Genomic DNA, 144,179 nt, shown 5'->3' on the forward strand with positions numbered 1-144,179 from the left:
TTGAGCAGATATATTGGTTTAGAGAAGCAGAAGTTGATAACAAATTACCCTTTTCTTTGGAAAGAGCTTTCATACCACATTATTATAGAGGAGGTCTGATAAGTTTCATATTAGAAAATTTTTCTGATTGTTTTGATATATTTGATACAGAAATATTTTCATTTTTTTCATAAGAAATAAATTTAATTATTGCAAAAAGTCTAATTAGTTAAGAATGTGAAGGTATATTTTAATTTCAAATAAATCACTTTTTAGGAGGGATGGAGCAAAGGTGGCAAAGCCAGGAGTTATTATGCACAAAAGCACCATCTTGTGACCAGAGTGAGTAACTGCATGCTATTTTTGAAAAAGAAAAACTTCTCAACCATCCTATATAGTAAAAGCCTAATATGCTAAGTTTCTGGTCGTCCAATAGGCTGTTCAACCAATCAAAGCGTAATATGCTAATGATATGCTAAGGCCACTCAACCCTTGCTATGACGTGCACTGACCAACAAGGGGGCAGACAGTCTGACTGGTAGGTTAGCTTGCTGCTGAGGTCCAGCAGATCGGGACTGAGCCAGACCAGCCAGACACACCCTGAAGCCCTCCCACAGTCCCTCCCTGGCTGGCCAACGTCCCATGACCCTCCCTGGTCTGATCATGCACCGGTGGGGTCCCTTAGCCTGGTCTGCGCCCTCTCGCAATCCAGGACCTGTCAGGATATGTTGGAGAGCTGGTTTCGGCCCGATCCCACAGGCCAGGCCAAGGGACCCCGCTGAATTCGTGCACTGGGCCTCTAGTTTAAAGTAATTAACCATTCATGGAATAACATTTCCTCTGATTGAATGGCATAGTCATTAGAAATCCACTTGGAAACATTCAGCCAGGCATGTAATTGCTGGCTATTAGTACTTTTCTACTGCTGAAAAGGGCATTACATATAAAGTAAAACACTACAAAGTTAGGTTGGCATATATGGACATTATGTACTATTTTCTTATTTTTTATTTTATTTTTTTCCTAATCCTTACCGGAGGATATGTTTCTATTGATTTTTTTTTTCCAGAGAGTGAGGGGGAGAGAGGGAGAGAGGGAAAGAGGAAGAGAGAGAGAAAGAGAGAAAAACAGATGTGGGAAAGAAACATGGATCGGTTGCCTCCTGTAAGCTCCTGACCAGAGATTGAACCCACAACCCAGGGAATCAAACCCACAACCTTTCTGTGTACATGACAACACTCCAACTAACTGAGCCACCTGCCCAGGGCTATGTACTATTTATTATGCAATACCATGGTTCTGTGTTGTCGCTTTACATTTAAAATACAGCTTACTAACAGCTAAGAAACAGATTTCACCTAAGAGTCCATCTGGATAAGAGAATTACCATTTTTTTCAGGCCTGATTTTCATTCTCTACCTGCTGTACAACATGCCTATTCAGCATGTTTCTACACACTTCTGTGGCTTAGAGAAGTGTCATTTTTATCAGCAGGAGACATCCTGCTATTTATTAAGAAAATGGTGTCACAAACTAAATGTCCAACAACAGTGGAATCTAGACTAATAAAAGAGAAACATGCAAATTGATCATACCTCCCCTATGCCAATAAGCCACGACCACCAGCCAATCAGGAGCGAGTAAGCAAATTAACCCAACCAAGATGGCTGTGGCCACGGAGTGAGCAGGAGGCTTGGGTTTCCCCGGCAATGGAGGAAGCCAAGCTTTCCACCTGCTCTGGCCGGCCTTAGCCTCCGCTCAAGACTACAAAGTTTCGATTATAGAAGATAAATAAATCCCAACAAAAATGGCAGCGGCCACGGAGCTGGAGAGAGCAGGAGGCTAGGGTTGCCCCCGGTGATGGAGAAAGCCAAGCTTCCTGGACGGCTCTGTCCTCTGCTCAAGGCTACAAAGTTTCAATTATAGAAGATAAATAAATCCCAGATACCAGGGCCTCCGCTTGGGTCACTGGGGGGCGTGGCTGGCCTGCAAACCACCACAGGCCCCTCACCCAGGCCGTCCCATGCCCCAAGGGAACCCCCACCCTGATCCAGGATACCCTTCAAGGCAAAGCAGCCAGCCCCCACCCATGCACCAGGCCTCTATCCTATCTAATAAAAGAGTAATATGCAAATTGACTGTCACTCCAACACACAAGATGGCTGCCCCCATGTGGACACAAGGTGGCTGCCACAAGATGGCCAGCAGGGGAGGGCAGTTGCAAGGGACCAGGCCTGCAAGGGAGGGCAGTTGTGGGTAATCAGGCCAGCAGGGGAGGGCAGTTAGGGTTGACCAGGCCGGCAGAGGAGGGGAGTTGGGGGCAACGAGGCCTGCAGGGGAGGGCAGTTAGGGGTGACCAGGCCTGCAGGAAAGGGCAGTTAGGGGCAATCAGGCTGGCAGGGGAGCAGTTAGGTATCAATCAGGCTGGCAGGGGAGTGGTTAGGGGGTGATCAGGCTGGCAGGCAGAAGCTGTTAGGGGCAATCAGGAAGGCAGGCAGGTGAGCAGTTGGGAGCCAGCAGTCCTGGATTGTGAGAGGGATGTCTGACTGCCCGTTTAGGCCCAATCCCGGTAGGACATTCTAAACGGGCAGTTGGACATCCCTCGAAGGGTCCCAGATTGGAGAGAGTGCAGGCTGGGCTGAGGGGCACACACCCCTGTGCATGAATTTCATGCACCAGGCCTCTAGTGATTACATAATATATAGCATATCTGTATGCTGGACTACAGCATGAAGCAAATTGTCTAAGAATATTTAATGGCACAGAAAAAAATGCTTCTAATATAATTTGGTGAAATAGTTTAAACCCTTATTACTATTTTAGTTTGATTTCTACAGAAAAAAAATAAAAAAAGAATTTTTATTTTTTTCGTAGAAGAAATACTAGAATGATAAAGTCATTATTAATCATGGTTACTGATGGGTGGGTGGTGGGGTTAGGGAATAAGTTTTTATTTTCTGTTTATCCTCACCTGTCTTTTCCAAAATTTTAGCTACTATTTTGCAAAATCGTATTACTGCTTCAGTTGTTCCCAGTCTCTGTATTCTTGCACTTCACCATGTGATTTTGTAGCTCTCCCAATACGAAGGAGCATTTTGGCCATCCCTTATATTTGGGTTCACTCTTGTAACTTGCTTTGGTCAATGAAAGGTTAGCAAGCATGTCGTTGTGAGCAAAGCCATGGACAGTGGCTTTGTGCTTTGGCTTGCCCCCTTGCTTCATGTCCATTAGAAGACTGGCCTAAGCTAGCCTGCTGGAGGAGGATGACACAGGCATGGAGCAGGCAAGCCCAGCCCAGCCCAGCTGACCCCTGCCTCCCTGCAAGTCTTGGTCTGCGCCTGAGATTGCTGTGGTTGATTGTTATGCAGCATTATTGTAGCAGTAGCTACTCACTTCATTATTATCACAAGGAACATGCTATCTGTGCGATTTAAGCCTGCCGTGTCCAGTATAATAGTGGAGTAGGAAAGAGGGACCCGGGGAGGAACAGATGTCCTCACAGGGTTAATCTCAGGGCTGCTCCCCACTCTTTTGCATCGTCTTCTTAGATAACGAGACCTTAACCACTTTGAAATCCGTAGTCCAGTTGTGGTGATTGCAAGGACTCTGGGTCAGCTCAACTCATTTCTGTGCTTTTCCTGGGAATTTTTCCTTTTAGTCATTAGTGGGGAAATTTATCAGGAATATATTCTTTGTCAAAGAAGTCACTGTATTATTTTTCAATTTTCTATGCTCCAGTTTCTACCCCACCCTTATTTCTCTTTCTTTCCTCTCTTCTCCCATCTCCATGGTTTTATTACAACAGCAAAACACAACACAAAGAGGCAACAGTTCTAGGGGGTTCTTTTCAAAGACCTCTTTTTTGTTCTTTATAGTATAGGGCCATGTAACTACTTTCCCCCAAAGGTGTTAATCTCATGTGCTGTCCTCTGGTATGGGGACACTAGTGCCTTCACAACCAAAACTTGACTATGTTGGCCAAACCACTCCACTCACCTCACCCCAAAGCAAGCGGAGTGCGAAGGACTCAGAACTAAGGCGGTGTATCCTGAGTGGGCTTTGAGGGATTCCTTCTCTCAGGGAGCCAGGTGTTGGGCTGGTCCTGGGTCCTCAGCAGTGCACCCCATGCCCTTGATCCACAGAGGCAACTAGGAGCCACTCAGGACGGCACAGAGAAGCCGACACAGGACAGAAAAAGACACCAAGCTTGTCAGGCGCCTTGGGACAGTCTGACTCCACTTGGCCTCCTTTTTCCTCTTGCACACTCAACCTCAAAGGAGTGCATGTAGGGAGGAAGTCCACCCCCTTCACTGCAGCACCCTCCAGCCTGTGCTGGTCCAGGGAGGAGAAAAGCTTGAAAAGAATATGAGGGTCAAGTTTTAAAAAATAAAACAACCAGAGTGCACTTTAAGAACAAAAAACCGTTTTAACAAATTGAAGTGACTTAAGAGGATATACTTGGACTCACATGATTAAAACTGAAAATCAGCCAGAGTCGAGATTTGACAGAGCAAATACTAGAAAAATAAAACCATTTCATGTTCAAACTCCAAGCCGGTTGAGGGAGCTTACTACTCCGGCTTCCTCATCTTCCTAACCAGCTGACTCCGGTGGGAGGAAGAGGAGAAACACAGAGGGCGAGCCTTTCTTTGACTGCCCTTGGCAAGATGGCGGGCCCCTGCTCTGCCCTGCCCCTCCATCTCTGTCCAGCCCCTTTCTGCACACCCTAGTCAGGACTTTGCTGGGTTTGTGGACCAGTTGCTTTCAGATAAGAGAGTCTCCAGTCAGGCGTCTTGTAGGAAGAATTCTCGGCCAGGTGGCTGAGTCCATTGGGAAGAGACGGTAGATGGCACAGCTGTGTTCCCAGTAAGGCCTCCTTCCCTCCTCTGGGTCCTCCTCTTGTAGGAATGTGTGTATGCAGTGGGGGAGGGAGGGGGGGGTTTGTCCCAGTTCTCCTAAAATGGTACCTTGGAATTCTGTAAACATGGAACCGGAGGTACTAAGCCCCTGTGTCCTCCTCAGTGGGCAGTAGTAGTTATTTCCAGGGAAACAAGAAGCACTTCCTCCATACCTCACACCGGCCTGTGTGCATATGTAATTCTTATGAGTATAGCTCACCCACACTGCCTTTCGTTTGTCCAACCAGACACATAATTGACCTACCACCTTGGACTTTTTAAAAAAAAATAATTTGAGAGAGAGGAAGGGGGTGGGGAAGAGAGAGACAGAGAGAGAGACATGGAGTTGTTGTTCTGCTCATTTATATATTCATTGGTTGACTTTCCTATGTGCCCTGACAAGGGATCTAACCTGCAACCTTGACATATTGGGATGATGCTCTAACCAGTTGAGCTACCCTACCTGCCAGGGCTCATCTTGGACTTTTATTCCTACTGCTGCGGCCACTATGATAATCCTATCTAATAAAGAGGGAATATGCTAATTGACCATCACTCCATCACAAAGATGGCTGCACCCACAGCTGAGGCCAAGTTCCCATAAGGAGCCTTAACAAGTAATCAGCAGGGACCTGAGGCTACGCCCTCCCCCACCCCCGTGGGGCTTGACAGGGGACCTCAGACTGCACCCCCCTGCCGGTAGGGCTTGACAGGGGACCTGAGGCTGTGCCCCCCTCCCAGTGCTGGGCCGGGGGACCTGAGGCTGCACCCCCACCCCTCCTGGCAGGGCTTGACGGAGGACCTCAAGGCATGCCCCTCAAGGCATGCTACGTCCCCTGCCTGGCGGGGCTTGACAAGGGTGGGACTGGCCGGGTCTGGATCTAGCCCAATGCGGGGGGAGGAGGCGGCCGGGTCTGGGTCTCACGTGATTTTGAGGTGCATGTGGGTGAGCGGGGACTTGACTCTGGGTCCCGTGGTGCGCCCCAGACTCTGATAGGAGGAAGGTTTTCATATACATTCTTTCATCTCTGACACTTCTATTATAGAGAAAGGGCAAATATCAATATTAAATTATTTCCTCTAATTAATCCCCTTTTAATGTGCATGAATTTCATGCACCAGGCCACTAGTGTTGTTTATAAAATACCACCAGAGTGCCTACTCTGTACCAGGTGCTTTACCTGCTTGTCATTTAAGTCTCACTACAACACACATTTATTGTCCATTTGACAGACAAGGAGTCTTTGGTTTTGAGCACCTCTCTCCTATCCAAGGTCAGAGCTCTAATGTTTCTCTTCTGACCTTGTGCCCTCTGAGGCAAGCTAGGGCCATCACAGCCACCTCTGCCCAGGAACCCAGGGCTTCCACTGACTTTACCTGCCTCACTTGCCAGAGAAATGGCAGACAGGAGGTGATTTTCCAGAACCAGTTAAACACTTCCCAACAATGACTCTGCATCTTCTGTTGACAACAGCATGCAGACTACTTCTTCAGCGCAGACCAGGTTGACTCCCTACTGTGCGGACAAGAGGTCTTCCATTTTGGTGCTTTTCCTCCCCTGCCTCTGTTAACCTAGGACCCCTCTGATGGGACCCCTGCTCTGCAGCTTTCTCCATGCATTGCCTCGCTTCCCTCCTGTGGCTCACCGTCCTGGTTGGTCCCCACTTCGGGTGACAATCAGAGAGGCCTTGGAACTGCTGGATGAGACCATGTGAAGTAGCCATGTTTGCAGGTCAAATGTCAAATGTCAGCTTGTTGGTCTGTGTTCACCCAGCCTCTCGCACTTACCAAACCCAAGCACAGGTTTGTGTTGTGTGAAATCAGCCACTGGGCATTTACTCGGAACTGTGTTAGAAGATTGAATATGTTACTAAACCCGATGAAAATCTTTTTATCACTTTGTTTCTTCAAGTTTCATTGCAACATACGAGTGTGCACCTGTGGCCCGTCTTTGTTTGGCACACTGGGTTTTCTGTTTTGTTTCTTCTTCTTTTTTTTTTTTTTTTTTTTTTTTTTTTTTTTTTTTTTTTTTTGCTGAAGTCAAGCATAGCAGTGTCTGTTTAGCGGAGCTAACGCTAAACTCGTATATCACATGAAATATGATTGCATGTCAAGTTGAAACATCAATAAAATAAATAACATTAAAATGTCTTAAATAAATGCTAAGCCCAAGAAACTAAGCCAGGAAAGTACTCGTGGTCTCAGTTGAAAAACAGTTAGAACCATTGTTCAGAAAGAGCTACTTTAACTTGCTTCAGGTGTTCTCAATTCTCAGCAATTAATGCTGGATGTGCCAGAGAGTAGGTTCGCCTTTCAGGGCCGGTGGGTTCCCTGGAACTGGATAGTTCTCGTTCAAGGTCACTTAGCTGCTCGCTCCTCTGCAGTCTAACGTGAAACATTTAGAAAGGTCCTTTTCCTTGTTGCTCAAGTCACACATCCTAAAATCCTGCAGCTGTTCCCCCAAGATTGCCAGCAAGATAACAGCTATAAAACTCCAACCGCAAGATGCAAATCCTTGCCCATTTTCTCAGTTCTAGCCCAGCATCAACATCTCGCCGCCTCCCCTGCTTCCTGAGCACAGTTGCTCTGTGGGGGCTTTCTGACTGCTCACAGGGAAAGGAGAAGGGTCTGGTCTGTAGATCTGTTGGGCTGCCCTGTGTCTCCCTGTCTCTAGGACCCCCAGTTTGCCCAGGGGGACTTCATTCAGAAACGCTGTGTTTGTTTCAAAGGACAGCACACGCAGGAAGGGCCATCTCTGAAGTGAATGGACACGGACCACCCTTTCGCTTTTGCCAGCGAACAAAAGGACAAGCTTTCTGGTGCTAACGGTTTGGGCTAATACAGTGTGAACAACTAAATATAGAATACTTTTGTTAAAATCAGATTAGACTAATTCTATATGAAGTGCTTTAATGAAAAATGTTTAATGGTGGAAATACTATACCTCTGGCGTTAAAGTGCAGGTGCAAGAACGATATTCTACACTCCCCGGAGAACCCACGAGAACACACTGTGAAATAGCAATTAAAGTTTATAGTTGCCTGCATTGGCTAAATGTCTTTTTCATGGGAAATTTTCATTGTCTTATACAATGATCATTTTGGGTTAAAATATGTGCTGAATTATGTGGGCATTCCAAGTTATTAAGAAATGGATTTACTTTACAAGCAAACTGTAAGCATTCTTTGTTGTTTTTATGAGGTCATCGCCATGACTTTTAAATGGGGCTCTAGGCCAACTCTGATTCTCACATCAGTTCATTAATTCACACAGCTGTCTCTGAAAACTACAAGCATAATATATACTGCAGACAGAGGGCCAGGGAGGGGGTGGGGTGAGATTTCAAGGCCGTATTTCAGTCCGGAGATCCTGCTGACATCATAAACTATGAGAAGACAGCTTAAGCTGTTTGGGGAACCGCAGTAGCCCCCCCGCCCCGATGGAAATATGGCCAGTTTAATTGATTCTTTTGCGTTTCAGAATATACAGAGTGGGGACACCCAGTCGTTTTTATTCGGAGCAAAGTCAGAACATGAAAGGCGGGCACCACGGGAATGCATTAGTGGGGAAACCCAAGCAGCAGCCCAAGGTGTGGGGACGGATTTGATTGTGCTAATGATATATGAGCAGCCGCGCTGACATGTGAAGGGCATTGGCAGGGTTTACTGCACAGTGATCGTGTTTTATAGGAGATTGTGAACTCACCCTCCCAATGAAGACTTTTCCAAATGCGATGTGACAGGGATGATAGGACTGTGGTGTGCGTGAGGGGCCGGGAGAACTCTGAAGAAGGTTCCTCGCCACCTCTCCACTTCCTGATTGTAACAAACATTGACTGTGAAGGGCTGAAACCTCTGGCGGGACCTCTGACAGCTTTTCCCGCTTGGTCAGGAAGAGGCATTGCTAATATCTGTATTAAAAACTCACTCTGGTGTGTATGAGCCCACAAACTGAATTCAGAGGCGGCTTAGGCAAAGCTAATGTTTATGAGACTGTCCCCGTTCCCAATGCCTCCCTTCGTGTTCATATGATCTTTTTAAAGAGGATATCTGCAGTTTCATATCCTTTAAATTCCGAATTTGTTTTGGTTGCCATGGGAAGGTGAGCCAAGTCTCTCTGAGAGTAATTTCAGTTTTACAAATAAATTCAGCCACATTTTTACGTCTTTAGATGGAGGAAAGTTTTGTGAAATGTGACATTTTAAGTGTGCTCTTCAGTAACTCTCCATTAAAACACTGACACCTGTGTCCATGTGGGTGTTGAGATTTGCTTGCCCTTATCTCATTTGTATACACAAATGTCTTTTTGTACATGTGACCTGAAGTTTTGCATGAGAAACAGATGTGTCCTTAAGGACTATACATAAGACTGTTAACCCAGAAGAAAGAGTAAAAAAAAAGTCAAATTCACTTAAGAGTTTGGGGTTAAAACTCCTCTAGGCTCTCCCTACATGCTTTTCATCCCCCTCCTATGCTTAATTTTTTTCTGTATAAATGCTATGGACTTTTCTCTTAGAATCATGAGAAGATGTAAAACTTGGCATGTTGAACAGGATTGTCTTAGTCTGGTCAGGCTGCTATAACAAAATCCCAGAGACGGGGCGGCTTATAAACAACAGGCATTTATTTCTCACTGTCCTGAAGACTAGGGAGTCCAAGATCACGACTCCCAAAGGTTCTGTGCCTGCTGACAGACCACTTCCTCATACAAGGCCTTCTTGCTGTAACCTCACAAGGGGCGAGAGGGATCTCTCTGGGGTGCCTTTTATAAGGGCACTAACTATATTCGTGAGAGCTCCACCCTCAGGACCTCGTCACCCCCAACAGCTCCCCTCCTGATACCATCACCTTGGAGATTAGGATTTCAACATATGAATTTGAGGGAGACACAAACATTCGATCTATAGATGGAGCCTGGACTAACCGGTGGCAGTCCCAAGCATTACCTGCGAGACTTTCCACCACTGAGCCTCACCAGCTTGGCCATAATTATTTCTTATTATATAAAAAAGTGACACGGAAAATATGTGATTAGTGATTTGTTATGACATTTACCAAATTAAATTAGGATAAAAGTTTTTACTTTTCATTAGTACACTAACGTATTTTCCAGGTTAACCTGAAAACCTTTACTAACATGACTCTGTGAAAGTGTATTGTCAGAAATTGTTCAGTAAGTCCAGGAAATACGTATTTCAGCATTAGCGTCTAAACTGATACAGAAACCATGGAAGCTCTTTCTCTGGAAGGCTTCAAATCACAATGATTCAGAGTCCTTCCAAATATATTTTTCTAGAAGTATTTATTCTGTCTACTTTTACCTAAATTCTGTGAGTAACATTTCAAAACTTCTGATGGGTATATGGAAAGTTTTCATTTTATTTGCATTCTGTGCTGGGCACTCAATTCTTCTTCCTCTTAATTTACAAGAAAGTAAACTACAAGTAGAGCCTATAGAAATGAAATTTAACTTTTATCTAGACATGCCGATTGATTTCCTGAAAACCAAAGCTGAGTTTCCACCTTTCTTCATTGTGTTGGGCTGGAACTTTGCTGGTGTTACACTTTCCCTTTCAACATATCATGCTTACGTAAGGACGACGCATAACTGGAAACTGGGGGCAAAATTTCAAATCCATTTTCAAATGTCCACATGTTCCGACTTTAGCCTAGCAGGTTGTAATTAAATATTGATCTTATTCTTAATATTTAGTTACTACCTAACAACATTAGTTTTTATTAATGACTACATAAAATAAAGTATGATGAAATGCTTTATATTTCTTTCCCAATAGTACAGATTTCATCTCATTATTATGAGGAATTTGATAATTTTTATAATATTTAAGTTGATTTTTTTTAAATGCCAATGTACGAAAATATTTTTATTTGGTTATTTTCACAACTAGAATTGTTTCTAAATGGGATTATTTATAGCATAGCTCATACAAATAAATGCATTGGAATTGAATTAGTTTATATAAACACTCATTTAAGTTGGTTTTGCTTCATTTATGGTTCTATGTAGTGCTGTTACTTTTCTCCTCACTTTTAAAATGAAATGCTTACAGTAGAAATGTTATTATGATATAACAAAAAAGAATCCAAATGAAAGTCACTTTATACGAAATTTGCCCCTCGCCTTATAAAATTAGTGACTATAAAGTTTATGATGCTGATGGTATATGAGGTGTTGGCTGTGGAAATGGCTGGGTGTTTTCACAGGTAGACGAATGTACGTATAGAATGAGTGTAACTCGATCTAGATGGAATTTCACACTGAAAGAAGAAATTTATTGCATATTTGGCCCATTAGATCTGATAGAGGAAAAGTAGTCCAGAAAAAAATGTAGTACCTCCTATGAAGAATTTCTTAGATGAATGTTCTGTGCTATTTTGACTTTGAATCAAATATTTTTTCTTAGGTTCTTGTCAAATAAACTAATTCTCCGTCTGACTAAAGTGAAATGGCATATTTTAAAGTTTAATTGAAGATGAACTTACTTTGGTCAAAGATGGAAGCTTATTTTGGAATGTACATACATGCAAGTTATATACTTGAATGTGAACAATAGTGTCTATGATCAAAATTCTCTTTCAAAATTAACTCAGATTGTGGAGTTTGACACAAATCCTCCTCCATATTGTTGGATTGACTTCGTGAATTGGCACAGTTGCCATTAATTTGAAAGGAGACACTAAATGGTCTCAGGGAAACTGTCTGCCCGAATCTGCCTCCCATTCTAGCTGCCACAGCGACAGGGTCTGTCATTATGGGTCTTTCTCGTTACTTTAGGTGATGCCTTAGTGAGATGGGCGACTCCCTACCTAGCCTCCCTCGTTAGAAATTTGTGTATCCTCCTCTCCTCTCTTTTCCTTACCCTCTTCACGCTCAACTGATCGCAAATACCTCTCCCAAAGTCTGTCCTTCTCTACTCTTCCGGCCCTTTTCTGGGGCCTCTGAGAATCACATCTCCACCCCAGGCTCTCCTTCATCTTCTTTGTCACTGGTCACATGTCTTTTGCTTCAGGCACACTCAGTTTTTACTTTTCCTGGAACACTTCTGGCCCTTTTACAACCCTGTGATTCCCTCTTTCTGGCTGTGCTTTTATTCTACTTAGCCTAGAAACAAACAAACAAACAAACAAACAAACAAAATGACTCAATAGTCAATATTCATCTCAAATGCTATCACCTCTGTGAAGCCTTCCCTGGTTGGCCCTTCTGTGTCCCTGCAGCATATTTCTTAGAACATGCAGCATGTTGTACTATAATGTATCATTAATGACACCCTCCCTCCACTAGGCCAAGCTGCCTGTGAGCATTGATGATGGGTCACTGACACGCTGCATTATGCGTCCCTGTGCCTTAGCACACATGTACCTGGCATGCAGTAGGTGCTCAAGACATGTTTGCCAAATAAATGGTAGAACCAAAGCTCCAACATTTGGGAGTAAAACATCAAGCTGCTACCTCCTGGGTTTACCAGGTCCATTTCTCTGGCCCTGAGTAGCAAGCAAACATGGGAGTTTGGGGACCCTGAAGGGGCTGAGGAGGCCATCAGCCACACTTCACCTGGCTCACAGTGGGGCCAGGACCAGGCCTGGCCAATGAGATCAATACCAGGAGCTTCAAATAGTGAAAAATGGCCAAAGGAAAGGGGAAGGGACAAGGGAAGGAAGGGTGGGGCATTGCTAGACACTCCGATCACTTAGGTGACTTCTCTGTGGAGAAATGTGTTTTAAAACAATCATCTGTTGAGGTGAAATTCACATAATATAAAGCAACTGTTTTAAAGTGAAAGATCCTGGGCATTTAGTACATTCACAGTTGCATAGCCAGGAGTGATGGAGATGTTCTGGAACTAGATAAGTACCTAGTTTTAATCGCTCACCCGGCCACCATTTCACACAGTGTCCGGCAGTAAATGAAGACACGCGTGGTTATCTTCACTCTCAATCTTGAAGCAAATGTGCAGCCCCAGTGTGAGAAACGCATTCAAACGCCTGCATGATTTGAATTCCACCTGGACTCATCCTAGTGTCATTGTGTGATGCAGAGAGAGGAGTGGGAAATGCAGATCACAGGGCAACACTAGACCCAGACCGAAGCCCACACTTCTGTTCTGAAGTTGGGACAAGAAAGACATTTATTGTGGCTATTTTCTCTTTGATTTCAGATAAGATGCCACTCAAGCGAATTCCCTTATTTAAGTGAGCACACAGCATGGCAGTAGTGTAACATTGTGCCAGGTTAACCTCCACCTGCCCTAGGCAAGAGAGTGTATGTTTGTGTGTTTGTGTGTGTGAATGTATAGCAATGTGCTCTCTTCGGAAGGCTGGCAGACGTTGGTAAGTCTAGATATTCGTAAACATGTAGTTATGATTCTTCCTCCTCCATGTTCTCTAATTGTTCAAATATCCCACAGAGTGCCATGCTGAGTAACATTGGCTAGGGCGAATATAACATACACAGTTATAGTCTAGAAATCGAAATGTCTGAAATGTGATCAGCACAATCGAAAACTATGTTTCTTCACAAACTACTGAGACCACGTGACTGTGGGTCTGTATGAGTTGGTGAGTTATGAGTGCAGTGAATGGTGTAATAGGAGGCATGTCAAATCTGCATAGTACAACCGGCTCCCTGTGCCAATGCATCTTATTATTTGGGGTTTCTTAGCTTTAATTTTAGATTATACTTCTCCTACAGGAAATTTTTTTCTTGGCCATTGTGCATTCTGACATATGGAAATACCTCTCAAACTACTATGACCGTCCTGTCACCAAGCTAAGACTGTCCTCCCGTTGCTCACAAATGCTTGGCTCAGAATAATTTCAAGTGACAACAGGGAACAGGCTGCAGTGACCTTCGTAGACAGCGCTCCGCTGCGATGCAACTAATGGGCTGCGGGGAGATTTATCCTGATCCCCAATATGTGGTTTCCTTCCAATAACACTGTTTGGCACTTGCCCGTGCGGAGGCCTGACTTCAGTGATGCCGAGAAACCGAACCACACACTCCAGCTCCTGGAAGAATTCAGTGCCTCTGAGTATTAGCTTTGTTTTCACAGTGACATCAGTTTGCTTGAACATTCCCATCAGGGAGTCTGTTGTGCGAGGAGCCATAAATTAGGCTTTACCTTATTTATTCGGAGTTTCTCATGAGCAGAATTTTGATGATAATAATCTTTGGAAATCCAAAAGACCCTATGCACCATGGTAGCACAATCCAGCTTCTTCCTCACTATCCCATCTGACATCCTTCTGAAAAAAAAAAAATTAAAAAGGAACGGATATTTTAGGCAGGAGACAAACACAGGGAAAGAACGGGTGTGGGGGTGAAATTGGGGACAGATGAGAACCCCAGAGCTGCGGGGAAATGGATCTGCTCGCTCGCTCACTCGGTGCGCGGACCAAGTCTCAGTCTTCAGTTTCCTCCGCTTTTCCACCCCATTTGCCTCCCCCTCCAGCAAGGTCAGCTGCTCCAAGGAGCAATTTATAAACTTGCAGTTCATATTGTGGTTGCAGTTCCCGGACTGACATGAAATTAAATCACTCTTGAGTGCTGTAGGATGCAAACGCTACCTTTCGAGCTTACTGAGCCTCCAGACTCCTAATAAATCTTGGGAAGGTAGCATTCCAAAAGCGACGGCCCATTTCTCCCCTCACGAAAGGACCTCGACGTACGTGGAAACAACGACGTTTTCTTCAAGGCCACGTTTCATCCCTCGGAGAGAAAGACTTGCAGGGGAGGCACATTTTTAAGCCCCTTTTCCAGCTCTGGGGCAGGCGCTTGTGAGACTGTGTTAAAGGAGCCAGAACTGATTACTCCTCCATCCTAGGCCTGGCCATGTGGCCTGAAGACACCCAGAAAAGTTGACTGCACCCCAAAGTGTTTCTGTTGTTTTTAAGACTCTAGAAACTTGCCTTTGCTCCCAGTGACCCAGAGGCTTATTGGTGAAGGCTCCTCAGAGGCCAAGAAGTAATCAATCGGAAGGCGATGTTGACAGATGTTTAACTCTGAATTATACCCGTTGGTGGCTCATGTTTTCTGCTGTTTTACAATTTAATCTTAAATCTTTAGTCGAATCTGCGTAAAACCTTTGGGCACAAAGCAAGTGATGCGGTCCTGTGCAAAGTGTTTCATGGGCATGAACATCTAATGCTCCCCGAACCCCTCTGAGCCAGGCATCACTGTGGTCCCCTGTGATGGTTCATTGCATGTGTCAGCTCGGTTAGGCCATGGTACCCAGGGGGCCCAGATTCGGCCAAACACCATTCTAGATGTTGCTGGGAAGGTATGTTTTAGATGAGATGAGGCTTTAAATCAGTTGACTTTGAGTAAAGCAGTAACCTTCCATAATGGGGGTGGGCCTCACCCAATCAGTTGAAGGCCTTAAGAAAATAATTTGTGAGGAAGAGGGAATTCTGACACCAGACTGCTTTTGGCCTCGGGGCTCCAGCATCAGCTCTTCACCTGGGTCTCCACCCGCAGGTCTGTCCTGCCGATTTCAGACTGGCTGGCCCCCATGATCACACGTACCAACTCCTTAAAATCAATCGCTCTCTTTCCACCCGACCCCTGAGATTTCTCTGGACAACGCTGACTAATACCTCTCCGTTTTATGGATGGCGAAGCAGTCTCAGAGAGAGAAGAGAACCTGCCACAGGCCACGCAGCTAGTTAGTAGCAGGGCAGGGTGCAGGCTGCTCTTTCCCGCAGGGCCATCCCCTTTCCAGTCAAACTCGAGCCCCTGTTCCTCCCCAGCCTGTGGCCAACAACCACACGAGGGGCACGTGAGGAATGGGTTGTGTTTAATCCTGTCATCGGTTTATGGCAAAGCTTTTCACTGCAGCCCGCGTGAAGGAAACTGATTTGCTGGGATGAATGTGGCCACCAATGTGTTATTTCCCTTCATCTAAACAGAGCCTCAGGCACACTTCATTGATCATGCCTCTGAGCTGAAAGGTTGCCTTAGTGCTGGCCAGCAAATATTATGTTTCTCAGGCAGCCCTGTGCTGTCAGCCACATTTCCTGATGTACTCTGATTAGATATATAAACAGCTTCAGTCAAACAGAGCCGCGCTTTGCTGTTAGAAATATAAGATAAGGCTTCCATAAAGATTCGTCAACAGCAGCAATGCTGTCTAAGTTAGGCGTACGCCCTCAGAGCTCACAGCCGTGTGTGTGTGTGTGTGTGTGTGTGTGTGTGTGTGTGTAAGAAGGGTCAGTGAGCAAAGAACCATGATTTATAATCATGTTTTAATAGTGGCTGGTGCATGGCTAGGGAACACCTTGGGGAGAAGGGTTAAGAGGATTGAGCAGGGTCACACACAGGTGGCCTTGCATGAATGACCCAGCATGTGGTGGCATAAAAGTAACAGTCGGTGTGTATCTGCTATGAAGTGTCACCTGTCCCAACTGAGAACAGGAAAGTGGGCTGCTGCCTGCAAGATGCAGAGACTTAGGAAGGAAGAACCCAGACTCCCCTGAAACGCAAATGAGTGAGTCAGTTAGGAAAATGAAGCCATCAAAAGCAAACATGTTGCCCTAACCGGTTTAGCTCAGTGGATAGAGCGTCGGCCTGCAGACTGAAAGGTCTCAGGTTCGATTCCGGTCAAGGGCATGTACCTGGGTTGCGGGCACATCCCCAGTGGGAGGTGTGCAAGAAGCAGCTGATCGATGTTTCTCTCTCATCGATGTTTCTAACTCTCTATCCCTCTCCCTTCCTCTCTGTAAAAAAAATCAATAAAATATATTTAAAAAAAAAAAAAAGCAAACATGTTATACCTGCATACCTCCCACGTGCCTGTTTGCCATACATCTCGTACTATAAACAAGTACAAGGTGGGAAAAGTTTAGGAATTTTATCATAGACGTGTGTTTAATTGGCATACATTTCAAAATATTCTTCTAACATTTGTGCTGAGGATGGACTAAGTGACCTAAAGGATTTTTCTAGCTCCGGGTTTCTTTGAACAAGAGCATATGCCTTTTTTTTCTTTTTCTTTTTTAAATGTATTTTTGTTGATTTCAGAGAGGAAGGGAGAGAGATAGAAACATCAATGATGAAAGAGAATCATTGATTGGCTGCCTCCTGCATGCCCCACTGAAAATCTAGCCCACAACCTGGGCATGTGCCCTGACAGGGAATCGAACCCTGACCTCCTGGTTCATAGGTCAATGCTCAACCACTGAGCCACACATGCCAGGAAGCCTTTTCTAGATAAATTTAGGTATTTTTTTTATCAGAAAGATAAAAATGGTTATCAACATCAATGTTAAGGAAGGAAAAGTGAGGTGAGAGGAAGAGGACTATCCACAGTTGCTTGGTGGGGAAAGATAAGAAGTTAACATACTGGATGAAGTTTTAATGTGCTTTGATACTATGTATATGTAATTTCTAAAGGATATTCTGCTCCCATATAGAGTGGGTTACTCCCTCTTTAATGATCATTTATGAATTTCCTAAATTAACCAGTACAATTTCTACTCAATACTAAAAGTAATCGCTAACATTCATTGAGCATTTACTCTGTACCCAGCACTGTCCTAAGCACTTTATAAAAATTAGCTAAGAACATTTTATTCAGCAACCAAAGAGCTTGCTGCTCCCTCCTCCCCCGCCTTAATCTTAGTCCATAGAATTATACATGCTAAATGCAAACCCTTCTTGAATTAAAATAATATTCTCCCAGGTTGACGCCTGGTTTGGGTTAACATTGAATATCTTTCATTCTCCAGAGATGGTAGCTTTATTTTCTTGGAATTATTGTAACTAGTGGTTCCTATATCTCTGAGCATGAAAAGCAGGTAAAGAACTTTGCCAAACTGCCAGTTCCTGGGCCAGACCGCCCCCGCCTACCCCCCCCCCCCCCCCGCCCCGCTTCCCCACTGCTGATTCTCTGAGGGCAGGACTAGGTGTCAGTTAAATAACAGCCTGAAGTTGCACTGGCAGTAAGTGGTATTGCTGAATGCGAACACTGGATGATTGTAGGTTTTTAAAAAATTGTTCTTTAGCTGGTCTTTGTGCCATTTGTGCTTCTATGACAAGCAGCATATTTCCTTTGTACAGGAACTCATACTAAAAATGAAAGTGATATGACAGTGCACTGAAGATACATTGGGGAACGTGGGCCAGCCACCTCTCGGGCTTCCAGAGAAATGCGTGCCTATGGACTGTCTTCCATTCTTTCCTTTAGATCAAATACCCTTAGGCTTGGTTTATTGGAATGACTGAGAGGGCCCCTCAGACTGATGTGGGTCCATGTGGGTCTATGAACACGGCTGTAGGCTGTAGAGAAGTCTGGGACCAGTCCTGCTAGGGGAGGAAAGACAAGCCCGAACCTAGAATCAGAAGCCCAGGGTGCCAGTCCTGTCCCAGTCACAGGTCCCTTCCTGTCTGCCTGCAAATCTCAAGGCCTCTCTGAGATCACGTCTAGCTGTGGCCTTGGACATTTCAGGGGCCCCGTGAAGGACAGTGCACCGGGCATTGTCTGATGAGGTCCACAGCTTCCCCAAACGAAGGCTCTGAGCAGAGGTTTGGGGCAAGGATTTCATGAGCCCATTTGGGAATAAATGCTAATTCGTCAAGAGGGACAAAAAGTGAATCTCTGATAAAACCCAGGCATGGGGAGCCTTGGAAAAGGATCTCACCTTCAGTTCCAATCGGCTTGTTTGACACGACACTACCACACCGAGCCACGGGTGTTAGGGCAGGGCAGGGTGCACGGCAGAACCAACACTCGGTTCTGCGTGTCCTTTTTAAAGTTCCCACAACATAGTTTCCCACATTTTCTCAGAAAAGGAATTTCATATTATAAACATTATGCTCAAGGCCTTTACTGTAACAGTAAGTCATTTCCTTAATTTTGTCTTAATTCCCAAGTACACAATGCAGCGATAAACAGGTCTGGCCTTGGACCGTTTGAAGCTCTGAAGTATTTATGTACAGATCCAGGAGCACTGCCGGCGGAGTGCACAGGGCAAAAGAGATCAGGTGCCTGTGTGTGACATCGCGTTCTGTGGTGGCAGTCTCCTGTTTATTCAAGGTAAAGAAGGGTCTTGCTACCACAGACTGGAATCAGACGTAGCCGCTTGCAGCGACAAGAGCTGAAGTTAAAGGACCATCTCTGTTTTTCAAACAAGCTGTGTTTACTCTGACCTCTCCAGGGGCTAGCTCAGCCCATTTCCTCGTCATGTTTATGCAGCATTGCTCCGTTTACATACTTCTTCCCAAACCCTGATGGCAGCTCCACACGTGGTGACTTTTCACCTCCATAGGGTAACACCTTTTCCTTATATGTCACATCCCACATTGGTGGAAGAGCACAGTAATCGCCAAATGCATCCTCTTCTGCTGCTGTCTGTTGATTACCTAGTAACATCTGAAATGAAAGTGAAGTAGGCGATGGTTTCATTGATAAAGAAATAGGACAATTTTCTGCATCCCCACCTTTACAAAATGCAATTCATCCCACCCTCCCGGTTAGGGTTAGGCCTCCGCGCCCTACTTCTTACTATGATGTCTTTCAAAATGCAACTGCAATTGGTGAGGAAGCCTTTTGCCCTCAAATCAAGTACCTAAGAAATGCTCATTTTTGGTTTCTGACTCCTCTTCCTATCTCCAGATGCAGTACTAGGTGGACTTACAGAAATGCAAAGTAAGGAGGTGGTTCAAGAATCAGCAGAAGTCCCTTAATGAGAAAATGGATCTAGCCTTGAGAGACATGCGTGGGGGTAGCTAGAACACATTTTGTGAGGTTGTCATAATTTTGTGACTAGACCTGTGAATGAGCCCATGCACAGTAACAGGAGCTAAACAGACCAGGTCTTCTGGAAATTCTAGGGAACAGTTAAGCAATGACCCTTTTCAGTTTCTGTCTCTATTCTGATGCAGTTTGAACTCCTGAAACGTCTTAAAGACTTTTACATAGCCCCGAATGTGCTCCTCTCCTCCAGGCTTATCAACCTTGGGCTGTGACATCGGGGGAGCGATTCTTTGTGGTGGGAGCTGTCCTGTACATTGTAGGATGGTGAGCACTATACTCATCAGATGCAAATAGCATTTCACCACCAAAATGTCCCTGTCCCCCATTCTCTGCCCTCCATTGGGTACCACCACTTTAATCTTACTCTTCTCAAGTCATGGAGGGCAGAGTAGGGAGCAGGCTGCATCTCCACCACATGGGCAAAGGTAGGTACTTCCTATTGGCCACATGTGGACCTTAGAGAAGGGAGTCAGTCACCACCCATTTTGTATAGGACCCCTTCCTGGAGAATGAGGCACCTCAGCCCAGAATGGCTGGATATAGGACATTGCATACAGAAAGTGAGGGGTGAGAGACAGCAGCCAGCAGGAGCAGAGACATAACCCACGCCAGGGAAGTGCAGTGAGAGGTCCCCAGGAGATGTTCAAGAACTCACAGTAGCATCCCATGGAAGAGTCCACTTTGGATGTCTGCCATACCCACAGGGTACTGATGTTTGAGCTGCACTGATCAATGAAGACTTTTCCCCTCCCCTCCCTGTAGGAGCCAGAGGCAGCAGACTGAACGTGGGAGGAGAGGTTGATGATAAAAGAGAGGAGGGGCTGAGGATGACACATCCCCTCCACACTACAGGCTTCTCGGGACAGCCGGGGTAGGCCAGGGCAATCAGGTTAAATTAGGTGAGAGCCTTTGGTTTTCAGAGTGAACTTTTTATTACCTAAAAGTGACTGGACGGTTTTCACCAAGGAGGCAAAAGAAATGAGCCCTCGGTGTGCATTTGTAGTGTGCATTAGCGTGAATTACCTGCAGTTTGTAATTTGCCTGGTCTTCAACACTACCACAGGCATATTCCCAACTCTGAGATCCTCAAAGTAAGTGGAAACAATGCACATCCTGCATTAAGTTGCCATTATGAGATGAAGCAGACATTCAATAGGAAAATAAAATGCCCTAAAGAAGAAAAATGTTGGCTTCTGTTCACAGATGGCCTGAAGGTTGTCCCAGCCCCACCCATTTTGGCTTCCTCTCCTATAAAGCATTGACTTTCCCAGGTATTATGTTCTTGCTTCTTACATTTCCTTTAATGTCTCCATCCTATAGCCCATGGTGATGAGACACATCACTATCCAGTGTTCTTTCTAGACTCGGTGGGAAGGGAACAGCCACAAAGCTCCTGCATCACCATCACCACCACCATCGTCATCATCATCATTCCCTTGGTGTAACGAGGTAATTTTAAGTGGTTTTCAGATAAGACATTAAATAATGTCAAACCACCCACTGATAAAGTTCTTTCCTTTTCATTTGATGGCCTTCCGGATGTTGCTGGGTGGTACTGGTCATACCTGTTGACATTTCATCTTTGAGCAGATCTCAAGCTCAGAGCTGGCATTCAATAGCATTATTTTGCTTTCATTGTTTTGATTTCATTGCGTTCATTTTTATGATCGCTTTCTATTTATTACAAACAATATTGCCTTTACTAATGGTAGTATCCTTTAGAGTAATAACATTTATAGAGATAAAGGGAGTCAATTTAAAGAACATGTGAAGTTATGGACAGGACAGGTGGTATATGCAGATCAGGCAGAATCCTGATGATGGAGACTTCTGTCTGAAGTTTGTGGGGGCAGGGGGTGCTTTGGGGCATTTACTTGCCCCAAACCTCAATAATCCAAATGTTTCAGCTCAAGAAGAATGCTATGCCACCTGTGGGACCCCACCACCACTGGCTGGCAACCTGATTGGCACAGGTGGCCAAGCAAGTAATCCTACCTGCATCGGATGGACAGGAGGAAGTGACACTCACTGGTGCCTACACTACCCTGGTATCAAATGCCCTGGCTCCCTCCCTGGCCCTGCAGCCCAGCTGGTCATTGGATATACTCATTGCATCCTGTTCAACAGCCAGGAGGGGCGCCTCCATGGGACATGCTGGTCTCCAGTGGTGCGCTGGTTAACAGCAGTGGCTCTGCGGCAAGGGCTGTTTTCAAATGGCCTAATATCCTTTTACAATATCCTTTGTGCAGTATTTTAACTTCCCTCAACTTTCCTTTACCCACCCTTAAAATGCAATCTATTTGGGGGAAGATGATCAGGAAAGTGATTCTAGTGGGTAGAAGTTTTTTTTTTTTGGAGGGGATAGTCATGAAAATATTTAAAAATTGAGCATGGTGATGGTTGCACCACTCTGAATTTACTTTAAAAAACCAGTTCATTGTACACTTTAGGTGACATGTACAGTATATAAATTATATCTCAACAAAGCTGTTCTTTTATTTCTTTTTAAATAAAGATCAGTCTTATAATCAATTGCTGATGTTTTCAGAGGCCCCCCAGCATTTGCTTACCGTGTTCCAAACCACGGCTTTGACTCCCAGTTGCCTCGAGTCCTGGCGGATCTGGATGGTGTGGTTTGCAAAGGAGAAGGTGGCGAGAGGCTTGTGGAATTTCTGCAACCCCGTTCCCATGGTCTCCTCATAGGGCACCAGGGCCCTTTCCATTGTGCCAGCTCTCTGCTTCCTTTAACCTGTTGGGCAAAAGAATCCTGCATACTCTGGCCAGAAAGTGCATTCTCTCTTAGGTGGCCCGAATGCTTTTTTTAAGGTTGTTTTATGGATTCAAAAGAACAAACAGAGATGTGGAAAGCTTTTGTCCAATTCCTTTCACATGGTTCTTCCAGTCTCGTGGGAAGTGAGATGTGACTCCGAATCCATCCCAGAGGGTGTCTTTGGGCAAAAGCACCCAGAACGGCACAACTCCTGCAGGATGCCCTGCACACTTCGCTGTCGGGACTCAGGGGGCTTGAGGGTGAGCGAGGCAGCGGTGCCAGCACAGGACCCGGGAGAAGGTAGCGCTTTCTACACTGCCCAGGCCCGCGTGGACTGCAGCTGCACCCGCCGAGGTGGGCAGGGTGTTTCTGCTGTCTTGTTTTGGTCTGGCCTCCACCCCTCAGCCACGAACCCGCGTCTGCACTGAGACTGTGAGCGGCTGATGGTCCTACTTTTTGGTGGACGGTGGACACACTCCCACCTTCCGGAGACTGGCAGACACTGGCGGCTTCCGAGTCGCTCGCGGGGAGAGTGTGGCCCTAGGTCCAGAACAGACTTGGGCGTCCGCGGCTAGGAGGCCTCCCCTGGGCCCCCCAAACCTGCTGCCACCTGCCCCTCTACAGTGTCCACAGGTGCGCACTTCCTTCCCGTGGGCCCAGGAGCTCCCAGAATCAGGGTGGAGATGGGAGGCGGCAGAGGGGTCCACAGGGCCCTTGGGGACCCCCGGCTGAGCGGGACACCCATTCACCCCCAGGGGTGCCAGGAGCTACCTGGAGAAGGGCCAAGGGTGTGCCAGGCTGCCCCCGCTGCCTGAGCCTGGGCCCTTCGCAGCTGCCTGTGGCTGCCCTGCGGCTTTGTCCAGAAGGACGTCCGGAAGACATCCGTCCTAATTAGTATATTACCTTTTTATTAGTATAGATGGTAACGCCCATGGTCCTGATACCTAGCTGATTACCCACAAAGAGTTATTGGCTACTATGTATTGGTGAGGATCTAAGGTTAAAAGGAGTCCCCTCAAGGGCCCAGTTCTTCAGGTTTTAAAGACTTTAATATATATATATATATATATATATATATGTATATATATATATATATATATATATATTTATTTATTTATTTATTTTTTACTTATTGATTTCAGAGAGGTAGAGAGAGACAGCCCCCTGGAAGTTCTGGGTACAGCCCGGGTCCCAGCTTTGAGGAGACAGGGCTGGATTCCTACTTGGCTGCGCATTCCAGCCAGTCTGTGATTCTGGGCAGGGTGTGAACTTTTCAGGCCTTCCCCTTCCCTCCTCAGTGTCTCCCACAGTCCACACCTCCTGGGAGAGGATACCCTTTAAGTGTGGACTGCGCTAGTGACTTCATAGAGATGGCAAAGTGATCCAGTGTCACTTCCAAATTTGGTTGTAAAAACTCATTGCCTGTTCATCCAGCGTGGCTCATTGGTTGAGCATCAACCTATGAACCAGGAGACCATGGTTTGATTCCCGGTCAAGGCACAAAGGCCCAGTTGCAGGCTCGATCCCCAGTGTGGGGTGCGCAGGAGGCCAATCCATGATTATCTCTTAATCACTTGCTCACTCCCACCTGTGTACTCCCTGTCTCTCTAAATTTGTCTCTCTCTCAAGTCCCTCACCTGGGGAACAAGCATCTGTGTTATGAGTTGCAGTTTCATGGCCTAGCACTGAGGGAGACCAATAGACAGAGAGGAAGTCAGGTCTTCAATTCAAATGAATCCCGCCATCGCCCTGCGTGAGCTCAGATCCTGATGCAGATGTTGCCTCAGCTGAGACCACAGCCCATGTCCTGAGAGACACTGTCCTGGCAGAAGCACCCAGCTGAGGCGGGCTGGATTCCTCATAGCCAGAACGTGGGAGAAAGTGTGTGTTTGTTGGTTAAAACACTGACATTGGGGTAATGTTGTCACACAGCCATAGGTCACTAATGCAGTTGTCTCCACACCGGGCCTTGGGCCTGACCTCCCCTCCTCCCCGTATCTTTTCTTTAAAAACCTTTGTGGATATTTGTGCATTTCAGAGATCAGATTGAGCAAAGTTCTCTCTGCCATGTAGCTAGGACTTACCCTAAGTAGTTACAACTGGAGATGTACAAGACATTGAATCTTTTATGAAAACTTGGTTAAGCTACCTTAGGGGTTGGCACCTCACTTAAAGCACCATCAAGTCTCACAAGTTTATTTATTATAGGTCTTATCAGAGCCTTTATTAAGCCAGTGTGCATTGTGAAGCAGGAGTGGGGGTGTTAGAGTAGGTAGCATTTCCATATTTGACCAGAGGTTTATTATTTTTTTAAAAATATACTTTTATTGATTTCAGTGAGGAAGGGAGAAGGAGAGAGAGATAGAAACATCAATGATAAGAGAGAATCATTAATTGGCTGCCTCCTGCACGCCCCACACTGGGGGTCGAGTCCACAACCTGGGCATGTGCCCTGACCGGAATCAAACTATGACCTCCTGGTTCATAGGTCTGTGCTCAACACTGAGCCATGCCGGCCAGGCAGATGAGCTTTTTATTTATTTTTTTTAAATATATTTTATTGATTTTTTACAGAGAGGAAGGGAGAGGGATAGAGAGCTAGAAACATCGATGAGAGAGAAACAATGATCAGCTGCCTCCTGCACACCTCCCACTGGGGATGTGCCCGCAACCAAGGTACATGCCCTTGACCGGAATCGAACCCGGGACCCTTCAGTCCGCAGGCCGACGCTCTATCCACTGAGCCAAACCGATTTCGGCACAGATGAGGTTTTTAAATTGTGTGTCCAGTGGTAATAGTGTGAAGTCTTCACGAGAGCAGTGCTGCTCAGCCTGCGATGTGCATGGAAACCACCGGGCCATCTGGGGTGCATGCAGGTTCTGCTTTCCTGAGATTCTGCATTCCTAACAAGCCCTGGGGATGCTTGTGCTACTGGCCCACTTTGAATAGCGAGGCACTAGGACATACTAGGGTTGAGAAGAAGTATTTGCCATCCCAGTAAGAGGGCAAATGACTCCACTGAAGCACATCCTACTCCCCATGAGGACCACTGTTTAAACAAGAATGCTGTCCAGAGGGGACAAGATAATGTGGGGCAAACCCACACGAAGAGCAAGTTCTGGAGGGAGCAGAGGGCAAGACAAAATGTGAAGGATGAGCGTATGCAGGGCAGGTCTCATTCAGCTCAAGTTCAGGTGGTGAGTTTGTTGGGGAAGGGACATGGGGTGGTCAAATAGCCCCTCAATTGGCATATGGACTAAGGTAGCTTCATTTTTTGTCATTAAAACCTAGGTGAGGGGGAAAGAAAGCCAGACCCAGTATTGGTTCAGATCTAGTTACTATTATCTCTTTTTACCCACAAACTCAAGTTGCATGGGTTATGAATTGTTTTAACTATTTAATTTATTATTCAGAACGGGATATTCATGTCAGACATTGGAAGGGGAAAAGTAGGCAGGCATAAAAATAGGTTAAGCTGGGTCAGGTGAGGAAATCACACTACAAAACAATCAGAGAGTTAAGGGTTCACAAACCCTTCTCTCTCCTGCAGAGAGACCCATCTTTCTGACCAGGTCCCGTTCTTGCCTGGGAACCTCGGCTTGGCCCCGCGTTACTGCAGCGGCTGCTGCTCTCTGCTGGCTGCCTTGCCTAGGAGGCTCTTCTCTCAGGTTCCTTGGCAACTGTGTTTTAATAAACTGTGGGTCACACAATTCATAAATGTAGAGCTAGGATTAGCCTAATGGAGGTGTGTTAAGGTTCTCCCACAGCGTCTACCAATGATTCATTTCTATCAGTTATAGCTTGGCATATTTTGATAACTTATTTGAAACAAAAACTTTAGTAACTCACAACTTCCTAATAGATCAAAACCTAAATCAGAGGTAAAGCACCATTTTTGCCTAGGTTTCATTTCCCTTAAGTTGTTTGTGTTAAGTTCATTTTGTCACTCCTGTTGTTTACATTTTAGATTTTTCTTTGCTCATCTTTCTATAATGCTAATTTAGATTATTCTCTAGGAATTAAAATTTTAAACACAAATCAAGAGTATTTTGCCTTCAGTGATTTTTATGTTTGTGGTCAGGATTTATAGGTTTTATTTGTATAGTCTTGTTTATGCTTTTGGATTTTTGTGGGTCTTGAAGCTTTCCCTTTTTTAAAGCTTTTTTTTATATTGCTTGTTTATTTCTTTTTTTAGTGTACTGATAGATATTTATTCTATTTAAGTTATGTTTATGGTTACAATTTTTAAAAGGAATTATCTAACCTATGCTTCAAATGTCAGGTATGAAACAGTGTCTTTAACTTTGATTTGAATCAACTCCTTGCTGAGAAGAATGGGTGATTTAGAATATTTACCATCCCCTGCTCACCCGCGCGCCCCCCCACCCCCACCCCCCGCAGCCTAGGGGCTGTGAAATGCAAACACTTGGTTTTTGTAGTTGTAAGAGCCTTTGTTGCTCAATGCTGAAGGCATACTCTGCAGTTACACAGGGCTTGGTCTTCGAAATGTACGTGTTAGTCATCGCCCCATAAACGTGTGTGCTGTGTCATGCATATCACACTAGTGTTCCATCTCTGGAAACTTTTGTTAATTAGTGATAATTCATAGGGGTCTCTTCTTCCAAAGGTTAGGCTCAGGCATGATCAGTTAAAAATAAGTTTTAAAATATCACAAAACAACCATCCAATGCCCAGCCTTGGATGGAAACACTCTCACATTTTCTGCCCTGCGTTTTATTGCTCTTATCTTATCTGGTGGAATTGTCACATGTCAAATGATGCTCCTCATTATGGTGAAAAATGAAATGAAAGGTGCTTTCCCCCCCTCCCCCATTACCTTCTGTCCTGAAACAGCCAAAATATACACACAGGGCAGCAGAAGGACAGTTTGCCTTTCTCTAGCTTGTTTGAAAAGCATAGCGCAGGCAGGCCGAGTCCAGCTGGGAATTCCCTGGGTCCCCGGTGTCATTAGCAGTGCAGGGCCGAGGCCACCCCGAGCTGACTTTTTAGAATATTTACATGGTAAGGTTAAGTTGGAGGTGTATTTTTGTTTGTGTTGCCTTAAGTTTTCTCCTTTTAAGGTTATGCTAGCTGCTTAGAGACTAAGTGGTTGTTTTTCTTTATCAGTGGTGCATTTTTTCTTTCATTCGAAAGCATCTGATACTTCTTGCCTTAATAAAAAATTGTAATTACACATAGAAAACTATGTATACTAACATAACTGTTATTGGAGAATTGTGTGGATTTCCCTTCTCCTTTGCTAGTGGGAGTGGGTTTTGGGATGCCGCTAGAATAAGAATTTCCAGAAGCCCCCAAGGGAGGATGAGATGTAGTAGAAAGCTTTATTTACATGGAATTACATCCCTGGGTTTCAGAAGCCCCATTTCCCTTAAACCAGTCCTGGAAAACATGCACCTGGATCCAGCAGAGCTTAAAAGCAAAGCCAGTGTCCAGAGTGTCCGTTCCAAGGGGGAGCTGAGTCCAGCACAGCATCAGGCTAGTAATCCATCAGTCCAATGTGTGGGGCCCACATGACCGTGGGCCATGTGGGCAAGTGTGAGCACTACACAGGCCAAGAGTCAGGCAAAAGCAGCAAGATAGCAAGAGAGAGAGAGAGAGAGAGAGAGAGAGAGAGCCAAAAGAAGGGAAGGAACTCCTTTGTTCAGGAGCTTGTGTGGGGTGCACACAATGATAGTGAGCAGTTGTTGGAAGCCTTGTGCTAGATGGACAGAAGGTGGTATGGTCATATCTTATAGACATAATGTCCATTGTAAAGAGGTAAGATAGAGAACAAGAACCATAGCATGATAGCACCTCTATAAATAAAAACACACCCCAAACAACACTGTTCAACATGATACAAGGATACATACATGGCCAAAGAGATTCACAAAAGTGGGTGTCTCCTGGAGAATAAACATGAGAATTGGTGCAAAGAGGAAAATAAATGAGGAATAGCACCTTGAGTGGGATGAATGTAGGATACACCACTTCTCTATCCCCTTACTCATGGATCAGTGTTCTATCCACCTTTTGTCTAAAATCAGTTTCATACATTTTGTCCAATAGTTGTATGATGGGGAGGTAAGTTAGTCCAAGTCCATTATTTATCATAGCTAGAGAAAGAAATGCCTTTTACCCTTTTAATTTTGTATCCTGCTACATTGCCTAATTCATTTATTAAGTCTAGTAATTTTTTGATGGAGTCTTTAGGGTTTTCTATGTACAGTATCATGTCATCTGCAAATAAGGACAGTTTTACTTCTTCTTTTCCAATTTGGATGCCTTTTATACCTTCTTCTTGTCTGATCACAATGGCTAGTACTTCCAGCACTATATTGAACCGGAGTGGTGAGAGTGGGCATCCCTGTCTTGTTCCTGTTCTTAGTGGAAATGGTTTTAGTTTTTGCCCATTGAGTATGATGTTGGCTGTGGGTTTGTTATATATGGCTTTTATTATGTTCAGGTATGATCCTTCTATTCCCACCTTGCTGAGAGTTTTTATCAAGAAAAGGTGTTGGATTTTGTCAAATGCTTTTTCTGCATCAATTGATATGACTGTGGTTTTTATCTCTCAATTTGTTTATGTGATGTATCACGTTTATTAATTTGTGAATATTGTACCATCCTTGCATCCCCGGGATAAATCCTACTTGGTCATGGTGTATGATCTTTCTGATGTACTGCATAGACCACATACTGGGTCACAAGCAAAGTCTCCCCAAATTCAAAAAGATTGAAATCATATCAAGCATTTTCTCAGGCCACAATGGCATAATATTAGAAATAAACTATAATAAAAACATTTCAAAAAATTCAAACACTTGGAAGCTGAATAGCATGCTATTAAACAATGATTGGGTGATCAACGAGATCAAAGAAGAAATTAAAAACATCCTGGAGACTAATGACAATAAAAACACAACAATGCAAATGCTATGGGACACAATGAAAGCAGTCCTGAGAGGGAAGTTTATAGCTTTACAGGCCTACCTCAAAAAAACAAGAAAAAATGGTAATGAAACATCTAACTCAACAACTAAAAGAATTAGAAAGAGAGCAACAAGAAAAGCCCACAGTGAGCAGAAGGAAGGACATAATAAAGATCAGAGCAGAAATGAATGACATAGAGACCAAAAAAACAATACAAAAGATCAACAAAACCAAGAGCTGGTTCTTCGAAAGGATAAACAAGATTGATGAACCTCTAGCCAGGCTCACCAAGAAGCAAAGAGAGAGGACCCAAATAAACAAAATCAGAAATGAAAAAGGTGAAATAACAACAGACCCCACAGAAATACAAAGGATTGTTAAAAAATACTATGAAGAACTCTATTCTAACAAACTACACAACCTGGAGGAAATGGACACATTCCTAGAAAAATACAACCTTCCAAAACTCACTCAGGAAGATTCTAAAAATCTCAATAGGCTGATAACTATGGAAGAAATTGAAGCAGTCATCAAAAAGCTTCCAGCAAACAAGAGCCCGGGGCCAGACAGCTTCACAGGGGAGTTTTACCAAACATTCAAGAAAGAACTAAAACCTATCCTCCTCAGTCTATTCAAGAAAATTCAAGAGGAAGGAACACTTCCAAGCTCCTTCTATGAAGCCAGCATCACCCTAATACCAAAACCAGATAAAGATAACACAATGAAAGAGAATTACAGGCCAATATCCCTCATGAATATAGATGCCAAAATCCTTTTACCCTTTTAAAATTACTTTAATAAGTTTGCATTTTTATTTTCTTCTTCTATTTCTATTGCAATGTTTTAGTTTTATCATTTTTACACATGGCTTATAAATGGCAGACAAGGGTCATGATCACAGAGAATGGTAAATACTTTTTAAAAATAATTTATATCTTATTTGTCATTTACTGCAGCCTGGATGTTTGTGTTCCCCAAATTCATATGTTAAAATCCTAACCCCCGAAGGTGATTGTATTAAGAGGTGGGGTGTTTTGGAGGTAATTAGGTCAGGAAGGCAGAGCCCTCCTGTGTGAGATTAATGCTCTTATCCAAGAGGTTCCAGAAAGATCCTTCCTTCTTTTCACCATTTGAGAATAAAACAACAAGTCTGTCACCCTGATGAGGGCCCTCACCCAACCACATTGACACCCTCATCCAGGACTCCTAGCCTCCAGAACTGTTGTTTATTTTTTTTAAAAGAGAGAAGCACCTTGAAAAGATGAATGAAGAGGCATGTGACTGACACTGGACATCAAAAGAGAAAAGGGTGTATGTGATGAAGGCATTTTTACAAATCTCAAAAAAACTAAATGCAATGAACATCTCACAGTAATTACTGAGGTGACTATATAGGTTTTACATTTATTATGATCAGTAAGAAACAAAAAATACAGAAATAACACATGCTATCTGTAGTAAAAGTCATGCATATCACAAGGCCTGTGGATTTAAGCCTCAACTCAGAATGGCATTAGGTGTGCTGGGAGCAGAAGGGTGGGGCCGTTTATTACGATCAGAACAGAGCATACGGGGTTCTACACACAGGATCTTCCAACACAAAAGAGTATGCCTAATGGAAGCAGCCAAGGCGATTCTTCACTGTCTAATGCATTACATATTATATAATTATCATAATTATCGAGCAAGACTCTAGTATTGACATTTGCATTCTAGCTCAACAGTTACATTTATTACTCCTTATCATCAAAAATGCGTGTTCTAGCAAATCACTTTCTACCCATTCAAATAGTGAGAGGTAAAGTCCAACTTGAACATATCAGCAAGGATATTTCCAATGCAGAGTGACTGGAGTGACTGGCAGAAAATATGATTAGATAGTTTTCTTCTACACAGGATGTGGTTTCAGAGGGAGGGAAACAGAATGAGCTTTCTGCCTTTTCCTCACTCCACACTGGAGATCAGTGTGTGTATCTGTGCCTGTGTGTTAATATGCAGGGGATGCACACGCAGGAAGTCCACTGCTAAGGGTGACTCCTGCTAAGGGTTCTGCGTTCGGGCCCTCACTGCTTTCAGCACAGAATTCCACTTGCTATTCCTTTGCTCCAGCTGCTCTCTCTTATACTGGTCTTGGAAAGAACTATGGTTATCTTGGTCCTCTGTCTCCGAGATGATTTCCATCTTCTGAATGATGAGTTTAATAAGCTCGTGCTGTTTTTCCAGAAGAGAAGTCATGTCCTTCAGCCTAAAGGGACATACAGGTTTCATGAGTTTATTTCAGCCCTCCACGTGCACAAGGCCTGGGGACCAGAAGTGCTAACAGGTATTGGGTTACCTGTGCTCAGATTACAGCCTCTGGACGGTCAGAATCCTGGTCAGGAACACATATTTTCAAAATATAAGCGATTTTCCTACGGTTATACTCTTGGTTCACGGCTGGTTTATTTCGGTTTCCATTTTAAAGATTAAAATACTGTTGCACAGAAAGGTTAAGTGCCTTGAACTCGAGTAAATGAACCCCAAAGTCCTCGCATTTAACCACTGTACACTATGCATCTGGTCCTGGGATCCTCACAATCCTTCAGAGCTTTGATGTGTGACTGGAGATGGCTCATGAGGGATGCATGCAGCTCAGGATACTGTTGGGTGAGTAGCAGCAAATAAGTTGTTGGGGGCTGGGGTCTAGAAACTCTCTCATGATTCCCAATCCCCTGGCAGCATCAGTGAGCTAAAGCATGCCTTAATACAGAACATAAACACAAATATACAGTGTAACCCTTTACCATGCATCATTATTTAAGACTTTCGAGTTTCTCAAATACAGATAAAAGAAATATGTACCGGTATTTCTGCTTCAATATTTCTACTTCTAAAGCTGTATCCACATTTGGTATTTCTTGTCTTACTTCTTGGGTGCAAAAAATTTGATGAAATATGCACTGTGGGATAAAAGATTAATAGTTATTCACATTAAACTCAATTCAGGAACTATTTCTTGAACATGTGCCATAATTCAGTTTCTGAACCAGGGCACGCTAGCACAGATATCTAACGAGAGCCATGCCCTCAAGGAGCTCACAGTCTGTTGAGAGAAATAGACATGCAAAGAGCTGTATAACAAAATTATACACATAACAGAGCAAAGTACAGGACATATAAATAAATAATCCAAAAGGAGGGGTAAACTGGAGTGGAGGATTGTTTCGGAAAAGGTTTAAGTGAATCATTTTCATGAGGAAATTCTCATGAAAAATGTCCATCACAAGTGGCAGTATTTCATCCTGACCTATGTTGCTCAGTGATTGGAGCGCTGTGTGCACTGAAGGGTCTTGGGTTCAATTCCAGGTCGAGGGCACAGCCTGGGTTGAAGGTTACATCAGAGCTACTGGGGCATGTGCAGGAGGTTATGGGGCTATGTGTCCCTCTCAAATTGGTGTTTCTCTCTCTCTTTCTCTCTCCCCCTCTCTCCCTGCCTCCCACTCCCTCTGAAAAGCAATAGAGAAAGTATCCTCAGGTGAGGATTAACAACAACAACAAAATAAGTGGTGGTATTTCACACAATATTAGCTATTTCTCTCAAACTGCTCAGCATCGTATGCGACACAACTGAATTTCACATGGGGACATTTCTGAAATGCTATTTTAATATTTTTAAAATTTAGGATCTTTAAATGATTGATGAATTAGAAAGGATCGAGGGCAGATGTGAAATGACCAGGAGTGAGGTAATTCTAGGAGTCCAGGCAAGAGGAGACCACCCAGGAGGTCTGATGGCCTAAACCTATGATTGACTGACGCGAGGGGATAGGAAGAGGGAGGGGCAATGTCAAGGCTGCCATCTGCACAGGCAAATGGTGTGGTTGTCAATTGACATAAGGAACTTTGGAGAAGAATGGGCTTTTCTACCCTTTCCCTGTAGGGGATGTTGGGAGGGAGTGATTCGTGGGAAGAGTGAAAGGCATGAGCTTGTTTTGCAAGAGTTTGTTTTGAACATGCTGAATTTCAGGGACCTCAGACACACCAGGGAAGATGTCAAGTCAACAGCTGGATACAGGGGCCCAGAATGCACAGAAGAGCTGTAGGCCAGAGAAATCAATCACTGAGCTCCTGTGTTAGGTAGTAATTGCAACCATGGATGTGAGTGAAATCAGATAGGGCGATAGTGTAGAGTCAGAATAAAGCATAGGCTGACACTTAGGTTCCCTTTATCATGTTATGACTACACAATGGCAACTTAATCTACAAAGAACTCAGAAAGAATATTCATAGAGAGGGAGCCCAGGGATGGTTAAGATTAGCATCCAGTACTTCTGACTCTTAGTATAGTCCCTTTCCCATTATAATACAACTAGAGGCCCGGTGCATGAAATTCGGGTATGGGGGTGGAGGGGGTTTCTTAGCCCGGCCTGCACCCTCTCCAATCCGGGACCCATTGGGGGATGTCTAACTGCCAGTTTAGGCCCGATCCTGCAGGGACCGGGCCTAAACCGGCAGTTGGACATCCCTCTCACAATCTGGGACCACTGGCTCCTAACCACTCACCTACATGCCGGCCTGATTGCCCCTAACCACCTCTGCCTGCCAGCCTGATCACCCCCTAACTGCTCCCCTGCTGGTGTGATCACCCCTAACCACCTCTGACTTGGCCTCTGCCACCACGGCTTTGTCCAGAATGACGTCTGGAAGGTTGTTTGGTCTAATTATCATATTACCCTTTTATTAGTATAGATCGACTGGCTTAATCTCTGTGCATTTTCTATATGTATACTCCACGGGTGTGTATCTGTGAATATGAACACATGTGTTCTATATAGGCACATAGACACACACATACCTACATCTGCACATATATGTAAGTGATATGTGATTAGGAAAAACAGCACACCTGCAATGCAAAAAGGATACTTAAATGGTACACCCACCAAGTGTTCTCATAGGGACGTGGCACATGATTAACACTGAAGCTGTAGCTGAGCCACTTGGAGACAGGACACTGCACTGCCCATCACTTTCTCATCCTGGCTTGATCCTGGCTTTCTAAACAAGCTTATCTGTTTCCCACAGGCAGAGTGACTCAAGGTGTGTAAAAAGGGCCTGGTTGATGTGGCTCAGTGGTTGAGCATAGACCTATGAGCCAGGAAGTCACAGTTTGATTCCCAGCCAGGGCACATGCCCAGGTTGTGGGCTCGATCTCCAGTAGGGGGTGTGCAGGAGGCAGCCGATGGGTGATTCTCTCTCATCATTGACATTTCTCTCTCTCTCTTCCTCTAGGAAATAAATAAAAATATATTAAAATAAGTAAATAAATGAAAATGAAAAGGCACCCTTTGGGATACACAATGAAGCAGTGTCGCACTGTCTATGCCATGTGTGTTCCATGTACTTACGAGTAACCCTCGGCTGTATCGGGCTCTGTTGGGATAGACAACGATGGACTTCCGATCCACTTTGCGTAGGAACCAGAGAGGCAGCTTCTTCTCTAAGTTGGTATGGAGCTCCACCTAAAGCGCATATTGGATTTATTGATAGGGGTCATTCATTAGTAGCTGGAATTCTCACACTGCACAGATGAACGCATTAGCACAGCAACTGAACACTGACTGCTGTGTCACTGACTGCTGGGCGGGTCTGTTTCCTTGGCCCCTGGCAGCCGATCACCTGCCCCTGCCTTTCACCACATCCACCAGCGTGACAGCGGCTAGCTGCCTTGGTTGGCCCCATGTTGACCTCGAGAGAGGCTTAGGCAATTTCTCAATTCCTCTGCCGAGATTATTGTAGGATTTTTTTTTTTCATTTTGATTCTCTGACGACCATAGGTGCACCAGAGAACATGCACAGCAGGCACAGTACTCAGAAAATGCCCAGGCTCAGCAGCTTGTTCTCAGGACTCAGCTACACCCGCATGTGAACGGTTTGGGTGGTGCTGATGACACTCACCTGCATGGCAATCCTCTTCAGCAGTGCGTGCTTCTGGACCTCGGCAATGTCCCCGACTGCCAAACCAATCTGAAGAACAACATGGCATTGAATCACGACCAGCATAATGGCTCACGTCAAAATGCACTTACGATCTCCCTGGATGCTGTCAGAGTGGCATGGAATTCACCAGCAGGGCCCTTGAACACTTTGCTCCCACACTCCACAGAGAGCTGCGAAGCCTGTATAACGCTTAACAGCAGTGGCCACGGTGGTGGGTCCAGTAATTGCAAGTGTTATTGTGAAAAGTTAAGACATAAAAATTAATCTGAAATTCATTTTAATTCCAAGTAAAAATATGTTCTTTTGGGGAGGACGGGAGTGATGTGATATCAAATGCCGTTGGCAATAGCCATGCACCATGCCTGGAAACTGCAGGAGTTTAGCATCTAAGGTGGACAATATGAAAAAGTTAAAACAGTAAAATGAGGGAATGAAGAGATTTATATATTATATATGTTTGGCAGGAAAAGGTACACTTGAGGGGTGGTGAGGCTCTAGTAAAAACAAATCCTCCTAGAAATCCATGGCTGGGTAGAATTGGGTGAGGGGAAGTTGTCCGCTCAGTTCTACTGAGTCCAAATTGACTCACTCCTCCACTGTGAGACACTCCGGGCCTGTCTCTGCTGACCCCGCCCCCTTCTTGCTGAGGTCCGAGAGGCTCACAGTCAAGTAAACTCCAGCAGAGAAGGGCTCTGTCTGTCCATCCAGGTTACCACTATATGCCCAGTGCTTAGAATAGTGCAGGACACATAGTAGGCACACAAAAAGGCTGCTGAATGAATGAGCAGTGAAAGCATATTCCAGGGTGTACAAATACAGTCAGCAAGTAGCTTTTATCTGGCAGGATAATGTTTTCTGTTATTAATTTGCAAGTCCCGTGATGGGCAGTCTCTCTGGTTTAGATCTTACATCAGAGGTGCTTGCCTGGCTCTGAAGACATCTGAGCCTGAGTCTGCTGAGCTGTGCGTCCCATAATTTATTAATACAAGTTATAAGCTTGTAAGTCTCTAACTTACTAATTAAAATAAGCAATACATTAATATTAAATGTTAATCAAATACTATTAATAATTAATAGTAGCTAACATTTACTGAACGCATATATGTTTTAAATTCTTCATATTAGCTCATTTCAGTCTCTCAATAACTTAGGAAGTAGGTTTTATTATTGTCTTCCTCCGATTTGTGACCTCAAAACTATGATAACAGACTCCGGTGATTGGGTGGGGTAATTGGCTAAGAAAGTCTGCCCAGCAGAGATGATGCTTGGCCTGAACATTGAAAGCTTAGAAAGAGTTAACCAAGGTCGGGGTTTTCCAGGAAACGGAAGAGCAGAGCCCAGGAGGCAGGAGGAAAGCCTGGCACACCCAGTGACCGTGTGCTGCTGCTGCGTGTCTGGGTAACACCTGCGGACAGTGGGGAGTTGGGTGAAATCTGGGTCGGATCCGGATCATGAGGACCCTGTGTGCTGTGCTCATGGACTGAAGCTTTGGAAGAGTCATAGAAATACACTTGAAAGAGACACTGACAGGCCCAGTTTTTCGTGATCAGGGCATCACTGTGGTGATAATTTGCAGGAAGGATCAGACAGAGAAATGAGATGAGATGGAGGAACTCTTCAGTCTTCTGCAGCAGTGGGGATGAGGCACCATGAGGGCGCAAGCTAAGAGGAAGTAGGTGGAAGAGGCAAACGTTTATTTCATCAGCAGAAATGAGGAAAAGGGGGCTGTGTGGGTGGAGAGTATCGGAGTCAGTCTGAGAAGGAGAACAGTGTCAGTCTGGCCCTGCTGGGTCTGATTTTGCTCTGAGACAAGCAGGTGGTGAAGCTCACTGGGTGCTGGCCACGCAGATCTGAGGGTGGCACCGACCTGTACTACTGCTAACCCAAGTTCTCCTCTGGAGAATGGTCTTCCAAACGGAAGTGAGTCCTTGAGACGAATGTGGGCTTCTTTATTATTCTTAGTTGCCATCTTTTATTTTTCTATGGCACCAAAATAAAACTGGAGTTGTATCAAGTAAGTGAATCAAAACATTAAGCAGTCTGTATTATTATTTTTTCTTTCCAGAAATACTGCCCAGCACGGTCCCTGGTTCATAGTCAGACTCCAAAAACATGTATGGAATATGTACACATTCGAGTAAATGAATAAGGAAAAAATGTGCCCAGTAATGTCGGCTAGGACTCTCCATGGACCTGGGATGCATTCCTGCCTGCATCAGCCAGGATGCTCGGGGCTGGACAGGTTCTCTGTGGAAGGGCAAGGACATGTCCATATCTGCTGGGGTAGCCAGCCTCTGACTTTTTAGAGGGGGCACTTGAATGTCACAAATACCTCTCACCGCCCCCGGCCCACTTAAATCTCTGGTCCACGAGAGATTCAATAGATGAGTTCTTCCTCCTTCACCCCATGAAGGTCTCTGCCTAACCTTTGCCTTCCCCTGCTCCCGGCAACCCCAAAGCAGCACCCACCATTCATCTTTATATCCTTATTCTGCCTTGTGGTTCTTCATAGCATTTATCACCCCCGAGACATCATGCTTCATCCTTATCTGTTTACTGCTTAACTTCATGACTAGTTTATAATCATGTAGGGACTGGGTATTCATCTGTCTTGTTACCACTGTGTCCCAGCACCTGGGTCAGTGTCTGGGTCACTTAGGAGATTCTTGATAAGCATTTGCCAAGTGAATGCATCTTTGCATCCCCTGGGCCCCATGTTGGGCCCAGCACACTCAGGCCTAAGTGAAAGGATGGATTTCACAGGTGTACCTTTCTCCCTTCTTGGAGGGAGATGGAGGAGGCTCCGAACAATTATTGTGAAATGCCTCAAATGATTAGCAAACAGGAAATACAGAGACACATTACTTACAAGTAAATTCATGAGGACGATTGGGACAAACATTGTGAAGGTAATGAGCTGTATAAAGGACAGAAGTGGATATGCCAGTTCATTTCGCAGAAACGGCTCTAGGAAGGCATCGCGATAATTAATGTCTCCTAGCATCATGCTGAAGGTCTGGATTATGGAAAGCAATGGAGTGCTGAAAGCATCCTGAGGAGAGACGGGAAGGGAACCATGAAATGCAAAATGCATATAATGAAAAATGGTTCCTGGAGAGTCAAATGATAAAAATCATATTTAAAATAGTTTTAAAGTCATAGGACTACAGCTACTAAGACACTGGGATAAAAACTACCAATAAACTGGTGGTAAGTCATCAAAATGATCTTTCTGCACACAAATCATCATGCATTACACATAAACGTTTGACAATGGAAAAAGTCATGTAATAAGGCTATATTTCTCCTGCAGTGTAAATCATTTGAATGCCAATATCAGATAAAATGAAAGTCTCCAAATATTGTGTTATTGATTTTATACACCATTGAGACTTCAGTATAAATATATATTCCCAATGTTTACAGCAACGAAATGAACCACAGGCACAGCTCCTCACCTGTATACCCAGGAGGACGTAAAAGCTGAGTCCAAAGGCCAAAAGGAGGAAGATAAACACGACTGTGGACCTCAACAAAGTCTTCATAATTACCTCCAACATAACGATGAAAATCCCACAGTTCTCAAATCTAGGAAGATTTGAAAAATTAAAATGTTTATTCACTTTTTTTTCAAATGGAACTCCCATTTGACCCAGTGATCCCACTTCTCGGAATATATCCCAAGAAATCAGAAACACCAATCAGAAAGGATATATACAACCCCATGTTCATAGCAGCACAATTCACCATAGCTAAGATTTGGAAACAGCCTAAGTGCCCATCAGCAGATGAGTGGATTAAAAAACTGTGGTACATCTACACAATGGAATACTACGCTGCGGTAAAAAGGAACTTCTACCATTTGCAACAGCATGGATGGACCTGGAGAACATTATGATAAGTGAAATAAGCCAGTCAGAGAAAGATAAATATCACATGATCTCACTCATTTGTGGAATATAATGAACAACATAAACTGAAGAACAAAAATAGATCCAGAGACAGAGAAGCATCGAACAGACCGTCAAACCTCAGAGGGAAGGCAGGGGAGAGTTGGGGGAGTGGTAGAGATCAACCAAAAAACTTGTATGCATGCATATAAGCATAACCAATGGACACAGACAGTAGGGGGGTGAGGGCATGTGCTGGGGGAGGGGCAATGGGGTATTACACAGACATATGTAATACCTTAATCAATAATAAATAAATAAATAAATAAATAAATAAATAAATAAATACCTTGCAGGAAAAAAAATACATTTATCACTTTTCTGTCCCAGTGTATTTCATTCAGGGTCAATATTTATCATGCATTAGGCACTAGTTTCCACAGATGAGATAACTAAGGCCAGTTACTTTCCAAAATGTGACATGAGAATTCATGAAGAGTCAAGTCTTATTTTCAGTCTGCTCACACTATCTGCCTTTTTTCCTTTCCCTTCTTGTTAATGTTTATCTTTCGTTGTTTTACCACTTCACCAAATTAGGAGAGAGAAATCATAGCTTCCCAGTAGCCAAGATGCCGCTACCAGACGATGATGGGATGAGAGAGACAAGTTACGTGGTGCCTTGGTGGGAGTGATGAAATGAGCTCATGCTCCTGGAGGCACCGTTGCAGGCACATACATACCCATGCTTCACTCTCCCATCTTTGCAGCTCCTTACACTTTCCTGTGTCTCCCCAGCAACCTACATTGTGAAATGTCTGCGTAGATAATGGGTGTCTTCTGACCACTAACTTGTACTTTCCCTTTGACAAGACACCCTGTTAAAAGGGGAGTCACAAGATTTTAAAGCTGAAAGGGACATCAGAGGACATAGAAGCTCATTTCCCAGAGACATCCAGGACTTCGCTCAGATCACTAATCCTGACAAAGCCAAAAAAGTGGCACTGCCTGGACCTGTCTGGATGCCTCTTGCCTTCCAGGTCAGCGCTCTTCCCACCAGATCCTGTCCTTTCCAGGGGGCGGGGCTCAGCCCCACTGCACTGTGCTCAGGACAGCAATGCAGACCTATGGTGGTCCCGGGGTTGGACCGAATTTGGTAAAATGCCGACATCTGACTTACCAGCTGAGATCTTGGGCAAGTTACTAACTCAGTGCCTCAGATGCTTCTTTTATAGACTGTGAGTAAGAACATTTACCTCTTGTTATTGTAAAGATTGTGTGAAAAAAACATTTTTTAAAATCCTCACCTGAGGATATGTTTAGAGAGAGACAGAGAGAAAGAGAGAGATAAACATTGATGTGAGAGAGAAACATATATGGGATTGAACTAGAAACCTAGGCATGTGCCCTGACTGGGAATCAAACCAGCAACCTTTTGGTGTACAGGACGATGCTACAAAGAACTGAGCCACCTGGCCAGGGTTGAAATAACATATTTAACTCAACATTAGCAAGTGTGGGAGGTAGGGGAGCCTGGTCATTCTTTCCCCTCTAGAATTAAGAGTTTTGGGGGTTGACATTTTTCCCTCCTATCACTTTTACTCCCCATACCTAACACTTCCTTTTAATTGTTTTAATCTAAAATAAGTAATTATCAAATAATACCAGGCAAAACAAGAATAGCCAATACTTTTGTACCCATTTACTCCCACATTTAATCTAGATTTGACTAGACTGGTAGTTCTTCATTCGAGGTGATTTCTACCCAGAGAATAACGCAATTATCTAGAGAAATTTTTATTGTCACACGGGTAGGGGACAGTTACTACTGGTATCTAGGGGACAGAGGCCAGGGATGCTACTAAACATCCTACAGTGCATAGGACAGAGCCCCACAACAAAAATTATCTGGTCCCAAATTTCAGTAGTGCCAAGGTTGAGAGATACCTGGTCTACACTCTGAACTCCAAACCTCCCTCCCCTTTTCCTTAATAATATAAAAGATATCTTCACAGTTTACAATACTGGAAAAGGAATAAGCCAGTTATATATTTATGGGACTTATAATAGCTCTTTTTTTATATTAAACATGCCTAAAGGATGTTTAAAGGATATAGAAATCATTGAAGCCAGTTTTACCTCTGAAGATACAGTAAGAAGTTCATCCAATAGAAGTAAATGGCAATTGCTCCGCATTGCCACTGCACGTGAGCTGGTATACCGATGAACAAGGGCGACACGAAAATGATGCTCGTTGTGTAGATAATCCATTCAGTTCCATTGCTATGATCCAATAAATAATTCCTTTTCTGGGGTTGAAAAGAATGAAGAATTACCCCATGTAGAGATCAAGACATGACATCTTATGGATGGATATATATTTGTAATGAGTCACAAGAGTTTTTTGTTGCAGCTGGGAATTTAGGACCAAGGAGTCAGCTCCTGCCATCCTGGACTGAACTGCGCTCTGGGTTCGTATCATTGTTGGAGGTGGCCCAGCCTCTTCTATTGACCTGGCGCCTAGGCAGTCAGATGCCTCCACAAGTTTCTGGGCTTGCCCCATAGAGTCCACTCCATCTTAAGGAAAACTCTGGGGGTGGAGGGACGCAGGTTGGCTTCGTAATTCCTTTCTGCCTGTATATAGACATGCATGTGGAATTCCTAGGATACAAAGCAACTAATTCTGCTTCTAAGGAGGTTTGATACCTGTGCTAAGACTAAATTACCATGCCGATTTGGTGTATTTTCTATTCTTAAAGGTGTCATGTAGAATAGGCCATTATCAATAAGAAAATGTGGAGACCAAATCTGTAGTTTTCATGTTTGAAAATGACAAGAGATATTACATAATATGCCCTAAATAATTTAACATACAATAGAATACAGTCTAACTCTCAGAATTGTGACAATTTCCTGAAACTATGTACATACATGGCAAGGATATTCTTCAACATTGTACTTTAAAAGTTCTAACTAATACAATAAGACAGAAAATAAAATGTATTTAGAGTGGGATGAGAAAATAGAATTGTCTTTGTTTGTAGATGACATGATCATCTATGTAGAAAATATGAGATAATTGACAAAAACTTCTAGATCTAATAAACAATTATAGCGAAGTTGCAGGATACAGATTACTATGCAGATGTCAATTGCTTTCCTAAATACCAGCAATGAACAAATGGAATTGAAAATAAAAAACACAATATTATTAAATATTAAATACTTAGGTATAAATCTAACAAAACATATATAATATCTATATGAAGAAAACTTCAAAATTCTGATGAATGAAATTCAAGAACTAAATAAATGGAGAGGCATTCCATGATAATGAATAGGAAGACTCAATATTATAAGACTACAGGGGTCCCTCGGCCTGGCCTGCACCATTTCTTAATCTGAGACCCCTTGGGGAATGTCAGACTGCTGGTTTCAGCCTAATACCCACAGGTCAGGCTGAGGGATCCCACTGGTGCATGAATCCGTGCACTGGGCCTCTAGTATGCATGTAAGATCTTTGGTTAATCTCTTCCTGCCCTACCCCCTTCTCCCTTCCTTCTGAGATTCATCAGTCTGTTCCATGTTTCCATGCCTGTGCATTGAGCGTCTGCCCCCGGTGGTCAGTGTACATCATAGCTACCAGTTGCTTAGGCTTTTATATACACTGAGTGGCCAGATTATTATGATCTCTGAACGCATAATAATCTGGCCACTCAGTGTATATCCTATATAATAAAAGGCTAATATGCAAATTGTCCCCTCGACCAGGAGTTTGACCAGCAGGCAGGCCAGCCAACTGCCCATGTCCCCTCCCCTTGGCCAGGCTGGCCGGACACCACCCATGCATGAATTCATGCACCGGGCCTCAAATATATATATACACACACACATACACACACACACACACACACACACATACACATACACATACACACACACACTGAGTGGCCAGATTATTATGCATTCAGAGATCATAATAATCTGGCCACTCAGTATATATAGATAAAAGTACTCGGCAATGTATATATAAAACAAATCCAAAGCACTATTATCATCATGCAAATACCCATGTGCTCATATTACGTAATGAGGTACATTTCCATAGAAAATGAGATATTGTGTAAAAGATATAAAACACAGAAAGTAACATGCCCAAAAAGTATACCCCAAAAATGAATACTAAAAGACTGATGCCATTTATCAACCCAAGCATGGACCTACATGTAATTTACATAATCCTTGTATCTGATTTGAACTTGGTTCATCCATTTTAAAAAGTAGAGTAGAAAGTAAAAAGTATGCTAAAAAGTTCCCCAATTTTATTATAACTTGAAATTTTATGCAATAAATAAAGTATTCCTTTTAAAAGAGGAATAAAAAAAAAAACACACCAAACACATTTGCAATGGAGTCTTGTCCCAAGTAAGTTCTTTATAAACAGTTACATTCAAAATTATCAAATTCAAAATCTAACTTTTATGTCAGCAAAATATTAAGTCGCTATCAGAGAAAACACAGAAAAGTCATGTGTAGCCAGACAGACCCACATGGACTTGTCATTCTGGACCAACTCGGCTTCAGGTGTGTCAACAGGCACCGTCCAGGGCTGGGAGTGTATCTAACACCCCACAATTTCTACATCTGGAGAAGTTTATGCTTGGTGTTTCCAATCTATACATTTGTCCAGGTATGTGATTTTATTCTGACATTAAAATATTTATTCTACATATTAAAATATTTACTAAATTAATTTACATTCTGCATATTAAAATATTTCCAATTTTAGAGATACAAAATGTATTGTTTACCTGTTGGAAAATTTGCACCAGTTCTTTGCAATATCCAAATAAGCTTGATAAAAAAACTAAAATCATACAAACTTTTATAGAATATGAATCCTGAAATAAAAAAAATAATATAAGCACTTACAAGGGCATACATTAAAACAACACAAATTTCTTTTTTTTTTTAAAAAAAAATATATTTTATTGATTTTTTGCAGAGAGGAAGAGAGAGGGATAGAGAGTTAGAAACATCGATGAGAGAGAAACATCGATCAGCTGCCTCCTGCACACCCCCTACTGGGGATGTGCCTGCAACCAAGATACATGCCCTTGACTGGAATCGAACCTGGGACCTTTCAGTCCGCAGGCTGACGCTCTATCCACTGAACCAAACCGGTCAGGGCACAAATTTCTTAATAATTTCCACTATTACATATTTATTTTTTTATCCTTTTGCTTCATTTCTATGTACTGTCCATATTTGCTTTAAACAGAAAATTACTGTGATGCCAATATAAAGAAGACACATACTCATTTTATAATGTCCTAAGACAGGTTCAGACATTGCCAATGGAATTCCAAAGGAATATGAACCTATGCAAAAAATTATTTTACTCTGATAAAATGTACATAATATAAAATTTATCATTTTGAAAGTTTTACATTTCATCTGTACATTTACATTTTAAAATGTACACTTCTGTGGTATTAAGTACATTCACAGTGTTACACACCATCATCACCATCTAGTTCCATAACTTTTTCATCACCCCAAATGGAAACCCTGTACCCACTAAGCATTACTCCCCTCTCCCCACAATCCCTGGCAGCCACAAATCTGCTTTCTTAGAAACCAGTTTTAAAGTTTTCTATTTCAGCATTCAAGCTAGCATCTCATATATGTCAATTCCTTTACATTAATTTACAAACTCATTTACTGACACATTTATTTAATATTCCTTCTCACTTCACAAAGGACTTTAGGAGAAACTGTTAGCATATATGAATCCTATAGGCTATAATAATTAAAGTGTAATATGCTAATTAGACTGGACGACCTTCCAGATGAAGCCGGGGCTGTGAGGGAAGCCCAGGTCCCAAGTACCAGAGGGAAGCCAGTGCCAGCAGCCGGGGGAAGGAAGTCCTACTCTTTTTTTTTCTTTGTTTTTTTTTCTTTTCTTTTTTCTTTTTTTTTTTTTGTTATTTTTTTTAATTGTTTGAAGTATTACAAATAGTAGTACATATGTCTCCTTTTTTTTTCCCCCATTGACCTCCCCCCGGCCTCCCCTTCCCCCCAGTACATGCCTTTATCTGCCCCCCCCTCAGTGTCTTGTATCCATTAGTTATGCTTATATGCATGCGTACAAGTCCTTTGGTTGATCTCTTACAGCCCCTCCCCCGAACCTCCCCTGCCTTCCTGCTGTAGTTTGACAGTCTGTTCAATGCTTCTTTGCCTCTGTATCTATTTTTTCCCCCATTTCTTTCCTTTAAAAAATCTTGCCTCTGCAGACTAGAAATAAACATATAATAACAAAAAATGTTTGAGTCCCAATTTCAATGTCCAACAGTTCTGAGTTCCCGTTTCAATGTCAAACAGTTCCTTATGTGTACATGTCAGCAATGATATCTGGATGGTGGGCACATGGTGGCAATGCAGGTTCGACCCTCTCTGGTTTGGTCCTAGGCAACCTGCTGCGTTGCACAGCTGCTGACTGCTAGCGGGAAGTCCTACTCTTGTACAAATTTCGTGCATCAGGCCTCTAGTCTTACCTAATAATAGACAAACATGTAAATTGACCGTACCTCCGCTACACCACCAGCCAATCAGGAGTGATATGCAAATTAACCCAACAAAGATGACAGTTAATTTGCATACACAGGCACCGAGTGACGGTGGCAGGACGCTTGTGTCATTGCCATGGTGACGACACAGGTGTTCTGTCCCACCTGGTGACTCAGGGCCTCTGGGCTGCGTGGGAAGGCAGGGCCGGAGCGGAAAGAGGTGGCTCCGGGGCCTGAGTGGAAAGGCGGTGCCGGCAGCCAGGGAAAGGAAAGCCCATTCTAGCACGAATCTTTGTGCATCAGGCTTCTAGTCTATAATAATAAAAGTCCTGGTATTTCAAACTTCTAATGGGGCTAATATTCTTAAGGAAAAAACACACTTTTTAATAATATTTTCTTTTAAAAGGTTGAAATTTGAAAATAAATGGAAAAATACCTTGGTGTCTAATATTTCTAAATGATCACTAGTTTCATTGATGATTCCAGTTGAGTTGAAAGCCATACCTGGCTTTATATTGACAACAAGAAAGGTCATAGGCAGGAGACCAAGGCAATAAGATCCTAGGTTCATAATATGGGCTCTAAACCCATAAGCCAACCTACAAAAAAAAAAAATAAACCATAATTGAGGAATTTCAACAAAAATATTTCCTTAAGATACCATGGAAAAAGTAGTTATGATCTCTCTTAGAAATGTATTTGGTAAATCCACTGAACTTTAGAACCAAGAAGACCTTCGAATTCATTTTTTAATTTTCAAAAAAGGAATCACAACTTCCCAGTAAGCCATGAGTTACTTAAAAATCTCTCACCAAGTAATGGAAGAGCAGCGACATTAGCACATATCTACTGATTCCATGTTGCCTCTTCCCAGGAACACACCTCTCACTTCATTCATGTCCACTAAACTGCAGGGCCCAGGAACGCCTCTCATTGTCTTATATAGTGACTTCCCCCACACCAAAATATGTCATTTAATGTAAAAAATAAGCATCATCATCATTTTAATACCAAAATATGCCTTCAACACATTTCTTTTTCAAACATGAAAATACCATTTAACAAAATTATTTAGAAGACTTTTAATAAAATTAATGGAGATATTATTAAAAAGAAATACTACCTAATACCCACCATTTCATAAGTAAATATTCTTTGCACACAGGATGGTTGAGAAGCTCTATGCGGTTATGGTGTACCATTGTCTGAGAAATAAGAAAAGATCCATAAAAATACAACCATATGAAGCAATCAAGTATAAACTAAGCTTCTTGTTTGCTGGCTTTATAAATTTATCTGATATTACAAAAGTAACAACTGTTTGTTTTAGAAAATTTGAGAAACCAAAGTTCTATCAAGAATATATTTAACACACACACACACACACACACACAAGCTAGAGAGAACCATTTTATACAGGTGCAAGTATTTGATTCAGTTTGTCTATTTCCCTTTCTCATTAGTCAAAGAAATCAGCTTTTCAATCTTATACAAGTTACAACTGGAAAGGACATTTAAGATAAATAAGCAAAAGCTACACCCTTGGTCTTTCCTTGAAGAAACCCAGGCTTATCTTTCTGGAAGCATTTTAAATAGTAAAGTACACATAACAGTGGTTAAATTAGCCTGTATTTTATAAGTTTTCATGAGTTATTGGAACTACTAATATCTATCTCAAAATTAATTTTTAATTGTTCAATGAATTCATAGAAGAAGTGATGTTAGCAAGATGATGGAAGAGGAAGCCCCAGAGCCTCCTTCAGCCACTGAGACGGGAGCCAACAATTGAACAACAACACATGGACCAACAGTGAGTAGCCATGTCCTTTCACACCAGGATCTCATCACATACCTGTCACCTGCTTCCTGCGCAGTTACCTGAGTCTGAGACCCCGGTTTAGAGTGAAGTAGATCAGCCTCGTGGCTTTTATTGCCTCATCTGCTAGAAATGTGCAAGAACTCTTGCAGGTCCGATCCTCTCTGGTTTGGTCCTAGGACTAAACTGGTTCTTTGGACTAAGAACTGGTTTAGAACACATCTCTCGGGAAATTTGGGTCCACACAGAGCACTTACGGCTTGCTCTCTGATTGCATTTACTCTTCCAGAAGGATCTAAGAGCTTCTGAAAGTCGGAGTTTACCATGGGGTCAGTGGTCAGCTGAACTTGGAAGCTATGACTGTTAAATGTCAAGCCCCACATTTTCCTCTGATTTACACTGGAGCAAACTCTTAAATATGTGTGTCTGTATTTAAGTGGACAGCCCATGTTGTCCCTGGTGTATTGGATTCTGGTTTGGGACAGGTTTAACATGACCATGAGGATGAAAGTGATCAAGAGTGTGGAACTTTAAGGAGACCAAATTATAGCAATTGTGAAAAATTATTGCTTTTTTTTTTTAACTAAAAATAAAGGTTGGGGCCACATGACAGACATAGATAAAACTATAAATCTGGAATTCTCTCCAGGTCCCTTCCTGAACTATAGTACCAAAACATTGCAGAGCCCATGTAGAAATTACCTGGGTAATGAAAACACTGGACTTACATTGATGATTGTGAGAGGCTCATATGTAACATCCTGTGCGTTTTTTTTCGTGAATTCTAATGGACATGAAAGATATCTGAAATTATACTCAATCTGTAGGAGATACAATTTTTAAAAGTTTTAGTCTAGTGTAGACTCACAATTGTTCTTGACAAATCACAAGCCTACAATTCTGCTGAAAATTAAGTGATTCAAATAAAAGTTGAGTCATTTCATCTGAACAAAAGTAAATTAACTTATTGCATATTACTTTCAAAAAATAAATATCCTAGGAAGCTGTTATTCGATTGATTTTTAACTCATAGTCATTGATTTTTAACTCATAGTCACAGTCACTTACACTCTTTAGAATTGAATTCTTCAGGCAATACTATACAAGAAAATAGAAGACTAGAAGCAACTCTAAATAATGCTATTAAAAACAATTAAAATATTAGGGGGAAACTGAGGGTCTAAGAGGTAAATTATCTCATAAGTAGGTAATGGAGTAATCTGACAAATGAAGATAATAATTACCACCTTTTGAAATTGGGGAACTTTACTAATATTTTTAATATTCTTTAAAGAATTATAATAAAATAAACTTCAAATTGCTATGGTAAAATAAGCTTACATGGTAGTCTCGGCAGGACTTGTCTTCCGTGGAGGGCGTCATGCAGCAATCTAAAAGCACCTTTGGGAGGAAAAGTGGCTAAGATATTGGACAGAAGTGTACATAGGAGACAGGATTTGATCCCATTTCTAAAACAATACCTGAGCCATCCCTTCCCTTCTTTTGCTTCTTCCACCTCCAAGATAAACTATAACCCATGTCATTCAGGAACAAAGTTTAAAAAATAAAATATTAACCACTGCACAACTCAGAAATAAAAGTGATTCAGTAAAATACCATCCACTTTGAGAAACAAAGTACATTTACCAAAATGTAAGAAATCTTCCACTGGTTTTGCCTAAGATTTGGCATCTTTCTGGGCTTCTAGAGAATATGTAGATATTTAAGGATTCCTTTGCCCAGCACCTTGTAGTGATCATTTCTTGTCCCTAATCAGCTTCCAGCGGAGCCCTGGGGTCTTTCTTTGGCCGAGGTCCCATCTGCATTGCTGGAGCCTGATACTGTGTCTGCTTCTGTACCTCGCTTGCTAAGCACTGGGACTGACACGGTCTTCATCTAGAGCAGCCTGGCCAGGGCAGGGGCGATAATGTTACAAGGAGAAATACTGCAGGCCCTGCAGATGCTTCTTTTTCACTCTTCACAGTTGGATAGAGGTATATACTAGTATAGAGAAATATCACTCTACTACCAGGGAAGCAATTGCACAAGGACAATACATGGCAACCGGGCATTAGAACTGAATGTACAAAAGGAGGAGGCGGGAGTGAGAGGCGGGAGGGTGCTTGCCCCACCCAAAGGAGCAGCTGCTACACTGGCCCAGCGATTCCTGTCTTGTGTGCAGAGAGGCCCAGTCACCAGATCTTCTGATTTTTACAGGAAGCCAGATATCTAGATCTTTAAGGGGGGGCCTCCTAGTTTTAAATGTTAGCCACTAATGCAAATTTGAAACAATAACATGCATTCCACTAAAAACATCTAGAGGATTTGTTCAGCCAGCAATCACCATTAGTAATCTCTGCTCTAGACTTGGATAATTTGAATAAAAAAATCTATTGCCCATATTTTCTGTATTCCACATAACTAAAAGGATTCCTTAATTCAAGTAGGTCCTCCCTAAATATTTGTTGGCTAACTTCCCTTATGCACTATGGGAAACTAGAAACTTTTTTAAAAGATGGAAATTTCTACTATTTAGGTTGTGATTACAACAGTAAATCCTCACATTATATTATATACCAAGCATATACCCAGGAGTTTTGTTTGGAGAGCTTACTTTCATGCATTCGGGAAGGTATTCTACCATTTCCATGACTGGACATCTGTTGCTTGGAGAATTATGACTAAAAACCCTAAGACATTCTTCCCATCTGTAAAACAAAATAATAAAAAACACAGGTCTTAATTCTTTTGTTCGGCACAACCACAAAGCTACCAATTGATATTCGAGCCTGTATCTTTATGAGAAACCTGAATTGATTCCAATGGAACCAATATTTGAACCAAGATGAATCTATGAATAGGGTCCTTGTCCATGAATGGGAATTAGAAACGTGGGCAAATTCCAGGATGGTTGTTATCATCGCTTTTCTCTTTCTCTAAATGCCTTGTAGAGAAGGTAGGCTTTTGTCTTCTTTTCCTCCTGAGATCATAAGCTGGTCATGTTGGGTAGAGACATTCACACATTCACATATTTGGGATAGCAACAAGAGTACTGGGCACAGGATATTTAGAATCTAATCCGTTTATTCATCATGTATTGAATTAAACTACGAAGTAACATGGGTCAAGGATATTAACAAGTAGGGTCCTGCCAGAACCCTGCAGAGTCTGACCCTTTCTTCATTTCCATCCAGTTAGATGGGATAAGATACTTATGATACCAAAAAGGAAATAGATCTACAACAGGAAGTAAAGAAGAGCCCATAAGTTACCTCCCAGAGCCAATCTATGTCATAGGAAACTAGTTCTAAAAACTACTCAGACAGATTTTCTGTTAACCCTATCAGCAACTCCATCTAGAGTATCTGCACCATCAGTAGAAAACTTCAAGTTGCACACATGTGTTGATGGGTGCTTCAGAAGAATGAGCAGCCAGGGATCTTGAGGATGTCCCATGCTCACGAACACAGGCCTTATCTGCCTGGAACATGAGATGGTTCACCTGGGTCCACTACTGGGTGACACTGGCCCTTGTGATTATATAGAAAAACTTTGGCACCAGAAGTGGGACAACCACTCTCCAACTTCATCATAAAAACTCCTGGGAATCTGGTTCAAAAAACCGCCGCCACAAAAGACCATGAGTTAAGGGAGATTCATTAGATGGCACTAGTCACAACAACTTGGAGAATATTTTCACCAACATCCAATTTTGGGGGTTCTGTTGGCAGGAGAGTGTCGGGGAAGTTCAGATAGGGCAGGGCAGAGCTTACTTGACAGTGACCATGGTGCCAGACACTATAATGCCTGAACCCCCAAGTCTCCCAAGACAGCCATTAAGGCGGTCCAAGCTCCAGAGAGGTCAAACAAAATGTCTCCTGTCACCCAAAGAGTTCATTAAATGTTTTCTGTAAGTGGCCAATGTTCTCAGTGGTTAAAGCAGAGGGTCTGCAGGGTGTAGGCCCACAAAATCATTTGGTGTGGCTCTGCCAAGATGTTAGCAGCGAGTTAATTAAATGTTGGATAATTTTGTATGGCCTGAGAATGATACGATAAACATTTAAAAGACCATTATCAGAAAAAAGGTTCCCCACCCCTGGGTTAGAGAGTTAGCCCGAGCACCAAAGAGTCATGGGTTTGATTTCTGATCAAGGGCACCTACCTGGATTGCAGGTTTGATACCCGGCCCGGTCAGGGCTCTCATGCGGGAGGCAACCAATCAATGAATCTCTCTCACATCTATGTTTCTTTCTTTCTTCTCCCCCTCCCTCTCTCCCTTCCACTCTCTCTAAAAACCAATGGAAAAATATCCTCAGGTAAGGATTAACAACAACAACAACAAAATGTTAACAGCTGAAACTTATTCTCTTCCTGTTTCCTCTCAGGCTGTGAACTATCCCTCATGCCGGGGACACTCAAGGCCATGGACAGGAAGACAGCACACCTTCTGTTCCTGATGGTCATAAGAACCACCTCCTTCCTCTTGTTGTGAATGGCCAGGTGCAGAAAGGAGGCCTGCTTCCGGTTCAGGAGGATGTCGGCGTCGTAGCTCAGGAGGAGGGCGGCAGCCTTGGCATGGCCTTCCCTTGCAGCCAAGTGCAGCGCTGTGTTCTTTTAGAGGAAATAGAACGGAAATGCAGTGACAATGGCTCCCGTCCCTTGGCTATTCTACTGCCATGTTTCATTGTTGAACTGCTTAAAAGAAATTAGTAACAAAACTAACCCTTCAATACCAAAAATACATACAATTTAAAACTGGTGTTCAGAATCAAGCCTCAAAATAACAAGTTTATAGTTCAAGCATGGCACGTGTGGGGAGAAGGGAGTATATGAGTACGTGAATCCCAAGTGGTTGTTTTGCCTTGTTTTTTGCAGTGAAATAACTCCAGGAGGATCGAGGACAAGCTATCGGGGTAAGGATGCTGCAATGAACGCAAAAGAAAATACTCCTGAGAGATTTATCATTTTGTAGAGCAGTGGTTCCCAGATTATGGGCTTTCACAGGCTTGTAAAAATTTTTTTAAGTCAGAGTTTCTATAAGAGTAACAATCTTTTGTTTTGCTACATAAAGACATTTTTAGAAAGCAATGACAATTTTCTATTATTTCATGAAAGAATTTAGATCCAATACTTGCCCCCACAAAAAGGAGGAAGAACATCATAGTAGAATAAAGTATAGTCCTTCAAATCAAATACACTTAATTTTATGAAGACTTACCCTCGCCTCTTCATTTTTCTCAGTTCACCAGAGTGGTGGAAATTTTATCATCAGTCCACACAAACCCTTGAGCCAGTTTCTGTGAGACTGAAGAGGTGTCCTCCACACCACCCACCCCTTAGCATTCTCCATATTCTGTTCCCCTTTCACACGATCCTCTCTAACGGTCAGCATAGTAAGAGCCCAATAAAAGGCTAAGGACAGGGCAAAGAAAGGAAGAGGGTGGCTAAGAAGACTTCCTTACAATTTTTGAAGTTTCTGATACGCCAAGATTTTGGGTAGGTATGAAGAACACAGTACATACCCCATCTTCATCAACCTGATCGGTTGTGCACCTCAAATTAGTGTCAAGAATGACCTTCATGGTCTGAGTGTATCCTCCTAAGGAAGCGTGATGCAAAGCAGTCCAGCCACTGTGGTCACTGTGTAAAGAGAAAAGAAAGGACGTGTGCCTTCCCCTTACAGCTGACACGTGGGATGGCATGCCACCCATTTGAAAGGTAGGTCTTATCACCAAAAAAAAGCAATCTAAGTTCTAGAAACTAAGTATTTATTACATATTTATAACAAATGAGCTCATTTCAAGCCTAATGAATGCTATTAAATGATCTACCTATAATGTGATTCACACATATTTTTTAATTTAGCAGATTAAAGTATATAAACAGCCCTAACCGGTTTGGCTCAGTGAATAGAGCATCAGCCTGTGGACTCAAGGGTCCCAGGTTCGATTCTGGTGAAGGGCATGTACCTTGTTTACGGGCACATCCCCAGTAGGGGGTGTGCAGGAGGCAGCTGATTGATGTTTCTCTCTCATCAATGTTTCTAACTCTCTCTCCCTCTCCCTTCCGCTATGTAAAAAAATCAATAAAATCTATTTTTAAAAAAAGTATATAAACATAATGTCAGAACCTTGGGGGCGGGTGAAACTAGAGTTAGTATATCTGTATCATACATATTTTTCCCAAGGCTGTAATGTACTTATACACATGATTTTAAATCTTGTTTCTTCTTTCATTGAGCATTATATCAAAAATCTCCATGATGGTGGTATTAGTCTTCATGACCACTAGTTATTACTACTACTAATGATAATAATAATATCATCATCTTATAATACATTACTATAAGATACTTAACTTAGTGCTACTTAGTTTACCAAGCACAGGTTCAAAGGGATCTTTCCTCTGTGCTCTTAAAGATGCTTACTTAGTCCCTTTGTTGTTTTTTATGTTTGTGTATGTTTAAACTTATTTTTATTGATTACAGAGAGAGGAATGGAGAGGGACAGAGAGATAGACACATCAATGATGAGAGAGAATCATGGATTGGCTGCCTCCTGCATGCCCCTCCCCACCCCCACTGGGGATCGAGCCCACAACCCAGGCATGTGTCCTGACCAGGAATTGAACCGTGACCTCCTGACTCATAGGTCGACACTCAACCACTGAGCCACGCTGGCTGGGCCTTACTTAATCCCTTTGGAAAATATTTGTCTTTTCTCACAGAAATTTAGTATTAAATACAATGAAGGCTTGACATTTTTCCAAATTATATATAGAAAAAAAGTGTGACACAATTTAATTTCAATGCCAGTGAGCAATTGTGTGAGGGTGCAAGAGCCACTTCGCTATTTCAGTGATGATGTAATTAAGTAACCAGTCTCTGGCCTGGCCCACTGGGGTCCCTTCTGCAGGTCGCTGCCTAGTGTTCCCCTGGAAGCAGAGCATGCAGTTCCCAGCTGCATCATGACGTTGCTGGGATTGACAGTCTGATAAAGAAATGGAGTTTTGAACATTAGCTTAATGAGCTCTTTGCTCATTCACCTGGGTGGCATTAGCAGCTAGTTCATCATATGTCTATAAAACTTTTCTGGGGTTTTATTTTCCTTTTACAAAGATGTCATTTAATTATGCTACTCTTTATGATGCGTAATTATTTTAATTTGGTTTTGCTCCTTGTGTGAGAGTTAAGTATAATGAAATTCAGGGGTATTTTATATCTCATGTTGAGGTTTAAAGGGCACTTTTCATGTATACCATTCATCAGATGGAATGAAAAGTAGAGTCTTTGCATTTGTATGGAGTGTGCGTACATGTATACACACAGTTTTGTACCTGCATTAAAAGATGGTAGTGTGATGATGAAGTAAAATATGAGGAACTGTATGAAAAAACTCCTGGGAGCTACTCTGCACAAAGCCATTTATTCTGTGACCCTGAACTTCAACTCTGTAAATCTCAGTATCTTGATTCATCAGTTGGCAATACCATTGACTTCTCTTTCAATATTCAGAGGTCGAATATGTTTCAAGGAGTATATTAGACAAAAGTACATAGGTACATAGAAAGTTAGGTACCATAATTTAAAATAAAATAGAAAAACAGCCTGGAAATGGCTAACTAGTTTAAAAGAATACTATGTAAATATTCTAATTATATATCCTCACCTGAGAAATAAGGCACCTTTTTTCAGAAGAAGTTGGACAACTTTATCATGCCCATTTTTTGCAGCCAGGTGGAGAGGAGTCATTCCATGATGGTCACCTTCATTCAAAAGCCTTGTATCTCTCATGTCTCTCAGGAGCCTCTGACAGGTATTGATACGCCCATAACTTGAAAAAATTAGGTTTCATATGTTCAAAGTAAATATCACACAGAAAGACTACAGGCTCATATGTCACATCAACTGACCCTTACCTGGCTGCAAAATGTAGGGGTGATTGTTTATCTTTGCTTTTGGAATGAATGGACACATTAAAGCCAAGTAGGTTATTTACAGAGACAGGGACCCCCTGTCTACATGCGTAATGTAGAGGAGTACACCCATCGTTGTCTTCATCCATTACCAGCTCTTCAATGTGTTGCATCTATGGGAAAAAATTAATATTCTAAACATAACTCGGCTCTCATGCTAATTATAGTGTTTTTCAAACTATACTATAACATAGTATTTTCCAACAAGGGTCAATATGTATCCCTTGAGGACAAAAAATATTAATAACCTGAAGGGTGATAGTAAGATAAATGTGGATGACGGTGCATGCCGTCTCCCTACAATGCACATTACTGTGATGTGCAAAGGCCCTGGAAATCTTGAGAGTGAGAAATGTACTTACATTTTTAACCTAACATTTTCCAAACACATTAGACCACGGACCATCCTCCACACCCTCCCTTGCCTCTCCCTCCCCCCAAAAAAACAATTTAAGAACTTAATATTAAAGTGCTCTTTTAGGAGAAAGGGATGAAATATTAAAATGAGGTTTACTTTATCTTTTGTATGAATGTTAAATTTAAAATGGATGCCCAATGAGCAGCTTAAACTAATCAATAACAAACATTTTATTTCGAATATTCAAATACATACATTTTTATTCTTCATTAAAATATTGTCAATGCTGGAAAATATAATGTACTTCAGATACACCTAATAGTCACTCAATAAATATTAGTCAGTGAATATAAATGTGGAGATAATGTTTTCAACATGTCAACAAGGCAAGTATGATGAGTAATTTTTCTTAATTGATGATAGTGTACTGCTAATCCACACATGAACTTGGCCTTTTCATGATACCCAATTCATAATGGTCAAAGAGTGAAGGAAAGCTTACTCAATATAGATAGATGTGGATATATGGGAACCCTCTGAAACTTTGAAAATTCAGTCCCAGTGTAATTTATTATCATCATCATAATCATCACCACTATGTTGTAAATAAATATTTAAATACAGAATTTTTATTTTAAAGTAATTTTTAAATTCCAGAATCAGACTTCATAATAATAAAAATCATAATAAGCAAAATCACTTTACTCTCTGCTGAACCCAACTCAATTTCTGGGAATCCATACATAAAAGATATATTACCTGCATAAACTCAGGTTGCAAATTTCTTAATCCATAAGGTTGCTGTACAGTCAAATGCAAGAAATTACGTCCAAGATGATCTTTTATGTCTACTTGGGCACCTGAAAAAGTACAATATAAATATTACTTCTGTTCATTTATTTAAATCATGGCCTATAGTGGAGTTTTAATTTAAGAAAACAGAAAAATATTTTTACTTAAATCTCTTCCAACCTTGAACTTAAACTAAATATAGTTAAAAATGGGTTTACCTGACTGTGTGTAAAGGGGGAGAGAATATATGATTTATTATATTAATATATGAGGTCTTACCTTTGAAAGCATCTTACCTAATAATAGACAAACATGTAAATTGACCGTACCTCTGCTACACCACCAGCCAATCAGGAGTGATATGCAAATTAACCCAACAAAGATGGAAGTTAATTTACATACACAGGCACTGAGTGATGGGGGCGGGACACTTGTGTCATCGCCATGGCAACGACACAGGCGTTCTGCCCCACCCCCAGTCTCTCAGGGCCTCTAGGCAGTGTGGGAAGGCAGGGCTGGAGCGGAAAGAGGCTGGGTCGGAGTGGAAAGGCGGTGCCGGCAGCCAGGGAAAGGAAAGCCCATTCTAGCACGAATCTTCGTGCATGGGGTTTCTAGTAAACTATAAAGATGAAGAGATTAGAGATCAAGAAAGGCCAGGGGAAGATAACTCTGTTCTTTGTTATCATATCAGGTTAGTATGTAAAATGGGGACAGTTACAGTACTTCTACTGCATAAAATTTAACCATTGAGAGAACATAGATAAAATGTTCAGCGAAATGCCTGGGACATGATAATTGCTGTATAACTTTTATCTATGAGTGTTCTGAAATTATCTTTTTAAGTATTGATCCCTGACTGCACTGAATGTTATTCTAGACATGGGAAATATTCTATTTATCTTGGTATTCAAGCATCTGGCCCGATACCTGGCCCACACTAAACGTTTAACCAAAATGAGTGGCAGTTCTAAAGGTTTGGCCTGGTCCCTCATGGTACCTTTAGAGAGGAGCAGATTTACAATATTCCAAGATGCAGAAGCTGTCGCTAGTAACAGGGGAGAGCGTCCTTCAGAATCAGTGCTATTAATATCTGCTCCCTAAAATAAGATAAGTCATTCAACAAAAAGCTTAAGCACAGATAAGTCAGCTTACATTACAACCTGTAATATTCATTCATCAGGTTAGAGTGCCCACAATATGGCCAGCACCCAAGCATGTACCTGACTACAAAACTGTTTGAAATTTCCCTATAATTCATATGTTATAACATCAGAAATCAAAGCATTCTTTTATCATTTCAGCAACAAAAATTACCCTCACATGTTAATCTATTAAGTGATATCTGTGTTAGATCTATGTTAATACCTACACCACAAAAATAAAATCCTTTGACCTTTAGCAATAGTTGAGTTCTCACTTTAAGATTTTTAAATGTCCGTAACAAAAACAATCTTCCACATTTATAGCATACATGATTTAAAAACACTCACAAGAAAGTGTTCACTTTTTAAAAAGTCTCCATCTGAAATAGATGTAACTATCACCATATCTAGAGTTGCTATTGACAACAAATACATGTTAAATACTACAAAGGAAACTATATTCGTTGCTGATATGGTAGGACTTAAATAAATACATCGTATATTCATCTGTTAAAATTTAACCCACAGTTAATTCCCCTGTTTTTCATTACCTGAAAGGCAGCACTGAGGCAGCTGGGTGGAAGCTCACAGCAAGTGGTGAAGTGGCCAGTGCTGCCACCCCGCCCCTCAAAGGCTCCCAACCTGAGGGAGGGTCAGCAGAGTGGCCAAGCCAGGCACTCAGGAGCTTTTCTCGCCATGTAGCCACCCACTCCCCACACTAAACACACTGACATCAGAATACCCTTGGGTTCTTCTAACTTCATGGTAGTGACATTTGGCTGTTATGTATTCATGCGTAATACACTTTATCTGCACATGTGTCAATCATCTTTTTGTAAACTGATAGGCAAGAAATTAAAACTTGGTTTATTTTTTAAAATTCATACTATGTAAATATATGATTTTCAACTGTAAATAGTAATACAAGCATCAACTGTGTACTTACCACTGAAATTAAGTATTCTGCTAGTTCATGGTGATCAAATAATGAGGCCCTGCAAAAGGAGAATTATAAGCATATCCCACTACTTTCAATACAAAATAAAGCTACTATATTCAGAAAGTCATTGTAAATGATCATAACATGATAAAATGCTAGAAAATTTAAGAAACTTCCAAAATCTATAATTGATTCTTCTTAGGATACTACTTTCAACGTAATAGTAATAGAGCAACATCAAATACATCACAAGATTTTCTTCCTCATCTTTTCATAAACCTATGTTCTCCATGTAAAATCATCATGAAGGTGTTCTGAAGTGAGTGGTGACATCTGTCCTAAGAGTTTAAAGTAAAAGAACTGGTTGTTACCACTGTTGACCCTGGAGAATAACAAGAGTTCATGCATGCACCTAAAATTCATCTGCAGGATTCAAAATGCCCCCTCTTCGGCAAAAGTTAACAAGGCAGGGTTAGCTATCCTGAGGTTTTATGAAGCCAAAATAATACGGCAAGAATTGAAATCATTTTGGTATTGTAAGGATAATATTAATAAAGCAAATAGAAGTTTTCAATCTATATCAAAGCACCATAACATGTTAATGACTTAAAACTTCGTTTCCTATGGCAAAGCTTATTTCCTTGTTCCTGTTCAAGACTACCTTAGCAATACTTAGTCTGTTGTATATAAGTCTCAGAATCCGTTTGCTAATTTTAACCCAAAATTTATTATATCTTAATTATATTAAATGCATTTAGTAATTTTAATAAATAATTAATGACATCAAGGCCCTATTTTGTTGGTTCTTCTGTCTCCCCAGTCCACAGCATTGCTATTCCAAGTGTGGTCTGCAGACCAGCAATATTGGGTGCATCTGAGAGTCCATTAGAAATGAAAGTTCCCACTAGATATGGATGCTGAGGCTTTGAGAGGTCAAATGACTTGCCAAAGGTTACATAGCCAGGTGGGCTGGAACCCCATTCCCCTGACTCCAAAGCTCACTGTTTCAGCCAGAACCATGCACTGCCTTTGCACCATAGAAGTAATAAAATGCTAAAAAATTTTAAGAGCCTTTCAAAATCTCTAATTGATTCTGATTAGGGCATTTTCTGTTATTTTAAACTATTTATTTTGACATAACTGATTATTCCTTTAAATTTCTGAAAATCTTAAATAACATTATTTTCAGATTACCATATAATTTCTATTTCCTTGGAAGTAGCCTTTTGTTGTCTTTTATAAGTTTTCTTTTATGTTGGGGAATTTTAATTAACAAACTCATCCTAAGTGAGAGTTCCCTTCTAACAAGACCAACCCCACTGTGCCTGGTGGTTTGGCTAATGTACATTCATCCCCCTGCCCAGTTTAGAACCAAATCTTATTTTGGTAGGTAAAGTTTCTATTTCCCTGAGATGAACTGTAGATTTACAATATGTATATCTCAGCTCTCTTCTGTCATTCTGGGCTTCCAGCATGCTCACACTTTGTGTGTGTGTGTGTGTGTGTGTGTGTGTGTGTGTGTGTGTGTATGAGAGAGAGACAGAGAGAGACACAGAGACAGACAAGGCTCATCTCAGCCACCTCTAGCACTTCCTAGGAAGCATGAAGTCCTTGTCTTCCTGAAGGAATTGAACTCTCAGCCTACATGCCTGTTCCCTGTCCTAGCATCTAGTACTCCTATAGCTTTAGATGCGTTTCTCTGATGTGTATTTTTGTTAAACTCTACAGAAATATTTATCTTGTTTGGAGCTTGCCTATCATTTCCTAAAGTGATGTTTTGAAAACTTTATCATTTTGGGGGTGGGAGGAAAGGGGAACAGGGAGGAAAAATGGAACACACATATGTATCTGCTCCATTATTTCACTAAAAATGAGGATAAGACATTGGTAGAACCAGAACAGATTATAAAGCATGTGGAAAGTCACATATGTTGACCTTCTAAGCATATAGAAAATTAGTCTTGAATCTATATCCACTAGATTAAGAATTGATAGACTGTGCCACTGGTGATTTTTATTCTTCCAAAATCTATTTAAGGTTCTACTTTGATTCCAGAGGAGCGTGCAGTTTCCATTGAAGTCCAGGATTTTTGAACCATGGACTCTCTGATGTGGGAGTGCTTACTTCTCCCTGCAGGGTACAACTTCGCACCTGAAGACTGAGAGTCTGTACACAGAATGTGAGTAGGAAACTTGCCTGTGCAGCAGTGTCTCCTGGTTTCCGTCCACTGCGTTGACAATATCGCTGCTACCAGAGTAGGAGTTTATCATCAGTTTTACAATCTCAGTGGCCCCCTGGGTGGCAGCAAAATGAAGGGCTGTGCACTTGCCGTTCTGTAAGTTGTGACACCAGAATCAATGTCTAAGTCCCAGTTGAAGAATATATCCTAAATTCAGCCGGGAGATTGTTTACTTTTTCTTCCCAGGTCAACAAAATCATGGAATTTAAGAGGATGAGTAATAATCAGTTTCATCTATTGAAAAGCATAGTATAAAAATCATTGCTGGCAATTTTGCTTCCTTGCCACCTGACAGCTCAGACAATATTTCCATCAACAGTAGTCATTACTGGATCTATATTTGTGTTTGCAGTTGTTTTGGGTAGCTCTCAAAATTCATTACATAGATTGAAATTCCTACACAAACAGCAGGAAATACCTGTATCAATCTAGTCAACTGTCAAAGAGCTAGGAAGCATTTTGGAAAATAATGTATGACAGTTCTAAAAGAAGAGTCTCGTGTAGAATATGAACAGTTACCTCCATCAGCTCTACCTGGGCACCGTTGTCTAGGCACATTTTAATCATGCCCAAGTCACCACTCTGAACGGCCATGTGGAGAGGGCTGGCTTTCCCATTATTCACAAAGTTAATATGCGACTGTCTGTTATATCCATTTTCTTCGCCTTTAGAAGAAAATAAAATTCAAGACAACAAATCCCATATAATAAAAGGGTAATATGCAAATCAACCGAATGGCTGAATGACCTGTTGCTGTGATGCGCACGGACCACCAGGGGGCAGACGCTCAATGCCGTAGCTTCCCCCCGTGGTCAGTGCACTCCCACAGAGGGAGCACTCCTCAGCCAGAAGCCCAGAAGCTGGGCTCATGGCTGGCGAGCGCAGTGGCGGTGATGGAAGCTTCTCCTGCCTCCGCAGCAGTGCTAAGGATGTCCGACCCCGAGGGCTCCTGGACTGCGAGAGGGCAGGGCTCGGGCTGAGGGCCCCCCCGCCACAAGTGCACAAATCTCATGCACTGGACCTCTAGTATTATAAATAAACTAGTGGCCTGGTGCATGGATTCATGCACATTGAAAGGAAATTAATTAGAATAAGTATTTTAATATCGCTATTCGCCCATTCTCTATAATAGAAGTGTCAACCAAATTCACAATTGACAATGACAGATCAAAACACACATGTGTGATTGGCACCAGCGAGAGCTTTATCTGTATTGTGCATGTGTGAGTCAACGTTTATTTTTAAATTGCCAGTGCATGTCATATGTATTGGCCAGTTGGCCGGTCAGCCAGTCAGCCAGACAGATGGTCAGTCACTTAGCCTTTTATATATATAGACTAGAGGCCCAGTGCATGAGATTCATGCACTTGGGGGGTCCCTCAGCCCAGCCTGCGCCCCCTCACAGTCCGGGACTTCTTGGAGGGATGTCGGCCTGCCAGCTTAGGCCCGATCCCCCTGCTAAGCCGGCAGTCAGACATCACTCTTGCAGTCTGGGACCCCTCACTCCTTACTGCCCACCTGCAGAGGAGGCAAGAGAGGCTCCCGCCACTGCCACTGTGCTTGCTAGCCGTGAACCCAGCTTCTGACTGAGCAGCGCTCCCCCTGTGGGAGTGCACTGACCACCAGAGGAAAGCTCTTGTGTTGAGCATCTGCCCCCTGGTGGTCAGTGCGTGCCATAGGGACTGGTCATTCCGCCATTTGGTCGATTTGCATATTAGGCTTTTATTAAATAGCATAAAATCAATTTTTAAAAAGAAAAGACATTAAGTACTTAAAAGCCCATGTGTAGATTCTATTAAATATTTTTCTAATTATTAGCATCCACCAATATAGGCTTCTTTGTAATAGTATATAATGTAGAAAAGCTTCTACTCACCAAACTTTAATATTATTTCCATGCATTTTTTGGCTCCTGAAAAGGCAGCCTGGTGAATAGGAAAACATCCCCATTTATTTGATTTACATGGTTTAGCTCCATTTCTTAACTGGAGGAAAAGAAAGAACAACAGCAAAAAAGTCAAATGACACAACTTAGACCCCACGTGGCAAGGATGAACAAGGAATTACATCACTTTCTAAAACTATTTCATTATTCTGTAACTATGTAAAACTATACAGAAGAGCTTCAAATGATATGAAATCTAGGCTAAGATTCTGAAATAGACACTATATTTTCCAAAGATAAGGTGACAATGTAGACACAAACCATCAATCTCGATAGCCCAGAAAACTAAAGTGAACACATTTTTCAATGGGATTAATGAGATATTTTTAAACATTAACATGATTCTTCCTACACCCATTCTCAATTCCTTGTACAAATAGAGTGCTATATTTTCCAGATTCTTCCTCTTTGCTATTTATGTAAAATTAAATAATTAGACCAGCATTCTTGTTCACTATAAAAATCAGGTATTTTCACTATTGGAAATTCTCCACCAAAAAATATATTAGAAGTACTGAATCATATATTACCTTGACATCAGAGTCAATAATTTTCAATGGTCATTTTCTATAGCTCATTGGATTTTGGTTGCATTGTAAGTACCTTTTATTGTCATAAAAGAAAATATTTTGAAAAAGCAGTAAAGTGTGACGAAGCAAATATTTATCTGTAATCTCATCTTCTAAGGACAGCATTGGGTTACATGTTAGAGACAATATATTTTTTGTCTTACTTGCAAAGGTAATTTTTATGTATATACTTTGAAGTCATACTGTTCAGAAAAGTATTGGCTTACTAATATTCACACCCACAGTGAATGAAATTCCCCAACTCATGAAAATTTCTCTAGCACTGTATATCAACAAAGTTTTTTTTCATCTTTGATTATTAGAGAAATTAATTAAACTTGATGTGACCCCTTGTCAGTTTCCCATGGAGTGTTGTGTGTTTTTAATTGACTTGTAAGAATACTTTATAGGTTAATGTATGTCCATTTAAAATTAAACATATAGATATAATCATGTGCTTTGTCTGCTCAGGCCAATTGATGTGTTATATCCAGCACTGAACTATCCATTCATGCTCTGCATAAGGCCAACATGTATTTCCTGTTACTCTTAAATATTTTGATGAATTAATTGCTAGTACTTTTAAGATTTTACATCTACATTTACTTTTATGGTGCAATTCATAAAAGCCTTATCTGGCATTGGCCTACTAGAGGACTTTTCTCTTGCAGCGAGACTGTGATAAAACTAGAATGTACTTCAAATTAAATTGTTTAAAAAGAATTTATTAAAACAAGCTGTTTCCTAAATACCTTGACTCTTTTTAAAAAGCACACAACCTCCTACCAGAGTCCCCTGTTAATAGAAAGTGTGCTGATGTGTCAGAAAATGAATTAAGCTTACTAAATTGTTCCCCAAAGCAAATGAAACATTTTAGTTCATAACAACATATAGAGAAATTACTGATGGATGAAGGAAAAAGAGAACACAGGCTAAACTCGATGGACTTAGGCACTTTCCTAGCAAATGGTAGAGCAAATGGTAATATTAGCTTGCTCCAGAGCTTTGTAATGCACTTTTTAAAAATGGTTTTTGGTTCCCTACAGGTCTTTACTTTTTTAGTTAATTTTGAAAAATTATTTTCAGCTATTCATCCATTAAAAGGGGATTTATAATTTTTTTTTAGAATTATGCATATTTATCTTTTGTCATTTAAAAATTACCATCAGATCCAGGTAAAACCCTTTCTTATTTCTAATTTTATTTACTCATTTGTGCTTTATCTTCTGTTTAAGTTAAACTTGCCAATCTTTCTCTATTTGATTATCTTTTTCAAAGAAATGACTCTTGATTTATCAAATAACTTCAAAATCATTATTATTTGTGTTCAAATTTACTATTTAGTCCAATTTTCTTTTGGTTTATTTGAGGCTCTTTTCTAAAGTCTTGGTTTGAGTGTTATATAATTTATTTTTATTCTCTTTTTGCTCTAATCATGACAGCTTAAAAGAATATGAATTTTTCTCCATGACATACAGTAAATATGTTGCAACATATTTGTGGAATTAAATACTAGGAAGATATTTTTAAATTATTTTTCTAATAATGATTAAGGAATCTTGGGAAGAAAGCTCTTTACTGGAATTCTAGCACCACACTGGAAGGGGCACTGGGGGAAGCAGGAGTCCGTCAGATGGCGTGCCCAGTTTCCATGGACCCCAGAGAGAAGGCGGCTCCCTTCAGGGCTGTGGCCAAGGGTTAGCCATTACTGTCACACAGGGCTCCCTTTGTGAGAACCCATGGCAGCAATTTTTCTTGTCTTGGTAACATGAAGGGCTATATCTCTCTTGGCTTTTAGTTCATGGGCCCAACAATAAGTCTGCAATGACTATATTTACCTTTTCTTTGACTATTCAGAAGTTCAGAATCACAGTATGAGCCACTGTAATTAACACACAGGCTATTATACTCTGTGTTTCATAGTCTAGCCTGACCACCAGCTTCATCTTAATTTTTCCTGTCTATACTTTCCTTCACTTTGATCTTCTCACATTTTCTTTAATGCTTTCCTGTTAGTCTTCAGAATCCATTTAAGATTTAAGGTGGGTGTTCATAGATAAAAACCCACAGAACTATTTTTATGACATATTTTCTGTACTTCATATTTTGCCTAAAAAGAGAAACTGGGAGCTGTTGTAAATAACAATAACTCATATTGTACTAATGAAGAGGGAAATAAAACAGAAAAAATAAGGTTAAAATACAAACCAACATCTGCAGAGCCTCACTGTTATCTCTGGAGCATGCGATTATCACAGCTGTGTTTCCATTTTCTCCTTCCAAATTAATATTCGTACCACTGTGCTCAATCAAGACCTGTGTGAGAGAGGGAACAACTGTCAAGATTTAACCTACAAGTTTCCAAACAGGGTGTCCATAATAATAAAAGGGTAATATGCTAATTAGACCAGACGTCTTCCGGATGTCGTTCCGGACATCCTTCCTGACGAAGCTGGGACCGGAGGGAAGCCAGCCCGGGTCCCTGGTGCCTACCTGCAGCCAGGGGAAGGAAGGCCTACTCTTGCATGAATTTTTGTGCATCGGGCATCTGGTTAGAGTATAAACTCTCTGATGCCTGGGACCATGTCCTTATTCACTGTTTTTCATCCCTCTCCCACGCAATCTGGCATAAAACCTTGCACATAGTGGGTGCTACATAGATTTCTTTTTAAAACTTTTTAAAAATATGTTTTTATTGATTTCAGAGAGGAAGGGAGAGAAACAGAAACATCAATGATGAGAGAGAATCATTGATTAGCTGTCTCCTGCATGCTCTTTACTCGGGATCGAACCCGCAACCCAGGCATGGGCCCTTGCCTAGAATCGAACCCGGGACCCTTCAGTTTGCAGGCCATCACTCTATCCACTGAGCCAAACTGGCTAGGGCTTAAATTTAATTTTTCCATCACCACTCTATGCCCTCTTCCACCTCCACCCATCCCTCTCTGGCCCTGCAGTCACCATACTGTTGTCCATGTCTATGAGTTCTCTCTTTTTTTTCTTTTTTGCTTAATTCCTTCACCCTCCCAATCCCACTCCCACCCAGAGCTGTCTGCCTATTCTCTATCTATGAGTCTGTCTCTATTTTGCTTCGTAGTTCAGTTTGTTCATTAGCTACATAGATTTCTCAATCAGATGAATAGTGGCAATCTCTACATCATATCCACTGAAGCAATTGTGGAACTGGACATAGAGTAAGAATTGTAGCTATTAGCACAGTTCACTTCATAATTCTCACTTGTATTAAGTGAAATATGTTAACCAAAGTCTTCAAGAAAGTAAATCTGTTGGAATGTATGGATTGGGGAGGAGGAAAAGAAAGATGTAGAAAGGGATGGTGGGAGAGATAAGGAGAGAGGGAAGGAGAAGAAATGTGTGTTTTTTCCCTCTAGTCATATTTCTTTTACAGAGATTGCAAGTATTTTGGGAAATGTCAAGTAAAACTCCATTGTCTTCAACAGAGAAAAGGAAGTTTCATGTAACAATCGTATAGCTTAACTCAATTAATTCAGAGTTAGCCTGGAATAGAAACTTTCTCTATGATGTAAGAAATTAGCATTCCTGACAAAATGGTTAAGCAATTTTTCTAATGGAATTTGTCTGAAGACCTGTTACCCCCTCACCTGGTTGGCTTCCAGCTGATCACTGGCCAAACATCTACAGATATTTAATCAGTCTTTATATTATATTAAACCTAACAATACTTATCTCACATAAATGGGTCTCCCAAGAGAAAAGTCTGGGATTGGCCTACTAGAGGACGTTTCTCTTGTGACGAGACTATAAAACTATAATGTACTTCAAATTAAATTGTTTAAAAAGAATTTATTAAAACAAGATGTTTCCTAAATACCTGACTCTTTTTAAAAAGCACACAACCTCCTACCAGAGTCCCCTGTTAATAGAATGTGTGCTGACGTGTCAGCAAATGAATTAAGCTTACTAAATTGTTCCCAAAAGAAAATGAAACAGATTTTAGTTCATAACAACATACAGAGAAATTACTGATGAAGGAAAATGAGAATACAAGCTGGACTTAGGCACTTTCCTAGTAAATGGTAAAGTCACATGCAAACCTACCCAAGTCTATAAGAGGAGATTTCCCCCTCTTTACTGTCTTAGACCCATTGGCCATAGACCTGCGGCATGTATAGGGTGTTCTTGTATTGCCATAAGCACAATCATTCATAAAGCTGTGTCTAATTATATGTGCAGGGGCCCAGGGAGAGCAACTAAACTGTGCACCCGCTTGAGATTCACTCATGTCCAGGCACGGCTAGAGATTCTCAGGTGAGGCCTCCAGGTGTCCCTTCGATGAGAAAACAAGAAGCCTCCTGGGAGGGTCAAGCCACTGGATACTTTGAAGTTAAGCCTCAAGGACTAAGGCCTGCAAGCAACTGAGAAACCAGGCCCCCAGGCACACTATGCACTGGACCAGTGTGCCCCGGGAAACACTGTGCATGCCAACAGAGTCTGCAAGAACTAGAGGTGACCGTGGGTAACAATTTTTCAGTTTACAACCATATGGGCCATGGTGGCAGGTTTGGGAAAGGCAGGCAGACCAGACAATGGAAGAGCATTCTAAACTGGCCAGAACCAGTGGGGTCCAGGCCTGCCCCGGGGAGAAGGAGAGGGGAGACCATTTGCCGGAACATGAGACACTTTAAAATTCCTCCTCCTTCTTTTATTCTCTTCATCTTGGGTGAAACACAAGGGTTTGAAGATAGTATTTAGAGGAACTTATGGCTGGTAAGGGCAAGTAAAGGAGAGTTGATGTCTTTCTCTTACAACCCCACTTCTCTTCTCGTCCTGTTGTATCCCAGAAAAATTTGTTACAGCCGCCATTCTAATTTATAAGTCACTTACAGGCTTATTTCTAAACTTCTTTTCCATTTCTCTGTGGTACCCACCTTTCTGTATTTGTTGGCCAGAAGAGTTCTCATTTCTATTTATCAATAGCCTTTTAACTGTTACTGCCTTTGAATTCCCAACTCACACTTTCAGAGCCCAGACTAATTAAGCCAATGGGCATTTGTTTCTGACAAGAGCCTTCAGGGGAAACCCAGGAGTTCCTTGGGGAAACACTATGAGACATCTCTGGGGTGGCAGGCGGGGTCCCTGCAGTCACTAGCAGCCCAATTCAGATGGCTCATGAATGATGCAGACATTTAAAGAACAAACAGGCCACTGGCAGAGGCCTTTCCAATAACTTCCTCAAGGGGCCGCCCTGACTCCTATTCTTAGGTGCTGATCCCTAAACTCTCCCTTTTTTGCTTCAGCCAGAACCCCGATTTACTCATTCATCCACCCATGCATTCATTTAAGAGTCATCCTTATCAGCAGTGCCCAGTGCCAAGGACTGTTAAGGTGAGTCACACAGCCCCTCCTTCAAGAATAACCAGCCAGACGGGGAGAGAAAGCCATAAACCTGTGATTACAATACCCTGCGCTAAGAATCAGGACAGACAGTGGGAAAGTGGGAAGGGGGCTCCCCTCACGCCCTCTCTGCCTGGAGTACAGGGATCCGGGACTCAGGGGCCTGAGAGGACAGTGTTTGGGCTAAAGGGAGCATAGAGCTCATGGACACCTATGTTTTCTGTCTTCACTGAGTTGTCTTTGGTGATTTATAGACAAAGTAAGTTGTGGTGTGGTGTGATGGACCAAATGTTTTTATCCCTCAAAATTGAAATCCTATTTCCCAACGTGATGGTCTTAGGAGGTGGGGCCTTTGGTAGCTGATTAAGTCCTGGGAGCAGAGCTCTCATGAAGGGGATTCGTGTCCCTATAAAGAGACCCAGAGAGCTCCCTTGCCACCTCCTACATGCGAGGACACAGCGAGACAACAGCCCTCTATGAACCAGGAAGCGGGTCCTCACCAGACATAGCATCAGCCTGCCCCTGGCTCTTGGGACTTCCAGCCTCAGGAACTGTGAGAGATGACTGTTCGCTGTGTAAGCCACCCAGCCCATGGTGCTGTGTCACAGCAGCTCAGCACTGACCAAGTTGGCTTAGTGCAATAGCCAAGTCACTTGAAATATTGCTTCTACAGGGAAATTTATTATAAGTTCCAAATTGCCTACCTTAGAAACAAATTTCTGGAATACGTTCCACTTGTAAATTGCATTCCTCTTTAAGTAAGCATGTGAGTTTCCCAGCATATCTTTGAGACTCAGATGTGTTTGAAAGCCAGGACTAATCCTTTTCTTTAGGCACTTACCAGGGTTTCCTCTATTTGACCTAACTTACTCTCAAAAAAGAAAGAAAGCCTTGAAAAATATTAATTTCCCTATAGTATCGAATGTCTTCTGTTAAGATGATCACATGCTGTCCACTTGAACCAAAATAGTAAATTATCATTATGTTTTCTGTCTTCACTGAGGCACTTGTCACCTTCTGCCTTTGAATCATTAAATCAATCAGGAAAAGCGGTAAAGAATCAACTTGCCAATATCAAGATCAGAACAGAATTCCTAATTCTTGCTTTCATCTGACAATTAGGCAAGTGATTTAATTCTCCTTGTCTCAGTCTCCTCAGCTATGAAAGGGGAATAATAACAGTCTTACTTCATAGTTTGTTAAAATGAGGGTTTAAAGAACTAAAACATATAAAGTCCTTAGAAAAAATGCTTGGTAAATGCTTTATTTGATAAAGACCATATCATCATCATCATCACCACTAGCAAGGTCATTAGTTGGTCGGAAGTAAAGCCAACCTTATAATAGGTACATTTGCCCTGGCAGCTGAGGTTGGCCATTCTGGCCCAGGCAGAGACACCTGGCCAAGGGTCCCAGCCCAGGCTTACCTTCACCACCTCATTGTGCATGCCCTGCACAGCCAGGTGGAGTGGTGCCATCATGCTGTTGTTTTGGAGGTTTGGGTTGGCTCCTTTGCTGAGAAGAAATCTAACACTTTCAACCTGGTTTTTTTCTGCAGCCCAGTGCAGAGGGGTGTTTCCATCATTGTCCATCACATTGAGCACTAGGAAAAGAAAGCAATATATGGGTTAGGTTTTGCTTGGACAGGATTGAATGCCTACTGCATCCCTATTCACTTCAAAGCTCAGTGTCAGGTGCTACTGTGACAGGCTTCAGCTTCATCATACAAAATAAAAATACAGCTTCTGGTCTCAAGAAACAGCTGATGGACACCTGGAGGGGATGCATAGAATTAGGACACTGACTTTGTCAAATGAGTGAGACGTCCATCTATGACCTCGGTAAGAAAACAGATCTTCTGATTGCTACATGCGTTTATCTGTGGTATGAATTTGGGGACTGTTACTAGTATAACATATTGTGCTCAATAAAAGCAATAATTACCATATATGCCAGGCAATCTACTAGGTTCCATATAACCATTATTTCACTGAACCCTCCAACAGCCCGCAAGGAACCATGGCCGTTTTTCATAAAGATGAAGATGCTGAGGCCTAGAGTGGCTCAATATCTTGGCAACATTACACCGCTAGTAAAAAGAGTTCGGTAAGTTGCCTTACTTCTTTTAACCTGTTTTCTCATACTCAAATTTGATTACAAAAAAGAAATATATATATATATATATATATATATATATATATATATATATATATATATATATATATATAATTCATGCACAGTGTTTGGCCCATAGCAATGCTGAGAGACCACAGGACTGGAATTAGAGCTTGAGCCTCCAATGACACACATGGCTGCAATATGACATACCACGCTGTTTATTCTGTGAGCTCAGCACAGCAATAGACATGACTGTCTTCTTTATCAACTATTTTAATTAGTGGCAGTATATCTTTATGTCTGAGGAGGGAAAAATACTCACTTTTGAAAATGATTTGGGGACCATCTACAATGCCTAGACCCATGTTGCACCCATGTCTGTTTTGTTTTGTTCTTAAATTATCTCTACACTATTTCCTTTCACTCATCCAAAAGCCTCATTCTTTTTTTAAAAAATATATTTTATTGATTTTTTTAGAGAGAGGGACAGAGAACAGAAACATTGATGAGAGAGAAACATAGATCAGCCACCTCCTGCACACCTCCCACCAGGGATGTGCCCACAACCAAGGTACATGCATGCCCCTGACCGGAATCGAACCTGGGACCCTTCAGTCCACAGGCCGATGCTCTATCCACTGAGCCAAACCAGTTAGGGCCAAAAGCCTCATTCTTAAATATATATACACATATACACACATGCACTCACAGACTCACACAACGCAGCGCGTGCGCACGCACGCGCGCGCACACACACACACACACACACACACACACACACACACCCCTCTTAACCTGTCTGATCAAGACTGAGCACTTTATTGAGCACTTCAATCAGCACCAAACTTGGTTAAACAGGGGCCTAAACTTACATACTTCCAATTACTAATTAAATAACTTGAATTTGGCTTTTGTCTTCGCCACTTTTCAGAAATCATTTCTACAAAGGTCCCGAGTCTTTCTAATGTGAGGGTGTGCTGTAAGCTTCCTCCCTTGTTGGGTGTATCTTCACTCCCTTCCCATCACTCTCTTCACCATCCTGCTCCTGGCTTTTCCTCTGCCATCTGACCCTTAATGTCGGTGCTCTCCCCTTCGCTACCTTTAGGGGCAATTCTCTGGTCTCCTAAAGGGTCTCCAGGCATTCCCACAGTCCCAGCTGCTTCCTTTGCAACAGTGGCTTTGTAGGGCTGGCGCCTTCCCTTCTATATTTCTAGTTGTCTACTGGGTATTTCCAAATGCATGTCCCCTGGGCCTTTTAAACTCAGTAGGACCAAACCCAAGTCATTACCCCATCACATGTCAGACACACTTTTCTTGTATTATCTTCTATGCCTCCTTTTCTTTGTGGTTATACTATCAGCCTCATCTCTTTTCAGAGTCACTTCTTGCCACTTCCTCTTTATATCCCATCTTTTATCACACACTGTTGACTCCATGTGCAAAATAGCTCTCGAATCTCTTCCTTTCTCCTATTCCAACTTCAAAACCCTGGTTGACTCTTTACACTAAAATAGCTTTCTAATTGGGATTCCACTTCCAATGCCTCTTCCACAACATTGACAGAATTATCTCAACTCATAAAAGCCTTATCCTTCCACCTCACTGCTGACGTCTCTGTGGCATCCACCTTCCTTGACTACAGTTGAGTTTCTGCAATGAGGCTGGTGTATGAAGCCGGGTCGTGGGAGAGTATGTTATATCTTCTTAGAGTGTCAGTTTTATTCACAGATGAGCAATTTAAGTGTAGAATAACCTCAATAGAAATAGTATAGAAGGATACATACAATGTATATGAATTTTTATGACTTATCAGAAAGATTTGAAGTGCTTGCCACGCAGTGTCCCAGGTCTCTGCACTGTCCTTGGCCGGCAGTGTTTCAGTGGGGAAAATTGAGGACCACTGGCCTATAGGGAAATTCACACTCTGAGTGAGCTCGTCAGGCTCTTTAAACCAATCTACCTTCAGAGTAACTTCTCAGCACTTTTTTCAATGAACCTAATGGGATAATGGATAGGGAGCAATCACTGTAACATTTTGTTACCTTCACAAGAGGAGTCACTGATGATCATCTCCATCAGCCCAATGTCACCTTCTTCTGCGGCATAATGCAAAGGGGAGGCGTTCACATCATCATATTTGGGTAGCTTCTTTGGTTTCTTCAGACAGCTTTGTAATTCATTGGCATTTCCTTCAAAAACCACCTAGAAGTACATTAAAAATTTTTCACTTCAAACAGGCATATGTAAAATTTATTAATATAAGTGCATTGTTAAAAGTTATTATCATCCAAAACTATTTATCATGCTTACAATACAAAATGTTCACAGATATAAAGAAAATGCAAGCAAATGCCTAAACATTGATAAGTACCTTAAGAAACTGATTTTATTTTCAGATTATAAATGTGTATATACTATAGAAATAAAGATCTCGAGAAAAGTTTTGAAGCAAATGTAAGGGGTGTGATCTGAGAAATAAGAAGGATAGTGACACTATAGAGGAATTCTCCTTGCCAGGTGAAAATGTAAACTACAGCACAAGGGATTTTGGTGAAATAGAAAAAAATTTTTTCATGAATGCAAGAATTAAGTCCAGGAATCTAAATTGCTATCCTGTCATTGGCCTTCATGCCTACAGTCAATTCCCATCCAATGTTTCCCTTCTTATATACCAGAGCTAGAGTCCTGGAGCATTGTCATGTCACTCACGTGGTCAGTAGTCTAGAATGGCTTCCACTCACCCCTGGGAACGAGCATCCTATCACTGGGGTCCTGTTGCGGCCAAATCATGTCAGGCTCACCTCCTTGGTGCTCTCTGCACCCAGGAAGAGCTAGTGTTACTTGCCTTTACTTGGAACCCTACATCAGGGCATTGCAAGGTTATGTCACTTGCCCAAAGGCACAGTAAGTGGCAAATTCAGAATTTGAACAGAAGATGCCTGGAATATATATTTTGCCTGAATGATGATGGATGCTAAAAGTCAACATACACTAGAAGCTGAGGTCAAAACCACCCTCATACAATGGATATAATAATATCCATTATATAATAAGATATTATGGAGCCTAAGAGGGGACTTTGTAGAGTAGGCTCAGTACGTTCTGGCATTGTTGGCTGCTGACACTGGCCTGTAAATGTGGAATTCCAAACACATGTTCACGTCCAGTGATGTCTGGGAAAGAGCAAGAGCTCTTTAGAATATCTCATTTTTTCTAACACTTTCTTTTCTTCACGCTTTTTATATTCTTTATTATGACTGGACTAAAAATGATTTATCACAGGTGACATTATGTTTCCTCCTTGTGAAATTTTAAGGTGACAGTGTGGACATTCTGAGTTTGATTCATTCTCACAAGATATAAAGAAAAATTCCCAGATAGGTCTTTTTCTTGAAAAGCTCATGGCATGCATAGAATTAACTTACTAAAAAGTAAATAAATCCTTAAAAATCATTGTATTCAGCCCTAACCAGTTTGGCTCAGTGGATAGAGCGTTGGCCTGTGGACTGAATGGTCCCAGGTTCGATTCCGGTCAAGGGCATGTACCTTGGTTGCGAGCACATCCCAGTAGGGGCTGTGCAGGAGGCAGCTGATCAATGTTTCTCTCCCATCGATGTTTCTAACTCTCTATCCTCTCTGTAAAAAATCAATAAAATATATTTTTTTAAAATCATTGTATTAAATGTTAGTAATGTTACTATAGCAATTACAATTTGAAAACAGCTTTCATATCATAAACTTGCTTCTATGAGGCTTTCTTGCATTATAATTTAAATTTATATATATATGAGCAAAGAGTTTATTATGTTCTTACTGAAATTAATGCATCCTTTATTAATATCTACATTAACTGACAATCTATTTCTCTATTTAACTCTGAAAATTCTTAGTATCTGTTGAAGCCAAAAATATGTTTGAAAAACTCTAGTTCTTTTCTAATACTGTCTAAGGTACACTACACACTTGTATACTTATTTTCTATGTTGTAAATAATTTGTATACTTATTTTCACATGTAAATAATTTTTCCAGAAAAAGGGAAGAAGGAAGGAAAACACATCAGGTGAGGCCATGTGGACTGTTAGACATACTAGAACTTCCCTGGGCTACTTGGTGAATTTCAATTCCCTAGAGACTTAAAAAACCAATGGGAAAAATTAATTGAACCTCCTTCCTGTCCTGTGACAATATAGAGACTAAGATTTTTTCTCAGTGTTCCTTCAGGCTTCCGAAATATGTGCCCAAGCAATACATTTGTCTGAATTTTTTCCAAAGCGATTTCTTAGCAAATATTTCATCACATGGACCAAAAGCAAAATGTTCTACAAGACAGTAGCTTTTCATGGGACCCACTATAAGATGACTATTTTCTAAAAATTCAGAAACCTCCCCAAACAAATGATCCAGGCAGGCACTTGCTTTAATTCTACTTTTGACTGTGCCACATTTGACACATGGCAATATGTGAACCCATGATTCGTTATTTTACAGATGACCAGAACATTTCCCACTATTCAAATTAAAAACTATCATGACTAAAATAAAGTCTTTTTTTTTTAAAATGTATTTTATTGATTTTTTACAGAGAGGAAGGGAGAAGGATAGAGAGTTAGAAACATCGATGAGAGAGAAACATCGATCAGCTGCCTCCTGCACACCCCCTACTGGGGATGTGCCCGCAACCAAGGTACATGCCCTTGACCGGAATCGAACCTAGGACCCTTCAATCCGCAGGCCGACGCTCTATCCACTGAGCCAAACCGGTTTCGGCTAAAATAAAGTCTTAATGTGCTTAATTTATTTTTTAATACAGTTAATAAAGAATTGAGCACTAAGAATTCATATAATAAATATCAGGTTGAAATATATAAAATGAAATCTCGCCCGGCCGGTGTGGCTCAGTGGTTGAGTGTTGACCTCTGAACTAGGAGATTAGGGTTTGATTCCCAGTCAGGGCACATGCCTAGGTTGCAGGCTTAATCCCCAGTGTGGGGTGTGTAGGAGGCAGCCAATCAATGATTATCTCTCATCATTGATTTCTATCTCTCCCTCCCTCTCCCTTCCTCTCTGAAATCAATCTATATATATAAAACGCTAAGCGACCATCCAAACAGCCAGTAGCTATGACACGCACTGACCACAAGGGGGCAGACACTCAATGCAGGAGCTGCTGAGCTCCAGTCACTTGGCGGCAGTGGTTCTCGGGTGATGCACCCCAGAACCAGAGAGGAGGGAGCCCAATTCCAGGGTGCATCACCAAAGAACCACCCTCTTGCAATCTGGGACCCCTTGGGGGATGTTGGAGAGCCGGTTTCAGCAGACCAGGGGACCCCACCTGCCAGAGGGACCCCACTCACTCTGCAGACGCCCTTTGAGCTGTGTACTACCCCAGGTGCAGGCGGCCGGGGAGGGACCGCAGGAGGTTGGCTTTAGGGTGTGTCTGGCCCATCTCACCCAGTCCTGCCCCACCAGCCACCTTCTAATTAATTTCCTTTCAATGTGCATGAATCCGTGCACCAGGGCGCTAGTAAAAATATATTAGAAAAATAAATAAAAATCTCGACCTTTGATTTTTGCTCCATTAACACAGAATAGTACCTAAGGAGTCACTCTTCCATGGTAGGCCCTTAAATGGAGATGTGTCACTGAATTTTCAATTACACATTTCTACATAAGCTTCATATACCTTTAGTGGATGCATATGACAAGGGGTATCCAACCGTGTCCAAGTTTACACATATTCAGAACTAAGTTTAAAAATGGACTTCTCACAGAAATAAGTATTCTCAAGGTCTTACCCTATCAAGCAAGTGTTTGCCTAAGTCCATCTGGAAGTATTTTAGCCACCTGAGTTTGATATGTCCTTTCATTGATAATAAAGGGATTATATTGCTCACCCCACAGAGCCAGAAAGAGCCATTTATAGGTCTGTTCAGCGATCAATCTAGTTAAACACTCTTGGGAACAAGTATGTGCTTCAGATGCTCCCAAGGAACTGCTGAGTTCACAATGGCACAAGCACATCAAAATACTTTATACATGCTCATCAGAGGCGTTGAATAGTCACTCTGAACACAGTACATGATAAGTCAGCCTTGGAAGGATTTCTTAACGAAAGTTCTAGAATAAGCCAAAATTGTGATTTAGACCAATTATTATATAACCATTCAGTGTAGTTTTGCATGTCACATTATATAACTACACACAGAACATAATAGACTAAATCACCTTTAAAGCAGCGAATTCTTTAAAACAGAGAGATCAAAGACATCTGTTTCAGGTTACTTTAATGGAATGCATATAAGTGGGATAAAAATAGGGAAGCTAAGGTGAGAGATTATAACAAATGGATGGTCAAATGCTAAAATATTAACTCTTTTTAAAAATATACATTTTATTGGTTTCAAAGAGGAAGGGAGAGAGATAGAAATAGCAATTATGAGAGGGAATCATTGATTGGCTGCCTCCTGCATGCCCCCTACTGGGGATCATGTGCTCTTGACCAGAACCAATCCCCAGACCCTGAAGCTAGGGCTCTATCCACTGAGCCAAACCAGTTACGGCAAATATTAATTCTTGAAGAAAAGTCATCAGGAAAGGAAAAAGGTATAAGTCAGATGGTTTTATCCACATTTCTCATCTTCTGAGGTTTCTGCCATCCTTCGGTTTTGTTAGTATTCCTGAGACAGTGTGTGTGCTGGAGACAGTGTGTGTGCTGGATACTGTACACAGTATCTTTTTAATCAGGAAATCCTTAGAGTTCAGAACTATGAGGAGTGTTATATGTATTGATCTTTAATTCTTCTCACCATTGAGATTTCTATGGAATGATCTGGAATTGCTGCAGGTCATAAAATAAAATAAAATATATAAAGCCCTCCCTCCCTCTGTAAGCTTTAATGTGGCTTCTAAAACAACACAAATGGCCCTAGCCGGTTTTGCTCAGTGGATAGAGCGTTGGCCTGGGGACTGAAGGGTCCCTCGTTCGATTCTGGTCAAGGGCATGTGCCTTGGTTGTGGGCACATCCCCAGTGGGGGGCGTGCAGGAGGCAGCTGGTCGATGCTTCTCTCTCATCAATGTTTCTGTCTCTCTATCCCTCTCCCTTCCTCTCTGTAAAAAAATCAATAAAATATAATTTAAAAAAATAAAATAAATAAAATAAAACAACACAAATGGCTCTATTGCACTTAAGTAGGCAAAGGAAGTATTTCTGGTGTGATTTTCCAAATTGTTATAATTTTTTTCCTGTTCCATAAAGTTAATTCCAGAGACACTATTCTAATGCTGGAAATTCGCTCATGACCTCAGTAGTAGGGATGAAGACAAAAGGCCATGAAGCAAAAATCAAAGATCAAAATTTTAAGAGATTTTGTTTTACTTATTTCAACCTAACGTTTATTATATGAATCCTAAATGCTCAATTCTTCATTAACTATATTAAATACATTAAGACCTGTTAACATTGAGGAGGAAAATAGTATTCCGTGCGGATGTGCCAACAGACTCAACTTGGGAGGCCTGGTTTGTGGGGTTATGTGATTTACTCCACGTGTCTGGCTCACACACATGAGTATCAATTGGTAAGTATCAATTCCTGCCTCCTGTTTAGAGGGCTTCTTGTCAATTTAATTTATACCAAAATGAAAGTTATACATACCTCTTGATCCTGCTAGGACTTTAACATACAAACATGCCCACTAAGGTACCAGTGGACAGACAGACAAAGCCACATCTCCCTTCGCAGATTCATTCAATCATATGAAATAACAAAACCAGACACAGCCCAAGTGTCTATGGATGCAGAACTGGCTAAATACATCATGATGCACTCAGAGAAGGGAATTCTATAAAGCTGCTAAAAATCGTGAGGTACCTCTCCAGGTGCTGATTTGAAAAGCATTCTGAAATATATTTTGTGAGGAAATAGAAGTGCAAACCTCTGTGACATCCCACTTTTGTAACATGTGTATCTGAATAAGCATCCCCCCCCCCCCCCAAAATACATAGGAACCGTTAATTCCATTGTGGAAAGGGATTTGTGGTGAGGGTTTGAGAGGCTTTGTAAAGATATATTAAAGTCTGAAATGAGACCTTTCCCCCTGCTGACAACCTGAGGAAACCCAGGGGTGGGTTTCTGAGCGCTTAGCCTGAGCCCTCAGACTGCGCCATCAGAGGGTGGCAGTAGCTCATGCTGCCTTCTTACAGCTTAAGAAACAGAAGCCCCATCTAGTCCTTGGGACCCCATGGACCACCTACCCATCTTCAAAGGGCCTTCCTCTCCGTGGAGCCTGTCCGGGCTACTCCCCTACCTCCCCACCCCCCGCCCCAGGATTCTCTACTCTAAGATTCCTGTAATGCTTCCCCCTCAGGTGCTGGTTTCTGTTTTACTCCACGGGACAAGAATGCTTCCCACCGCCAAGGCACTTCTGGAAATCCGACTTCCAGGTATAGCCATTTAGCTCTTTAGTCTGAAATAAAACCTACAAAAAAAAAAAAGGTCTAGCGACACGGCACACGCTCCCGCCCGCCGATCGCCCAGGGTACCTTAAAGGAGTCCTTGGAGTCGTCCATGTCGTCCTCCACGCCCTGGTAGACCACGCCCTGGGGCTCCTTCTTCCCCCCAGTGCGCAGCATCCTCTTCAGGCTGCACCTCATGGTCCCCACCCCGGACGCCACCTGCTGCAGCTGCTGCGCGCGGGCACCTGGGGCGACAAAGCGCGGTGAGCCGACGGGTCGCAGAGAGGCGGGTCCGCCCCGGCAGTCCCGGGACCGTGGAAAACTTGCTCTGCGCGAGGCCGGGAACTTCTGCGAGGAGCTCTCGGGCCTCAGCTACTTGTAGTGCAGGAAGGAGAAGGGGTGTGGTGTGGTGGCAGGACGCAGACCGTGTGGCCCCGCGCGCAGAGATGGGAGGGGGGGCGCACCGAGTGTCCCAAGGGCTCACTCACCACTTTAGGCAGAAAGCGCCTATTTCCTGTCCCTCCCCTCCCACCTCCACCCCCATCCTAGTCTAGGTGTCAGGTCTGGGTGGATCTAGCTAATAAAAACACTAAGCCCCCACCCCACACACGCCCTACCCAACAACCTTTGGGGTTGGGAGCGGGGCGGGGGGGGGGGGGGGAGAATGAGATAATAACTGGGTACATTGGGAAGATTTCTATTTTTATAGAATGTATTGTTTCTAAAAGCCACTGGGCCTGTTTTTCCCTTGTTCGTTTCATTTTTTTTTTAAACATATTTTATTGATATTTTACAGAGAGGAAGGGAGAGGGATAGAGAGCTAGAAACATCGATGAGAGAGAAACATCAATCAGCTGGCTCCTGCACACCACCCACTGGGGACGTGCCCGCAACCCAGTGACATGCCCCTGACCGGAATCGAACCCGGGACCCCTCAGTCCGCAGGCCGACGCTCTATCCACTGAGCCAAACCGGTTTTGGCAGTTCGTTTCATTTTAAAAGCCTCTTTGGAGATACAGATTTTAAAAAAAACTCCTATTTTCTAATAAAAGGCTCCACTTCCTCTGGGTACATTTCCTGTGGATAACAATACTAAGCCACTTAAGGTTTGGTTTTTCAGAATGGCTAATAAAATGACTGTATACGTCAAGTTGACTACTGTTTACCATCAGCGCTGTTTGAAAGGCCTGTCTCTGTGGGCCTGCACTGCCTGTATAATCAACAGTGTAGAGTGGAAGGTGTGTCCTCTCTGTTGGAGACGCTAGTTGTGCATTTAGGTGCGGACAGTGGGACCTCTGAAACTGTTGCCACTGTGTTTATGTCACAAGGTTAGGAAGCAACAGACTTCCAAAGCTTGTTGCACTTTGCACAGGAGAAAACTTGGCCAATCTTTTATTTGGACACACTGCACCCCTTTGAGACCCTGGGTTGTCATATCCAGGTGGTGATCTCCCCCACCTGACACAAGTCTGCATGGATGCAGGCTCTGGCATAGAGCCAGCACTAAATACAAGTATGTAGACTGCCTGACTTAGGGGCTACCCGGAGCTGAACTCAAGGCTAGTAGTGTGGTCATGATGCTATTGAGGCACTATGGGAAGGTTCCCTCAACTCTTCCAACAGATATGACAGGTTGCCGTCAATTTCACCCCCTGGCCTGGAATTCCTTAGAAGGTGAATACTGAGGTTATCTCCAGTCATCAACCCATGTGGCCTGCTGGAAGGCTGGTGGAGGATACCGCATTCAGCTTTGCCACCGGCAGTTTTCCTTCAGCATCTGTACCCAGGGAGTACAGACCAGGCATCAGCGGCATCCCCGGCTGTTATCAGGTTGGAGTGGGTAATGTATTTAGAAAAAAAATCTAAAAAATGATTCAGATGGATGGGGAAAGAATAACTTTGAGTCACTGTTGTCTGCTGGCATTTTACATCTATTAGTTCCTCATTTTAAAAGGGAAATGCCTCAGAGGAATATTAAGGTTTTCTATTTGTTATCGTCAATTTACTTTGATCAATCGCTTTTCTCCTAACAGCTGAAAAGGGTCACCAGGGCAAAAGAGAATAAAGAGGGTTCTGAAAGAGGTCATTCTGGAAGCCTGGCAGAGGGTGTGTCCTAGGGGCAAGCATCATTTGGCTTTGAGAGAGGACCTTGGGGGCCAGGGAACTTCAGTCTTAGAAGGGTGCAGGCAGGAGAGTCCCCGGACACCTACTCCCTCCTTCCTTCTAGCCTCTCTGTTACTGCTCCTCAGTTAACACTTGCAGACCATCTCTGTATCCTGTGGTCACTGGTTCCCCCATCATTCTTCCCATCTCAGTATTGCTTTGCCTATATTTAACTGGAGTTTTCCCTTATTTTTATATCTCTGTAGATCTGGTCCTGTCTGCCTTCCATTTTTCCAGAAGTCTTTAACATTTCTAGACTGCTGATGCATTATTATGTTTACCCACCTTAGTTTGACTTTACTCTTTACTACAAAAGCTTATATATATTCTTTGCCATTTCACAGGATTGCAGATGGGAAGGAAAATAGGTGTGTGTGCTCAGACAATGATCTTAATCAGTTAGGTGATTTTTAAAAATTCTGCCCTGTTTCTGCCCAATTGCATGGAAAGGGAAATTTTTTTTATACAGGACATCTTAACATATTTAAGTTACATTACAAAAGGATTGAGTCAGGAGGAAGGGAGGAAACTGATGTTCATGAAGCTCTACTGCTCACCAGGCCACGTTGCCAGTTTGGTGACACCTAGTCCCAGATGGAACATTCTGGTTAATATGGACAAATTGTGAGATGATTACACACCCACACATTTTACTGTGAAATGCTTTTTTCTACCAGGGAACCAGAGAAACTCAGCGTACTTTGTTACAGAGAAACCTGAAGCACATTCGATCCTGTCTGCCTCCCATAAGACCAGCTGATACACAGCACCATTCCCAGGGCCCTTGGCAGCCATGGACTAGAGAGATTATCAGAGTCATTAATAAAATGCAAATCTGATAAGATTATTTAAAATGTCAGATATTTAAAAAGCTAATTAAGTTGGCCTCCTAGGTAAGGAAAACCTGCTAAGAGTTCATTGTGTCATGGCAAATAGAATTCCAAATTTTAGAATAAAGTAAGGTATATATACTTACTTTATTTGTATTATCCTATCTAATAAAAGAGTAATACGCAAATTAACCATCACTCCGTTACACCCACCAGTCACGCCCACCAGCCACGCCCACCAGCCCATCAGGAGCGAATATTCAAATTAACCCAACCAAGATGGCTGCAGCCAGGTAGAGAGCAGAGGGAGGCTTGGATTTCCCCAGTGATGGAGGAAGCCAAGCTTTCTGCACACCCTGGCAGGCCCAGGCCTCCACTCCAGGCTACAAAGTTTCAATTATAGAAGATAAATAAATCCCAACAGAAATGGCTGCCACCATGGAGGGAGCAGAAGGCTTGGCTCCGCTCCAGGCTACAAAGTTTCAATTGTAGAAGATAAATAAATCCCAGATAGCAGGGCCTCCGCTTGGGTCGCCAGGGAGTGTGGCCAGTCTGCAAACCACCACAGGCCCCTCGCCCAGGCCACCCCATGCCCCAAGGGAACCCCCACACTGATCCGGGACACCTTTCTGGGCAAACCAGCTGGCCCCCACCGGTGCACCAGACCTCTATCCTATCTAATAAAAGAGTAATATGCAGATTGACCATCACTCCAACACACAAGATGGCTGCCCCCATGTAGTCAAAGATGGCTGCCCCCATGTGGACACAAGATGGCCACCACAAGATGGCCAGCAGGGGAGGGCAGTTGGAAGGGACCAGGTCTGCAAGGGAGGGCAGTTGGGGGTGATCAAGCCTGCAGGGAGGGCAGTTAGGGGTGACCAAGCCTGCTGGGGAGGGCAGTTAGGGGTGACCAGGCCTGCAGGGGAGGGCAGTTAGGGGTGAACAGGCCTTCAGGGGAGGGCAGTTAGGAGCAAACAGGCTGGCAGGGGAGCAGTTAGGCATCAATCAGGCTGGCAGGGGAGTGTTTAGGGGGTGATCAGGCTGGCAGGCAGAAGTGGTTAGGGGCAATCAGGAAGTCAGGCAGGCGAGCAGTTGGGAGCCAGCAGTCCTGGATTGTGAGATCCTACTGGTAGGATCGGGCCTAAACGGGCAGTCGGACATCCCTCAAGGGGTCCCAGATTGGAGAGGGTGCAGGCTGGGCTGAGGGACACCCCCCTTGTGCACGAATTTCGTGCACCGGGCCTCTAGTGTGCTTATAAACCAGTACATATTTTATGCCTTAACTGAATCAGATGATGGAATTAACCTTTATGTTGTAAATTTCTATTTCTAACTATTTTACCTGAAGCAACAACCGAAATTTTATGATAGAATTAATGTTTACATTGTGAATATTTTATTTCTAATTATTTAACTAGAAGCAATGGCCAAAATTTTAAATTTGTTTCTATGCTATCTGCCAAGCCTCTCAGTGAACTCTGAACAACCATAGCTCAAACAGTTCAAACAGAATTAGATGTAAAATAAAGTTCTGTTTCATCCAATTCATGATGAGATCCAAGTTACACTAAAACTTAATCACATCAAATATAAAATGACAATCCACATTCCTTACAGTGGTAACCCAAACTGGCATTTCAGATATATAATTTTTATTATAATTAAACTAAATCCTTATCTCAGAAACCTTGACTCATCTAACATCTGAAATACATGTATTATTCTTTAAAATGTGAAAGTTATAGGATATTGAATAAAAATTATGCTTACCTTCATTCGTGAAATTTGACATCTTGTTTCAGAAGTTACACAGACAAAAATACCCAAGCAGAGAAAGCAGAGAACTGTTTCTTTTCTCACAGTCAGTAGGTGGCACCCACTTTTATAGTCCCATATAATTATACAAGGGGCGGGTCATTCTAAGAGTCAATATTATGCCTTTTTATTAGATTATCTAATATAAATGATGGATGAGCATTAAGTTTTCATAACTCGAGCTTTAAAATTTGATTACTGGCTACTGAAAAGGAATCACCTAATTTAATTATTGCTTATAAGTTTATCTCAGCTGTATGGCCTCTTGATAATCCAGTGCCACAAATCAAAATAGTTAATAGGTAACCTTCAGAGAATTATCTAGCTTTTACAGAAAACTAAATACTGTACCATCCTTCTACTGAATAAAAGGCAGAATACCAAGAAAAGTAAATGAAGGATTGAAACATTGTCATTTGTTTAAATCTGTTATATACCAGTAAATTGGAGACAAAATTGAGTTACCCAATAGAAAATTATCATGACAAATGTCTCATACTATAAGCATGTATCTGTGTCTACCACAGATAAGATGGAAGAGGAAAAAGCCCAGAGCAGCTGGAGGGGTATTGTTTGGGGCCAGCAAGGGGGGGCCGGGAAATGTAGTGCTTGGGAGAAAGAGGAGGCGTGTTTATTGATAGTCCCTTCTGCAGGTGCTGTGGGACCACAACTATGGGTCGGGGGAGGCTCCCTGAAGGAAGCAAAGCTCATCTAATTTGATGAGTAGTAGCTAACCTGAAAAAAATTGGCGTGGTGAAGGAAGATGAATGCGAACAAATCATCACAGACAGAAGAAAGAGCATGGGAAATCATGGAAGTGAGAGAGGATGGTGACCTTAAGGAATTGCAACAACATGGGTTCTCCTGAGGGAGCAGAAGGAAAGAATTGTGGATGCTTTTATAATTGGGTAGTCCGTATTATAGGGTTTAAAACTCCTCTTTTTTTTTTTTTAGCTCCCTCCAACAGCACTGTAGGGGATGAACCAAGTAGGCCAAGAGTGGGGTCAATAAAATCAATAAAGATGGCATAATGATCATGAAGTCAGAAAGGATAAAGCCCTGAACCGTGGCAGTGGAAATCAAGAGGGAGGGAGGATTTAGTGAACCTCCAACACATAGGCACCACAGAAGTTGGAGGACAATTGGAGGGTGAGATGAGTAAAAGTAGACTCTAGAATGACTTCCAGGCTTCTGATTTCCTGGGGAGGAGAGAAGAGGATGATAAAGGTGGGGTGTGTTCAGATAGGAAGGAAGAAGAAAAGATTTCATCACCCAGAAAGCCATGAAATGAGTTTCAAAATGGTAAAAATTTGAACTTTTCTGCAAAATCTGCAAAAATTATAAAGAAAATGGGGACCAAATATATCCTTTCAATATGGAAACTAGAATCTCACTGGTGACCTTGCTAAGAGCAGTGTGAGAATTTAAATCTATAATAGTAAGCATCCTATCTAATAAAAGAGTAACACGCAAATTAACCATCACTCTGCTACACCCACAAAGCCACTCCCACCAGCCAATCAGGAACGAGTATGCAAATTAACCCAACCAAGATGGCTGCGGCCACGGACCGAACAGGAGGCTTGCGTTTTCCCGGCAATGGAGGAAGCCAAGCTTTCCGCCTGCCCTGGCCTGCCTTGGCCTCCACTCAAGGCTACAAACTTTCAATTATAGAAGATAAATAAATCCCAGATACCAGGGCCTCCGCTTGGGTCATCGGGGTGCGTAGCTGGCCTGCAAACCACCACGGGCCTCTCGCCCAGGCCACCCCACCACCCCAAGGGAACCCCACACTGATCTGGGACACCCTTCAGGGCAAACCAGCTGGCTCCCACCCTTGCACCAGGCCTCTATCCTATCTAATAAAAGAGTAATATGCAAATTGACTGTCACTCCAACATACAAGATGGTTGCCCCTATGTGGTCAAAAATCCTACCCCCATGTGGACACAAGATGGCCACCACAAGATGGCCAGCAGGGGAGGGACCAGGTCTGCAAGGGAGGGCAGTTGTGGGCGATCAGGCCAGCAGGGGAGGGCAGTTGGGAGGGACCAGGCCTGCAAGGGAGGGCAGTTGGGGGTGATCAAGCCTGCAGGGGAGGGCAGTTAGGGGGGGACCCAGGCCTGCAGGGGAGAGCAGTTAGGGGTGACCAGGCCTGCAGGGGAGGGCAGTTAGGGGCAAATAGGCTGGCAGGAGAGCAGTTAGGCATCAATCAGGCTGGCAGGGGAGTGGTTAGGGCAGCAGTGGGCAAACTGTGGCCCGCGGGTCGGATCCGGCCCGTTCGGCTGTTCTATCCGGCCCGTGGAGCCGAAAGAGTGGAGGGTTCTCTTGCTCTCCCCTCCGCTCCTTTACTTTGAATTTATATTAGTTCACACAAACACTCCATCCATGCTTTTGTTCCGGCCCTCCGGTCCAGTTTAAGAACCCATTGTGGCCCTCGAGTCAAAAAGTTTGCCCACCCCTGGGTTAGGGGGTGATCAGGCTGGCAGGCAGAAGCGGTTAGTGGCAATCAGGAAGGCAGGCAGGCGAGCAGTTGGGAGCCAGCAGTCCTGGATTGTGAGAGGGATGTCCGACTGCCCGTTTAGGCCCGATCCTGCCAGTAGGATCGGGCCTAAACGGGCAGTCGGACATCCCTCGAGGGGTCCCAGATTGGAGAGGGTGCAGGCTGGGCTGAGGGACACCCACCCCCATACATGAATTTTGTGCACTGGGCCTCTAGTTTCAATATAAATATCATGTTTATTATGATACATAATAGTACAGTTTAGTGTTTAAGTGATTTAATTATAGATAGAAGGGACTTTGATGGTTGTTATAATTATATTGGGCAAAGTTTAAAATATGACTACATTCTGAATACAAAAAAAAAAGATCTCTAGTTCATAACTACTGAAGCTCCAACCCTGATATTTCTCCATGTGAGGACTTTCATCTCTGCCTAAATTTGTTCAGAAATTTGTTGATGATAATGCACATGATTAGTATTTGTTGCAGTTTGCCATGTTTTCAATAATTCAATATCAAAATGATAGAAAATAATGCTATAAGTGAGACTGATGACGTGGAGTTTATAACAACAAAGTTTTAAGGTCTGCTGAATATGAAAGTATTTTCAAACCCTCATCCTGAGTAATAACATGCTTAAGTTATTATTTGATTGTCCAAAATGAACATTTTAATAACATTTCATGTGCAGAACAATATCCCTGAAGGAAAAGGAACAGCTTATAGAAAATTAGCAAAACAGGAATTGGTAGAATAGAAAATTGTGGTTTTACTAAGAAAATAAACTCTCAAAAATTAAAGTGTAATACTATATTATCTGCAATAACAAAATTCCAAAAAAATAAAAGTGATTCAGAAATTCAACTAAGATATTTGGTTATACAGTCATTTATATACTTAACAACTGAAAGGGTGTTCTTTTTTTTACAAAACATCCTATGAGAAGCTCAAAAGCTTAAGTGGAGAATGACCTGCATTTATTTTAAATGTATGCTATGGTGGGTTATTACAAAGAAAAAGAAAAGAAGTAACCTGTCTTTTAGCTTTGTTTGTTTTTTTTTGTGTGTGTGTTTTGGGTTCGGGGATGAAGTAAATACAATAGTCCCCTATTACAAAACAAATATAGACCAATATAGAGAACACTCCAAAGGCTGGTCTACTCCCCCAGTAAGAAATCCGCAAAACCACTTCCAAATTACCATCTAGCCACAGAAGATTTCACAAATGCTCTGCTGAACCAGATTTTTCCAAACTAAGAGACCAAAAAGTCAGACAGTGACATGAACTTGAAATAAGAGGACCAACGTTTGAGTCCCTACCTGCCATCTGGCAATTTTGTAACCTTAGGCTGGTCATTTAATTACTCCAACTTTCTGATCTCTTGGACACTAATTAGAAATAATAAACCAGCCTCATTAGGTGATACTAGGAACAAATTAGACAATGTAAGAAAAAAAATGCTATTAAACTGTAAAGCGTAATCATCTGGGTTTTACCAGCAGCGTTACAAAATGCTTCTTTATTATGCGGATGACCATTTCAGTAACAGGAGAAAGCATTAGGAGTGCAGAACAAAACAGAACGTTCAGGGACCTTTCAGGGGGCGAAACATTGAAGCTTGGGCCTTTCTAAAGTCAAAGGTGCTTTATTGTGGTTCTCGGGCATAAGATAAGCCTTTGGGGAAAGAACTATGGAGTAATTTTTTAATTGAGTCACTGTAATAAAAGGCAAATAATGCTTTCTGCTTCCTCTTTATTCCAGAGTCACGATGCTTACAGTAATTACTGGACATTGTTTATTATATTGATGGCTAACACTTACTAATAATCACAAGGGCCAGGTTTCGTACTTATTATCTCATTTAAGTGCTTTACATTTATTATCTCATTGAATTTACATGGCAACTTATGATATAGGCCCTTTATTTCCCTCATTTGTAAAATGAGGACATTCAGGCTGCATCGGTGGAGAAACGTTCCCAGTCAGTGTACAATGGTCCCACCGTATAGCGGCTTTGCTTTCTGTGGTTTCGGTTACTCGCAGTCAACTGCAATCTGATAACACGAGATGGAAAATTCCAGAAATAAACAATGTTAAGTTTTCATTGGCAGGCCCTTCTGAGTAGGGTGATAAAGTCTCGCATTATCTTGCTTCCCGCCCCCCTCCACGTGACGCATCCCTTTAGCCAGCGTCTCCACGCTGCAGACGCTCCGCCATCTTGGTTACAGGACGGCCTGTCGGGATCGGGATCCAAGTGCTCGTGTTCAAGTCACCGCCCCAGGACCCGAAGGCTCTGTCGCCATGCCTACGTCATCCACCTCACTTCATCTCATCACGCCGGCATTTTATCATCTAGCATCGTCACAAAAAGGGTGAGTACAGTATAATGAGATACCTTGAGGGAGAGAGGATATGCTCATAACTTTTCTTACAGTATATTGCTATATTGTTTTATTCGCTATCATTCTTAATCTCTTATTGTGCCTAATTTAGCAATTACACCTTATCATAGATGGGTAGGTGTAGAAGAGAACATGGTATATATGGGGTTCGGTACTATCTGTGGTTTCAGGCGTCCATGGGGTATCCCCGAGGATGAGGGTGAGGACTGTATGTGGCTTTCAAGGACTGTTAAGAGATTCCGTAGCATCTTGGTTGTCAATTTTTTTTTATAATATATTTTTTTGACTTTTTACAGAGAGGAAGGGAGAGGGAGAGAGAGCTAGAAACATCGATCAGCTGCCTCCTGCACACTCCCCACTGGGGATGTGCCCACAACCAAGGAACCTGCCCTTGACCGGAATCGAACCTGGGACCCTTGAGTCCGCAGGCCCACGCTCTATCCACTGAGCCAAACCGGTCAGGGCTTGGTTGTCAATTCTAACATTTCCTAATCTCCGTGCATCAGCAAGTTGCTCACCTACTCCTTTTATTGCTCTACCCATGTAAATATTCTCTTCTTCTGTAAACACTGAGTCTTAATAGTCTGATTCATTCTGACTGTGCTCAACAGATACTTCCAGACAAATTGCCTGCCCGAGAGGAATCCTTCAGATATAAATTTCCTGTGTTGTAGTTAAAGAAAACAAAAACAAATTATAATTGCTCGATTGCTCAATAAGGTACGAAATTAATCCAAATTAAGGTTAATATTGGACAGATCGGTTATCATCCCCATTGGGAGGTAACCCAAACAAAGGGAGACAACCAGTTAATCTTTAATAAAGGCCAAATTGAGAGCCAGTGTGAACATAATCATCCTTTTTTTTTTTTTTTTTTTGTATAATAAAAGGTGACAGACTCCCACGTGGTGAGGGGGAAAGAGTCCCCATAATCACCCTTTCTTTAAAACTTGTTTCACTATAACAACATTTAAAATAAATCTTAATGTACATATTGAAATAAAATTAAATATTTGACCAAGTATATCAGGCTAATTTTTAAGTTGATAATTTTGTGTGGTCTGCGAACGATGTTATGAATATCCAAATGGCCCTTGGCAGGAAAAAGGTTCCTTACCCCTGTTTTACAGGGAAAAGCCCTTAAGTGTAATTTCAGGAGTTGAGAGATGTGGAGAAGGCATTTGAGGCAGTAACAAAAGCAGAAAAGGCTTAAGGGCCTGAAAATCTGATGGAACTTTTTGATGCCCTCTTGGGGCATCAAACTGATTAGGTGAGTGGCTGCATAGTAGGGAAGTGAGATTGTCAAAGGCTTTATCTCTCATCTTGTAGGTTTTGTGAGAAACCAAAAAAGTGGAGCAATATTCAGTTTGCTGCTTAGAAAAATTAGTCTGGTGCTGGTGTGAGGAATGGGTTAAAGGCACAAAACGTAAAAACAAGGAGAGGATTAGGCAGGTGATGATAAGGGTCTGAGTCGGGGTGGCCCCTTAAGCAGAAAAAGGCCTGGTGAAAGGAGTCAGAAACAGCAGGAATTGGGAGGGATTCATGTGGGTACATGAATGGGGAATTCTGTCAGACATTACTATTTCTGCGTGGTGGGTAGTTCAAGAGAGAGGTCTGAACTTTAAGTCCTGTTGAGACCACTGGAGTAAATGAAATAAGCCAAAATGAATAAGCAGAGCAAAGATTGCAAGGCAGACTATAGTCATAAATGACTAGGGCTGGTGGAGAAAGAAAAAATACTGTGCACGTAACACAATGAGTGGCCCACCTGGGAGCCTATGTCCTGTCCAAAGCTTACTCAAAGTGTGGTCCAGGGACTGTCAACATTGACATTCCCTGAAAGCTTGTTAGAAATGCAGAATTTCAGGCCCAGCTGCTGTAGCCAAATAGTTATTTTAACACTAACGTTTGTGAAGCACTGGTCTAAAAGATGTAATTGATTTTCGGCTCTAGGTAATTGTTTTGATGTGGGAATATGGGCCTGGTATTATTGTCAAGTCTTCTGATTTTTCAAGAGGCAGTTTCCCAATTTTAGGAATCTTCCACTATGATAAACATACTAGTATTAGGTGTCTATATTGCCAAATATTTGATTTTCTATCAAGTTGCCTCATCACTATTTGAGTGTTGTTTCCTAGTCACAAGGGTGGGTAGCCATATGAAAAATTTAAAGCATCAGGAAAACTGTCTTAGCAAATGCAATAAATATTTGGGGAGAAGATAAACTCAGATGTGTTTGTTCCAGAATAGTAATCACCATGTAATCTCCATCTTCATATGTTGATTTTACGTTCTTTTGGTGGACTTTCGTGCTATCTTTTGGGCTGCTGTGATACATTTTACAGTGTTACTTGGTTTGAGGAAGATCACTTAGTGATCTGGTATATAAAGATGAAATAGCATCAGAAGTGCATATGCTTTTAATGATTTTTGTGTCGTGGCGATGAACTTGCATTCAGTTATTCACAGTCCTTTCTACTGATTCCTTATGGAGTTACTGTAGGATTGAAATACCTGCTCAAATATTATCCTCATTTCAATTTATTAATTTAGCTAGAGCAAGTTTAGTAAAGTGACCTGACTTATGAGCCTTCTGTTAAAAATAGATATTTAACATATATATGTATGTATGTATATAGGACATGTCTATGCCCCAGAAGTATTAAGAAATAAATTATTTTTCTTGCTTTTCATGTTGATATCTGTTAACCCAGAGGTCGGCAAACTGCGGCTCGCGAGCCACATGCGGCTCTTTGGCCCCTTGAGTGTGGCACTTCCACAAAATACCACGGCCTGGGCGAGTCTATTTTGAAGAAGTGGCGTTAGAAGAAGTTTAAGTTTAAAAAATTTGGCTCTCAAAAGAAATTTCAATCGTTGTACTGTTGATATTTGGCTCTGTTGACTAATGAGTTTGCCGACCACTGTGTTAACCTATATCTGACCAGGTTCCATATAACACATTAGAGAATGCATTGTTGGAAACGCATGTGAGAAGTTTTGTTGAAAATGGTGGGTAGCAGACAACCACTGTGAAAACCAGGACAGATGTTGTTCCTTACCTACCTGGCACCTGTTCCATTGTTTTCTTGGATAACAACTCAGTTTTGCCTGATAAGCCCCAGGAACTAAGCCATAGTAGGTAAACTAGTCATGGTTATCCTATTCCACTTTGCCAGGGATTGGTTTGGGTATGAATACCTAGAATTTGAGACATTGGGGACTTGGCTGGAGAGCAGTGGGCTTCTGAGAATAATTTTCCTCCTTGATTGAAGGAGAAAACCATCTGATGAAAGGCCCTTTTCTACCTGTATACCTGCTTTATATTTTTATTTTTTTTTAACTTAAATCTCTATTGTTGAAAGTATCACATATGTCCCCTTTTCCCCCCATTGATCCCTTCTAACCTGCCCCCACTGCTCGCCTCAGGCCTCCCCCACTCTATTGTCAGTGTCCATGGGTTATGTATATATGCATACAAGTTCTTTGATCTCTTCCCACACTTCTGCCCTCCCCTACCTTCCCTCTGAGATTTGGTAGTCTGTTCTCTGCTTCTGTCTCTGGATCTATTTTATCAGTTTATTTTGTTCATTAGATTCCACGTATGAGTGAAATCATGTGATACTTACCTTTCTCTGACTGTCTTATTTTGCTTAGCATAATACTCAGTTAAATTTTTTAACTTACTGATTCAAGAGAATGAGAGAGAGAAATTGATTTGTTCTACCTTTTCATTTATTTGGTTGCTTCTTGTATGTGCTGACTGCAAACGGGACCTGCAACCTTGGTGTATTGGGATGACGCTCTAACCAACTGAGCTACCCAGTCAGGGCTCTGCATACTTATTTTTTTCATTTTTGGACATTGTCAAGTGAAGATTTAATGCCTGGATCTGCAGCAACTATTTTGTGATAAGAGGCAAGCAGCATGAGAATGGGAGCTGGTATGCTAAGAGTGGCACAGAAAGAGTAGCAGAATCTGTCTGTGACACTGCTGTGGAGCTTTTGAACCAGCTCTGGAACTACTTTACTCTGTACTTTTTGTTAATAAAATAATTAAGGCTTTTGTTTCCTTTGCAGTTAAAAACATTCCTTCTCTTTAGGGGCTGGGACCCAATAGTAATAATGTGTGTATTGAAGGAGGTTTCCCACTACCAACAAAGAAGTCTTCTCATTTCTGACTGAGAGATAGCATCAGATTCTACCGATTAAGGGCTTAATCCCACAAGACTGCCCCCTCCCTCTTCAGACATCAGTAGAAAGTCCAAGCTGTTACCCATACTTCAGAACAATTGGCTATAAATCAGAGGTGTCTACCACCTCCTCCTTGGGTTTAATTAATTTTCTAGAGTGGCTCAGATCTCAGGGAAACATTTTCCTTACTAGATTACCAGTTCATTATAAAAGGATAGAACTGAGGAATATAGGGCTAGGTAAGGGGGAAGGGCACGGAACTTCCATGCACAGGCTCATCAATCTCTAAATTTCCATGTGTTCACCAACCTAGAAGTTCTCTGAACCCAGTCCTTTTTTTTTTTTTTTTATGGAGGCTTTATTACAGAGGCATGACTGATCAAATCATTGGCCATTGGGAATTGAACTCAATCACTGAGCCTTCAACCCCTCTGCCCTCCCAGGAGGTCAGAGAGTGAGACTGAAAGTTCCAACCCTCTAATCACAAGGTTGGCTCCACCAGCAAAGAGCCTCCATCTTTAGGTGAACACAACATCAACCTGACATTAACATTTCATTAATATAGCATTATTGTTAATAACAATATGAACATTATGTTAAATCAACATAAACAAAGATAACTTTAAAGCTCTCTCCACTAAAGAAATTCCAATGGTTTTAGGAGCTCTGTGCCAGAAAGGGGGATGAGGACCAAACACATGTTTCTTATTGTAAATCATAATATCACACCTTCTGATACATAGCCTCTCTCAATTTCTCATTGAAATGCCAGTGATGACACAGGGAAAGTACTAGTAACTCATTCTAAAAATGAAACAATGCAGCAAAAAGCCTTTATCTCTACCCTTTTTCCTTTATTAAAAATGGCACAAATTTGGAAGATGTCTCTTGGGAGTTGGAAGAAGAGGAAATCAATCAAAATCAAGCAGAGATGAGCTCTCCCAATTTTGGCTTTATTGGGCACAGTACCATTCATTAACCATATTTTCAAGCCTAAACAATTAGCTGGAGTTTCTTCCATGTCCTGCTTATCTGTTGCTGAGACTACTTAAGGTGCAGGAAGGATCAGTATTGGTAGCTTTGCCATCACCATAAATGTTTATTCATTGAAATTTTTCCAGAAGAACACCATCCTACTGCAAGTGCTTAGGCCAGTGGTCCGCAAACGGTGGCTCGCGAGCCACATGCGGCTCTTTGGCCCCTTGAGTGTGGCTCTTCCACAAAATACCATGGCCTGGGCGAGTCTATTTTGAAGAAGTGGCGTTAGAAGAAGTTTAAGTTTAAAAAATTTGGCTCTCAAAAGAAATTTCAATCGTACTGTTGATATTTGGCTCTGTTGACTAATGAGTTTGCCAACCACTGGCTTAGGCCAACTTCCTCAGTGATGACTCAAGGCTCCTAACATCAACACAAGTTGAGTAAATATAGGTCAGGGTGATGTAAATTCCTTTTGCCATCATAAAAGAGCGTATCCTGGGTTTAAACATCCTGTGCTCAAGAAGCACCGTAATTCCTTCATATAAATATCCAAACCACAATGATAAACATGGCCAGTGTATTATTATATGTCACTGGAATTCACAAAGCTATAATTTATTGCAGAAAGTTAAATTTCCATTTTCTGCCACTTGAATTATCTTAAGAGCCTTCTTATAATTGTAAATTAAAATATCAAATTTTAAAAGCAATTTTATCAACTGTCTTTACTCATATGCATCATTCCAAAAACAGAATATTGTAAAAAAAAATTTTAACAAAACTAGAAAACTTGATCATAGACATTCATAAGAAAGGAGGACATTTTATACATAGATTTAAGAGTGTGACTGTGTGTATGTGTGTGTGTGTGTAACATTCAGGGAATATTGTCATTTATTCATTAAACAAATCATTAGTAACTAAGTAAACTTGCTTGTAGATGTTTAACATGAAAAATAAGTCAGGAAAACAATAAAAACAATACAGGAATTAGATCCCATATTGAATGAACTTATCTTGCATTAAAAAACTGTAGATGCTCTGTTTGGAAACTTGAATGCTAACTGCATTTTTAAAATATAATATTAAGGGATTGTTACCAATTTTTAGGATAATGTTATTGTGGCTATGTTCTTAAAAGAGTCTTTATCTTTTAGAGATTCTGACTAAAATATTTACACATGAAATGAGTGAGACAATGTCTGGAATTTGCTTCAAAACAATATGGGAAGTATAGTCATAAACTGATCATTGTAGCTGAGTATTGTTACATGGATACATGGTGGTTCATTTTAGTATTTTGTGTACATTTTAAACAACTTTGTAAGGGAAATCTCAACTACTTTTTACAAATAGAACACACATGTGTAAATGGTACCCAGATGAAAACAAAGAATTACTAGAACCTCAGAAGACCCACTTTTGCTTCTTGTAATACCTCTACTTTCCCGAGGATGATCACCATCCTGGCTTTTCACATTAGATCTTTGCCTATTTCTGTAATTTATATAAATGTAACACTCCTTTGTAGCTTGGGTTTTTATTCATTATTAGAATGAGATATTTTGGAATTGTTTTATGTAATTGTAAATCATTCATTCTCACTGATGCATATATTCCAATGTGTGAATCTACCACCATTCACCTCTCCGTTCCACTATTGATTGACATTTGGAATTCTCAGGTTTTTTGCTTTACAAACAGTGCCACTGTGAAAATTCTATTTCATGTGCATTGGCAAATGTATGTTCATGGTTTTTTTTGTTGTTGTTATTGTTGCTGTTGTTGACTATATAACTAGAATTATTGGATCATGGGGTGTGAATATGTGCAGTTAACTAGAATTATTGGATCATGGGGTGTGAATATGTGCAGTTACAATAGATGCTACTAAACTAATTTCTAAATGGGTTATGCCAATTTATATTCACACTTGCGATTGTATTAAGTGTTCCAGTTTATCCATATGTTGGCCAACACTTGACATTTTCCATCTTTTTTTAAATTTTTTATTTATGGCAGGAGTATTGGGGTATCATGTTGTGGTTTAAATATACAATTCCCTGATAAAAATGAACACTTATTACAGATTTACTGACTATTTGACTATTAGCTTTGGTGATGTATATGTTAAAATATTTTATCAAAGTATTTCAGATGTTGATGTTTTTCAATGGATTGGTAAAAGTTCTATCTTCTAGAGAAGAGTCTTTTTTCAGTATATGTAAGAGAATGCCTTTCATCCTGAGTTGTTTTTATTCTTTCTCAGTGGCATCCCAGCTCACCCCCACCTCCCGCCCCAGGCTTTCACCACTAATTGTCCTTGTCCATGGGTTATGCATACCGTATATAGTGGCATCTTTTGATATACAGATGTTCTTAATTTTAACATACTCTTCTTTGTCAACGACTTTCTTTATTTTCAGTGCATCCTGTGTTAAGTATTTTAAACCGTCTCTGCCTATTTCAAGTCACAAAGATGACTTCTTACTCAAAGCTTTGATATTTCATCAGTCACATATAGATCTACAGCCTATATGGAATTGATTTTTATATGTGGTGTGAAGTGGGGAGTCAAAGTACACTTGTCCCTCATATGAACATGTAATTAAAAACCCAGCACCATTATTAAAAAGCTGTTTTCATCTAGTGTACTTTCCAGGTCAGCTTGGTCATAATGCAGGTGTCTAAATACCTGTAGGTTTGTTTCTGGAGTATCGATTCAATCCCTATGCTCAGTTTGCTTACTGTTGCACTGGTGAAACAATATTTTATTGCTGTTGATGGATTTTTAATAAACTTGTTTATTAACCGCAATATCTAGATCATTCATGAGTCTGTTCTGTGTCTAGAAATTGTTGATTATGTGTGGGACAAAATTACTGTAAAGAATCATACGGACTCTAATTGAAAGAACCATAAAGGCTGTAGTTGATGTAATTTCTCACCAGAGAGGTTTTCATATTTACTTTCTTAGGAAGAGAGGGAGAAAAAATGAACAATTCAATTCATTATGCTGAGTCAGAGGCTGGGTTGAAGTTTTAATGGCATTTATTCTAGGTCTGATTCAGATGTATTTTAATGGGAACTTTCATTGAGATGTTTTGATGCTTGCCTGCTTAGTCTTGAAACATTGTAGATTTTTTTTTGCCTTTGGAGGTTCTCAGGTGATCTTTGTAGATCCTTACCCCAGCATATACATAGCTTTACATCCTGGAAAGGATCTTGAGGAATACTGGCTGTGCTTTTAGGCAGTGAAACTGCCCAGGATCCCACTCTGCCTTTTAGAAGTGTTTTATATTCTTCCTCCACTTCCTCTGCAGACCTGGGACTCAGAAAATGGCCCATGGGGAAATTTACCATGCACTGAAACCCCTTAAGTTTCCAATTATTATTCTAGCCCCATATAACCACTAAAAGCTTTGCCTGTCTCTCCTCTCTCATGTAAAATCCCTCTGTGTCTTCTAAAGTCTATCCTCAGCCATGTTCAGAATTTTCAGGTACTCCCAGAGGAAAAACATCCGACTGTCATCAGTTTACTTTGGAAGAGTGTCACATCTCTATAACTTCCTATCCATTATTATACCACTTGAAGAGTTAATGCCCCATGGATTCATGGAACCAAAATAGATGTCAGGGAGTCTGAAAATCAACAAAAATAGTATTGTTTTATTCATGTATATATAATTTTTCCCTTGGGAAATACAGATTTTATCAGGTTCTCAGAGGAGTTCATGACTCAAGTGAAATTCAGAATTACCACTTTAGCCATTGTTCAGTAAATGTCTTTGGTATATTTTGAGGTGGACATTTGTGATTATCTTTCTGACCATCCATCCTCCCCCTTTTCAGGAATAGCCACATTTTTTAAGGATCCATTTTCCACTATTCTTCATGCCTGAAACAGTTTCACCTTTGGTGAGCGCCAGTATATTGCTTTTTTGCTTAAGAGAATTTAGTTTGGAATTTCTGCAACCTGCAACCAAAACCCTGCAATGCCTAACTCACTTCATCATACATTCTTTATCTTCAATTACTTGACTTTGCTTTTTGCAGACAAGACCAAATGTTGGCTGTAGACAAAACCCAAGGTTGGCCAATAGAAGTTACTGTGATTCACTGGAACAGATTACGATATGGGGAAACACCAACCTTGTGCTAGTTTTGAGTCTCTATCAGTTGATTTTGTTATCAGCACTTCCCTTATTTTTGCTATTATCATAACTTAACCTTTCCTGCCACTGCTTCCTGCCCTCAGTTGTCATGCTTGCTTACATGCTATTGCAGACTTAACATTCCTCCTTCCTGGAGAGTAGGAGAGGTCACTTTTTGTCTTCTTTAATAGTACATTCTTTTAGGTACCATCATTCTTTTATTTTCTGGCTTCTTGCCCTAGGAAGGGAAGATTCTTAAATTCAACTTTTGCTCTACAGACTGTAGTGTTTTTCCCAATTACTGCTAACATACAATATTAATTTCAGGTGTGCAGCATAGTAATTAGACATTCTAATATATAAAAACCCAGGGTCCAAAACATCCAAAACGACCGAAGGCTCGACCAACCGGATGTCAGTGCTGGGTTGCTATGGCACTGACTGCTGAGGGGGCTGCGGATCAGGCCCAGAGAGAGAAGCAGGGTCTGATCCGTAGCCTCTGTGGCAGCTGTTGATCAGCACTTGCCTCTCTCTTTTGCTCCGGGCCTGGCCAGCAGCCGTGCCTCTCTTTCTCTTGGGGCTCCACTGGGGATGCTGATCAGCTCTGCCTCTCAGAGTCTGGTATAGAAACCAACAATCAGAACAATCAGAAACCAACAATCTGGGTGAAGTGTGAGGAGCCAATGGCTGCTTAGGAAGCGGAGCTTTTGACGCTGACTGGCATAGAAACCGACCAGTCAGAACCTAATCTGTGTGAACTGCAAAGGCAGAACCTAAGGTGGGGGCTGAGGAGGGGTTTTAAGGGCAACAGCTGTTTAGTGTAAGTTGTAAGAAAGCAGTTCAATTTTTTAATGACCGGTTTGGCAGTAGGGTGCATATGGCTGGCTATCAGTTCAGATATAGAAATTACGTATTTTTGTCTGCCAAGAGCATCTCCTCCTGCTTAAAAAGGCTTTTCCCCCCTATTTAAGCAATCCTATCCTATATAATCTATCTATACTACTAAAAGGGTAATATGCTAATTAGATAGACCAGGTCGACCGGCCATCTTCCGGATTTCTGACTTCCTTCTGGACAAAACCATGGTGGTGGGGGCCGAGGCAGAGGCCATTAGGGGTGATCAGGCCAGCAGGGGAGGGCAGTTTGGGGCAAGATCAGGCCAGCAGGGGAGGGCTGTTGGGGGTGAGATCAGGCCGGCAGGGGAGGGCAGTTAGGGGTGATCAGGCAGGCAGAGGCAGTTAGGGGCAATCAGGCCAGCAGGGGAGAGCAGTTAGGGTTGAGATCAGGTTGGCAGGGGAGGGCAGTTGGGGACAACTAGGCCGGCAGGGGAGGGCAGTTGGGGGTGAGATCAGGCCGGCAGGAGAGGGCAGTTAGGGGCAATCAGGAAGGCAGGAAGAGGCAGTTAGGGGCAACCAGGCAGGCAATCAGGTGAGTGGTTAGGAGCCAGCGGTCCCAGATTGCGAGAGGGATGTCCAATTGGAAAGGGTGCAGGCTGGGCTGAGGGAAACCCCCCCCAACCCCCGTGCACGAATTTCATGCACCGGGCCACTAGTTTATGTAATACCTTATGAAGCAGACTTGTTCTTTGTTAATGCTTCTTGGGAGATGCAGAGAAGGTCATAATTATATACTGAAGCACATTATTTTCTTTCTTTTTTAAAAAATATATATTTTATTGATTTTTTACAGAGAGGAAGAGAGAGGGATAAAGAGTTAGAAACATCGATGAGAGAGAAACATTGATCAGCTGCTTCCTGCACACCTCCTATTGGGGATGTGCCTGCAACCAAGGTACATGCCCTTGACTGGAATCGAATCTGGGACCTTTCAGTCTGTAGGCTGACGCTCTATCCACTGAGCCAAACCGGTTAGGGCAAAGCACATTATTTAAACCTCCACTGTGAGAATACTCCTAGATGGAATCAGTCCAACTCTTCTGTAGACACTTTCTTTCTTTTTATACTTTATTATGGGAAGTTGTACACACTGAAAAGTAGATGAACAAAGCATGTGGTTATATAGCATAACAGCACTTACCCTCCTACTGAAACAGCCAGAAAAAGTCAGATAAATTATGCAAACTAGATTTTTAAAGGTAGCAATGAGGATGTTTCTGATAACTTTTCAACGCTCATATTTCTTTAAGGCAGTGCTGGATTTGAGTTAAGATTGATAGCTAAACATAGTTGAAATGAAGATTTCTAATTATGTTGAGCTGGTTATTTAACTTCCTTAGAACTGCAAATGAAGAGGTATAACACTGGTGGTCTTGATCCAGTATCTAGAAGGGTTCAGCAATCTGGAGAAGGAGCTGTGCATAAATTAAATAAGAGTCTAGAGACAAAACATAATTTTGAAAGGCATTTAGGGAGTCAGAGAAGCTCAGCTAAAGGAACTAAGTTCTTGTCTCAGGACTCCTTGCTTTTTATTAACACAATTTGCCCTAAGGCAAGGTGGAGATATACACTTCAAAGGCCAGGGTTTGGTACAGAATCCATTGTCAGAATGGGGGAATTTGCCTACGGCTGTTCAGGTGTTTGGCCAGTAGGAGGCAATAACTTGTAGATTGAAATGCCCTGAGCTGTCTGACAGCAAAAATGATTTTATGCATCCTTTTCAGGTTTGGGGAAATGCCTTTTAGCCATTCCCAGATGATTCAGCCCTGCTGACATGCTGGAATTGGCTTCTGGCAGAGGTAGAGTGAAATGTTATAAATAGGTTGAAGCCAGTTTAGTATTGCATAAATCTTAGGTCCTCTTTGGTGGATAACAGCAGTCATAGAAAAGACTGCAAAGGTTTGGCCACTCCTCCATGATCTTTTTACCAGGTATAATACAAACAAGTATCAGATCAAATTCTGTCTACAGATACTCATCATCAAATTCTTTAATCTCTATAAAATCTAGCTCTGTCACCATCCTCCTAATGAATGGTTGGCCATGGGGACATTTAAGGTTCAGTCCTTGAAAATTCTCACTTAGAGTGCAGGGCACAGGCCTTGCTGGATTCCCATCTCCTGTTCATGCAAGGATAGAAAATGCTTCTCAAACACTTTAGCCAAACCACATACTTTGGATACTTTTTACCAATGAGATGTTACTTATAATACACAAGCCACAAATTTCACCAGTAAAAACTGTTTCTTGTGTTTCCTAAACTACCTAATACAGCCTCAGATGTTGTTCAAGATTCAGGCACTGGAAGTGCTTATTGAAGCCACTTGTGAGGTGTAGCTTTTTTTAATGTGACCCAGTTTAACTCTGATAAGATATCTTGTCAGTGCAGAGAGAAGTGATTCCGCTCTCTCCCTTGTTTTAAAAACAAGGAAAATCACCTGCACTACCTTTAATGTGGTAAATGGGTCCTTATGCATTTGATGTTCAACAGATGTAAAGGTAAGAACAAAACTGAAGTTATTTATTGGGGATTCCCCTGCCCCTCTTTCCACTAAGCCTGTGTAGTAGCCAAGTGTGCATCTATGACACTTAGAGAGGTAACATAACAACCTAACACCCTTAAACACATCCCTTCTGCTTAAATTAGGTTGAATAAATTCTGTTCTCTGCAACTGAGAACATGTACAGATACAAGGTCCAAGGGCAGTATTCTGCAGCACTTTGCTAAGATCTCCATCAGCCCATGTATGTACCTTCACAGGGCACATGTCACAAATCAGTTCCTAGTGCACTTAAGCAATAAAATATGTAATATTATAGTATACTAATATCACATTGATGTTAGTATACTATAATATTACTATATATTATATAGTAATATTATAGTATATAATATTACTATATAATGTATAGTAATATTATATATATATTGTATATATATATTGTATATATATATTATATATATATATATATATATGTATATTGTATCTTGTATTTTGGGGATACCATACTCTGGGGAGGAAGGATTAACCCCAGTGAATTGTCATAGAGTTCCCAGGATGTGCCTTGAGTTGGTGATGGGCTGGGTCATTCCCTGAGGCTCCAAGGTGTCAACCTTGACCTGCAACTGGAAACATAGGAATCTGGAACTGGGTGGCAGGGACCTGAGGGTGTCTTAGAAGTTTGAACCAGGAGAGTTTGATTATTTTGTTTTATTGAATTACAGCTCTAAATGGGGATTTTTAATAGTTTCCAAGAAAAGGACAAGATGGAAAGACAAACAAAATCCCATTAAGTGGCAAAATAATGACAAATAAGAACTATTCCGGGAACCAGGAATCCAAAGTGAGGATTCTATATTGGTTATGCTTGCCTTGGCCTTGCATAGAAATATCTCATGCAAAGATATATATTCTTAAATATGCCTTTTTTCCCAGCCTCTTTTAAGTAATATTCTTTGTGAAAAGGTTAGACTCCTTTAATGGGCTTTGGAGGGGAAAAAAAAGAAAGGGTTTGGTGTTCCTAGGGCCTAGTACTTTAAAGAAGGGACAGGGAATTTTAAGAAGCCAGGCCAGGAGACAGTCTCTTGGGATGGGTATAAAAAAGACAAAGGCCAGGAGGCAGGGTCTGCAGCTCTGACTGTCACATTCCAGGGATCTCTCCAGTGACCGGGCCTGTTCACACTACAAGAGTCATTGTATTTCACCTGCATAAGGAATGTCCTTATTCTACACCATTGAAGAGTGCTTTTTCATTAAAGTATATATACTTTCTTCTAAGACATTGGAAGATTGCCGAAACCGGTTTGGCTCAGTGGATAGAGCGTCGGCCTGCGGACTGAAGGGTCCCGGGTTCGATTCCAGTCAAGGGCATGTACCTTGGTTGCGGGCACATCTCCAGTGGGAGGTGTGCAGGAGGCAGCTGATCGATGTTTCTCTCTCATCGATGTTTCTGGCTCTCTATCCCTCTCCCTTCCTCTCTGTAAAAAATCAATAAAATATATTTAAAAAAAAAAAAGACATTGGAAGATAATTTAATATATCAAGAAGGTACTTTTTCTTTTAGGGTCTTAGAAGACCCGATTTGTATCAAGTGACAAAATGTACAAACAGCAGTTCACAGTGCTATAATTGCTGCTGTTCTTGGGATTAGTCAAACAACTTCTGAGGATCCCATTCTCGTCTCAGCTGACCTTAAGAAATCTCTTCTCCCTCCTAAATTATTGCTGTTAAACTCTGTAAGGTGAACCCTTTCCTATGTCTCTGCGGTATCAGCTTCCAATTACTGTTGCTGCCCCCACTCCAGGCCTCACATTATTCTAATTCAACAGGGCCGAGGTTTCTTCAGCACTTTTCTGAACAAGAAACTTCAAGTCACTGTGAGAAGCTTAATAATATTAAAATTGTACTCTCAGAGAGCACTTTCCATCTTCCAGCTGCTTAATGCTGCCCATCAGGTTACTCACTGGATGAAGATGATGTGGCTTTTAAAACCCATTAGATTTTCCAGAGCATCCCCCTTCCTTCCTTGGATCCAGATCATTTTCAGGCTGTTTTCTTCTCGGAATGTGGCACCAGGAACAATTAAGCCCATTAGAAAGTGTTCTCTAAGTCCACCTTGCTCTCAGATCCAACTTTTTATTGAAATCTCAACTTAAGCTTTTCTCAGATACAATTTCTTATCAAATTTTAGATAGAAAGACTCCTCATTCAGACATGCAGTCATGTAAATTAGATTACATTAGGAAAAATTGAGAATAAAAGGCTTTTCCCCTTTTTTGCAGAAGTTTAAAGCTATGTTCTTAGGACAGAGTTCAGGAATATCATAATTAAGAAAATAGGTTATTTTTAAAGATCATAACTAAAAAAATCTTTATAAAATCTGAGTTAAATATTTTTTGTGACATCCACATGTCTTTCATATTCATGTGTTATGCTGCTACTTGTGTAGAGCGGTCATAGTGTCATGCTAAATAACTGAGGCAATGACACATATTAAACGGACCAGGAAGCTACTCTAGGAAAATGAACCACACCCAGCTCATGTTACGGTGACTCTTATCACATGTAAAGAATTCTATTATTTTTTTTAATATTTCCAACTTTTTGGAATATTTCCAACTTTAATGCCCCAGTAAGAGTATTAATCAAAACAATTATCAGCATGTCTTCATGAAACAATGTTTAGCACCAAAATTTGAAGTGAGTCATACTTGTAGATAATAGAATGGAATAGATTTTGTTTTATAATATGTTTAATCCTCACTCAAGGACATGCTTAGATATAGAAAGGGAGAGAATGAGAGCATTGATGTTAGAGAGAAATACTGATCACTTGCCTTCTGCACATGCCCTGACTGGGGATCAAACCTGCAATCCAGATATGTGCTCTGACTGGGAATCGAACCTGCAACCTCTCAGTACACATGACAATGCTTAACCAACTGAGCCACACTGGTCAGGGCTGTTTTATGATATTTTTTAACACCCTGATTATATAGGGTCCTCTTTTCATTTTGCTGAGGACGGGTAAAAACTTTATTACAGCCCATCAGGGTTGTTATTTAGAATCTACTGAGCTTTCATGGACATTAATATACTTTTTGAAACTGAGCACCATGAAAGCTACAGAGAAATTGTGAGGAGAGAATGGAGAAGAAAGAGAAATTTTAAACAAAACACTGATGGGAAGAAATTTGGAGACCTTTGAAGAAGGTTCTGAGCAAAAGCAGAATTAATTGAAAAGGATTATATCATACACCCATGTTTATGTCCATAGCAGCATTATTCACAATAGCCAAGAGGTGAAAGCAACCCAAGTGTTTATTGACTGATGACTGTTTAATCAAAATGTGGTGTATACATACAATGGAATATTATTAAACCTCCAAAAACAAGGACATTCTGATACATCCTATATAATAAAAGCCTAATATGCAAATTGACCCCTTGACCAGGAGTTCAACTGGGAGTTTGACCACTTGCTATGATGTACGCTGACCACCAGGGGGCGGAACATGGTGGGTGTCGGCGATGCAGCACTGGCAGTGGGCAGCAGTGGAGGCGCTGCTGGCCCCGATGAGAGCGGCACCATGGTGAGATGGTGGAGCAGGTGATCAGGTGGCGCCAGGCCAAGGCGGGTGCAAGCGGGGCCCGATTGCTCCACTGATTACCTTGCAGATGGCGACTGGCAGCGGCAGCCCGATGACTCAGGCGGAGGGAGGTGCACAGGGGCCTGGGGGCCCAGGTGCTGCCCAGGGCCCAGAGGTCAGCTGGGTCCTGCCCTTCCATGCCAGACGCTTGCGCTTCGATCACTGGCCAGGCCTAGGGTCTGCACCCATGCACGAATTATGTGCACTAGGCCTCTAGTTTATAATATTGACTAACCTTGCAGACATGATATTAACTTAAATAAGCCAGTCACAAAGATATCAATTGTATAATTCCATTTATATGAGGTACCTATAATAATCAAATTCATAGAGATAGAAAGTAGAATGGTGGGCTCAGGGAGGAGGTTTGGGGAGTTGTTTCATTGGTGTACTGTTTCAGTTTTGCAAAATGAAAAGAGTTCAGGAGATTGGTTGCACCACAATGTGAATGCACTTATTACTAAGCTGTAAATGTAAAAATGGTTAAGGTGGGAAATTTTATATAATGTGTATTTTACCACAATTTTTTAAAGTGAAATAAATGGATTATAATATTAAGAAAATCTTAGGTGTGAAACAATGTTTTATTTATTATTTTTCATATTAGTTTCTCTAGAGTGCTAAAGATATATGTAATATCATATAGCAGGGCAGGAGCCAGATGACTGGACATTTCTGTCCTGGGTGAGTATATAACCAGGTTGTTTATTTTGGTTGTTAGCACTTATTGAGGTCCCTGAGAAATATTAAATGTTCCCTTGGCTCGGCCATGAGATTTACTCTTTAAGGCTCTCTAGTGGGTAATTGTATTACTCAACAAGCATTCCAGTGTGCATGCAGAGTTCATCAGCTGTTTATTGCTCTGCTTTTCTATATCAGTGGACAGCCAAGAACCACCAAGCATTTAAGAAAATATTCTAAATTGAAAGATAGAAGGAAAAGGAACAAGTAGGGAAAAAAAGTAAGGCATAGAGATAAGAGAGAGGGAAGAAAATTTTTTTTTAAAGAAAGAAAAGACTAACATTAATATCATAAAGACAGAAGGGAAGATATCACATCCTTGGAAAAAATCTTAGAATAACATATAAAAGAATATTTAGAGAAAAAAATCTTAGAATAATATATAAAAGATAATTTCAGAAATTTTCAAAATTAAATAAAAATTTAGAAAATAATATTGAAGAAAACCTTACAGAAAGTAGGGCAAACAGAGAAGTAGATGGAAAATAGCAAGAAGATAAGGTAACTAGAAGACATCCAGATATTTGGACTTCTATAAAAAGGAACAGAGATAATGCAAGGGAGGAAATAATTCAAGAAAATTTCAAGATATGAGTTTCCAGATAAAAGGATTTACCAGGTGCCCAGCATAATATGTACAAGTGCAGCAACACTGCAGAAAAACAAACTTGTAAATGAGAAAAGAAATCAAAATGATGTTTATAAAAAGAAAGAGAAATGATTTTTTAAAAATTAATATAGACTTTTCAATAGCAACATTGGAAGATAGAAGATAATGGATTAACACCTTCAAAATTATGAAAGTTTACCACCAAACTAACATTTTATACCCAGAACAACTATCTAAGAAGTATTCAGATGGAATAGAAAGCTCTTAACCCCTGTGCTTTCTATTTAACAAAGCTAAAAGAGGACGTGTCATGTCATATCAAGGGATTAGATAGAAAAAGAAGGCATGGAACTCAGGATGTAAGAGATTCAGGTCAGGAGGAGAGATGAAGGTAACCACCAAGATGATGATGGAAGGAGATTTCTTTCTTGCTGTAAGACCAAGGAAAAACCATCCAGACTAAAGCAGGTCAGAAGCCTCTGAGAGAGTCTTATTCATGAAGATAAAAGTGGTAGAATCTCTATAAGTGTTTGAACATACTGAGAGGAGATTTACATAACTAAAGGGGGTTAAATAAGTAATAAATACATAGAAAAATAGACACTTGTTTATTCCAGTGAAAATAAAGCATATAGAACAGGAAAAATGATTACTATATATTAAAATGTTCAGCTTTCAAGAGCATTTACATCATAATACTAATGTAAAGTAATGACAAAGTTTTAGGAAGTGTGCTTGTGTGTGCATGATAAGAAAGTGAAAAACAGCTGATGCCTATATTCTATTTTCAGTGGAGGACTAAAATTGAAACATTAATAATTCAACCAAGAACAATATTATTTTTTGAGATATAGAGATAACTATCAAAATAATTAGATTAAAATTGTTGCCTTTGTGGGATAGAAAATAGTGGTAGTATGTATAAGACTATTTTTAATATCTTTTTCTTTATTTCAGAGAGAGAGGAAGGGAAAGTGAGAAAGAGAAAGGTCGATATGAGAAGGATACATCAGTCAGTTGCCTCTTGTTGAACTCACAACCTGGGCATGTGCCCTGACCAGGAATTGAATCAGTGTCCTTTTGGTGCATGGACAGTACTCAACCAAATGAGCCACACTGGCCAGGGCAAGACTATTTTTTAAGGCATTCAAAACTATTTTATTTGTTTAAAACATGTACAATTTTGATAATTTTTTTAAAAAACATTAGGATATTATATTAGAATATACTATTGACTTCTGCCAAAATGAAGGCCCTCTTACAGTAATTAACGTGGTTCTTACTTCCCAACTGAAAACAAATGTCTCCACCAACTTCTGGAGCCAGTGATGGTTGCCACCCAACTGACTTCTAAATCCTCTGTCTCTCTTTATAGCAAATTATTTTTTATATAAGAAGACAGGAAATAGTAAACATGGATATTTGAAATAGAAGTAATATAATAACCTGTATATACCAAAGGTAATCACCAAGTGCTAACTGACATTTCCTGAGAAATTTAAACACCCAAGAACATACATCACAGATCTTGTCCTGACAAATTGAGAAAATTCAATCAACACTCCACATAATTGTTAAATTTCCATGTCAAAAACATTTCCATTACGTAGGAAGGGAAAGAGGAATAAAAGAAATAATAGCTAAGCCTTGAGCTGTGCACAGTGATAAGTTTTATGCCCGCATAAACTGATATTTGTAAATATGAAGAAATTAGAGCTATAAGGAACCTGAGACACTACCTAGTACAGTGGTCGGCAAACTCATTAGTCAACCGAGCCAAATATCAGCAGTACAACGATTGAAATTTCTTTTGAGAGCCGAAAACCGACTTCTGCGCATGGGCCACGAAGTTTCATTCGCACTCTACGTGTGTGCCCGCACGTGGTATTTTGTGGAAGAGCCACACTCAAGGGGCCAAAGACCCGCATGTGACTCGCGAGCTGCAGTTTGCTGACCACTGACCTAGTATTAAGCATTGTGGCTTTTAGCTCTAATGTATGGAAGTATTCTAAAACCCAGAGTAATTAGTTGACTGGCCTGCATTGACTTGATTAAAGACTAATTTTAAAATAAAGCACATTTATTTTCTTATAGTGGGTTATTTATACAGACATACATTTTACAGAGTATGTATGAAACTGCAAATAAGCTTTTATTTTGGCTCCTGGCCTCCCAGAACCCAATTGTAAGAAGAGGGAGAATTCCTGGGCAAAGGGGAAGAAATGGATTCTCGGCCAGTTTCACTGCATCCCAATAGAGGAGAAAGGGATGGTAGTAGATATAGGGAAGCCAAATGTCCCCCCAAAATACAGGTTCTTGAAACGTCCAGTTATTTTATCTGGCCAGAAGAAGGACAGAACTTTCTTAGAGGGACAGGGCAAGGGGAACAGCTGCATGAGCCTCTGAGTCCCAGTGATCTGGCTCTTGGGCCCCTCTTACAGACCCACCAGGCCATTGTCCCACCTCCTACCTGCAATGCCTGGCCACCAAGAGGAGGACCAGGTTTTAGGGAAAGGCTACCCAACAAGATAAAGGGAGACCAGACAATTAAATTCTTGAGCACTCCGAGGAAAAATAATCCTTTAAAACAACCACAACACATATTTTAAACATATATCAAGAGCTTAAAGTTCACAGTGCTCTATTGTGAAATTTCATCAGTTAACTTGGTATCTCAAAGTTAAAGTCTCAGAATCAGCCAAAGAATGTTTTCTTGCAAAGTGATTTTGGCATGAAAGGGCAAATGACTTTGAAGGGTTGTATCCCAGAAACTCCACTCCAAGACATTGCCAGAAGTCAGTCAAGTCAGGATTCAAATCCAGACCTTCTGATTCCAGATTATTTGCCCTTTCCACTTGATCAATTTATGTATTCTTTACAGAAGACATTTGCATATCCCAGAAGTATGAAACAGACTCAATTCCTGGTGATGGTATAGTTCCTACTAATTGTAATATTTATCACAGACACCTAGCATACAGTGCCACAAAACCTGTTTCTGTCCTTTCAGATGAGGTGGTTACTGGTTGATTCACATGTCTTTTAACCTCAACCTATCTCTCCAGCCACAGCTTCAACTTCTCACCACCCCGCTTATCCCCAGGGCACAGAGAACCACTTCTACATCCTTTGGCTTCTCTCCACCTCGGGCACACCTGTGTCCCCTTCCATGTCTGGCCACCCCCAGTCATCATTCAGGATAAGGTGGATCATCCTCCTGAAGCCTTCTTTTCCCAACCAACTCCACCCATCCCTTCCCCCTCTCCAAGCCCACTCAGGCTAAAGATTCTGTTTTCTCTGTGTCCATAGAATTCTTTCCACCTTTATTATCTCATTTTACTCAAGGATTGTAACCCCTTTGAGAGCAAGGAATAGATAATCCTTCAACACTATGCAGAATGAGCACCAGGCCTTGAGGTCATAAACCAGGACCCATAGTCTATACTGAGCCCACAGAAGTGTGTGGTTCAACTTGCACAGGTGTACAATTTAACATCAAAATCAGGACACCCACCTGGGCCAGCATTCCTGCATGGTGATGACGCCAAGACACAGGCAGCTAGCTTAGAGTCTTCAGCTCACCACAGTCCTCACACTCTATTGGCTCTCAATGCTTCCTGTTGGGTAGCATGTTTCTTTGACTTACTTGTCCACCATCTTTTCTGGCTATAAGATTTACTGGCTACTATGGCATTTGACTTGAATCCATGCTAAATGAGCAATAAATGTGTTTGGAATTAGTAAAGATATTTATAGATTAGAATAAATGACTGAAAAGAGGGCTGGCTCTACTAAAGAGAAGAGGATTTGTGCCCTTTAATGGGAAGAGGGTGGAATAAAGTGGATTTTTAAAATTCTAGTTACTGCATCCCAAGCCAGGTCAATTATTTTCATGATTTCAATGTCTCCCAAGTAGTTCTCTACTTTTTTCAAGGCAACAGTAGTCACTGTGTTCATATGAGTCACTCCATGTCCATCTCAAATCCATCCCATGAATGTATAGTAACTAAATTTATCTTGTTGAAGAAATCAGAACTATCACAGGTGCCAAGGTTATGTTTTAAAGTTTATAGAAAGCAAATTCCAGATACCTCCTAATAAGAGGCTCTCGTTAATTTGAAAAGATTCTATGGTAACCCATTTATAACAAAACCCTGTATTCTCAAGAAAGGACTCAGACTTAATAATAATCTTTTCATCAGAATCTTAGTTATATTAGCTCATGACTGCTATTTGGCATCTCTTCCCATCCTATCCACAAAGCAAATTATTTCCTGAAGTAGTTTTCGTTGGCATATAAGTCAGGAAGCCACTTCTAATTGCAGTGAAACAATGCTGTTTAAAAAGCCACCATCTTGGCCCCGGCTGGAGTGACTCAATTGGATGAGCATCATCCCCATGCACTGAAGGGTTGCAGGTTCGATTCCCGGTTGGGCCACATACCAGGTTGCGGTTCCATCCTCAGTAGGTAGGCAACCTGTCATGTCTGTCTGTCTGTCTGTCTGTCTGTCTGTCTGTCTCTCTCTCTCTCTCTTTCTCTCTTTCTCCCTCTTTCTCTTCCTCTACCTTCCACTATAAAAAAAATCATTAAAAACATATTTAAAATAATAATAAAGCCACCATCTTCATCCTGGAACAGAGAGGTAATTCCCTTTTTTTCCAACAAGGTCCAAGCAGCACACGGGGGAAGTTTTTATGATCCATGTGCTTCTTGAACACAAGAGAGTAGATATGGCATTTAAAGTGTTTAGTAAAACGTCTTTCAGAAAGTCACTGAAAAAATAGAAGCAGGTAAGTAGGGAAAAAATTATTGACTATTTACAAATAAAATTATCCCAAGATACATAAATATTTTTCCACAACACATGTAGTGGTAAGCAGTACAGTAGTCCCTCCTTACCCATAAGGGATATGCTCCAAGACCTCCAGTAAATGCTTGAAACCAAGGATAGCACTGAACCCCGTATAATGTTTTTACTATACATACGTACACTTTCCAGCTTCTCTTTGGCATATCTGATTTGGCAGCATCACTATTCTTGCTCTTTGGGGCCATTATTAAAATAAGGATGAACTGGACACAAGTATTGGGTGACCAGGAGAGTTGATCTGATGACCGAGCAGCTACTAAGTGACTAGCGGGAGGGGAGCATCTATAGTATGGAGATGCTGGACAAAGGGATGAGTCACATCGTGGGTGGGACAGAGCAGGTTGGCTTAAGATTTCATCACGCTACTCAGAACAGCATGTAATTTTAAACTTAGGTTTATTTCTGGAATTTTCCATTTAGTATTTTCAGACCTTAGTTGACCTTGGGTAACTAAAACCTCAGAAAGGGAAATCGTGGCAAGGGGGGGGAGGGGCGCTACTGTACACATTTGAGAGATTATGAGAAAATTACCCCTTAGAAATCGAAGAAGTATAGGTAAATGATTTATTGTGATCAGATGATGATAAATATATTTGTATTTCTAGGTGACAGGGCTTCACTCTGTGAATGTTCTGGAGTAGGGCCTCTGTACGAGGAGGCAGGAACCTGGCATTAGGCTCTGACAGACCTTGAGGCATGACACCCATCATACAATCAAGGGAGTCCTGTGATTTGGGTCTACAATCTAGGGTCTTTTCTGCCCAGGATATTATTAATGAAAAGCTACTAACATGATATGTTGATATACATATTCCTGTTGTTAATGTTATTATTCATGTTGTTAGTTAACTAGAGGCCCAGTGCACGAAATTTGTAATGATATGTATATGTACACTTTATGCAAGATCTTATTTATCTAATGAAGCTGAATATTAATTATTGACTGAAACACACTGTTTTTCCTGTATTGTGTCACATTTGTATTTTTCTACTGTGTACGTGGCCATTTATTATAGGACTAGAGGCCTAGTAGGATCGGGCCTAAACGGGCAGTTGGACATCCCTCTCACAATCCAGGACTGCTGGCTCCCAACTGCTCACCTGCCTGCCTTCCTGATTGCCCTTAACCACTTCTGCCTGCCAGCCTGATCACTCCCTAACAACTCCCCTGCCAGCCTGATTGCCCCTAACTGCCCTCCCCTGCAGGCCTTGTCACCCCTAACTGCCCTTCCCTGCAGGCCCGGTCGCCCCCAACTTCCCTCCTCTGCTGGCCTGGTCACCCCTAACTGCCCTCCCCTGCAGGCTTAATCGCCCACAACTGCCCTCCCTTGCAGACTTGGTCCCTCCCAACTGCCCTCCCCTGCTGGCCATCTTGTGGCAGTCATCTTGTGTCCACATGGGGGCAGGATCTTTGACCACATGGGGGCAGCCATCTTGTGTGTTGGAGTGACAGTCAATTTGCATATTACTCTTTTATTAGATAGAATAGAGGCCTGGTGCACAGGTGGGGGCCAGCTGGTTTTCCCTGAAGGGTGTCCCGGATCAGTGTGGGGGTTCCCTTGGGGTGTTGGGCGGCCTGGGTGAGGGGACTGAGGTGGTTTGCAGGCTGGCCACGCCCCCTGGCGACCCAAGCAGAAGCCCTGGTATCTGTGGTTTATTTATCTTTTTTTTTTTTTAATATATTTTATTGATATTTCGCAGAGAGGAAGGGAGAGGGATAGAAAGCTAGAAACATCGATGAGAGAGAAACATCGACCAGCTGCCTCCTGCACACCTCCCACTGGGGATGTGCCCGCAACCAAGGTACATGCCCTTGACCGGAATCGAACCCGGGACCTTTCAGTCTGCAGGCCGACACTCTATCCACTGAGCCAAACAGGTTTCGGCTATTTATCTTTTATAATTGAAACTTTGTAGCCTGGAGCAGAGACAAGCCTCCTGCTCGTTCCATGGCCGTAGCCATTTTTCTTGGGATTTATTTATCTTCTATAATTGAAATTTGTAGCCTTGAGTGGAGGCCTGAGCCTGCCAGGGTGTGTGGAAAGCTTGGCTTCCTCCATTGCTGGGGAAACCCAAGCCTCTTGCTCGCTCTGTGGCCGCAACCATCTTGGTTGGGCTTAATTTGCATACTCACTCCTGATTGGCTGGTGGGTGTGGCTTGTGGGTGTAGCGGAGTGATGGTTAATTTGCACATTACTTTTTTATTAGATAGGATTATTTCTGTATCGTCCCCAAATGTCTCACACTGAGCCCTGTACAAAGTTACTGCTCAAGAAAGAATTATGTCCTGAATCTGACTGTGGTGCCCCCTGCAGTAGTGTGGCTGAAGCACCGCTTCATGAGAGGCACTGTTTAATTGGTCTGGAATGCCAATTAGTGCTTAGAACTTGCTACAGAACAGCAACAAGCTGAGAATGACCAGCCCTTGCTGAATGGAATGAGATTAATGGGCAGTTTTCTGTGTTGTTAACCAATTTATAGAGGGAGACCAGATACTTAGGTAGGCACATGTGTGTAGAAAGAAAACAACTAGAATTAATTAAAACCTATGTATTTATTTTCCCTTCTCCCCATCTATCTAGTCATCTGTTATGTGAATAAATTACAAATGCTATATACACAATGGTTTTCTTGTAGTTAATTTTTTATTTTTCCCAAGGAACTGATTTAATAGTGTATTAATCGGCTAGGGCTGCCATAACAAAGTGCCACAAACTGGGCAGCTTAGGTAATAAAAATTTATTTCATCTCAGTTTTGGAGTCTGGAAGTCCAAGATCAAGGTGTCGGCAGAGCTGGTTCCCTCTGAAGATTGTGAGGGAGAATCTGCTCATGCCTCTCCCCTGGATTCTGGTGGTTTGCTAGCCATCTTTGGCATTCCTTATTTTGTAGATAACCTCACCCTGACCTCTGCCTTCCTCGTCACCTGGTGGTCTCCCTGTGTGCATCTGTCTTTGGGTCTAAATTTCCCCCTTATGAAGAAAGTCATTGAATTAGAGGCTCACCCTACTCCATTGTGACCTCATCTTGACCATGTCTGCAGTGACCCTACTTCCAAATAAGGCCACATTCTTAGGTGTGGAGGTTGAGACTTAAACATATGAGGTTTTTTATGGGGGATGGAAGAAGAGGAAAGGGATGCAATCAACCCATAACACCAGGGATGCTTAAGAGAAGTGTCTGTGTTCTCCTTCCCTGTGCTTCCAGATCCAATCCACCCGTCTCCATTTGTCCACTATTCTTGTTTTGTGTAAAGGGCCCTTGCATGGTTGCTGCTCTGTGTCAGATGTCAGAGACCTTGCTGCACATGGCATATTTTAGTCAGGATTTAAGAGCAGATTTCGTTGGCTCTGGGTACAGGTCACTGTTCCTCAGCCCCGAGGTCTCAGCTGTGTGTTGGGTGGGCTGGCTGCTCTGGGTGGTTTTGTGCTTTAGAACCTGCTCGCTTGCCGTCTGCCTCCACTCTGCTGTCTAATGTGCAGCAGGGTAGTGCCCTGCCCAGAGAGTCAGTGCCACACTGAGCTGGCAGGGCTCCTTAGCTGCCCAGAAACATGCTGACAGGCATCCCGCCTACAATCATTGATCTGCTCCCATGGACTTTATCACCTGACAGCTTCACACCCACAACCATATGGTCTGCATGGATGTTACTCAGTGAAACTTCCAGGTTTAGCTATTCAAAAATAAGTTCCTCATTCACTGGCCAGAGGTTCCGTCTTTGCCAGCTGGTCTCTATGAATGCAAATAGAAAGAGAAGTCAGAAGATTTTACCAAAATGAGGTTAAAATATGTCACTAGATTTCCCGTTATTTTTGTATTATATATCCTGTCACAATTAAAAGTAAAATTTCTTCTATTGCACATTCTTCCCTAAAGGTTAGACTAGCTAACCCTAGCTGATTTGGCTCAGTGGATAGAGCGTCAGCCTATGGACTGAAGGGTTCTGGGTTCAATTCTGGTCAAGGTCACATATCTTGGTTGCAGGCCTGACCAGGGTCGGGGTGTGTGCGAGAGGCAACCAATTGATGGCCATCGATGTTTCTCTCTCTGCCTCTCCCCCTCCCTTCCAATCTCTCTAAAAAAATTTTTTAAAAAAAGCAACCTCGCACTGAGGCTTTGCTACATGCTAAGGTTAGACTAGCTAGAGGCAATGGCAGTTTATTTTACATTAGTCATTTAGGTAATAATCTATTGAGCATTATTAAGTTCACACTGAGTAAGTTAATCATTAGACAGCAGAATTTCAGTTATCTAGAACCCTTGGAGGTTAAATCAATCTAAAGAGCTGAATTTTTTCCCTCACTAAAATCTATGATTTGCTTCTTACCTTAAAAGCTGTTTATCTTGGAATTCTGTTGAAAAAATGTTCATTAGTTTAGAAATAAATTACTGTTCTGAAATTTATTATAGCCATTACCCCAGAATCAATAGAAAAATAGACGACTATTTGTTTCTACACTAAATCACCCAAAATTGCTCTTCGAAATCTTACATTAGCTTCTGACTCTTTTTCTGCCCTTACTTTAGATGTTTGGCCTTTGTATATAGCATTATTAATGCTCTTTATTCATATCTACTTTTATAACCCTTTTACTGCTTCTAATCTACCGTGGAAACCAAGTCCTGTTAGATTTCTACACAAAGTAGAAATGCATTTGAATTAGGCACCACATGAGGCATTTATGAACATTAGTGTTTGCATACTATGATAGCAGGGAGTGAAGCCAGTAGGAACAAAAGCACAGAAAGGAGAAAAGGCTTGGTGTGTGCTGGGAACCACTGCATTTCGGGGCTGCTGGAGTGTTATGTCTGAGGCATTGCTAGTGAAAGCCAGTCAGGGAGGGCCATGTGCCTCCTATGCCCTGATCAGGAACTGAACTCTATCCTAAGTGACAGAGGTTTTACCATAGAAGAGATGGTAAGATTTGAGGTTGGGCAAATTTCTCTTTTGGCTGTCCAGAGGATGTATTTGAGTCACAAGAATGGGAAATAGATTAGGCTGGGTTGAAGAGTGAATGGAAGATGAGAAAGTAGAAATAAAAAGTATTGCCCTGGCCAGTGTGGCTCAGTTGGATGAGCATTGTCCCATGCACCAAGAGGTCACTGGTTCTATTCTAGGTCAGGACATACAGGCTTCATCCACAGTAGTCAAGGACTGGGTCCCCAGTAGGGGTGTGCAGGAGGCATCTGAGTGATGTTTCTCCTTTCTTTTCTCTCTAAAATCAACTAAAAAACATATTTTAATTAAAAATAAATAAAGTATTGGTAGTGATTTCAAGAAGTTTGGATTGTGAGAAGAGGAGTAAAAAATGGGTGGTGGCCGTTGGTAGCAAAGGTGGAGAGAGGTTTGGAGCTTTTTGCTTTTTAGGATGGAAACATATTTCTCTTCTTACCTGCTGATAGAAAAAGGGAACTTTAAGTGAAAGGGAAGACAGAGGATGAGTTTGAACAAGGTCCTTCCTGGAAGAGGCCGAAGGTTTCGAGTCAAGGTCATGGGTGGAGTCAAAGGCACAGGTGGAAGGGTTGGTCTTGGACAGGAGTCGAGAGGAGTCGAGGCCTCTCATTTGCGGAGTCTGGGGTGTGTGGGGCGGGGGGGGGAGGGGGGCGCAGAGGGAGTGCCAGAATCTTCCTCCGTACATTGTCAGCTCTCTGAGGGCTGAGGCTCTGAATCACTGCAGCTGGTAAACTGCATTTCTTGTTGATGAATGAATGAAGGAGTGGGATGAAGGTAAACAATGCAGGTAGGGGCAAATGATATTGAGGGTGATCACCAGCCTCAATTTCCTTAATGTAAAAGTATGTGGGTTCCTATCAGCCAAGGGCATTTGTATACATTAATTTTGTTCAACATCCCTTATTTCGTCAGTGGAAGCATCTTGAACTTTCTTTACCCTGGGACTCCACACTTTCACTGCAGCCTTCTGCTCATTCTTGTCTGTGAATCAGGTATTTATCAGAACCCGGTCCTTCTTCTCCAAAGTGTGGCCTGGGCGCCCCATCCCTCATGACCAGCTGAGAATGCCCAGGGCAGGGGCTGCTCAAGAAATCTTAAATAACCCCACCCCACTTAAATAACCTTTACATCATTTAATCTCCAGTATAAAATCAACGTTAGTGTGTCTACGATGCTCAGAACTGGCCTTGATCCCCATTCAACCTCCTCACCGTTGCAGCAATGGTTTCCTGCCTCCCGGCAGCACACTGCTCACAAATTTACAAGGTCTGGCTGTGCAGCTGTTGATTATCAGGCCTCAGTCCTTTTTACTTGTTTTCACTCAATGCTTAAAGCAGTGCTCAGCATGATGTGATTGAATCATTCAGTAATTGAATGAATGAATGAATGAATGAATGAATGAATAATCAACCTTATTTTTTAAAATACCTCCCCCAAATACCACCTGACCAGCCTGAATGCTCCTACCTGCTTCCTGCCTGGCCCCAGGCCTCCCTCCAACTATTTCTTCGATTTTCACTCCAAGCCACTGGTTCTTAACCTTGTCTACACTTTGGTATTACCTGGTAATTTAAAAACACAGTCCTACTTCTAGAGCAGCCGTGGGCAAACTACGGCCTGTGGGCCAGATCCGGCTGTTCTATCCGGTTCTCTTGCTCTCCCCTCTGCTCCTTTACTTTGAATTTATATTAGTTCACACAAACACTCCATCCATGCTTTTGTTCCAGCCCTCCGGTCCAGTTTAAGAACCCATTGTGGCCCTCGAGTCAAAAAGTTTGCCCACCCCTGTTCTAGAGCCTTGGATTTGATTGGTCTGAAGTTTTAAACAGCCCAGGGGATGCTGTTGTGCAGCCAGAGTTGAAAACGAATGTCTTGCTTACAGTGACTGAGCTGCGTCAGCTCCAGACCTGATGAACATGTTTCAGCACCTACATCCCTGTAGCCCATCTGCTCTTCATCTCCGATCTTGATCCTCCAGCACTTGCCAGGCCTAAGGCAAGTGCCTATGTGTGCATTAGTGACATGCACCAATAGCGAAGGGTTCACTCGAGCCCACTCCCATTGGCTGAGTACAGCTTCCAAATCGCAGCGTATAGGGTTTCATGAAGCCACAGAAACAGGGAGCTGTTCTTTTTTGTTTGCTTTATTTTTTTAAGGAGTATATTAAAATGTGCATATTTAGGTAATGAGCATATTTTGTTTTCTCATTCCTTTTATGCAGTTTATTAAATGCATTTTAAAATGAACTAATCCTGCAATAATTTGATTTACATGGGATAAAATAAAAGATTTTTTTAAATGTACAATTTTTATTTCACAAAGTCACATGTTGTTCTTTGAATAGGGAGCTGCTTTCCCCAGATGGCCTCTGCTTGAGTGAAAAGTACTATCTACTTATCTCATGTTTAGACTGTTCTTATCTGGTCCCCACACCACACCATGTTCAACATCTTTGAAGCTGATGCTACAAAGAAGCTTTCTGTAAATTATGTTTAAAATCAGTCATTCCCAGGATGAAAGCAGATTTCTCCTGAAGACAGAGATATTTAGGTTGTGCTTCTGGCTTGCTGTCTTAAAGAAAGATAGTTAAGATTGATCACAAATGACTCTTGAGTTGCATTTACTAGTATAACAATCATGGAGCATGCCCAGGTTAGCTGCAGCACCGCTGCCACCTGCTGGACATCCTCAGAATCAGGCTTTTAGCACCACTTTCCTTTCGTATTTCTTAGGCAACAAGACTAATTATTTGGTCTCTCAGTCTCTCCCTCCCCCCCCCCCTCTCTCTCTCTCTCTCTCTCTCTCTCTCTCTCTCTCTCTCTTCTCTCTATTCTCTCTCCTCCTTATATCTCAAAAGGACAATTGGCCATTTGTACTTTTCTGTCTGTTAAGCAGGCCTTCAGTATCTATGGGCAATGCACCACACACAGTCAACCAGACGGGCCAGCATCCTCCACTTGGCCAGTATCTCCTGGGTAACCATGTTTAATTATTTAAAAAAGTATTAATACCATAGCAAGTGACCTATTTAGTGAATTCCTGCCTTTTTCCTCTATGTCATTTCCATGATAGATATTAATTTCAATGTTTTATTGTTATTACTGATGATTGCTTACTATTCTCCAATATGAAGAATAATTTACTATAAGGAAACACACATTTAAGGAGATATGTTAACTTTTTAACCTATTTTTCCCAGTAAAGCAATATTGTAAGGCCCTTTGACCTCTCACTTTATAACAATGAATAATTTAAGTAGTTTACACCGTTTGTTTGAATTATATATGGTGAAAGATTTTTTCCTCTAAAAGCAAAGTGTCCCTGGATACACAAAAGGCATCTGCTGTTTTATGTCATTTGGCAGATTTGGGGAAAGTAAATGCAAACGTCAAATGCTTAGACTCAGTTCCATTTTCCTAATCGCCCAGATGATGGCAGCATTTCCAAATTTTATTGAATCTGAACACAAAAAAATTCACCTCTACTTATTCAGTACTGCTAAGTACTACTTTCCTATAATTAGCTCCATGTAACTGTGCATCTTCAAAAACTTCTAATACCAATAATGCAATATTTTATATTTTGAAGTGTTGCAGGACTGCATAATTACTGTGACTACATCTATAATTTTCCTACTGATGAACTGCATTTTGGTTAGCTCATGGCTCCTTTATTGGACAATGACAGGCCAATCAATTATTTTGTAGATAAATACTGCCCAATAGAACTTTCTTCCTGGTAGTGCTATTATATCTGTGCTATCCAATAGTAGCCACTAGCCATATGCAACATGGCTACTATTGTACATAGTGCTACTAGAACATCTAGGGCTGCTGAGGAACGGAGTTCTTACCTTTACTAACTTTGAATCAAAGTACATGTCCACAGCTGTGTGTGGTAGTAGTTACTATAGTAGGGAATACAGTTCTGGATGGTACATGTGACTTGGCTGACAGGTGAGAATGTTTCTCCTCATATTAGACTGACTAATGTTGCCTTGTGGGTTAAAGCTCACTCAGCTACTTCAAGTTTATCTGCTCAGAGAAGGCTGTCTCAGAATTAAACTTTCAATAGGAGTGCCCAGTCTCTTTCCTGGTTAAACTCTCTATCAGATTCTCTCTAATCACTCTGGTTCTTTATAAAGCTCCCTTTCCCTCAGCCGACCTCCACTCCCAACCTTACCCTTCCTTTTTACCAGTGATTCTTTTTTTGTTCTTTATGAGCTTCTTGTTCATTTGCTGCTTCTGACCATTGACCTCTGTATTCTTTACATTCTCCCATTCGCTCCAGGGTTTGAATTCCTATTTATACTGGTGATTTCCTAATCTGTAGCAGCAGCCCTGACCCCGGCTATGCCCCTCAGCACATATCCAATTGCCTAGTGGGTATCTCCACCTAGGGAGCTCCAACATAAAATCCCCATAACTAAAGTTTCTCTAAGTCTGCTCCTCCTATAAGCTATGTTTTCATTACAGCTAGTCAGTTACCCACCACATCCTGAACTTCACCATTTCAACTTTTCCTCCTTCACCCAACCCATGTAATCAGTCACCACGTTCTACTACTTTTAGCTCCTGATAGTTCTGGAAGGAGGAACAGGATGCACTTTGCTCAGCTTCACCCTTGTTCCTGTGGGAGCAGAGGGGTGTCAGTCCCTCTCATTCCCCAGAGCTCTCCCAAGGGTCAGCATTGCCCTTGCACCTGGCTTCCCTTCGCCATACATTTGGCCCCCAAACTAAGCTACATCCTCCAACTCGACCTTGGTTGTAATGTTTTATGTCTTACTTAGTGTGTTATTTCTCAGCTTATTCAGCTCTTGAGCTAAGATAAAGTCTGTTTTTATTGTGAGTCCCGTCGGTTACTCCCAATACCTGGTATGTGAAACAAAAAAGACATTGAAACCTGTAAAACAAGATGCAAATCTGGGAAAGAAAGGTTGTTAGAGGAGGAGGGGTTTTATGGCTTTGGACTTCAGCTGGCAGTGCTTAAGCAGGTATTTGACCTTCATAGTTTCTACGGGCTCACCGCAGGCCAGATGGGCTTTTAGAACTGTGCAGTTGACTGTGGAGAAGTTTGATCATAAATGGGAACCTCCATTTATGACAGCATTATGTGCAAAAGCAAATATTTGTATAGAAGTAGGACTGCACTTTGTGGATTCAAGAAAATGGTGCTCAGACCTTGCTGCCCTGGCCAAGCTGGGGAGGGGGATGGACTTGGCTGGGGCTCCAGCTTCATCACAAGCCTCCGCAGGTGCAGGAACTCGGGGTATCACCCATAGCATCTCACTGCGCAGGGGAGTCTCTGAAGAAGTCACTGCCCAGGTGAAGGTGCAACTAGAGAGAAAAGAAGCTTTCTCTATTCGAGACGTTTCAGGCTGGGGAGGGAACACTTCGTACTGGTTTCACTGTCTTCTTAGCTGGGCCCGCTGAGGCAGTTCAGTGATACATGTGCCATAGATGCAACCTTCACCTGGTCAGCACGGGCACCTAGGTGGAAAGGGCTAAACTAGGTGCCCCAAATCCCATCTGCAAGCAGGGCCGAGTTGAAAACTAGGGAGACTATCTTAAAATTCAGTTACCTTATTCACAGACTCCAGAGTTTAGAAATGTCACTCCCTGGCCAGGTGGCTCAATTGGTTGAAGCATCATCCCATACACCAAAAAAAAAAAAAAAAAAAAAAAAAGATTGCAGGTTTGATTTGTGGTCAGGGCACGAATAGGAGGCAACCGATGAATGTTTCTCTTACATAGATGTTTCTTTCTCCCCTCCTCTCTCAATCTCTCCCCCTTCCTACTTTCCTCCCTTCCTCCCTCCTTCCCTCCCTTTCCTCTCTCTCTCTTAAAATTAGTGAACATATAAGGATTTGCATTCTTAAGAAATATAGTTTATATTTCCTGTTTTTCAATTTTTAGAAAGTGACTTACCTTTAAAAATGTTTCAAGTTTTGTTTCTTTTGTTCAACATTGCCATAATATTCATTTATGAGGTGGCATGAAGCTGCAGTTTATTTTCTTTGCTATTTAGTGCTTTATTGTATAAATATTTCATAATTTATCCATTTTGTTTTCTATGATTTTGATGTTCCCAACGAGCAGATATATAGCAGGGGAATCCTATCTAATAAAAGAGTAATATGTAAATTAACCATCACTCTGCTAAACCCACAAGCCACGCCCACCAGCCATGCCCACCAGCCAATCAGGAGGGAATATGCAAATAAACCCAACCAAGATGGCTACGGCCACAGAGAGCAGGAGGGAGGCTTGGGTTTCCCCGGCAATGGAGGAAGCCAAGCTTTCCACCTGCCCTTGCCAGCCTAGGCCTCCACTCAAGGCTAAAAAGTTTCAATGATAGAAGTTACATAAACCCAAACAGAAATGGCAGCAGCCCCGGAGCTGGAAAGAGCAGGAGGCTTGAGTTGCCCCCGGCGATGGAGGAAGCCAAGCTTTCAGCACACCCTGGCCAACCCAGGCCTCCGCTCAAGGCTACAAAGTTTCAATTATAAACGATACATAAATCTCAACAGAAATGGCTGCCGCCACAGAGCAAACAGAAGGCTTGGCTCCGCTCCAGGCTACAAGGTTTCAATTGTAGAAGATAAATAAACCCCAGATACCAGGGCCTCCGCTTGGGTCGCCAGGGGGCGTGGCTGGTCTGCAAACCACCACAGGCCCCTCGCTCAGGCCGCCCCATGCCCCAAGGGAACCCCCACCCTGATCTGGGACACCCTTCAGGGCAAACCAGCTGGCCCCCACCCATGCACCAGGACTCTATCCTTTCTAATAAAAGAGTAATATGCAGATTGACCATCACTCCAACACACAAGATGGCTGCCCCCATGTGGTCAAAGATCCTGCCCCCATGTGGACACAAGATGACCGCCACAAGATGGCCAGCAGGGGAGGGCAGTTGGGAGGGACCAGGCCTGCAAGGGAGGGCAGTTGTGGGTGATTAAGCCTGCAGGGGAGGGCAGTTAGGGGTGACCAGGCCAGCAGAAGAGGGAAGTCGGGCCTGCAGGGGAGAGCAGTTGGGGGGGACCAGGCCTGCAGGGGAGGGCAGTTGGGGGGACCAGGCCTACAGGGGAGGGCAGTTAGGGGCAAACAGGCTGGCAGGGGAGCAGTTAGGCATCAATCAGGCTGGCAGGGGAGTGGTTAGGGGGTGATCAGGCTGGCAGGCAGAAGCGGTTAGGGGCAATCAGGAAGGCAGGCAGGCGAGCAGTTGGGAGCCAGCAGTCCTGGATTGTGAGAGGGATGTCCGACTGCCCGTTTAGGCCCGATCCCACCAGAATCGGGCTTAAACAGGTAGTCGGACATCCCTTGAGGGGTCCCGGATTGGAGAGGGTGCAGGCTGGGCTGAGGGACACGCCCCACCCGTGCACGAATTTTGTGCACTGGGCCTCTAGTAACATGATAAAAGTCAACAGTGTGTCCGATGGGTTGGAGAGAAGACCAAGACCACAAACATTAATTGAGTTCTTTCACGTGCTGGGCACAGTGAGAAGCGCCGTCACTTACAAGCAGGGGCAGAATCAAAAGCTGGACTCAGTGCAGTGGGCTCTGTCCAGGGCTTGGATTTGAGTTTATTTCACACGGCTGTAGCTCACAGGTGCAGACCCAGAGACTGCTGTCACCGAGCCCTGGGTTCCAGGACTCGCTCTGCCACTTTTTTTGGTACTTAACATCAAATGAGTTAGGTAATAGCACCCTTCCTGGATTGTTGTGGCAATAAATGAGACCAGGTTTTCAGGAGTTGGTTATTTCATCTGCATTCTGTAAGTGAGAGAACTTGGAAAAGTTAAGCACTTTTATTTAGTGTCTTCTCTGGGCCCACTATCACCATTCCTCTGTCCAATTATAATTCCTGAAACTCCTACCCTTGAAATATCAAAAGAACCAAATTTTGTGCAATATTATAGCAGAGCACAAGATAAATAAAGCTCCTGACACAACTCTCAAGAAAACGATGTCATTGCAAATTATACATCTTTATAGTCGTTACTTCCTACTATAGACACACATTTAGGATTACCAGGTTGTAGACTTTATACACCTCTCCATCTCTCTTTGAGCCCTGAGTGCACAGTTTGGCTAAAGATACAAATTATCTTCTTTGACTTTAAAGTTTTTCTCCAAGATGACAACCATTAGCATACAGGGTGGGCAAAAATAAGATTACAGTTGTGAATACTTGAAAACAGAGTTTATTCTTGTACTACCACTTACTAGTATTTACTAAGTAGAGGCTTGATGCACAAAATTTGTGCAGGAGTAGGCCTTTGCAGCCCCAGCTTCATCAAGAAGGTCATCCAGACAATTGTTCGGTCGTTTGGTCGATTTGCATATTATGCTTTTATTATTGTAGATTATTATGTTATTATTTTTATTATTAGTCTACTTTTGCCCACCCCTGTACAATAAAATCAATTGAAATGTCACTGAATAACTTTGAACCATTGAGCAATGCTCTTTAAATGTTACGTACCATCACTGGACTCTCCAATATTTAAATTAGGACCAAGTCACAGAGATGGTGGCCTTTTTAGAAGAAAGTTAGCACAGGAATTCCAGTTAGAGGATGTAAATCAGGCGTCCTCAAACTATGGCCCGTGGGCCACATGCAGCCCGCTGAGGACATTTATCTGGCCCGCCAGGTGCCGCTGCCTGTCCTGCTTAGCAGCCGACTCATCCCGGGCCCGCAGTGCGCATAAAAATTTGTTCATAGTTTTTTTTAAAACTATAGTCCAGCCCTCCAACAGTCTGAGGGACAGTGAACTGGCCCCCTGTTTAAGATTGAGGACTCCTGATGTAAATAAATTATGCCAGTCACCATCAGCAATTTTTTTGACTAGTATAGGCCTGGCCCATTTCTAATCAGAAGGGACCTTAATTTGGTAAGCAATGAGTTCATCTCAGTATAACCATGTTCATTTATAATGTTCACATATTTGTTAGATAGTCCTAGGTCAGTGAACAGACCAGAATACTAGGAAGATGGCTCCAATGCTTAGTGCTACCTATAAACTTAGCTGTGAACCCAGTAGCAGGGAGACCCCTGTGCCTATCTTACCTAATAAAAGAGAAACATGCAAATTAACCATCACTCCGCTATACCCACAGCCAATCAGAGTGAGTATGCAAATTAACCCAACAAAGATGGAGGTTAATTTGCATATGCAGGCGTGCAGCTGTGTGAAGCCTGCTATGAGGGGAAGGGGGACGGCAGAGGGAGCTACTGGAGTGGTGCTCCAGACAGAAGCAAGGACTTGCTGGCTCCGGGGGGCCGGGGAGCCAGGAGCGGGGACTTGCTGGCTCCCAGGCGGCCAGGGAGTGGGGACTTGCCAACTCCCAGGTTGCCCTGGGCGGCTAGGAGTGAAGCCAGGGGAAGGAAGGCCTATTCTTTTTTGTTTAAATATATTTTATTGATTTTTTACAGAGAGGAAAGGAGAGGGATAGAGAGTTAGAAACATCGGTGAGAGAGAAACATCGATCAGCTGCCTCCTGCACACCTCCTACTGGGGATGTGCCCGCAACCAAGGTACATGCCCCTGACCGGAATCGAACCCGGGACCCTTCAGTCCGCAGGCCGACGCTCTATCCACTGAGCCAAACCAGTTAGGGCGGAAGGCCTATTCTTGCATGAATATCGTTTTGATATGATAACATATACATGCTATAACATGGCTGTTCAAAATCTAAAGTTCTTGGATGCATTTTGCCTGACCCAAACAAAATCTTCAGTCTTACAGAAAAATTTAGCATTCTAGGCTTCACCCTTTCAATCTGAAAGAGTTAATATATCTTACTATGTTACCTGGTTTATAAGAGAATGAGGCTTTCAGAAACTGTGCTTTATCCTGTACAACAAGAAATAAATGTGTGAGTCCTAGACCAGTCCTTTTCATATGCAGGAATATCAAAAGAAGGAAAAAAATGAATAACGCAACATTTTGCTTAAATTAGGGCTTATTTCTAAATCATAGCAGATGGTAAACTAAGGAGAAGAGATGACTCACCGTATCTATTTAGAGGAAACCAGTGAACAGACTGTTATCCATCCTCTTAGGAGTTTGTTTGCCTGTGAACTAGTCTAAGACATTTACTAAATTTATTAAATCGTCCCATTGTAAAATTGGCTTTGTACAAAAAAGTGCAGGAAATCATGGTTGACCAGTCTTTATAGAATAGAGAAATATGCACCCACCAAACTAAGGCCCAAGAAGCAACATGTTCCCAAGTTGGTTCTTTTCAATGGTACCAGTTGCCCACATGTGCTTACGTGACTCAGTTGTCTGTAGTGCCCTCATGCACAAAGATGACTTCAGCCCCATGACAAGCAACACAAACTCCACCTCTACCAGTTTCTGTGACAACTCAAGCACACTAAGCATTTTGTGAGATTTGTAAGTCAGACTGCAGAGCCCGCTGCCTCAAAATTCCTTAGAGCTCTCTCTCCCCCAGTTCCTCACTTCTTGTGCAGTTTGTACCACAGACCACCTCCCTCTGGGTGGGTTCTAGCCTACCTTGCATTCCTCCTTACCTCTTCACAGTTCTCAGGCAGTTATGTTGCAAAGCAATTTATCTTTCCCAAGTTCTACTTCAAACCTATGAGCCATCACCCACCAAGGTAGTTACCACTCAGAGTTTTCCAGACATTGTACACATTTTAAATTCCAAAATATTTTTTTAAATCCCCAAACACTTTGATGATGTTTACTCCAAAGGAGTTCCAGTTATAGAATGTTGAAAACTTGTCACTTGGAATACAAGAATCGATTTTCTGTTTTCCCCTGTTTACCTATACCCAAGAGGAGTCTGAAATACGTATTCTCTATTCTATGCTAACTAGATATTTATTGGAATATAAGAGAATAAATCTCAACCCAGTCTCCTCCAATTGCCTTGTATTTTATTTTTATAGTTCTGTTGATTATAAGTCAGAACTTAAAAGAGGGAGAAGCCGAACAAGGTTGTATGTCAATTAGAAGTTGTTTTTGTTCTTCATTTGTAACTCTCTTGGCACCACTATCTTTATATCTATTTTCTTAACGTAACAGGCTGATCTCAGCCCTCTTTACAGCTTCAGTGTCTGCTGGAACACAGTAGGTGCTCAATAATGATTTTTGATTGCAGTACAGTTGGTTTTTTAACTACATGGGGGTTAAAGGCACCGACCCCACACACAATTAAAAATCTACATGTAACTTTTGATTCCCCCAAAACTTAACTGCTATAGCCTGATGTTGACCAGAAGCCTTACCAATAATAAACAGTCAATTTACACATATTTTGTATGTTGTAGATGTTATGTACTATATTCTTACAACAAAGTAAGCTAGAGAAAAGAAAATGTTACTAAGAAAATCATAAGAAAAAGAAAATACATTTAGAGTATTTATTGAAAAAAAAAAAAACCTGTTTATAAGTGTACCCACACTGTTCAAAATTATAGCTGACCCTTGTTGCCCAAGGGTCAGCTATAATTTTTAGCTTAATAATAAGAATTACACTTGTCAATGCCTTATAAAAATGAAAGCAATCAAACACGGGTATAGACTTGACTTGCCTGCCACTATTACACTATTTTGAATCGTTCTTGTTTTGTGTCTGTGGGCTTCAGTGGGCTTTGTTTGTGTGTTTGCAGAGAAGGTATACTAGTACACCCTCCCTCCCCCAGTTTGCCCCAGCTACCTAGATAGTTGTATTTTTACACTAATGTTCCCGTCTCATTGGGAGGGATTGAGTTTACTTGCCAGTGTGTGGGCTTATCCACATGACACCCCTGCAGAAAAAGATGAAGCAGATTGTTCTGTTTTTAACAGTTTTTGAGATGAGCTTATCTTTCTCTTCTCTTTTTCAATTCCTTGAACACTTCCATTAATCCTGAATTAGCACTCTATGTAATATACAATTTCCAAGATCTCAGAGGTAGTCCTGTTCACCTTATGGCCTCTGTCTCAGCTTCTTTACATGAGTGTGGGGACCCATAGGGTTCCTTCTTAAAGTTGATTCAGTGGAATCATCAGGTGAGTGTTTTCTGTGTCTATAGTTTAGAGAGTAAACACATTATAAAGACATTTGAAAGATATTTAGGTTGAAGAATGGAATGTGAAAGATAACTTTTATCATTATGAAATTTCTTTTTTATTTTATTTTTCCATCACCATTTATCCCCTCTATACTCTCTTCCACCTCCCCCTATTTGCCTCCCCCCAGCAATCACCACAAGAATTTTGAGCTGGGTACTGTAACAAATCAAAGATCAGGGAGCAGAGAACATATTGACTTAAGAAAGATGAAAACCATAGAAAAATATCACAGAGAGAGCCAACATAAAGAAGATACTAACACAATTCTTACCAAAGATGCTCTCTGTAAAAGTGAAAAGTGTGTTTCTAATTATGCTGGTCAACACTCTCCACCATGCAGTGATTAGATAAACATTATTTCTGTTCACTTATAAATCTTGATCCTGTCAGGTGTCACATCATTGGTGACTATGCATAAAAATTATATATATTTGTGAGTATTTATTTGTCTAATATTTTTCAAATAAACTCAGATATCTATAGCACATCATTTAGTTCAAACTTAAGTAGCGCTTATAAGAATTGCATATGCACCCAAGCATTTATTCATCCAAGGGTTTTAAGAACTGTAGAACTGGTTGAAGCTTGGATTATAATTCTGGGGAAACAGAGGAGAGACTAGTGAGACCTTAGAGATATTGGTCCTGAGCAGCAGGACCAAAATGAGCCTGCCAAGAACCTCTCTGGATCTTCCCTAGAGAATCTGAAGAACAGATGAAAACTTGGAAATAGGAAGAGTAAATGTAATAATATAGAATTTCCAGTTAAGAATAATCATCTAACTGTAATAAATATGGAAGAATATAAAAGAAACACATTATACAGCCATGAGTACGCAATGGAAGTGTGAAACACGTCAACCTAAACCAGTTATAATACCTGTATACATGGATCAAGATTTATACAATAGTAATGTTTTAAATGATTTAGTTTTTATTTAATTAAATATTATAAAGGATTTCATTTTGGTGGTTTGTAACTACAAAAAATTGATTATGTGTATAACACTAGTTATTGGGGAGAATGGTCTTCCTTCTATTGAATGAAATGCCATATTCTCCCAGCTGATGGCAACCATGGTTCAAAAACCAAAGGAGTATTTAAAAGAGTGCCTTCCAGTGTCAAAAGTCTCAAATGATAAGTGCAAAGCAAGCACTGAACAGATAACTACTAACCTACAGCAAACTGGTTTTGTAACCTATGATACCAAATATGTCATTTCATGAAACAATATAGTATGTAGAAATGAGGAATAAAAGTATTGATTTTTGTCTTATGTTTTATTGACAATACTGATTATTGTTTCTTAAGTTAGAGTGAAAAATAACATTTAAAATAGTATCATACAAATGGATTAACTACCATCAAATATGCAAATAAGGAGGATTCCAAGGCATTTTCTCTGGAGCAAAATTTTAAAATAATAATTTGTTTTGAACTACTTTAAAATAAGAATAATGTCATATTCATCTTGGTATACCCTATCCCCCAAACATTGGTTGGTACATATAGCTATTCAATAAGTATTTACTCAACTAAAACAAACTGAAGATATATTCAGTTTTATGTGGACATGCAAATTATGTAAAATTCCAATCATCTCTGTCTTTCCAACTTTGCAATTGTGTTAAAGGAATGTTAGCATCTGTTCACTCAACAAGACTATTAAGGACACAGTGCTACGGGAGAAGAGAAAAGGGGATAATAAATTCTAACAAGGGGCAGGTGTTAAAGAGTTTTTCTTTTTTTTTATATTTTATTGATATTTCACAGAGAGGAAGGGAGAGGGATAGAGAGCTAGAAACATCGATGAGAGAGAAACATCGATCAGCTGCCTCCTGCACACCTCCCACTGGGGATGTGCCCGCAACTAAGGTAGATGCCCTTGACCGGAATCGAACCTGGGACCTTTCAGTCCACAGGCCGACGTTCTATCCACTGAGCCAAACCGGTTTCGGCAAGAGTTTTTCATAAAAACAATACCATTGAGCTGTTTCGCAACCTGTTCACCTAACAATCAAAATACATGAATCTCTCAGCAACTTGAAATGTCAAAACCATGGCATGCAGCAGGAAAAATATTGAATTAGAGGTCATCTTGCTCCTGTTAAAATCCAAGCTAACAAAAGTGAGATTCAAAGAAGAGATTCTAAGTGTGTGGAAGACATTATCTGTTTTTCAGAAATGGAACAGATGTGTGCCAGGTGCAGAATGTGTTTCTGCCTCACACACCCCTCTAAACCCTGCTGAAGAGCTGCATGAGTAGGGTGCCCATCATCCCACAAGGGTCATTAAGAAGAGTCCCCCTCTGAGCCCTTGTGGAAGCTGTTCTTCCACAGGGGTCCTCTGCTCCCAGTCCCTCCTCCATCCCTCCTGAATCAAGGCTTCTGCTGAAGAGCTCTTACAGGGCATCCCCATCCTGTCATCACTCCTGGATCTAGGAGACTCCCAGCCTCTCAGTTCCCTTCTGTGGTGTTTACATAGAGTTGATGGGACGGAGAGTTAGGGATGGTCTTTACCTGTTCTCTAAGCCAGAGTTCAGTTCTCTGACACACAGATTTCCATGGCTTGATGTCTGTGAATGTAGCCTTCTCTCTGACACTTCCTTTGTTTATTTAGTTTTGTTGGTAAATACTGGAGCACACTCTCACAGTCATTCCCCCAGTCTTAGAACTGTCAGCTACTGGAAGCTAAAAATAAGACAGACTCACAGGCATTTAAACAAATGCTTGACATTTAAACAGAATCTCTCTTCTTTTATTCTAAAAATTCAAAAATAAGGTCCAGGCAATTATTTTTCACACAGTTAAGTATATACTTCTGCTAAAAATAGTATGATGTTTTAATATCTGTAACTTAGGGTTCTCATCCCAGCAAAAATGTTCTGACTTCTTGTGGCCCCAGTGTGATAAACATCCCTTAGGGAGATTGATCCATAGATATGTCAGTACTTTATTTTAAATGTGGATCCTCCTAATGCAAAACATATTTTTATTGGCCAATAAAATTCTCTCACGCCCTCAATGATTTACCCTCTCCGATGTAAGTCCTTATTAGGAAATGTGGAAGGGAACGGACATTATTTGTTCTCTGTTATGTTATGGCTGCCTGACAAGCAATTTCCACACACTTCCTCCTCCAGGCCTTATAACAAACATCTTAGAGAAACATTAATTATCTCCATTTCCCTGAGGAGAAAACAGTCTTGGGGGACTAGAAAATATTTCAAGATCCCATAGCTGGAAAAGTGTGAGTGCTGGGATTTAAGCCCTGGCTGACCTAATTTTAAAGTTCAACTTCTAGATTTGTAAAATTCATTCTTGATATGTGTATGGAACAGTGGAGTCTTTTCCTCTAGCCCTGATTTGATGGAAAGGTTTGGAGTAATAAGGTAATTTTCTACAGTGTGCAAGGCCATGTATGCACAACATCGCATCAATAATGAAATGTTTTGGTGCAGGTGAGACTCACAATTCAATAGCCAGCCACATTGAGAATGAATTCGTATTTAAATTATAAATTCTGGCTTGTACACCTTATCTTCTTTATTTTTGCCGAATATTAAGAAATAAAACCACTGCTGTGTAAAGTGGCTTAATGACGAACTAAAGGCATGTTCTATAGTTCTTGTGTGTGTTTGGGTTTTCCTGGTATTCCAGTTTTGCTGTAGACCAGATGATTACACCCGCCCCACAACCCAGCAGGCAGATGTTAATTTTTTCCTTCTCTTATCTTTAAGTTACCTGCCAATCAAGAAGATGGGCAATGGCCTTTTTTTCTTCAGATAAGAGGGTAAACCTTTCCTGGTTCAATAACTTCTCTGTGTTGACATTGAGGCTTTGATGTCTCTGTGTCACATATTAAGGACTTTGTTGTGGCTTAAGGTCATCCTTTGATGTGTAAGAACCACTCACTGGCGAGTGGAAGAGACCTGCCATGATTGACTTAGGCCAGCCAACTGGCTGGAATGAACATTAGGGAATCAACTTCATACTCACATCTGGTAAATTTTCCCCAAACATGTTATAGATAATGATCACTAGTATACTCTTTTGTTGTGTGCATATTGTCTTGATGTTAGAGTCTGTTGAAAACAAATCCTATGTAATAAAGAGGGAATATGCTAATTGAACCTCATGCCATCACAAAGATGGCGGCGCCCACAGCCAATAAGGAGGAAATATGCTAATTGACTACCAAACCCTCAAAGATGGCGGTGCCCACAGCCACAAGATGGCAGCACCCAGTCCTCTCAGCCCTGCTGGGGTGGCAGGCGCGCAGCAAGGCCAGGCTTGCCCCCAGGCCAACCCAGCCCCTCCGCATGCCTGCCTCCAGAGTCCCCCAGTCCCCTCAGCCCCCCAGCTGCCCAAGGCCGGCCCAAGGCCCAGGCAAGCCTTGGATGGCAGCTGCCCAGCCACCCAGGGCCAGCCCAATGTGCAGGGAAGCCTCAGATGTCGGCTGCCCAGCCACCCAGGGCCACCCGAGGCTCAGGTAATGAGGGCCAGCCGAAGCTTGCACTGCCAGCAGTGGCAGCCGCAGAGGTGTAATGGGGCGTCACCTTCCCCTGATTGCTGGGTTGCCTCCCGCCTCTGAGGGCTCCTGGCCTGTGAGGGGGCAGGCTGGGCTGAGGGACTACCTCTCCAGTGCATGAATTTTCATGCACCGGGCCTCTAGTATTTCATATAGTATACTATTATTATACTACTAGAGGTCTGATGCACGAAGATTTGTGCAAGAATGGCCCTTCCTTCCCCTGGCTGCTGGCACTGCCTTCACTCTGGACCTGAGCCACCTTTCTGCCTTTGCTCTGGCCCAGAGCCGCCTTTCCGCCTTCACACACTGCCCAGAGGCCTGGGGCGGTGTGGAATGCCTGCGTCGTCGCCATGGTGATGACACAGGTGTCCTGCCCTGCCCTCAGCCGCTTGGTGCCTGCGTATGCAAATTAACCCGCCATCTTTGTTGGGTTAATTTGCATACTCACTTCTGATTGGCTGGTGGGCGTCACGAAGGTATGGTCAATTTGCATCTTTCTCTTTTATTAGTGTAGATTATTATTGGCTCAGAACTGTACAATATGTTTAGTGCAATGTTACCTTTACAGGTCCTTCCATGTGCTAGAGCTCTCTGATAATAAGCCAAGAAATGTACCCAAGCTAAAATCTGAATGAATTGTATTATATATGTCACCCTTATAGGACAAAAATGCATCCTTAAAAATGAAGAATTTGTGGTTCTTCTTACTGCTGCCTAATTTTAGCAGAGGCCCCAGGGGCTGAAAAAATATTTAGAAATCAGTCTGGCTCTACAGGACTTGCTGACACTGTGATACTGATTTTCCCAGCAAAGGTGAATCCTGCACCTCCATAACACCTAAAAGAAGGAATTTGAAGAAACTAGGAGATTTATTTGATAAGGGTTGTCATTGAGTGTGTGTTCCCTTCCCTTGCTATGGGTGAATAGAAATGGGTGCTTACTCCAGTGAAAGGAGCTGCAATAGTACCACTCAGAGAGCTTGGCATATGCCCATTAGTATTTGGAAGAGGTAGAGACTGATACCTGATGAACACCTGAAAAGGTATAAGGCAAAGCATTCTGAATGCAGAGCAAGAGGAGTTTAATACAACAAGAGGGGGCAACTTCCCCACCAGAGCAAGGGTGAGATGTGTGTGTCCCGTGATGACCAAAGCCCACAGGAGAAAGATGGTCTTGAATTCTCTTCAGAGTGATCTGAGTAGTCTTAAGCTATAGGACTATGAGGAAAATCAGCCAAGTACAACAGAGTAGAAGCCAAAGAAAGAGCATGGTCAGCAATAGCAAACATTTCTGATATTGAGTGGCCATTGGATTTTGCATAAAGCTCATTGGCAATTTTGGTGGTGAAGGAACAAGCCAGGCTATAGCAGGTTGCATTTTTATGGTGGTCAGTTAGAGGTTTGGTGGAGAGGAATTGGGGGAATTTCCATCTGCATTTATTACTTATTGCTGCATTAGTAAATTACTACAAATTTAGAAACTTAACTGATACTAATTTATTCTCTCTCAGTTCTATAGGTCATAATCTAGAGGGCTTGACTCTGTTTTGGGCCTCCAAGGCTATCATCAACGTATCATCCATGCTGGGCACTTATTTGGAATATTTGGGAGAAAATCCATTTTCAAGCTCATTCAGGTTGTTGGAAGAATCCAGTTCCTTGTGGTTGTAGGTCGGGGGTCTGTATTTCCTTGCCAACCATCAGTTAGAGGCTGGTCTTTGCTCTTAGAAGCTGCCTGGATTCCTCATCATGTGGTCCCTTCTATCCACAAAGCCAGCAATGGCGTGGTGAATTCTTCCCTTGCTTCAAGTCTCTCTTACTTTTTGTTTTTGCCACCAGCCAGAGAAAGGTCATTGTTCCTAAGGATTTATGTAATTAGATTAGACCCATCCAGATAATCTCTATCTTGAGCTCGCCAGTGGCATATAACATAACATAATCATAAGAGTGATATCTTTTTATATTCATAAGTTCTGGGGATTAAAGCATAACATCTTTTGTGGTCCTACTTAGAAATTCTGCCTATTTCAGGCACTTTCATTCATCAAGTGTGTAGCTGAGAAAGCAGGACAGCCTGCCAGCAAGATGCTGGTCACAATGCCATTCTTTGCAAGATTTTCTGATGGGCAGTCATGGGCCCAAGGAGATTTTCTACCCGAGGTCCACAGATTCACATTCACATGCATGTTTATTTTAGGGGAAAATAACCAAAAAGTTAGTTAATAAGATAGTGCAATTAAAATGTAAAGTTACTACTAAAAAATTCAAGGCATAATCAGATAAATGTTTAGGGTTAAAACTATTGAGCTAATATTGAGTTGACAACTTGTAATCTGATTTCAAAGTTTTTGTTAGGATTCTCCAGCCTTGAACAATTTGAATAACTGTGTACAGAGCAAAGCTGTTGAAAGAAAATAGCATTCAATAAGCAGATGAATACTATGTGATTTTGTAACTCTTACATACATTGCTAGGCAGCAGGATGTTGTTCTGACCTTAGACAAGTTATTTAACCTCTCTGAGCCCTAGTTTCTTTTTTAAAAAATAGATTGATTTCAGAGAGAGGAGGGGAGATGGAGAGACAGAAAGAAACATCAATGAGAGAGAATCATTCATTGGCTGCCTCCTGCATGCCCCCTACTGGGAATTGAGCCCACAACCCAAACATATGCCCTGACCAGGAATCGAACTGTGACCTCTTGGTTCATGGGTTGACACTCAACCATTAAGCCACACTGGCTGTGAGCCCTAGTTTCTTTATCTGAAAAATTGGAACAATAATATATCTCTCACAGATTAATTATAAGTGCAGTATTTAATGAGACAACACATGTATTAAGTACACAGTAAGCAATATATACATATTTGTAATAAATGCATTTTTAGTAACTCAGTTTACTCTAAAAAGAATTATTAATTTAAATGTTGTCATTCTAAATTAAATCATTGTAAAATCAAATCAATGCCCAAGGTCTATTCTAGAGCCAAGAACTAAAATCAGAATCTTGGATTTTTTTCTAGTTGGGAGGAGAGTCTAAAAACAACTGCAAAACATTTTTTATTATAGACACTTTATCTTAATTTTCCACTTATTCAAAAGGCTGACTTACAATCACTTATTGTGTTCTGATGTTGGCAAAGAACCCAATTATTTCTCTGATGGAATTGACCTATAAATGTTCATACTTTGAAAGCCTTAGTAAATAAATATTAATAAAAGAATCTCACAAGCTATGAATGAACAATGTATATATGAGTTCAACTAAGAAATGAATATAATCAGACTGCTATTCAATTTTGATATTAGAGAACAAAGAAAGTAAATGGCTAATTTAATAGCAAATGGGAATTTACCTGTTGGCAAAATATAATGGATGGTTTGTTGTAGTCTCAAAACAATATGTATGATATTAATTGCATTTTAATTATATTGGCCTTTCCAGTGGCCTTTTCAGTTCACATAAAACTTAAATTTGTAATTCAGAACTGGAATTTGAAAATAAGTGGTGTATTGTAATTTAATATCTTTGGTTTTTAATACATTAATCCATCACTGATAATAAAGGAATATATGCTTTAGATACTTATATCACAAGCCATATTTATTACCTCAAACTACTTTAACAATACATATACAAAAATTAAAGGCTGAAGTGATCATTTAAAATTTTCAATCACTATTGATAGCTTGATCCTATTTGTTTGGAAAGGACTGGCCAGCTTGGCTTAGTGGTTGCGCATCGACCTATGAACCAGGAGATCCCAGTTCGATTCCCAGTCAGGGCACATGCCTGGGTTGCAGGCTTGATCCCCAGAGTGGGGCATGCAGGAGGCAGCCAATCAATGATGCTTTTTCATCATTAATGTTTCTATCTCTCCCTCTCCCTTCCTCTCTGAAATAAATAAAAATATTTTTTAAAAGAAAGCAACATTTACTTCCAACATTCAGTTCTCATAGTGTGATTTATTTGGATGAATTAGAACCATTAGATATAACATTGTAACTATCAAGGCCAACAGCAAACACAAAATCTCTCTCTTTCTCTCTCTCTCTCTCTCTCTCTCTCTCTCTCTCTCTCACACACACACACACACACACACACACACACACACACACACCTTTGCTGTGGTATGTGTATTTAGTGCCTATATACTACTCATTCATTAATTCAATGAGCAAACATAATGGTGACAGGCATGTTCTGTAGATATAGTATTAAGCATGATTTGGTCACTACCCTAAAAATAAAAGCTCACAGGTGAGAGAATAAAACAGGCAATCATCATACCCTGTCAGAAGTGTTCCAAATAGTAAAAAGTACTATGGGTTCTTAGGAAGTCCAACTTATATACCCTTATCCTAACCAGTGGACCTTTTCCAAGTAATACTCTTCAGGGAAAGACAAAAAAATAGGGATGACTTTGTACATAGGCACAGGTGCCCCTTGATAATCTTGTCAATGAGCCCCACTGACTGTGGGCTTCTAGTCATCACTATATTTGAATTACAACACTTTTTGTTCAGATATTTAGTTTGCTGTAGGAATATCCAGTTTCACCCATATCCTATCACTTTAATTTTTTTTCCAGAGAGCATCATGGCTATACTTATATGAATAATATGTAAATAAAATGCAACTGGAAGAATTTACATTAACTCTTAATTTTCTCCTTGGTATTGAAAGTTAAGGGAATGTCACTTTGTTCATCATATATTACTGTATCTTTGAATTTGTAAATATACATGTATTACTTCCATGATCAGAAAACAATAAGGATAAACATATTCACTGTTTTTCTGACTTCAAGGACTTTCCTGGTTATACCTTCTTTCTCTTTCACTTCACGCACTTAAAGAATATTCTGTAACCTTTTCAATGAGCAAACTTTTCATTTCTTCACCCCAATTCTTCCACAAACCAGTGAAGTCTTTCTTTTCCTACTTTGACTCACCCTATGGTGAGAACAACAACGAAAGAATATTTCACCTCTTTTATTTTTGATGTAAAATCAAATGAACACTTCCCAGGCTTTATCTTACTCTTCTGTCTTGAGCCACACTGCACCCAGTCATTTTATTTTCATCTCTCCTGCCACGTGCTCGTTCCTTTCTTGACTCCTTTTCTGCTTTGATGTTTTGGAACATAGTGATAACATGTGTGCTTATTCCCACTTTTTATTTTAAAGTCTACTTTGTCTGTTGACGAGCCATACCAGCTCTCTTATGATTGCCATTTATCTTCTTCCACCCTTTCAATCTATATGTATCTTTGAAGCTAAACTGTCTCCTGTAGACTAAATTTTTAAAAATTCCTCACTCAAGGACATGTTTATTGATTTTGAAAAGAGAGGGGAGGAGGGGAGGAGGGGGGGGGAGAGAGAGAGAGAAACATCAATGTGAGAGAGAAACATTGATCAGCTGTCTCCTGCACCTGCTTCGACTGGGCATTGAACCTGCAACCTAGGTATGTGCCCTGACTAGGAATCAAACCCGCAACCATTTGTGTGCTACTGTTGTTATATATACTGTATCTGTGTTAAAAGATAAACAACCCATTGCTATAATTTTATTTTATATTCTTAATTTTAAAGAAGCTGGGGGAATAAAAGAAAAAAGTATTTATAAAGTTTATTTTATTAAACTTTTTATTTACCATTTCTGTTTCTTTTCATTTCTTCCTGTGAGTTTGAGTTACCATTTGATGTCATTTCTGAATTCAAATACAGCTATGTTCTCACCTGCCTCCTTTGTGCTGCTATTGTCAAATATAGAAAGTATATATTATAAATTTTAAATTTAAATAAATGTATATTTAAATATATTTATAAAACCTAAAATATATATTATGCATTTGCTTTTAAAATTAAGAGAAGAAATGAGAAAAATATGCAACTGCACTGTTTGTTGTAATTATCTACATAATTACTTTTACTAGTACTCTTTGTTTTTTGTTGTGGATTCTAATTATTTTCATATCACTTGCTTGTAGCCAGGAGAACTTTGTATTTCTTGAAAGGCGGGTCTACTAGCAACAAATTCTTTCAGTTTTTGTTTATCTGTGAATGTCTTTGCCTTTATTTTTGAAAGATGTTTTTGCTAGCCATAAGATTCTTGGTTGACCATTTCTTACTTTGAACACTTCGAGTATGTCACCCCACTGCCTTCAGGTCTCTGTTATTTCTGATTAGAAGTTAGCTATTCACAGATCTCAGTGGGGAGGGGTTTGGAGGGAATGGGAAGAGATTAACCAGAGAACTTTTATGCATGTATGCACAGCACATAGACACAGATATAGTGCAGATAATAGTGCAGTGAAAGCCTTAGGGTGGGGTGGGGGCTGGGTGAAGGGAGCACATGGGGAAATCTGTAATTCTAACAACAGTTTAAAAAAGAGTTGAGCTATTAACCTTATCAGAGCTTCCTTGTGTCTGATGAGTTTTCTTGCTGCTTCAAGATTTTCTCTTTGTTTTTGGTTTTCAGTATTTTTACTCCATTGCAGATGCATGTGGTTCTCTGCATTTATCCTACTTGGACTTTCTTGGGTGTACAGAAAAGAATTTTCAATAAATCTGAAGAGTTGTCAGCCATTATTTATTCTAATACTGTTTTCTTCCTCTTTCTCTCCTCTGCCTCTAGAACTCTGATTATGTGCTTATTGGTGTGCTTAAAGGTGGCCCACATTTCTCTGAGGTTCTGTTCACTTCATTCTCTTTTTTCTCTCTCTCCTTTAGGTTGCATACTCTTATTAATGTATCTTTAAGTTCATTGATTCTTCTGCCAGCTCAAGTCTACTGCTGAGCCCCTCTAGTGAATTTTTTCATTTGATTATTATACTTTTCAATACTAGAATTTCCATTTGGTCCTTTTAAATAATTTATATCTTTTTATTGACATTCTCTATTTAATGAGATGTCATCATGCATTCCTTTAAATCTTTAGACATGATTTCATTTAGTTCTTTGAACATATTTATAATGGCTGCTTTGAAGTCCTTGTTAAGTCTATATTTTGAGTTCTTCCAAAGAAATTTCTATTGCCTGCTTTTTTCCTGAATATGAGTTACACTTTCCTGCTTCTTCGAATTTCTTGTAATGTCTTATTGAATAATGGGCATTTTAGATAATATATTGTAGCAAGGCTAGATATGAATTCCTCCCCTAGCTATCTTTGAATTTTAAATCTAATAAATAGTTTATCAAATAATTCAAATAGTAAACATTATTGACTAACCCAATTCATAAATTAAAAAATCCTCTCATTTATTGTTGTGTTTTTAGATATAGCCGCATGTCAAGGAACAAGCAGGAACTCGATAATATTTGTGAATACATGAATCCTAGGCACTGGATAAGAGGTGCAAAAGGCTCTGTTGTGGCAAGCAGAGCCATAGGACCTCAGTGAAATTGCCGAGTTAACTTACATATTCTTAACACAGCGCCTTTTACAACTATGTCATTTCTGTCACTCTTCTTCACAAAGTCCGCTAGTGGCTTCCCATCATACCCAGATGAAAGGCTCCCACTGTCTCACTTTATCTCCTACTATTCCTTTCCTGCCTTACTCTGTTTACTCTTTCCGAGATTCTCTCGCATGGTTCATTTTCTTTCTTTTTAAAAATTTTTATTGATTGATTTCTAGAGAGCTGGATGGAGGGAGAGAGAGACAGATAGACATTGATTTGTTTCACTTATTTATGCATTCATTGGTTGATTCTTATATGTGCCCTGACCAGGGACTGAACCTGCAACCATGAGTATTGGGATGATGCTCTAACCAACTGAGTTATCTGGCCAGGGCTGCATTGGTCATTTTCATGTTAGACTTTGTCTGCCTTTATTTTTTTATTTTTTGTTAATTCTCACCTGAGGATTTTTTAAAATTGATTTTTAGAGAGAATGGAATGGAGGGGTAGAGACAGAAACATAGATGCAAAAGAGACACATTGACTGGTTGCTCTTGCACATACCCCGACTGGTGCCAGGGATCGAGCCCATAGCCGAAGTATGTGCCCTTGACTGGAATTGAACCCAAGACCCTCTGGTCCAACCACTGAGCCAAACCGGCCAGGGTGACTTTGTCTGCCTTTAGTGTTCTTCCTATCAAATCGACATGATTCTCTCCCTTCTAATACTGATTCAAATGTCACTCTATCCACAATTTTTCTTATCCCCCACTTTGTTTTTCTCCTACACATTTATCTCTAATCTATATATATAAAACCCTAATATGCAAATAGACCAAACAGTGGAACAACCGAACAACCGGTTGCTATGACATGCACTGACCACCAGGGGTCATGCGCAGAACATGGTGGGCATCGGCCGCGGTGGGATGGTGGAGCAGGTGAGTGGGGGCACCAGACTAAGGCGGGGCGCTGGTCACTGTCATCGGGGCAAGCCTCTGGTGGTTACTGAAAATTCTTTGCTTCTGCACGCCACGATCCTGCCCGGCACTCATACCTGCTGCTGGCACCGGCCCTGCTCACACCCACAGCTGGTGCCGGAGTCTCCCTTCACCCTGCTGCTGGCGCCGGCCCCAATCAATCTGCACCATCAGCAGGTGCGAGCGGGGCTGGCAACTTCAACGGGTGGGAGCGGTGGTGGTGGGAGCGGGGCTGCCGGCAGACAGGAGACCGGGAGGGGGGGAGGGGCCACAGAGAACGGGCTGAGACTCGCCCCTGTGTCCACTGCAGCCTCATGGCCCACAATTCCTTTCAAGGTGCATGAATTCGTGCACTGGGCCCCTAGTATATACATAATTTATTTATTTTTTTTACCTTGCTTATTATCTTTTACATTCACTAGAATGTGAGTTCTTAGAGGGCATATTTGCCTCTTTGGTTCCTGCTTATCCCCTGCTCATAGAAAATGGCACATAGTAAACACAACACAAAAATGTGTAAATGAATAAGCGTGGCAGTATGCATGTTTGCTAAATAATACTTCATTCATTTAACTAGTACACACTGAGCATCAACAACGTGTCAGGAACTCTTCCAGGCACTCAGGACACACTGGGATGCCCAGACAGAAGTCCCTGTCCTCATGTAGCTGTAGTGAACAACTAAACAGGAAATACCATTTTTGATGTTTAAATATAACCTGAAGAAACTTAGGCAGGCTAAGGGGTAAAAAAAAAGCCGGGGGGGGGGGGGCAGAGGAGATAAGCAGTAATGACAAAGAGAATTAGTTCATAAAAGTCCTCTTTACCAAGGTGACAGTTGATGAGATCATGGTGGTGATAATGGAGATAGTAATAATGTGATGACAATGACGAGGAAGACAGTGATAAGAGAAGTGGCTAAAGGTTAAGCAAAAAGTTGCTGGGCACTAAATGCAACTTTGTACCATTTCCAGTACATAGTGCTGATTCCCCAGAACAAGTTGTCTCTGTAGCTAATTTGTGAAATGCTTCAATGAAAGATTGTGTAAAAAAATGTGCGAAGAGCACCATTAGTACTGTTCCTAGTTTGTTACGTTTTGTTCTTTCCCAAAGTGTTTGTTTACTCTTCTAAAAAATACCATTTATACTTTCTAGAATGGGTCACAATGTATTTTAAATGAGTTTATAGCCATCCCTATTTCTTTTTTTTTAAATATATTTTTATTGATTTCAGAAAGGAAGGGAGAGGGAGAGATAGAAACATCAATGATGAGAGAGAATCATTGATTGGCTGCCTCCTGCATGCCCCCCACTGGGGATTGAGCCTGCAACCCAGGCATGTGCCCTTGACTGGAATCGAGCCCTGGACCCTTGAGTCCGTTGACTGATGCTCTATCCAGTGAGCCAAACCGGCCAGGGCCATCATTATTTCTTATTGAATTTAAAATTTCCTAATTCTCAAGGAAAGTAAACAACAAATTCTCATTTTAATGAAGATTAAAGCAAATTGGACATATATAATCTACTTTCAGCAATCAATTAAAATTCCCAGCAGGAGACAAACCAAAAAGTTCCAAGTAATGTTTGTCCTTGACATTATCATTATTATTCCTTCAATTGGGTAGCCAGTCTTGTCCCTATTCTCACCCCTACCTCCACCCCCAAAAAGGGCTTAGTAGTGTGAGTCCTTTTCAATATATCCTTGAGACTTCCAGGCATAGAGCAGAGTACATATCTGAAGTAAGCAATCCTCTTGCTTACCTCAAGAATAATATACTTTTCACTTCTACTGTAAGTAGCATTATTCACCAAGATTTAAAATAAAATTGCAAACCTGTTCAATTTTTCTTTCTAAATTCTGTTTACATCCAATAATTCCAGTCATATATCTTCTCTATTTTTACCCAAAGTAGAGCCACTGGTAAGAATTTTCCAACTAATATTCTAAGACTCAAAAATTCACATTTATTCTAAAAGGCAAACTTTCTAGGGTTAAATTAACTATTTACTGACCTATATCAATATTTTTTTTAGAATTAAAATTGTGGTGTTATTTTTCTGGATAATGACAAAAACATATACAGATAATGAATTTCAACTTTATTGTGTGAGGCCGTGGGCTGGGCATTGAGGAACCACATAAAAGACTTTTGTTTTCCACTTGCTTTTGTATGTATGAGTATCTGAAGGTAACAAGTTCATGATCAAAAAATAAGCAGCCCTGCCACCAAAAGGTTGCTGGTTCAATTCCAGGTCAGGGCACATGCCCAGGTTTCAGACTTGATCCCCAGTAGGAGGTATGCAGGAGGCAGCCAATAGATGTTTTGCTTTCACATCGATGTTTCTCTCTTTCTCTGTCTCTCTCCCTTTCCCTTTCTCTCTCTTTAAATTAATTTTTT

General features: G+C 41.6%; 1 protein-coding gene across 1 annotated transcript; it reads right to left on the reverse strand.

Annotated features, from left to right (window-relative positions):
* Positions 1 to 31,394: 31,394 nt before the first annotated feature.
* On the reverse strand, positions 31,395 to 79,729 carry TRPA1 (transient receptor potential cation channel subfamily A member 1; the record flags this gene model as incomplete). The annotated part of the gene is made up of 27 exons (XM_080646556.1): positions 79,604 to 79,729; positions 73,102 to 73,261; positions 70,369 to 70,544; positions 65,774 to 65,881; positions 62,928 to 63,036; positions 61,571 to 61,716; positions 61,009 to 61,145; positions 58,818 to 58,866; positions 57,727 to 57,826; positions 56,697 to 56,797; positions 55,523 to 55,692; positions 55,273 to 55,437; positions 53,128 to 53,245; positions 52,050 to 52,216; positions 50,220 to 50,313; positions 48,947 to 49,006; positions 48,334 to 48,426; positions 46,924 to 46,994; positions 46,226 to 46,388; positions 44,032 to 44,121; positions 41,360 to 41,529; positions 38,792 to 38,921; positions 38,203 to 38,385; positions 35,292 to 35,360; positions 34,742 to 34,855; positions 32,196 to 32,293; positions 31,395 to 31,599 (listed from the first exon to the last, which is right to left on the reverse strand). The coding sequence occupies exons 1-27, from the start codon at positions 79,712 to 79,714 to the stop codon at positions 31,395 to 31,397; spliced, it is 3,357 nt and encodes a 1,118-aa protein (XP_080502682.1). The 5' UTR covers positions 79,715 to 79,729.
* Positions 79,730 to 144,179: the final 64,450 nt, after the last annotated feature.

The sequence above is a fragment of the Plecotus auritus genome, assembly GCF_963455305.1.
Source record: "Plecotus auritus genome assembly, chromosome: 11".
Classification (NCBI taxonomy): Eukaryota; Metazoa; Chordata; class Mammalia; order Chiroptera; family Vespertilionidae; genus Plecotus; species Plecotus auritus.